The sequence below is a fragment of the Pseudoliparis swirei genome, chromosome 6 (genome assembly GCF_029220125.1).
Source record: "Pseudoliparis swirei isolate HS2019 ecotype Mariana Trench chromosome 6, NWPU_hadal_v1, whole genome shotgun sequence".
Classification (NCBI taxonomy): Eukaryota; Metazoa; Chordata; class Actinopteri; order Perciformes; family Liparidae; genus Pseudoliparis; species Pseudoliparis swirei.
Genome location: NC_079393.1, coordinates 9,657,998 through 9,786,746, shown reverse-complemented (window position 1 = coordinate 9,786,746; position 128,749 = coordinate 9,657,998). Strand labels below are relative to the sequence as shown.

The following is a 128,749-nucleotide window of genomic DNA, read 5'->3' as shown; positions in this document are numbered from 1 at the left end:
CCGGCCCATGTCCTGTGTGTAATGTTCCAATAAGTCACGTAAAGAAGGCTTTGTAGTTGGAACACCGTGGCCTTGTGGTTGTTGGCTCCAAACAAGCTTGTTTTTCTTTCTTTCTTCTTTGGAGTTGTAGTCTTTGGGGGGATGGGAGGACACCAACAGGAGGCCCACTAATAAGCAGAGATGCTCTTCGTTGTCCACGTACGCATGTATTCACACAGAAGCCGATAGACAAACAAACACAAACATGAGTATACATTGTACATTTGGGTTAATACCTAGTCACAAGTTATAATTTTAAACATACAGTAAGCTATGCTGTTAAGGAAGCTAAACTCTTCTCGAAAAACGGCAACTCTGGGATGCCTGCTATCTTATTTTTACACAAGATCAGATTTCCTGTAATTTATTTTTATCTTGACAACTGTCCTATTTTAAATGAATAAAACTGTAGTCACACCTTGTCAGAGAGGCCTGTACTGTCTGCGGCCAACCATTAATGCGCCACTGCCTTACCTCTGACAGCCAGGATGACTCTTTCTTTTTTCTTTTTTTCTACCTCTTCATTAAAGACCTGCCTCAAGCTACTGTGGCACATTGATCAGCACCTTTTGTCTGTCACACCAGATGGGGATCTTCACAGCACCTCCGCTCCTCCCATCCGGATCAATATCCAAGTGCCAACTAGGGATGCATTTTTTTAGTCGTGATACTGACACGCGGGCTTTGGGTACCGTAGACTGATCCAATAACTGCGTTAAATTATTAATCTGAATGTCTTATGGTGTGGAAAACACAAGGATCATTCTTTTATATTTAAAGCAGCATCAAGCTTGGCTTAACTATTGTTTTTCTTACTTGAAAAATAAGTTTTAAATGGCTATACTGAATTGCTATTTCTTCAAATAATGGTATCCGATACCAGATCTGCCTATTTTTAACGTTACCCAATCCAGCCAGTATTAGTTTCTGTATTGTTGCATCACTATTCCTGAGCCACACAGTTTATGCACCTGGCGAGATGGTGGGAGCATGGACCCCCCGTTACCATTCAAAGTGTGAACTGAATGAATCTCATGCCGATAAAAGCCAGACCTTGATATCAACCTAACTTCTCAATCCGCACGTATATCTGGATGTGTGCCGCAAAATGTCTGTGCTGTTTGAGTGGAAGGAAATATATGTCAATTATGCTATAATTGATGTAATTAAGGTAAATCCAGCAATACGCTGCTCATTCTTGTTCCGTATGCTGTAGTGAGGAAGTGGGAATTTAGCTCTCTATTATACTTAGGGCACAACCTTTGACAGGCGTGGAATGAATGCTAATTCATCTTGCCATTTCAGAAATAGTCTGACGGCCTTAAATCACTGCAGACTATTTTGCCTGTTTGAGCTTCAGAGACGCCAGGTTCAGTTGAGTTCAGTCTCCCCGTGCAGCAGTGGGATGACTGTTGCTCAGGAGTGTAACAGCCTGTGTGGGTGTCAGCGGTGGAGTGTTGGCCCGACCCCTGATGGACCAGGCTGTCGCCCTTGATTGTCTGGCTCAGGGTCACGGTAATGCAGGGCTGGTCAATACCGTCAGCATTTCTCACTGTCAAGGCTCACATGCTCAACACAACTGGGTGGCTGAAAGAGTGTGTTTTTATGCATGTATGCATGTACAACAGAGAATGTTGTTATTTGTGCTTCATGTGTATCATTGTGAGGCAAACTGTTTCTATATAATCAGTGCATCTTTGCTGATGCCACTGACTCATACACTGCACTGTTACATGTACTTCCTGTTCTTTGTGCTTGGTTGAATAAAAACACGTATTTCCGCTAAAATAAATTAGGCATTAGTTCATTCAAAAGTAGGAAGAACCAAGAATATTATTGAGATCAGTCTGTGGCATTTAGTTACTCCGCGATCATGTTCCATTAAGAACTGTTTGCCTCGACTGAATTAGTCTCTCTATCAGCACGGAGGATGCTGATGCTCTCAGGCTGCTGCTCATCTCTGCAGAATATGAATTGATCGTACTTTATCTGGGCAGAAATCCAGGCAGGGTGACTTGGAAATTGAATTAAGAGGCGGATGATGTAAAATAGTGGTGAGGGAAAGTGTCGAAACTTAACCCTTGTGTTGCCTTAGGGTCATTTTGACCCGAATCAATATTACACCCTCCCCCCGCTTTAGGATTAATTTGACCCCATTCAATGTTTAATGTCGGTGTTCTTTCGGTAGTCAACAAACAAACATAAAGTGCCTCACACTTAAACTTGGAAAACAATATTAATTCTAATAATTTTCTGGAGGTTTTAATTGCTGGCGTCAGCTGGGATCGGCTCCAGCGCCCCCGCGACCCTAATGAGGATAAGCGGTATTGATAATGGATGGATGGATGGAAATTGAACCCAAAGGGTAAAATATGTTAGTAAATATAAAGGTAACAGGAGGGTGAAACATTGAATCGGGTCAAAATGACCCAAAGGCGGGGGGAGGGTGTAATATTGATTCGGGTCAAAATGACCCTAAGGCAACACAAGGGTTAAACTAATATTCAAACATGGAAATGATTTAATCTGATTTATCAGTTTGATCTGATTGAATTAAAAATGTGCAGTTTTAACAGAATTGTGTCTCTTGTACTCCAGCCCTGGGTAATTGTTTCCCCATTCTGTTATATGCTGCTATTATTGTTCAGTTTGGAAATGATATGGAGGAAACTACTAAACTCTGGATTAGTTCCACTAAACTAACTGAACATCAATGTGGGGAATATTTAGAATTGGGTGGGAGTGTGGATACCCACGAGCCTCCAGCTGAGCGCCGCTGTTGGAGTTTTCCCCGGAGAACAAGAGGATGCCCTCCCTGCGCCTACGGGTTGTGGGGAGTGTAGCGGACCCCAGCCGGACACTAGTGAAGCGTACTGATGTTTCCAAAATTTCCTTTATTCATGTTAAGCCATGAGCCTTGTTGACGAACATAAATGATGGGTTTCTTTTTCCATTTAATTTCAGAAATCACCGTAAGCGCTATGGAACAAATAAAACAGAAATGAGCACTTTAATTAAATGACATTCATATATATATATATATATATATATATATATATATATATATATATATATATTAATGTCCACATATATATATATAAAAGTTTGGGGTCACTTAGAAATGTCTTTATTTTTCAAAGAAAAGCACTGTTTTTTCAATAAAGATAACATTAAATTAATCAAAAATACACTCTATACATTGTTAATGTGGTAAATTAATATTCAAGGTGGAAGTGTCTGGTTTCTAATGAAATATCTCCATAGGTGTATAGAGGCCCATTTCCATCAACTATCACTCCAGTGTTCTAATGGTACATTGTGTTTGCTAATCACCTTAGAAGACTAATATCTGATTAGAAAACCCTTGTGCAATTATGCTAGCACAGATGAAAACAGTTATGCTGGTGATATAAGCTATAACTGGCCTTCCTTTGAGCTTGAAGTTTGTAGAAGAAAATTAATACTTCAAATAGTAATCATTATTTCTAACCTTGTCAATGTCTTGACTATATGTTCTATGAAATGTTCAATTCATTTGATAAATAAAAGTGTGAGTTTTTATGGAAGACACGAAATTGTCTGGGTGACCCCAAACTTTTGAACGGTAGTGTATATATGTGGACATTAATCACAACATTAATCACAACATTTTCTCTTTCAAATATACATATATACTCCAATCTATCTACAAATCTAGCATGGGAATGTTTTTACAATACAGTTAATTAAAGAATAAAGCCACTAAACATTTAGAGAAAGCCCAAATAAATACACAGAGTACCTTGTTCCCTTACCAGCTAGGTGCTTAGCAGTTCATAGAATAGGAACAATACTCATGAAGACTCTTTTCCTTTAGTACACCGTCAATAACAAACTGTTGTGGTCGGAGGGGTCATAGAAAGGGTGTCAAATATACAGTATACTTGTATTTTTCCCTTTTTATTTTTAGTGCATACAAAAATCAGTCCATTTTTTTAATTTAAACTGTTTTTTATTGCAATAAAATAGCTTTGTACAAGAAGATGTGAAGAAGTTAAATATTTTTAATAGAATGCTGGAAATCATATATTCGTTCCTTTTTTTAAATCTAAAGTAATAATCCAAAGATTAATTGATTATCAAAGTACCAGACCAACCAAATATGTTAGACGATAGTTTGCATGGTATTCAATTGGTATCAGGAAGTCTATGAAAATATTCACATCTTCATATTGCCCTCTACAAATGTGAAAACATAAGGGACACCTAAAATAAATACTCTGCATTGTATCTGCTTTTAAGATATGAATAATATACATCGAAGCTATATGACTATATCATACGAAGACCATGACAGTTCTGAGGCAGGTTATGTTCTTGGCAGTATTTAAAGGTTTGTGATAAGCAATGAAGGCTGTTTAGTAGGCCTTGTAGATAGGAGCCTTGTATCATAAAACAAACAGATTAGATTTTGGTTCCACTTGACAAATGGACTGTAATTTCTTTTGCTGCCTCGATGATCGGTAGAGATTGGATTTCTGCTGGGCTCGGAAAGAAATGCACAGCGAGGCATTAGAAAAACAAACATCGAACGACTGCTCAGTCTTGATTCAAATGCTTAATTGGCAATACACAGAAACTGAGAATCACTTGAAATAACACCGTTTTGGGAAAACTCCCAAATGAATTGATTCAGCAAAAAAAACTTTTAAAACACTTATTAACTCTAGAGGTAACACTATACACCGGATAGATGTTGAACCGCCTGATAAAGCTATCTTTATGTCGGGTTCGTCAAAGTGAGAAGTCAATAGTGTACCCAGAGAACTCCAACAGGAATTGCATGCTCCTGTGCCAAACATGGCAAGCAGATGGCAAGCAACAGGGCTCTGCAGTCCAGTGTAGGGTTGTGCGCTTGGAAGATATCATAGGGAAGAAAAACCAGCCAGGATGAATAATATCAGGCCATCTGTCTGCATTACAACAAGGTGTCATTTTTAAGCGGGTGGAAAACTCGCTCACGCTCTTTCTTCAGATCTTCGCAGCAGATAGCACAACAATTATGCCATTGCCTCCTCTCTCTTTGACTTTTTATGCAACCAAATCCCACAGTGTCCGTTGCATAACGGTGTTTCTTTTAACATTATCATTTAGTTTAAGGCGCTGATGAATCTCCTCATTGTACCTTTTACAGTACTCTGCCCTTCCTTTAGATCTCTGTGTCTTTATCCTCCACTATCTATCTCTATTTCCCTATCTGATCTTGCACTGTATCAGGTTGCATTGTGGGGGGTCGGGGGGTAGGCCAGGATAGGACAGGCCAGAAATGATGCTGTTATATTTCTCTCTCTCTCTCTCAAAAGACGACAGTGACACACATATGGAGAAGCTGCCTGCTGAAGGAGGCACTGAAGTTCACACACACATTCCGGCTGTTAGCAAGTGAAAGGGACTTTCCGCCTACACTCTCAGAAGACCAGGAGATGTGTGTCTGGGCCGGGCTGAGAGGCTGCTGGCTTGCTCTTATGTAGCAGGTGGTGAACATTTTCCATTTACAAGAAAACATGAAGTGTAGGCAGCAAAGAGGAGGTGCTGTCATCTATTCCTGCATCGAACACAGCCGATCCAAACCACGTTGTGGCGGCGAGGATGTTTGAATTGATGTTTATTCTGGCACAATATTTGAGCTCAATGATGTTTCCAAAATTGCACAGTACAAAGTAGGAGAAAGGTGTCGATTCACACTGAATCCCATTTAACATGTTCTAAGAATCTGAGTCGATTCACCATTTTCAAAAAAGGATTTTGTACATTATTAAAATTACTGAAAGCACCGCGCACCACCTGGACTTGATTTTCAAAACAAATTAGAAATCTTTGTAAATACTAAAAACACCAAAGACAACCCAAAGTGGAGCACCAAACTGTATCACTAGTGAGCGGTCAAAGGCACTCAAATAAAACAATCCTACTATGTACAGTCGTTTAAATGTTGTTCTCAATTGCGGGAGACCTTAGGAGCAAACCCAGCGGAGCTCTGCCATTGAATTGTGACACCAAGCATCAGAATTGAATCAAGAGCTTTTCAAAGACTTCAGACATGTATGAATGGTATAATTACATAATTGATTGTCTGAGCTCGTTCCCATCAAGTTACTCCAAGTACCCTTTATGTTCTCTTCAATGGAAGACCTTTTTCGTTAATGATGATGTCATGGGATAATAAACCTGGCTGAGGAGCAAATAGACCCATTCTTTGTAATCATTGCAAAGGCAATTTTACCCTCGCTGAATGAATAGCAGAGTCTGTCGACAGCTGTTTTCCACCTGGAGCCGTCTGGATCAATGTTTCAAGGCCAGCGTAAGAATATTTTCTTCGCAGAACTTTCTTTGTAGTATGCATTTTGAATTGAGAACAGGCTGAGACCATTGAATGCATATATGCACCTTTACTTTTAACAAGTGACATTCAATGGCAGCCAAAATGACATTTTCAACTCTAGATAAGAACCACCGTCTCAGTCTCTTATCATCGTAACCCAGAAAAGTCAAGGAGAACTCGGGGGCATTGGCTTGATTTAGATCCTTTCCACATGCGGGAGGAGCAGTGAGTAAAAATGAGGAAGTAAAACTTGCATGGAGATGAGCCCTGCATTCATCCAGCAACTACATCATTTTACATGATATGCAAATTGTGGAGATTATTGAACCTACCATTGGTTTCCACAGTGAGGATTTAGGGGGGGGGTGCTTGGAAGTCATAATCTCTGAACTCTGCTCTCATTGGTCCCTGATTGGCTGAGCGGTTGATTAAAGTAATTCCAAGTTAGGATATTGGTGGATTTTGTCTATGAAACAATATGCAGTGCCAGACGTATGAAAACATGATTAATCCCTAATCTGTATCATTCTTTCTTAATACACAATACAAAGCATGGACCATCCACAAAGAGATTTATGACCGCATGATATTACAATTTAGGGACATAGCTCCAGGTTAGAACTGTATTTATGTTGGGTTAAATTATAAATTTGCTTAGGGACTTCTAACACTCAGTCTACAAACTGTTTCACGACTGTTCCACAAGAATAGTTCTGTTTTTATTTTGTTTATGCAAATGAGGCAACACTAGAAGGATGGCACATGCTTTTCTGTGTACCCCCGTGGTTGATATTTACACTGAACTGAACACTGATGCTGAGTAATGTTTGATGATGGGCCAAGCTCGTCCAATTCCCAAAATGCGATACGGTCCAGTGGCTTTAGTTATTACACTCAGAGCCCGCATGCTTTAGAAATCACTTTTAATGACAGGAATTCTGAAATAAACAGCTTGACATTGCATTACAGTCACGTTCATTTTAAAATATCATTTATCACAACTGTATAGCCCTGCCTATTTATTTTTTTGCCGAAGGCATATAGCTCATATTGTCATGGGCATCATTTAAATGCATCTGCTTTTGAAAGTGTGACTTTGTGTCGTAGAGCTGACATCTCTTTATTCCCACGAGCAGTTGAGTAGAGATATTCTGTTTTTGTGAGGCAGGGAAGGGAGATACATCTTTGATCCAGAAACACGTTCACCTCACAATATCCTCTGACCCTGAAACATTGTTTGATGAAGACATTTCAATTTCTCTATTTCTGGAGTCTCTCTTCCCCGTTGATGTTGATGCATTAAGTGTCAGTGAGCTTTACCCAGGCAGGCATTCACCTCGCGCATTGCTCAAAATCACAGATCTTTCTGTTTTGCATTTCTTTTTTTTCTTCCAACACCCCACCCCCTTTCTTTTCACCCCCACTCCCACCACCTCCCCTTGGGCAATGAGAGTTTAGACGTAGGGAAAGATGGATGATGTTGTGTTGAACTGTGACGTGTCTCCATGCAAGTCATTCCATTATTATTCATAAATAATTGGCCAGAACCGTCTGTAAAAGCTATTTATAGAGGTGATTTTCGTTTTGCCAAGGAGCACAAACTCTTCGGTTTTCACTTGGCTCAACTAGAAAGGTGAAAAAATAAAGCTCCAACAGAGGGTTTGGTTTCCATGACGCTTCTTATGAAGCACTTGACCTCTGGTAGATTTTTTTTTTTGCCCCAAAATGCTGGTCAAATGCTCCATTTTGCTGGTGATCAATACAGATAAACGTAGTGTATTAATTCAAACTCTGTCATCTCACCACTTCTCGCTAAAGTCCCTCTAAAAGTTTAGAAGCAGCGTTTGTAATTCCCTTTCACTGGCAGCCAGAGATATTAACTCCATCTTTCTTCTGAGGATCTATCCTCCACCTAAGTTAGAAATCAATACGGGCCGGTGAGGCCGGTCAGTTATACTGGATTAGATAGGATCACTGATCCGGCTCAGACAAATGGCTTGCTAACACATGAACCACTGTTCTTTTGTTCCTCCTAAGCACAACATTACAAGCTCCATTAGTCATGTCGGTGCATGCGTGTGTACCTGTAGTGCAGGGGTGCTCCGGTCGATCGCGGCGACCTGCCAGTCGATCGCGGCGTAGTATGGTAGATCGCATGACATTAAAAAAAATTGGCCCGCCCCCCTGTAGTTTTCTCTATAGCGCATATTTGTTCTTTTATTAAACTAAACAGCCGTCTGTTGTTGATCGTGTCTACAGCATGTCATTTCTGTCTACGTGTCGCGTTAACACTTCTCGGCTCTCCGTCTCGCATCCCCCCGCCCCCCCCTTAGGTAGATCATATGGACTTGGTCATTTTATAAGTAGCTCGTGTGCTGAAAAAGTGTGAGCACCCCTGCTGTAGTGCTAAGCATGAACAAAAGTGTTGAACTGTGCTCTTGAAGGTTGAAAGTGTGAATGAAGGAAATCTAAACAGAGAGAAAAGAAATGAGGAAGTAATCAGATTGGGAACAAAAGAGTGGATTATTTAGCACTCATGGTTCATTATGATAAACCCAGAGCCTTGTGGTGAATATTACATGAGAGTGTTAGATTAGAACAGATGAAAGGGAGAACTCTAGCCCAGCCAAGTTGTGCATACACATATTGAAGATGTAATTGCACTTTGTGTGATGGATGCATTGTATGCAGTTGGGCAGGGAGCAGAGGGTGAAATGGGATTTCTCATGAGAAACTTGTGTTCATGCCCCTTGCACATGCATGTGCAGGGATTAAGCAGGTGGACGAGCTGGCAGAACACGCTCACTGCCACCCGCCTCCGTCAGGATGTGCTGAATCAGGATATCGAGGTTATTGAACTTAATGAGAAACAAAAGAAAGAAAAAAGATGACAGCATGACGCAGGTTAGGTCTGGGCCTATCTGCATGACAATAATGAACTCAATTTCGAACACAAGTCGGAGCTCGCACGTGCGGTAGCAAAGCATCGCCTCATAAAGCGCTCCGTCTCCACCGCAGCGTGACAGCAGGAGAACATGGCTTGAATGCATGATGTGACGAGGCTGTGTGGTAGAAACAGTCTGCCGTCATTAGTATGCAGCACAGACGCATCTTGTTTCGCTGGACCTTTGCAGAAACTCTCTTTCCCAGAACAGCAGATAAATTGTCTGTAGTGAATCGTGCAGCCGAGGCAAAGCTGTGCCCTGTTCTGCACAAGGAGATTTCTCTTGAGTCGTTGGATTTGCCCCCTACGGCAGTCACAATAGTCTAAAATACAGGAGTTGTATGAACAGAGGGGTCAAAGTTTAACTTCACTGTGATATTGCAACGACAAAGAGGAGCAGAGAGACAGGGAAACAGAACCTTGTTAAGATCCGTGCATCCGCAGCTTAGCTCTCAACTCCTGAGTGGGTTTTATCAGAGAAGGCTCTTCAAGCATGACCACAGTAATGAACCTATTAGCCATGAAATTGACTTTTCTGATAAATAAAGAACAGATGAGAGTTTAGGGTACCTATTCCGCATTACAACCCTTTTGTTTGAAATTCACAATTACATTTTGAAAATTGAACTTTTTTTTTTCTCTAACAACTCGATACGCTCGTGTGCGCAGGAGTTTTTCGTCATCAAGTTTTTTACTTTGCGACTTCTTTTGTGTGTGCTTCAGAATATTATGTGGACAAATGATCAGGGTTAAAAGCTTAAACTCCGCGGCATAGCCAGTGTTCAGAAAGTGTCCAGACTGCATGAATAATGCAATGCTAATATTCAAGGCAGTGTATCAACACATGACTCAATCAGCAAATGCAAACTTCCCTGCTGCCTGAAATAGCATTTTAATCAACTGCTGTGATGACACTCTGCAAACTTTAGGACCTCCTAGTGCAAATGTCTTCTGTCTGCCTTTAATTACTGCTCGGCGATGAACGTGATTTGTCTTCCAACACAGGGGGTATACAAGTCAGACAAGGAGCAACAATTGGCCTCATGCAAGAACTTTGTGTAAGACAAGATTAGTTCTGAAGTGGCACTTCCAAAGATTGATCTCCAATTTACTTTAATTCAATTTTCTCAATATTGCAAACAGAACTTTCGATTGGTCCGAGCTCGTAGAAGTTGACCTCATGTCATGGTTTGTATTGCTTGAGCAGGACGTTTTTTAGCATCTATCGTGACATCAATCGTATAAACATGTGAGGACACGCCGTTGGAAACTCTATCAAAATGTTCTATCCGCTTCAGGACCTCTAACACGACATCAGTACATAATATTTTACTTTTTGGAGACGTTTTTATGAGTGAAAAAATGGATGTAGCCAGGTAGCCTTATGGAATAATGCGGCAATCTTCCAACGGTTAGATCTCATAAACGCATTCCTACTCATGAACTGGTGGCATTCATCAAGTTCAAATGAGCAACTAATGACAAGTTTATGCAGGAAAGTTGAATTAATCAGATGTTTAGGACGCTATGAGGAAATGTTCTTTCATGACATACGTTGACTGTTCTTGATTTGCATTTTTATCACTATGATTAACACTTCAAGGACATCACAAAGCAACCATATTCATATCCATAACATCACTGTGGAGAGCATTTGGATCTTTTCTGAAACAGGTGGTTTGATTATTTCATCGGCTAAGGAGTAGAATACCAATGAACTTCAACTGTTGCTTGTGGGAAAAGGGCCCAGACAATCTCAGTGTGTTCAGGATGGACTCACAACACTTCTCTTTTTGCATGGATATCGTGTGACATCCAATCAACGTATCCCATTGTGTGGAGTGTCAGACCCTGGTTGATTGATTGTAGTCCTGCTTCGCACCCCTCTGCTCAGAGCTCAGCGCAGCAATAACAGAAAGGACACACCGATGAATAATGCATATCTATTTCAACTCATCTTGCACGCTCAATGCAACAAGAAAACTAGAATGAGCACTCGGTAGAGCGCATACCTACGCATATCACAAGATTGGGCATTGAATTATGAACACGTTGGCATTAGTTGCATGCCAATTGGATAAAAATTGACTGTGCTATGGTAAAAAGAAGATGTTGACCTATCCATGACCTTGACCTTGACCTTTGACCCGATTGATCCCAAAATCTAATCAAATGGTCCCCGGATAATAACCAATCATCCCACCAAATTTCATGCGATTCGGTTTAAAACTTTTTTTGTTATGCGAATAACACGCATACAAATAAATAAATAAATACACGGCGATCAAAACATAACCTTCCGCATTTTCAATGCGAAGGTAAAGAGATGGATAGATAGAGCGAGGCACAGATGGACAGAGAAAGTGAGAGATTTATTCCAGAACAGATCGAGGTGGGCCCTGTACGTGAAATTAGAAGTCATGACACAATTTCAAATAAAATGTCCAACACATATTGTGCAATAAAGTCATGGCACAGAATGACTTTCATTAAGTTAGCTGCACTCATATGAGATGACTGATCTTGTTTTGAAATTCACTGATACTTTTAAAATTAAAAAAGCTTTCAGACGGGGGAAGTCACCTCACTATCTTATCAAATTAAAGGTCTATTTCATTCTTTGAAGGTCTTCCTATTGCTCTCAGAATTTAGCCAACGCTCTTTTGTGCCATTCGCTCTTCTTGAAAGGAAACTAAATCACTCAAACCTGCTACAATAGTGTAAATGTCATTCTTGGAACAGAACTTAATGTCCCCTTAGAGTGGGTTATACTATAGAAAAGAAATCATAGTTACATAGTTCTAGTAGCTTTTGTGAGGAGCCATCCATAGCCAAGAGTCTGAGGCCAACATATTGAATTTGTATCAGTAGCTCTGTGGCTCTTTTTTTGGAAGATGCTTAATCACTCTGCAGCACAAGTGTATTACCCTCATACTCGAACACCAAGACCATATCAGCCTGCTTCCTTCTGTTACACACCATTAATACTGTTATTCTTGACCATTATTGTTCTCCAATGCCATCAAAGTGATTCTCTATGATGCAAAAGTGGTTTCATGTGAAGAGGATGAGACGGAAATAGAAAGAATAATAAGGAGAGAGGGTTGACACCTAATCATGTAATCTGTCATGTGTGAGTGTTCCGGGTAATTAAGACTAATTAAGATGCAAGACTCTCAATAAATTCAATGTCAAATTAGCTATGCATATTTACAAGCAGACTTTGATTAACAATATGGCAATTTTGACATATGTACCGTCAAATAACAATAATACATTTACATTTTGCGCTTTTGTCTAAAAAAAAACATACAAATGACTCACAAATGTCAACCTCAGTGGATCAATGAGAAGCCTTCAGGTAGCAGGGCCTCAACACAGTTCCACGCTACACCCAACACGAGTGCCACAAGGCTGCATTTCAGCCTTAGAAATAAACTTTTTTCTGCTTGTACATTTTCTTTCCCTTATAAATTATATGACCTCCATTTCTCTTTACAACTACACGATCAATACCGATGCAGAAAAGACTTTGACTATCTTCAAGGACACAAGAGGGAAGTTATGAGAGGTTTAATGCATTAAAACATAACTTTTTTTTACTATTTCGTTTGGGGTTACTCAATCATAAGGGAATGTGTTTCTGTATGTGTGTGAGAGAGAGAGAGAGAGAGAGAGAGAGACAAGGTGTTTTGCTACTTTACACAATTACACATAATCCAGATAGTAGTAGTACAATGTATGTCCATATGCTGGAGAACGGAATAATTAATAAATAGAATATTTTTGTCTGTTATGCATTTGCCTCTTTGACGTTCTTTTTAAATAATGGAATCTGCAGGAGATGTCAGCAAAGATGATCATCAAATCACATAGAAATACCATTAAATGTCCAACACAACAACACAAAAACCCACCAACGCACACATGCATGCAGTGTGTTATTGTGTGGTTGAGCGTCGGAGTAACTTTACATACTCTGCCTCATTTTCTTCTGCCATATTACCAGATTAATCTTTTTTCTAATCAACACAAAAAAAATCAAACTATGATGTCATTGAGTCTAAGTCTGAGTTTCAAAATCTTGAATTTCAAGTTGTGGCTTGTTGACTGATCAAAAAGTTCCATTTAATAAATAAAAAATATTTAATATTTTCCAAAGGTTAGACAAATTGGAACATCTAGTCTCAACAATACAAATACACCATAAATGTGTTTTTAATCCATTTTTGTTGGCAAGTAAGAGCTGCATGCTTTTGATGTTTGATTTGAGGTTATTTACATTTCCAGACTTTATCTTGTTAGTGAGCTTTTAGAGAGAGTTTTATAAAGCAGTGGGTATTTTCCTCTTGTGCTAACAAACACTACCAACATGAACATGAATTATTGATAGTCTCCAAACACATAAATCCTTTATAGTGCCCATACGGTATATGCATCCTGTATTTATCTTAAACGGATGACTACTTAAAAAGCCCAGACAATGATTACTCTGAACCCAGCAATGGTTGCCAATCGCAGAGAAAGATTTGAATGTGACCCAGTTTGAGGAGATTTACTTTCGTTTTGCTGACGTAACCGCCTCATACGCTGGAGGCCTGACAACTTCAGCATGAAGGGAAGACGTCAGGAAAGAATTTAGGAACCTCATGCAGACTTCAGCGCTGTGGGAACATTCTGTTTGAAGTTCAAAGCCTCTTCGACCTCAACGGCATAACCATTTTAAATGTACTGATTCGAAGAGACTCAGAACTAGTCAAAATCCTTCAGTTCACTTTAATATTCTGTTCAGGAATCGGTAATGGAGAATAGTTAGGTCGCGACATCACATGTAATCTGATTCTTTAAAAGTCATCACTCCTGATGAGGCAATACGAATTTTAAAAAGGTTATTGAGCTATCAACTGATCACACAGCAGCAGTCCAGTAACACGCTGTAATAAACCTAGTTTTATAATCAATGCTTCCGTGCTTATATAATACACCAGGTTGTGTTATTTTATTACATTGTGGAGGTTATCTGTGTTTACACTCCTAATCCAATAACCTTTTTTTGATGGAGTATTTAATAAGAACGCAATATTCAGTCTTTTCATGATTTCGCAGAGTTTTGTTGATCCTAATGTGTATTTATTCTGGCCAGCAATGAATCAGTCAAACGGCTTTTCAAAACTATCCACAGAGCGTGTTGGTCTCAAGGCTTTTAGACAAGCGCTTCCTTCCAGTCCACCAGGGAAAAAGCCGGCCGGTGATGTTGAGAGACGTCTGCTTGAGGCTGGCAGCGAGCGGCTCGAGGTTTCATTAGCTCAACGCGTTCAAATATCCCATCAAATTGCGTTATGGCGACATTCGGTTTTCCATTATCTGTTCAATTATCCTATTCATTCGCCCGGCTATTACAGAGACACAGAAACATTCACACTCGCTTTCAAACTTAGGGGCAATTTTAGAGTTTATTAACCCACGTTTTTGACTCGGAGGAAACAGAGAAAACCCGGAAAGCAAACTCGGGCCCGCCAGCCTGGGATCGAACCTGGGCTCGCTGTGAGGCAACAGTATAGCCACTTCACCACCGAGACGCCCTTTTGTCCATCTGTGGAGTACTCTTTTCAATGCGTCTGGAAAGGGAGCCACACTTTTTGTTCAGAGTCCCGAGCATAGTTGTAGTGATTGTATTGATTCTCCACAGCTCACACAGGAACACAGCAATCTCAAACATTGCTGTTGTCCTGTGAAAGCCTCTGCACTACGATTTGAGTGCTTTTTATCACTAATAATAGCTTGACTTATTTGTTTGCCTCGGTGCCAGTCTGTCTGCCAGAAAATGAAATCAAACTTCAGTAATGTGTGCTATGGGAAAGAGGGCTTCCTGACCTTGTGAAGTGTGTCGCAGGTTGATGGGTTTCACGGTGTGTTCTTGCCCTTGTACATCAAATCCTTCCATTTCTGAATTCCCCATAGGTAACAATTAGCCGTCAGTCTGTCATCGACTAATGGATTTCTAATTGAGTCTCCACAGGTAGCGTACCTGTTGTGGGGGTGAAAAAGGAAGCAATGTGAGCATGGCGCAGATCTCTAGCAGGCTGTTTCTTTCTCCTTATTATTATTATTTTTCACAGTGACCAGCAGGAAGCAATGTCCTCACTCTAAAAGCATCATCCTTGGTTTTCACCCCACTGCTTAACATGAAGCCTGCTGTCGCGTCATGCTGTTCAGCTTTGACTCAATGTGTCTGCCAAAAGCATAAAAAATGCATCAACACACCAAATAATATACACCTTGTACAATGTGTATATTTTAAGTGACACATTACAGTATTTAGGTCTTTGGAAGCAAATTCTTACTTCCAGGTGTTTCTGCTGCACCAACAACCCATCGGCTTGTAAAGGACGGAGTGTAGAAACGAGGCTTTTGATTCAAACCTCATGTGCGTGTGACCCTTTTCTGAACTGCTAATAGACAGAGAAGAAAAAGAAAATTCAATTTAGGGTATCAACTTTGCAAATGTTCTGGGTACATTGGATACATTTTATGTTGCATCATTGGAACAACTCCCCTCGGTATTGCACCAGCACACATCCTTCTGTCATTCTGTCTGAAAGCCTCTCATTCCTCAACACATTTCTCTGCACCCTACATTTTGTCTAGCCTCTCACCAACTTCAATCTTCTTTCCAATATCCCTCTCATAAGGTCCATTTTACACTTTCCATTAGCATTCCCTCGCAGTGCTCTCTTACTCCATCTCTGTGTGCCTTTTTTAAAGCCTTTCTTTTTTCTGACCTGACTGAAGGACATCACCAATATCACCTGCTATATTTTCTTAATGATTCTCATATTGCTGTTGTCTCATTTGTGTGGCAATGCTGATGCTGACCGTGTTCACCTAAGGCAAAGTCACATTGCTGCAAAAGATCTAAAAATAAAAGTATAATATCTCGTCCCTCTTTCTTCAAATCAGCAGCTCTCGTTATTGATCAGAGTGGGGAGTCAATTAGTGGCTAAACATGGACTCTCGCTCTCAGGCTGGTACAGCTATAAAGGGGTTATTGATCATGCTGCTCATCTGTCAGCTGCCTATTTTGTATGGGTAGCTTGTAATTGCCCGGAATGAGGTGACGTTTTACTTCAAAAATAACTTCAATAGCTGGCGCACTACATCGTACGCTGTAATTAAAATTTGATTATTATTTAATGGTTTCTTTACAAATTAATGTAGTTAGCCAGTAAAGCGGGTGTGGAGTCCATCCGTGAACCAATCTCTGGTTTATGATGACAGAAAGCAAAGCTCTGCTGAAGTGTCACCGGCAGGATGTTGTCCACCTGAACCTGTTCTTTGATCTTTTTGAGAAAAACACAAGGTCAAAAACAGAATGGATAGTTTCCCAAATCCGCCCTGTGTAAATGTTAGACATGCAACATATATAATAATCCCGTTCAGAGTAAGTTCTTGTGTGTTTCGCAGCTAAAGCGATGAATAGAAGAAGGCCTTTAGAAACTGCACACACACTCCACCTGTGATTGAACAGCAGAGTGACTGTAACAGAGCTTAATGTCAGCAAATCTGTTTATGTTGCCGAGCTGGACAGTCACTCCCACCACTTTGCTCAAATACCTTAATATTCACAAGGTAATGTTTTCTGGCCTATGCAGCAAAATGCAAGCCCCATAGTAAATAATTGATTTTGTATTGGCTTTATTTTATTTCTTAAAATACCTGCGTCGGATTTGCGCTGATACCAATCTTCAGCATTGGCTTGGGACATCTCCAGTAATGCCACGCATTAGCTTACTCCTCACCTGTTGTTAATAATTAGTCTGAACACATTTCTAGGGAACGGACAAAGTCCTATTAAGTTTCAATTACATTCCTGTCCAGAGTTTTTGCATCTGTCATGCACAATGTCCTCCCGGTGTCACTTAATCCCAGGGTTAAACACAGCTAATTGCCCACTAATTGTCACTCGAATGCTGTCTGCCTTCCTCTGTAAAACATATTAATTATGAATCAAATTAAACACCATAATGTCATTGCTCATATTTCTCCTCCTCTTCAAACCACTCTATCCTTTGGGCTGCCGGCACCATTTTGTCCCATTGTTTGAAACTAATATGCAGAACCTGCACCCCTCCTGCACTCGCATTTTCTGCATAATACGAGTCTTTGACCATAATGTTCGTCTGATCATTTTGTTTCTCTCAAAGTGGTTTTTGCAATGAAATCCACCCATACAACTGTGTGCTTCTGTATCTCTTTCCCACTCGTTTTGCCGAGAGAAGTGGAGCAAAAAGTGTGTGGGCGCACATACTGGTGCATGTTTGGAGTGGGTGTTGTTTAAGAGATATGTGAGATGTTGTGCATGGGAATTATGATGTATTTTCTCTTGGGCTTCAGGGACCTCTAGACATTTATTTACTGGACAATCAATCTGATTCCATTGATTTTAAATGATCATGCCTCTCAGGTTAAGTGTCATTTAGAGTTTGTCTTGGATCCCTTTTAATGATGTTGCACATGGATGGAGGGCTGTGTGTGTGTGTGTGTGTGTGTGTGTGTTTGGAGGGAGGTGAGAGTGGAGGAGGAGGGATGTGAAGCCATGATTAATGCAGCATTGCCCTTGTATGTTTCAGAGAGGAGCGAGGACGGCGGTGAGCGCTACACATTAGCATTCTGCCTGTGCTCCTGGAGGAGTCTGCGCTCCTCCTGTACAGATGCTCCACTACCTTACGGATTACTGAACAGACACGTCAGCCTGGATGCAACCAGATGTTTTCCAAAACAGTTTTAGGTCCGCTGCATAGTTAATACGCTATCAGAGAGTAGTTTGTGATGGTGCTTATACTCATTTGATCTCAGCTGTGCAGTCTCTTCATAATGGAGCTTTCCCTTTTTAACTCTCAATGAATATAGGACATTCTGTTTGCCACCTTTTTATTTTCTTCTTTTCAATAACATTATTAGTTTAGGTCGTTTAAAGGTGTTAAACGCGTATGCCTTCAGCTCGCACGGTTGGACGTGGGCCTGGTTTTGAGCTGACTTGAAAACTCGTATTTAAATCTTTGCTTCTCTGTGCTGCCAGAACCCCTTTGGGGCGTTGTAAGGAGTAGTGACAGCAGTTGGGTTATTGGTATACGCACAGCAAGGCGCTCCAGCACATAGAGGAGCCGCTGGCATGACGGTGCACATTTTGGCATTCCTAGTACTGTGCTGCATTATAATATAAATATGAGCCTGACGGGAAACTCTGTCACAAACTAAACTTTTGTTCCGTGCATCTCGCAGCAGGACCAGCAAGATGTTCACACTGCAGATGAAGGTGTCCCAAATACATTATATTGACCTCATAAGCGACACAGATCTGACTGTGAGCATCATGAGAGCAGCATTTTTCAGTTTGCAACAGGTTACCTCAATACAGAGGCCATTCAGATGTTTAATTTAAATTAAGGAGGTAAAAAAGCATTATTCTGCATCGATAATATTCAAAGCAAATCTGTGTTCTCTTCATTTTTGTATTGTTTATATTCAGAAGCCTTTTATGAAAATGTTGTATTCCCGTACGGAACATTTTCCAGAGCAGTATTTGAGTGTGTTTGATTTTGAGGGTGTTTCCTACAATTCAGGCAATGATTTGTTTATATCTAGTATATTGGGAATTTTAAAGCTGGCTATCTCAGTGAATCTTTATTTAGTGAAGCACTGTTACCTTACAACTGTTGCTTGCTTACTACAACATCAATACGTTAGCTTGTGAGCGGCTGCGTATAAAAAAAGGCTGTTGATCAGGAAGACATTCATAGATCACGTTGTTAGAATTAAACCCAAAAGATATTCGATAAGCAGAAACAGACATTATGAAAAGACTATTTGACAGCTCATTGCTTTAAATTGGAAATTAAAATAAATCAATCTGCAGCGAGTCAGTACCTCCTTAATCAATCAAATGTAATTCATACATTATTCCAGAAGCTAATTCATACTCGTATGCTTTGGACAAATGGTTATGTTTATGGTTTGAAAGACTGTGATTCTCTCATGAGAAGTCCACCAGACTGATGTGTGTCGGTGTGACAATGGATTTCATGTCTCAGCTTATCGTGGCTCAGTGCTCTCAGAGTGTCGTTTGTGTCAAAAGGAATTTTGTTGTTGTTACCTTCGCATTGAAAATGCCGGAAGGTTATGTTTTGATCGCCGTGTATTTATTTATTTATTTATTTATTTATTTATTTATTTGTATGCGTGTTATTCGCAAAACTCAAAAAGTATTGAACCGAATCGCATGAAATTTGGTGGGATGATTGTTTATTATCCGGGGACCAGTTGATTAGATTTTGGGATCGATCGGGTCAAAGGTCAAAGGTCAAAGGTCATGAACAGGTCAAAATCTTTCGCAGAACTCAAAAAGTATTGAACCGAATCGCATGAAATTTGGTGGGATGATTGTTTATTATCCGGGGACCAGTTGATTAGATTTTGGGATCGATCGGGTCAAAGGTCAAAGGTCATGAACAGGTCAAAATCTTTCGCAGAACTCAAAAGTATTGAACCGAATCGCATGAAATTTGGTGGGATGATTGTTTATTATCCGGGGACCAGTTGATTAGATTTTGGGATCGATCGGGTCAAAGGTCAAGGTCAAAGGTCATGAACAGGTCAAAATGTTCTTGAATCGCCTGAAATTTGGTGGGATGATTGGTTATTATCCGGGGACCATTTGATTAGATTTTGGGATCAATCGGGTCAAAGGTCAAGGTCATGGAAAGGTCAAACTCTTTTTTTACCATAGCACGATACATTTTTGTCCAATTGGCATGCAACTAATGCCAAAATGTTCATAATTCAATGCCCAATCTTGTGATATGCGAAGGTATGCGCTCTACCGAGTGCCCATTCTAGTTGTTGTTGTTGTTGTCGTGTGAGTAGAGGAGGAGACGTCTCAGCCTGCCATTTTGATCCATGAAGCCAAGATGATCACAGCTGCCGTTGCACCAATCGATTCCCGCGCTTGTCCTCCAGGGCTTGTTGTCCTCCAGGGCTCGTTGTCCTCCTGCTGTCTCCCCTCCACTGGGCGGAGGAAATGGAGGAAATGTTTCCACACACGGCTCGCTCGGGTAGTTATTTCTGCTCCCGCCTCGGGTCGGTATTGAGCTGAACCGGGCGGTAATAACTTGTTCTGCTGTGTCTCAGACAGGTACTGCTGATTGTCTCTGGCTTACTTTACTGCTGCCGGGTGTTTTAGGCCCTTTACAGTAGAGATCATTCATCAATGATCAATATGATGAAGCTATTTATGTTTAGGTACATAGTTTTAAATAATTAGTGAAGTAGCACCTGATGATCAGTTTCTACGGTGTTCTTATAGTCTAGTAGTATACTTGTTTTGACTGGTTTATCAGCTGCTTGATATTATCTGCTGATATAACATAACTTATTGCAGATATATTAATATTGCCATATACATATGCTAAATATATACAATATGTATATCAGGGTCTTGACAGTATGAAAAAGAAAAAGCATTCCTTTTAGTGAATGTGTGATGGAAAAAGTGTGATGAAGCTATTTCGGATTTAAATAATTTCTCGTCATTTTGACAAGAGCTTGTAAGCATTTTTGGACTTGAACCTGTTTTTATATTAGTTGATATTTTATTGATAAGGACAAGTATTTGTTTGTGTATGATGCTCACATGCACTATATAGTCAACACATGTAAATCCACTGTGGTGGCATTGCACCTCTCCTGGTTGACTGTTTGAAAATTCACGGCAATGCATTGTTTTTGTTTTCGCAGACAAATCAGAATAAACCCGTTTTGGTCACACATTACTGATTAATACAAACTGCAGGCTTCCACAAAATCTCCCACCACAACTCCACCATTTTTAGCTGTAGATCTGTCTTTTCTGACAAGGGTGGCGTCATGCAGAAAATTACTCATTTCAGCTCTAAAAGTAGTAATATTCCACCTTCATAAATGTACTGATGGATGGAATGCAGTGAAACCAATAAAACCCAAAACTGTTTTAAAAATCAGCCATTTTTCTGCTGGTTAAAATGTGAATGGTCTTCTAATAAAATATGTGTACCCTGTCCGCTGCTGACCATCATGTTTTCCTTGTATAGTGATTCAATATTGTTATGCAGGAATGTTGTCTTTAGCCGCATGTAAATCAGTTTCTACATTCAGTTATCAAACCCCATTCATCTTTTACCTTTGCCACTGCCATCCATATCTATCGAGCATATTTTATATGTGAATAATACAGTGGGTTGTTTGTGTCTATTTTGTGGGATTTATAAACATTGTTTGGAACCCAAACGATGCATCAGCCTCATTGAGACATAACCGTATGTTGAGCTGTGTCATTTTCACAAGTTACCACAAATTATAATTTTTTAAAATCTGAATCCTTGCAGCAACATCATTGTTTGATTTCAAATTGTTTTAACAAGGTTTGGACATTAACAAAATAAATGACTGAATTAATTAATAGATAAACCAGATATGCATACTTTAAAATGCTGTTATTTACTGTTACCCAATCACCAAGACAAAATTAATTATTGAAAATATGTGTTGAAGTGTCATATTGTGTCCTTTTGCAGGGAGGAAAATGTGCAATTGAAGAAAAGTAAAATGTCTTCAAAAGTTGTCTTTTTTTCACGGAAAACAAAGCCCTCAGTTTCTGCCTCTTGGTTTGTTGGGCTGCCTGTCTGAGTCGAGACTGTCGGCTTGTTCTGCACGCAGACCCAGTCATTGTGTTGCCCTCTGCTTCAGTGCACTGTTGAAATGGATGACAGCATCTCTATAAACAGCAGAGTGGAGTTATGCACCACAGACTCCAGAAAAACTATTTTTGGTTTTTGCACTTCTTCACCTCGTGCTTAAAACAACTTGCTTTTCCTGAGGCTCTTTGATGACAACATTAATTACTGTTGACTTCCCTTATTGCACTGATGAAACTTCCATTCATTTAGTAGCTAAAAAATAAATCTCAATCTCAACGTGTATTATGATTGTAGGAGGAAAAGCCCCCTTTTCTGAGCATCCGTTATCTTGTATAAAAGATAAAGAGGAGCCTATCGTGGTCGCAAATGTAAAGACATCCGCAAGTGGTAATGTGACGCGGGGCAGCCATTAGTGAATGAGATTCACTGGAACCAGGACCTGTGATTGGTCCTCACCATGAGGGGCGACTGGCTCAGAGGGTCGTCCTTCACACCGAGGACGGGCGGTTCAATCCCCGGCTCCACTAGCCCATGTCCATGTGTCCTTGGCAAGACACTTAACCCCAAATTGCTCTGGTAGCTGTGCCTACAGCGTGTAAATGTTGGTTAATTCTGATTGGCAGGTGGCACCTTGGATGGTAGCTCCTCCCATCAGTGTGTGAATGGGTGAATGATGTCATGTAGGGTTGAAGCGCTTTGAGTGGTCGGAAGACTAGAAAAGTGCTGCACAAGTACAGGTCCATTTACCATTTACTCCCAGCACCTGGATCCCAACGTGGAGGTTGTGTTTGATGCAGGGATTTGACGCTTTTGCAGCTTTAATTGTGTTGCTTGTGGTGTTGAAGTCAGTTCCTCCACCTGTCTTTGGTACATGTTTCTCTTTAGATATCATTTCTTTTTCATCCCCCTCCTGTCAGGCTTATCGTGAGGGTTTCTTTTCACTGACTTCCTCCCCATCACCTTCAGACACAGGACAATGACTTCCTCTGCTCACCTGTTCTGCTTTACTTACCCAGCTGTACGTTACTGTGCTGATGAGCAACATTCTCTGCAGAGCCTTTTGGAATGAATTAGAAATGTTTGTTGTAATTAAGTGATTATGTGAAAGCTGCAACGATGATTTATCTTTCTTTTTTTTAAATGATGGATGCATTAATCAAAGAGCCGCTAGCTTCACGCCGCTAGCTCCACGCCAGTAGCTCCAAGCCGCTAGCTTCACGCCGCTAGCTCCACGCCACAGCTTCAAGCTGCTAGCTCCACGCCGCTAGATCCACGCCGCTAGCTCCACGAGTGTGTTACGCTCGATAGCCACCGTAACGTTAGCTGGTTAAGCTCCTGTTACTCTATTGACACATTACATGATAAGTGAGCTACCAGCTCCACCAGCCGGCGAGCCAACAGCCCCACCAGCCCACTTCCTGCACCCGAACGCAGTGATGTCTTCACTTGCCTCACCATCCGGCTGTGACAGCTGCCTCCGCCTGACCCAGAAAGTGGCCGAGTTGGAAGGACGAATATCCGTGCTACACCAGATCAGGGATGACGAGCTGATCCTCGACTCCCTGTTATCCATCTGTACCGACGCCGTGGCTCCGGCCCCCGAGGCCGTCTCCACTGACTCCGAGGTCTCCGTGGGCCGCGCTGCCGCTACCTCAGCTGTTCGCGAGCTGGACTCCACTGTCCCATTCCTGGAGGCCACTGACCGCTGGGCCCTGCAGGGGGCTCAACCCAATCACCCACCTCCGACTAGCTCCACTCCCGGGCCCTGGTTAACAGCCTGTCGGGGTAAACCTGGTGGGAGACACCGCGCTCGCTTACATCCACCTCATCCCCCCCAAATCCCCACCAGCAATACATTCTCCATTTTCGATGTCCACAATTCCCCCTCACTCCCTGTTCACAACACTCCACCAGAGTCCGATTCCCCCCCACTCACACAGTCTGCCTCGATCGCTGCCCGCTCTCCATCCGCGGCCAGGACCGATCGACCGTCTGTCCAGTTCACCTCTGGTCAGGGAGCCAAGCAACGGGCTTCGTCCTCCTCTGCCCGCCGCACAATCCTGATGGCCGTCCAGGCGGTCTAGCGGTTCTCCCTGCCTCCAGCCAACTCAGGATCATCTCCCCAAATTAGACATCGTCCTCCCTTCCACAACAAATGACGCCATGGCCAACGTGCCTGGTCTGGCCACTGTGGCCCCACTCATCCCTCGCACGACTCTTATCATTGGAGATTCTACTGTCAGACTCCTCCGTTTTGTCAACGCTGTCACACACTGTTTTCCTGGAGCCACGGTCCCCGACATCATCGGGAAGCTCCCGGGTCTATTAATCTCTCTCCCAGCTACGGTCCACAAAATAATAGTGCACATTGGTACAAATGACATCTCCCGCCAACAATCTGAGGTGCTGAAAGCAGACTTCATCCGCCTGATTGACATGCTCAACAGCTGTGGAAGGTCTATTTTTCTATCCGGTCCGTTCCCCACGCTGGATCGTGGAGTTGGTCGATTTAGTCGCACTCTCAGCCTTCACACCTGGCTTCAATCAACCTGCACCTCCCACAAAATTGACTATGTTGACAACTTTAATCTGTTCTGGAACCGCCCCTCTTTCTTCTTGCGCGATGGATTCCATCCAAATCTCCTGGGCAGCCGCGTGCTTGCCGACAACATTAGGCACGCGGTGCTATCGTCCACACGTGTGAGTTGACTGAACTTGCTTATGTCACCCACCCCCCGCCGTTCCCCACCCGCCCCCTCTCTGTCCATTGAGAACTACCATGCCCCCTCTGCCGTCACCTCCTCCCCCCTCCCTCTCTCGCCCCCCCCTCTCCTCTCGCTCTCCTTCCCTCTCAACAGCCCCCCTCACTGGCCTATCCCCGTCACTACCCGTCCCTGTTCTGTTTCTCAGCCAACTACAGCCTGCCTGAACTCATCCTCATCCGTCCACAACATTCCCTCACTCTGGACTAACTCTCGCACCCCTGTCAACAACCCGTTCCGTACTGCTAACCCCAACAACCTCCGCTCTCTCCCTCCTGCTCCTCCATCCATCTCCCTTCCCCCTCCATCCATCTCATTTGCACTGTTAAACACTCGCTCGCTAGCCAACAAATCACTTATCATATCCGAACTCCTACTGGACAATAACATCGATCTCCTCCTCCTCACTGAAACCTGGCAACAACCCTTGGACTATTTTTCACTCAACCAGGCCACCCCCCCTAACTATAGCTACCTTGCCAAACCCCGCCTTATAGGGCGAGGGGGGGGGCTTGCCGTTTTTCATAAACGCCCATACGCATCACCGACCTGAACCTCTCCCTTCCCCCCTCGTCTACTTTTGAGTACCTCGCCTTTTCACTGCCCAACTCCATAACTGCTCTTCTCCTCTACCGCCCCCCCCAGCCACACCCCTCTTTTCTATCAGAACTCTCTGAAGTCCTCACCGCCGCTTCCTCTCTCCACCCGCCTCCTTCTCACTGGTGACTTCAACATTCACGTGGATCAACCCGATTCTACCCTCACATCTGACTTCCTCTCTCTCCTCGACTGTTTCCATCTTACCCAACACATCACCTTCCCCACCCACATAAAAGGCCACACACTTGACCTAGTCTGCACTGCCTCCCTCCCCATAACCAACCCTCACCCTCTCTCCTTTCCACTCTCTGACCACCATTGTATCCTCTTCTCCGCCCCCCTGCCCCCACTCCATCACCCCATTAAACGCTCCATCTCTTTCCGCAACATCAAATCAGTCAACCCACTTCTCCCAGTCCATTTCCTTTGCCATCCCCCCTGATTCCTCTCTCGACGACTATGCCATCTTGCTCAACTCCATTCTCTCCGACTCCCTTGACAAACTAGCCCCCCTGAAAACCATCACAGTCTCTTTCACCACCCCCTCCCCCTGGTACACTCCTAAACTCCGCATCATGAAACAGACTGGCCGCCAACTCGAACGTCTCTACAAGAAGACACATCTCACCGTCCACGCAGATGCCTATAAACACCACATCTCCTCCTACCGAAACGCTCTTCAAGCTGCCAAGTCTGCCCACTTCTCCACCCTCATCAACAGCACCAACCGAAACCCCGGACCCTCTTCTCTACTGTCAAAAGCTGCTCAAACCCCGACAACAACTCACTTTCCTCCCCTGATCTTTGCAACTCCTTTCTTCACGCCTTCAATAACAAAGTCTCCCAAATCAATATCTCACTGTCTGCCTCTATCGCCAATTCCTCCGCCTCCACCCCCAATATCACCTTCCCACCCCCTGACTGTCTGCCCCGCTTCCTCTCTCTGTTTTCTCCCTGCCGACTCCGCCTCATCACTGATATCATCACTGCCTCTAAGACAACCACCTGCCCTCGACCCCTCCCCACCACCCTGACCAAGGCCTGCCTCCTGCCCTTATCCCCATCTCACTGCTCTCTTCAATCAGTCACTGTCCCAAGGTCTTGTTCCTCTGTCTACAAACTTGCTGCTGTCACCCCTATTCTCAAAAAGCCTTCCCTTGACCCTGCCAACCTCTCTAACTACCGCCCTATCTCCAATCTCCCATTCCTTTCCAAAACCCTTGAACGAATTGTCGCCACCCAACTCCACTTCCACCTTCAGTCCAACAACCTTTACGAACCCCTTCAGTCTGGTTTCCGCCCATCACACAGTACTGAAACTGCCCTGGTCAAAGTCATCAATGACCTACTCATCTCCTCTGACTCAGGTGCCCTCAACATCCTGATACTTCTAGACCTCAGCGCAGCCTTTGACACAGTGAGTCATCCCATCCTCCTTCTAAGGCTGCGCCAACTGGGTGTTGAGGGCACTGCACTGGACTGGTTCACCTCCTACCTCACCGACAGAAAACAGTTCATCTCCTCAATGGTCATACCTCCACCCTTTCCTCTGTCACGCAGGGGTCCCCAAGGTTCAGTCCTTGGCCCCTGCTTTTCATCTGCTACATACTCCCCTTGGCCAAATTATTCGCAACTTCAACCTGGACTTTCACTGTTATGCCGATGATACACAGATTTACATAAACACAAAATCCACAAAGAACCCACCCCTCTCCCACATTGAAACCTGTATATCCGCAATAAAAACCTGGCTGACCCATAACTTCCTCAAACTTAACTGTGACAAAACTGAACTTCTCCTCATTGGCACTAAATCAACTCTCAACAAGACCGGACCCATCACTCTTACCATTGACGACACAACCATTACCCCCTCCCCCCTGGCTCGCAACCTTGGCTTCATCCTGGACCCCACCCTCTCATTCGACCCTCATGTTAGCTCCATTATTAAGACCTCCTACTTCCATCTCCGCAACATTGCCAAAATCAGACACTGCCTCTCTCCCACTGCCGCTGAATGCCTCATTCACGCCTTTGTCTCCTCCCGCCTGGACTACTGCAACTCCCTCCTCACGGGCATCACTTCCCGCTCCCTCCATCGACTACAGATGGTACAGAACTCTGCCGCCCGTCTGCTCACTACCACCCGGTTCCGTGATCATATCACTCCTGTCCTCCAATCTCCACTGGCTCCCCATCAAAGACCGCATCAACTTTAAAGTGCTCCTCCTCACCTACAAAGCACTTCACTGCCTGGCCCCCCCTTACCTGACTGACCTCCTTCTTCTCCATCGCCCTACCCTAACCCTCCGATCCTCATCCACTCCCCCCCTCATTGTTCCTCCGTCCAAACTCAAACACTTTGGTGATCGAGCCTTCTCTCGAGTTGCACCTCGTCTCTGGAACTCCCTCCCCCAGCCTGTCAGAGACTCACCTTCACTTACCACCTTCAAATCCCGCCTTAAAACCTACCTCTTCTCCCGAGCGTATGACCTCCCCTACCCTTAACCACCTCCTTTCCCCAAACCCCCCCCTCCGCTTTGCTTCTATTTTTCCCTGACTACTGTGTTTTGTTGTTCTGTTCTATTTTGTCTCTATATGTTGCCCATTCTTGTCTGTTCTTTTGCTTTGCATTTTCTGTCAGCGTCTTTGGGTCATTGAAAAGCGCTTTACAAATATAATGAATTATTATTAATTATTAAAGAGGCGATGATCTCCATCCCACCGGGAGTGATTTCATCTCATCATATTTGGTAACGGCTCGAGCCAGACAGATAATGACGGTTATAATACAGATCACTACGTTTCGGGAGTAAAACGTCTGGAAATAATATACCGTCAGATTTATTTTAACATAAGTAACATAAATAAAGAATGTGTGTCCCACTAACTGTTCTATTTCAGCCACTCGGCGGCAACAATAACGCTGCAGCTAATTTAACAAACAGTTCCCGCCTGTCTTCTTGAATGTGCGAAGAAGTTGAATTGCTGTGAGAGGATGGATAGTAAATGCCTGGGTGGGGTTAAGTTAAACAAAACAAAAAACAGTGCAGTCTGTAGACCTCTATCTTGATTTATCATGGTACATACTGTATCAGAAGCCTTGTGTTGTCGGACTGGGTATCATATATAATGTAATTCCAAGGTGACACTGTCAGAACCCTGTTGGCCAAAGCCATGTATAGGTTGTCATTATTCGCCCCTTCATCTTTGACTCTAAATTATTTTCTCTCCTGTCAAAGGGGAACATTAATGCAAAATGTATTATCACCGTAGGGAAGGACAGAACACAAGGAAGGATGCTCATAGTGCGGCATCCATACACATTCAAACGTGTGCACAGATTCTGTGCTAAGCTGCAGCTTTAAGTAGGAATATAAATATACCTTAATAAGCTGAGTTTATGTTGTCTGCTGAGCTCAATGATGTACTTTTTCTTCCGTAGGACTTTGGTGTCCCCCTTTTGTGGTGTTATGCTGCTCTTCCTGATTATCTGATTAACTCCAGCCATTTTTACCCTCTATGTGAACGCTGTCCGAACTTTTGTTGTCCTTATCAGGCTATAGGTGTTCTTCATGATATCTGTATGTCTTGGGGCTCAGGGTTATATGACTGCTATATGTTGTCATGCAAATTAATTATGGTCTTCGAAATTAGATTTAATTTCTCCAGCATTCACAGCGTGTCTGGGGCAAATGGTGTTTATGGTCCACCTACTGTGCTCCAGGTTTGAGGCTGTTGTCGTCATTCATTCTGGGCTTGGTGTGGTGTTGATGCAAACCATTACAAACCCCCACCTCCATCTTGGGTCTGTGTTGATGCATTGCTTCACACTTCTCATTAATAAACCCGCTGCATATAGCTTGGTGGGGAAGAGAGGCTGGAAGTGTGCCACAAAAGAGGATCTAGCAAATCCACACAAACACGGAAGCAAAAGGAATTGTAGAAACAACATTATAGAGAGAATTAGACTGCAAAGGCTGCAATCATTGTGATAATCCAGGAGTTGACCTCAAACAACCTCCATCTCAGAGTAGCTTTTTCTACTGATGCTGAGAAATGGTTTTCTGGTATTTAACGGCAGCATATCGGGTGTAAAGAGGTGTGGAAGTACGGCGCTACATTAACCTTTTCAGGAGATAAAACCACTGAAGAGTCTGAAAGACTGTCGTATAACACACAGCCCATATCGACTTTGCAGGAGCAGCAATGTGTGTTTTCACTGTTGGGATACGGTGGGGAGTCCTTTGGTTTACAGAGAGAACCCAATGATGTTCTCCTGTTTGCTTTTCCAAGTTTGGGTGGGAATGGGTTTTTTTATCATTAAAAAACACATTATTTTACAACAAAATATAAATTTTACAAGCTTTATTGTGGAGTTAGTTTATTGTCCAATTGTGTGAGAAATCCAAAGAATCAATGTTGAAAACTTGGACTTTATTGAGTTCAATAATAAAGTTTGTGACACTGGAAAGACAATGATCATGTAAATTATGATTAATGGCCCCAGCTTGTGAGACAGCTATAGCAATACAATCATTTAAAACAGTTGATAGTTTATCAGACACACATTAGAGGATATCATAGCTTTATGATTGTTGCTGTTGCTATTCCCTATTGCAATATAATGTTGCCTCTAAACCTTTTTTAAAAGCTTTTAGGAGCTTCTCTTCGTGACCTCAGCAGCTGCCAACATCACTGCTCTTAACATTGTGTGAAGGGAAAAGAGATGATGTGTTCATGAGTCTTTTGCTCTAACAGGTCGCAGAGCTTTGCCCTGTTCCAGTTTAATATACAGGTTTCTGTTACACTGTTTCAATTCAATTCAGTTTATTATGTATAGCCGAAAATCACAAAATACAGATTTGCCTCAGAGGGCTTTACAATCTTTACGCATCGACATCCCTGTCACAGGACCTCACCGGATCAGGAAAAACTTTCATGTGGAAAAAAGTAAAGAAACCTTCAGGAGAGCAACAGAGGAGGATCCCTCTCCAGGATGGACAGAATCAATAGATGTCATGTGTACAGAATGAACACCATGACAGAGTTACAACACATTCAGTGAATATGACAGGAATTATGAATAATGAACAGTGGACCACAATCTAGATTTCCACAATCCATGAAACAGAAGGAGAAAGAGAGAAGAGGGGATGGGGGTGGGCATCATCAGGGCCATGGCAGGGGGCAAGGCCACGGAGGCAAGAGGCCGGCCCAACAGGCAGGAGGCAGGAGGCATATTTTTAGCAAGTTGTTGTTTCTTGTGTTTTCTCACGGTTGCTGAGCACAACACTATTTTCTGCATCCCATTAAAATGTTGTGTGTATGTTTCAGTGTGAAAGCAGTTGAATACAACATATTGAACTATTGTCCCTTCGCTTCGCTGCACTCTGCGTACAGGTCGTTGAGTTTGGTGGCTGCTCTGCTATTCTTAGGCTGCTGCATCTATAAAACATGTGCAGTTATTAGCTGTTGTCTTGTGATTCATTTCATGTAGTGGCTGAGCTGATTTCTTTTTTTGATTGTTGTTGCCACATACACAATGACGCTTTATGCTGTTGACATCATTATGATACTCTTCATATCATAATTAGATCCAAACAGTGGAAATGGGTCATCGCAGAGATGCAGAACCTAGACACCGAATATCAAAACTGTATATATAAATCCTGTTGTGTTATAAGACACAAAAAGCAGTCTTTACTCTCATATTACATATTCTACTCACGGCAACATATTCTACTCACAGCAACATTCGGTGCTGCCAGAAAGTATTAGGACAGTGATGTGTTTCATCTAGCTTTCAAACTAAAAAGCTAAATCAAGTCCTGCAGTCGAAAACATTGTCCGCAGTAAAATATTCAGCCCATATCACAAATTGTGTCCGTGGCGCTGATTTCCAATTCTGTTTAAATTTGCAGTGAATAAATACTGCGCTCCGCACATACCATTATCAGTTACACTCACACGTATCGGTGATGAAATGGGATTTTGAAGATGTTGTGGACCCAGGAGGTTGTTTTTAGGTTTCGTGAGGCCCTTCCCAGAGAAAAGGCCGTTGTGTGTATGGGCATATGATGGAGACGACACAAAGAATGTCCTACCGATGTTATTTTAACATTTGGATCTGTTACAGTTTCAGAGGATCTTAAGTCTATGATGAGGAACTTGCTGCGAGACATTAAAGCTCACAGGTGATGAATTTGTGAGTTTTTTCTGCTTTGGAGATTCAAAGAGTGTGGCTTTGCAGAGATGGGAATACACTTTTTGCCCTCCTTTTACCTCCAGCATTTACATTTTAAACTCTTATGAGGATACTACATCAGTTGTCTGTAAAGATTAACTTCTAAAGTACACACATCTGGGGAAACTTCCTCAGCAACGCTGGTGAGAGCTGTTTGCTTCTGACTCACGGTGCTTCACGGTCTTAAACCGGAGAGTTACTGAAGTGCCACCACTTATTGCTGATGGTTAGATCATCACCTTTTGTAAGTGTGAAAGTCCAGACATTTTTCTCCATCTGTTGGGAGAAAAGCCCGATCATTTGCTTGTCTCAGAATTCTTATCGCTGCTTTAGCTGGCCAACACGCCATGTGTTCAAAGATGAACCGCCAAGCTGGAAGGATGTACAGTCTGTGCCTGTGTGAGGAGAGGTCAGAGTATCGGATCTGCCTTTCAAAAACAGCACGGATAGCATTATCCCAAAATAAGTGACCACTGACCTCTTGAAATCCATTTTCTTCCGACCAAACCCAGTTGCTCTAGAAATAACAATGGCCCCATATTGTTTTAATTATAGCAGCACTGAGAGTGAAATAACAAGCAAGGGCACCGATACAGTCTCCTCGTTCCCGTCTTCCTCGTCCCCGGAGTGTAGCTGTCATCCGTGGCCTGGGCTCGGTTTAGTAGCTGTGAAGATCTGCGCTGGTGTTTCATCTTTCATCCTCCCTCTGAACTTTAAAACCTTTTTTTCAATGGCGGTAACTGAGAAGTAGTCAGATTGGACCTCTGCCTTTATGTTTGGTGGGTACGAGTGTGTGTAGTTCTCTCAATGGACAGTCGTGAGTAACATTAGCCTTGTTGCTGTCTGTGAAAGTCTGGAATGGAAAGTTTTGTTTTCCTGTTAGAGAGATATTAGTCATAACTATATTGAAATTGTTTGAATGAATTGGTTAAATGACTTAACTTTTAATGAAACAATAATATAATAGTGCCCCCCCCCCCCCCCCGTCCAAATGGCTCAGTTGGCGCCTGCCCTCGGATTCAGGATAGAAAGCGAACTGAGGGAAAACAGCTTTTCACTGATTTTGTACAAAAGAAAGGTGAACACAACACTGTTTATGTATTGTTTAAGCTCATACCATCAGTTTTAAATGAGGGCTTTCAGCCAATAATCTATTTTGGAGAATATCGTCAATTTAGAACATAAATTAATCGGCATAATAGCGACAATGTCATTCGACATATTTAACGACATTACCCAGCAAACACATGGAGCAGCAGCAGGTCCCGTATGATCTGCTCATAATGCAGAGGACATGGGACAAGGTGAGCTCAGGATGTCAAACTTATTACAAGCAACCATTTGACATTGATGTGGACCTCGCAGTTAAGACAGTTTATCTTTAGCTGTAGCTATGGGTCGTGTTCACTTCATCTACATTCCTATTTAACCCTCCTGTTGCCTTAGGGTCAATTTGACCCCATTCAATGTTTAACCCTCCTGTTACCTTTATATTTACTGACATATTTTACCCTTGGGGTCAATTTGACCCCAGCAATTAAAACCTCCAGAAAATTATTAGAATTAATATTGTTTTCCAAGTTTAAGTGTGAGGTACTTTATGTTTGTTTGTTGACTACCTAAATAGCCCTTTAAATATATAAAAAAGTTGATATTTCTTATATGTTTGACACAGTGAAAAACAACCTGGGGTCAAATTGACCCGAAAGAACACCGACATTAAACATTGAATGGGGTCAAATTGACCCAAAGGTAACAGGAGGGTTAAGAATAACTAGTGACAGTTTTTACTACCTTATTCAATTAAAACGTTATTTGTATTATGTTTTCTGATGAACGTCCAGCAACACAAGCGATCAGAAGCCTCTGTGGTAACCAAGGCAACAAAACTACTGCGTTTGGTTTAGGAATTGATACAAATTGATTACGTTAGTAATAATCAAATTATAATGCATTACTAGTCGTAGGTAGGTATAGCTTCAAACCCAAACCGTGCATGATAGCAGCCCAATCCATGAGACATGCAAAAAGTGTGTATTGCTGTCTATCAGTCTCCTTTTTTATGCATGGCTATTTTTGTTTGTGAATAACTGAGGACAGATCATAGCATAACACTATCCCTTATTTATTTACATATGTCAAATGCACCAGAGAAGGGATGGAGGTGGAGTTTGATCAAAGAAGCTCCTCCTTCAGCTGCACATGGATGGAAGGGTTGAAAACCCTCTTATGTAATGTAGAACGCAGCCTGCAGCCACTGCTCACTCTCAACCTTGGGCGCAAAGAAAAAGATAAAGATGGGTGTTCTGAGTCAGCATTTATGGAAACATCCTATCGTGTCACTCATTATGACATTACTTATCGAGTAACCTTATGTTATAAAAAATAATGCACTTCTCTTTCCCAGGACTGTTGAGAGGCTTTACTTCCAATTGTACCTCAGTTTTCTTCCGAGGTCGGTGTCACACAGTGCATCCCACTCCATCTGAGAAAGTAAAGTGAGTGAGTCACTACTTCACATGTGACCAGTGTGGAAGACCTGGCTGTTTATGTTTCCTCCTCCTCCAAGCTGTATTATACTGGGTAAGATTGTTTGTGTGCCTTTGACCTGAATGCACCTTCAGATAATTCTGAAGCATATAGTATATGGCTGCACAAAGAGGTCGTGGGAACAACAGAGGTCACTGAGGTCATTGCTGTAGGATGAGCAGGTGGCAGAAGTACAATTACATTGTTCTGCCCTGAGACAACAAACAATGTGCATAATGTAGTTGCACCTTTAATTGCATGGCCATTCAGGCTGATTGCTTTCTGTTGTGTCTGGCAGTCATTTCATCAGATGTGTGGGAATCTTCCTGTTTGTAGCCTGAGGCCCATGTTGCAGTTGCTTTGTCGGCATTTTTCCATCTTAACGGCACTTGAAGGAGTCGGGTCAATTGTCGTTTTATCCCGGCCGTTGTCGTGATATCAGCGCTCTCAAACATCTTATCGGATAAACTTGCAGTTTGTCTGAATGGGGACTGATTTCAGTCTGAAGTCTGACAAATGGAGCAAACGGATGAACTGGAGTGAATAATTGAGTGCCTCAGTAGGTGGATAGCAGCACGCCTGGCTTGAAACAACCTTGCAATGTGGCAGCTGCGTGATAATGATACATACTTGAGCTACGCTTGTAGCTGATATTTACTGGGATACTTTCATCTTTCGCATTTTATTAGGTTGTAAAGGTCTCTAGGGTAGACTGCATCTATATCATGCATGTAGTAACCATCAAGAGAGGGTTTATAGTACAACTAACAACTGAGAAATTGTCTCTGGCAAAACCTGCAGGGACCACACGTCAAGCTGTATCTCTGGCAGCAGCAAATCTTTTCGTATTTCCTTCACACTTTCCTGATCTACCGAATCTGAAGGAAAAAAAAGGAAGAACAAAAAAATCTAACTGGATAGTCTCCCGGCACACGGCGCTCCAGAAATACCTACAGGTGATAACGAGCTGAGGTTTTGTAGCAGGTGTCCTGTCACCTTCGACATTATGTATGCATCATACCTGTGGGCGTCGGTGGTAATTAACTGTTGCTTTGTCATTTTTAGAACGTTACCATGACAGCTCTCTCTCTCTCTGCGCTCTCTCTTTCTTCTCATCTTTCTGTCACCTACTGCCACTATCTCTGGAACATAATACAAATAGGCACCAAAAGCTGGCTGTAGTGGACCTTGAGTGGGGAATCATGTGAGACTTGTTGGAAGATGCGTTTTTAACCGGTTACTTAAACTAAATATTGGTTATTGGTCTAAAGATATGCCCATTGTTGTGCAACCCTGGGTTTAGTGAGGAATTTTTTTATGCTGATAATATAAGGACTAAACTTAAATTGCTGAATTTTATGATGATAAAAACTGAATATGGTACGGAGAATTAGGTTGAATAAAATATGTCGAAAAGCGGATCTTTCTGATGTGCTGTCTCAAAAATATAGAACATTAATTCCCTTTAGTTTTCCACTGTCCTTTTTACTGAAAAGCATGACAATTGCATTCGAAAGATAGAAATAGATATTGATTTGGTAAATATGGATGGTACACAAAGATCAAGAAGGCTGTTCACATGTGAAACATTTCTCCAGTTATTTGGACAAAGTCTGGCACAATGGTGTTCATGTGTATGTGTGTGTGGGGGGGGGGGAGGCTAGACATTTTTGGCATGACATAAATAAAATAAATAAATAGATAAAAACAGGAGGAAAGCAGTCAAAACAGAATCCTCTTACCGTACATTACTGGAGCGAGCGTGTGTGTTTGTGTTTGTGTGTATTTATGTGTTAGGGGCGGTCCTGATGGACTGACATGACCATCCATCATGATCAGGTCGGAGACTCTGCCCACTGGGCTGTGGCTTGCAGGTAGCAGCAGCTGCAACACAGTCTCTGCTGTAATCCATCTAAAGAACGTCCGAGAGACGAGTCCAGTTCACAGCACACCACTGCAGATACAGCGACTGGTGTTGTTGTGCCCCAATAATGCCAATAAAAGCAAATGTGGAGCCTTATTGAGTTTGGCTGATGATTCATATTCTTGCCAGTCAGCATTTTTCTTCCATCAGTGACAGGGAAGGGCAATATGACCTACATTTGTATTGCATTATTGTTGGTGTAGTATGTCGTCACCTTACTAAAATAATGGCATAAGTCATTTTTAGACAAAAAATATTTTTTCGCCTAAATCATCTCCTCATGATACTGGCCACTAAAATCGCCTACATCCTCAGTTGAACACATCGTGTGATTCTACCCTTGTAGTATAACATATCACAATATCATGTGATCAATATGTGGTCAAGTTTTTTGTGTTTTCTAAAAAATATATAACTAGAATGAATGTAGAGCGATGGTACAAGATATCACAAGATTGGGATTTGATTACATTATTTTTTGATTGGCATTTTTTGCATGCCAACAAAATGTAAAAAATGGTGGTAAAAAAAAAAAAAAAAATTTCTTTGACCCCCTGACCTTTTGACCTGACTTGATTGATCAAAATCTAAAATCAAAAATAAAAACCCAATATACCAAACCAATCATCCCATTTTTCATAGATGAAGAAGTTTTTGACCCCTGTTCATGACCTTGACCTTGATCGATGACCGAAATCTAATCAAATCAATCATCTGGTCCTAATAAATATCCATCCACCAAATTTCATTTCATTCGTTCAATTGAGTTTTTTTTTCAACGAATAATACAATACATAAAAAAAAATAAATAATAAATAAATAAATAAATACACACGGCGATCAAAACATAACCTTCCGCATTTTCAATGCGAAGATAAAAATGACAGATGCCATTATTTTTAGGAAGGTGACTTTGGTATTATCCAGTATTACAGTATTAAACATTACACAGAATACTCTTCTCCAAACATGAAGAAGTTGTTCATATTTTCAGCCCTACTTTCGTTGTTAAGACTGTCTGAAATATGGTAATTCAACTCGTATTCAAGACCATTGTTTGTCCTTTGTAATGTGTACCTATTACTTTAAGCTCTTATAGGTTGACCTTTTATTATATGATACAATCAAGCATTAACCGTCTGACATTAAAGTCCTTACATAAGTAGTGTTTTTTCAGTTCTATTGCATTAAATTGCCTTAATGTGCCCCTGCATGTATCAAGTTTGATTTATCACATTAAAATGAGTCCCCTCCCTAGCCCATGAACACTATTCCCTAACAAATGAAGTAATAAAATGAAATGGCTGTACGTGGTGAAATATTTAATAACCCGGAGAGGAATTATTCATGTTTGAAGGTAGAAGTGAGATATCATCACAAGGTGAGCGTTTAAGAGGGAGGTGACATTAGATTAATGGTATCTGAGGTCTGAGAAAGCTCTTCTCTGAGTCTGTTACTGCACTGGAGATGGAGAACTGAAGAGATAGAGACCAGACACACCAACATGGACATGACACTGTAAATCAGTTATGCTTCTCAATTTTTGGGGCTCATTTTGATGATTGCCTGCAAGGCTCAATCACTTGTTATCAATCAGAATCAGAATCAGAATCCGTTTATTGCTAGGAATGTTGACACAAACGAGGAATTTTTTTTGGCGAAAGGTGCAACATTTGACCTGACAAACAACAATCAACGCAACAGCAACATTCATTCATTCATCAAAATAGGTTTCCTATGTTCCTGACAGGACCGTCAGCCCGATATCCAAGCTAAATGTTACAATATTGTGAGGGCGTGAATGACGATGGCGTGATTAACTTTACCATCATTGGTGTTTTATAGAAGTACACACTTCTAGAACATACTAACCCACGAATGTCACATCATCCTGACTTTCCATTCTGCACCTTGTTTCAAGTGCATGGAGCTAAATCATGTGTGTGGATTGACAGTAAATGCGTTGCTATTGCTAATACTATAAACATAATTTCAGCCTGTGGCTTTTGGAAATTGTGATGGATATTTCCACTATTTCTCTCATTAGATCAATGAACTGAGAAAATAATGTAAGGGTAAGTTTCTGATGAAAATAATAGTCAGGTTCAGCCTTAGATTCTCAGCAACTTCTAAACGAAAAAAATGTATTGAAAGAACAATGTGATCATAAGATTGGTTAACTTCATTATTCCCCAGAGGGGAAACAAGTATGGTCATTTATTCTCTGTAACAAATATCAAATTAAAGCTGAAAGCAGCGATTAACATTGGGGCGCTGGCGGGATGGCGGGATTGTGGGATGGCGGGATGGCGGGATGCCAGTCTGCGATGGCGGGTCCCCGTGTTGGACGAAGTTTTCCCCCTTGGGCTGACTCTGGATATGATGGAGGCTGGAGGTGAACGTGGTGGAAGAGGGTCACATCGGTTCATGCTGCAATCACAGCTGAAACAGAAAAGAGGAGAGCAGTTTAAAAACGCTGATGTCAACGATGTCGTTGGCAGAATGAGGTTTATGTCAAAGTGAACGCACACGGTCAGCTGACGGAGGACAAGCTGCACAGACTGAAGGAGGGGAAGATTTCTGAATGAAAGACAGCACTAAATGTTGTAAGCTGTGTGAGAAATATATTCATGCATTCACTTTCATGCAACTAGATAGAATATAGAATATTAAAAGGTTATTAGCATCGACTAATATTCACTCATGGTAGCATGTTTATGGTGTCAAAACCACAGGTATTCTCATTTTAATTCATTTGTTAATATACATTTGAGTTATTGTTGTCTGCTTTAATATCTGTAAAAGTAACTGTATTGTTTTCCTTTTTTTGTCATTTAACATTGTTATGCCATAAGCATCAGGCTTTGAAACTAAAATGATTTCCCACTGTGCAGTCACAGCTTAATTACAAACTCTCACCGCGTCTCCATGGATATCTGTCGTTCAATCAGTCAGGAGCTTGTGAACTAGCGCGTGACCTATTGTCGTCTCGGTAGTTGTTCGTAACTCTCAAATACAAGTACCACTGCATTATGAAATGATCATAACAGCATGTCATGCCCCTAAAAGCTGTTCCACGGCTTTGATCACATGTCTGATCTGGTGGCTTCTCTGTTGTGAGGAATTGGTCGGCTGCATAATTATAAATATCTTTATTGGTCTCCTGATACTGGAGCTCACTTCAAGCAGCTCGGGCTACTCACGAGGGCTCCTGAGCAAACGAGAAGGCAATAACATCGGATGATTACATTAGAGTTTGGCATTAGATTTTAATTTACCCTATAATATGTGAATAATAAATGGATAATTTCCTGTTGAGATCTCAAAAACTAGAATGTTATGGTGCACTATATAACTAAATATATGTATTAAGCTCCTATTTAGTCACTCTCCGTACATCATTAGAGCATATTTGTCAAGCCAGGTATCGCTCTCTCTCTCTCCCCCTCTCTCTGTCTCTCTCTCTCTCTCTCTCTCTTTCTCTGTCGTGTCTCGATGTCTCATTAGCGGTGTGCTCTTGGGTTATTGATCCCTGAGAGAGGTTAACTATGTTATCAAAGATTGAGTTGTATCTTTCTATATAGTAAACACAGGAAATGAGGATCTGAGGCTTATTATGTTTACTGTTTTCAGTAATGTACTTGCTGGAGCCTCTGTCTGAACCCGGAGGATCATTTCTCTGAAGGTTTTAATCGATAAGTGTACAGGCAGTAATAGTAGCTAACTGTATCTCATTTTCTGACCATTTCCACAGAGGGAATAGCTTGTGCCTTCTAAATTCTATTTTATTTTCATTATAATGAACAGTTATCTTTGTTATCAACTAATAATACGGTTCTTTTTTTCCGATGTGCTATGGCCACAATTTCTAAGGAGGCACCAAATAGGCTCAAACTTTTTCTCTCTTAAATTTCCTCGATCAAAAAGTCAGAACTCAGGGTATTTGCTGATATTATTAACCTACCTGATACCAAAGTATACAACTCTGTCAACCTCAAAGTTGACAGAGTTGGCATCACACATATGTACATTATTATTGACATTTGTATATCAGTTAATGGCACTTTAAAAACAAAAAATGTTGACATTTGTTTGGCATACTAAACAATTACATGTGTATTACTTTTTATGGCATACTATAGTACGACAATTTTATGACGTACTATAATATACCATAACATATTTAAGGACATTGGTGAGATTTCTTATGGCATACTACACTATGACTTTTTGAATGGCATACTATACTATGTCTTTTTTATGACATTTGTATAAAAAAATGTATTCCATACTCTACTATGACATTTTTGATTACTTTGTTATGCCATATTATAATATGAGACTTCTATGAGTTTATGGTATATTATACAGTGACATTATTATTACTTTTCATGGCAATAAAAAGTAATAAACTTGTCCAAATATGAAACATGTCTATTTGGACACATGGTAGAATTCTACATGTGGAATATTTTTCAGGATATTTGCGACTTGCGAGGTTTGTTATGGCATTCCATACGATTACTTTGTTATAGTCATTTGTATGACACATAATGATACTTTAAACATTGTAATGGAATGCTATATTTTTACATTTGTATAACTTTTTATTCTGGCACACTATAATATGGATTTTCATGACATTGCATGACTTTTTAAGCCATACTAAAGAAAGAGAGATGTGTTACATACATGTCCCTAGGGTGAGCGGGTATAAATACCTGGGAGTCCACATCACCGAGGATCTGACATGGTCAACAAACACAGACACTCTGGTGAGAAAGGCAAGGCAGCGCCTCTACCACCTCAGGCAGCTGAGGAAATTTAAAGTTTCCCAGAGGATCCTTCAGTCCTTCTACTCTGGAGCTGTAGAGAGCGTCCTGACAGGAAGCATCACAGTCTGGTTTGGGGCAACTGCTCCGGACAGACAGGAAGGCTCAGAGAGAAAAGTGTTGGCTGAGCGCACTATTGGAACTACACTCCCACCCTGCAGGACTTGTACACCAGGAGGTGCAGAACCAGAGCCGCAGGATCATGAAGGATCCTCACCAAACAACAGACTGTTTCAGCTGCTGCGTCAGGCAGCGCGCCCGTAGTCACGCTGCAAGAACAGAGAGAGACGGAGTTTCTTTCCTCAGGCCATCAGGATTGTGAACTTCCTCCCCCCCCCCACCCACCCCACAACTGCCCCTCTCTTAGGCACACACACACACACACACACACACTTACTGTAAATATTGTGTTGTTTTTATTTGTAAGTGTACTTGTTGCCCTTGCACATTCCTGCTGAGCATTGCCACTTTCATTTCACTGCACACCCTGTGTGTGTATGTGACAAATAAAACATCTTGAATCTTGAATCTTGAATCTTGAATAAATTGTTATATTAATTTGGTAATCCCCTGATGTTTTCATCCAGCGCCACTTATTCGAGTAAATATTACAACTGCTTAACACCAGCATGTTTTTAAATGTAACATGTAACTGGTTCATATTTTTGCTTTATAAGTATCTGAAATGATATATTGGTGCTGATACATGTTCTTCTGCTCAACTGATTAATTCAATAATCCATTCAGCACTACTTTATGGTATTAAAAAGTGATGTCACAGTCTGAACTACAAAAGCACTCACCTGGAAAGAGACCCGACTGAGCTGGTCATGTCTGTGCGGACATGAAGGACTAAGGGAACCGAGGCAGCAGCATGCTGGCATGCAGCGGGAGCATTACGGTGGATTAGTCTGCCACGCAGCGCCTCCTGTTGCTTTTCTGGACTGAGATGTCTGATTCTTCGCTGTTCTGTTGTTTAGCTGTCAGACCAAAGTGCAAATTCTATCAGCGGGGGCTTATTCAATTCACTTCTCCGTTACCTGGAACCTGTGGACCAAGAAAATGAAATGAGTTCCCTTCTCTGACAGTGTTCACACACCATCTAATTAGAGCTGCCAGAGATGTTGGCACATAAGAGGACAAAAGACAAACAGCAGTGTGACAGGTTATAGAATTGAGTTTGAGAAGGAAAAACACCAAAAGGGAAGAAAATACGGTGCAATTGAATGTCATCATACTGCTTGTTTTTGCTGTATTATTCTGAAATGATTGTATATCATTTATATATCACATGTACTTGATATCTTATATATATATATATATATATATATATATATATATATATATATATATATATATATATACATATATAAAGGGTCCACATCATCAAAAACATAATAATTAAAAATGTGCAAATGCAACCAATTTTGTCTAACTATTGGTATTATCCCTAAAACATCTTAAATGGATCAGGCTATTATTTGTACATGTGGTACATTCTGTAATGAACTACACCTTCTTTGTATCTGTTTTAATGCATGAAGATGTCAAATCCACACTGAACTACTGTGAGTAAATCAGCAAATGAGTCCATTCTTTTAGGCAATACATTGATAATGTAGATGTAGTGTCTTTTAACACCTTACCTATATAGCTCAAGTTTCAAATGTGTGACATGATTAAAAAGTGTTGTTGTTAAGGAAAGGAGAAAAAAACACATTCAGCAACAGTCAATGTAGTGTTGCATGTGTTGGACAGCGTGGTAACGTAAAGGGTGATTTATAGGGTTGATTTATTCATGGAATGAAATCCTGCTGAAAGTCGTTTCACTCTCTTCATCCGAATCAGAGCTTCAGCTTAATTTGTGTGATTTGCACTCCAACATCAAACAGATTACACCAGCATCCTGTCGCCTGGGAGTGCGACCTGTCAACAGCCCGCTCCTCAATGAAGGTTCAATTCAGAGAGCACAGATGGCTGGTGTTGTCCCATTGCAGCTGTACTGGGCACAACCACTGCGCCTTGGTTTACTGGTGAAAGAGACAAAATAACATACACTGTTCCTTGCTGACACAAACGCCATGCTCGAACAGAGTTTGCTATCTCTCTGTGAATTATGAAAACTAATTGCCCCTCATTAAGAAGCCTTGATTAAGGTGCAGCTCCTGATTTAAGAGGAAGCCAGCAGCGATGATCCCTGTCTCAGTTTCTCTCCATTCTAATTGTTCATTTTAGTGTTCATTCCCTCTTCAATTGTTCCAGTCAAAAGACCTCATGCATAAATGTAAGACATTTGTGCAAAATGGCAACCCAATGACTTTAAATAAATCAGATGCAATATTTTTTTGCTGTACTAAAGTCCTTAATGTTGATTCTTCAAGAGAAATGTTTGAAATCGAACCTGTCACAATTTAGATTGACAACATTTAGATTGTTTTATATTCTTTAGGGATGGGAATTTTGTAATTTGTATTTAATTAGTTAATCTCCAATTAAAACTCAGCATAGCAGCCGCTATGAGTCAAATGTGAGACTGAACTGATGTGTGTATTTGTTTCAGCAGCGAGTCCACACTGTAGTTCACAAATGGACAAGCCTGCCTCCTGTTATGTAATCTTCCTCATGACAGTGAAAAATGCTTTTAATTTCTCAGCGCAATGACTACTATATTCTTTAGTTCCCCATTTGAACTTGAAATGGTGTTAAGCCAGAAGCATATCCGACACAACTTTCCATTTCCTCAAATACTCCATAAAGTATTCAACTCGGATCATTTTATAGTGGCCCATTATGGAAATGCTATAATTAGATTCCTTTGCTTGAGGCTTGCAGGGTGTTTGTTGATCATTGTTTTTTCATGAGGCATGCAGTGCTATGAATCTTATCCTTTCAGACTAACCTTTTTCTATTTGCAGTCACGCAGGACCCTCAAGATATTCATAAACATGAAAATATTAACTTCCCAATGTCCATAAATCATTTGAGGGATGTTGTTTTTTTTACGTCACGCAGGGTTAACTGTTGAACATATACTGCTATTTCTATGCAACATGTTAGCCTCCTCAACCAGTCGTATCAATGGTGTCTTGGATCTCTTTGTTTACCTTAAAATGTTGTTATCCTTTCCAAAGAGAGGCGTTTACATCATGGACATCTATTAATGAAAGAAAATGGAGTGACGGTGCCCTCTGGCTCTCTAACAATGTAAATTATGTCTCAAAATGTACAATAATACTGCATTTTATTACCATGTGTTTTGATCGTCTTTATGGCCGTGCAAGCGAGATGAAATCAGCCAATTGTGTTCGTCTAACTACATTACTCGTTGTTTGGTATGCGATAATGTGTTCTCTCATTTTCATCTCAAGGGTGTTAAGGGGACCAGTTACATCGAGTATAAGATTAAATTAAAACCTTTAAAGCCGCCCTAATCTAGCCCAAGAGTGAATCATCTTGCGTCAGTATAACTGTGCTCTGGGATTGTCAGCAGATATGCACGGTGGCTTTAATGTGAAGACTAGAACACTTGAACTGTCCCGTTACCTGGAAACATCGGGCATTATGGGTAAGACGTTTAGATCGGTGGATGTGTGAGGGCCTCTCAAGCTCGAGAGGAAACGTGCTCGGTTCAGCGTGTGTTTTTTTTTCAAAACACGTGTTCACAGGAGAAAGATAATTATTCAAAGCAAAAGGCGGGCAAAGAACATGTTCACAAGCATTAAAAACACAAAGTCACGCATAACCATAAGTTGTGATGACAGTGTATGAGAAGAACCAAACACTTTTACTGTTTAAAAAAAAAAAAAAAACATTATTTATAATATGATACAAGGATATTTTGTGCAAGAGGTTGTTGGGGCTGTGAAACCTGTACATTATGAACAAAGCACTTAAAATTCAAGAGCAACCTGAAAGCAGAGCACAGCTACTGGGGCCATGATCGTGTCAAACAGCGAACTGTCAAGATACGAGCTGTATTAAACAAACGGTTTCCACCAGTATACAATAACTGTATAGATTACATATTTATATAAAGTGAAGAACAAACACACATTTAAAGCAAAGGCCTGAAGTGCTTTGTGACTGAGTATGAACCCACCACCACATGCTGAAAGCCCTCTCGTCGTATGGCCAGGTGGTGGTCGAGCAAACATCTAAAAACATGGCAATAGTTCACCTGCAGATTATATACTGTATTACAAAATGTATGAAAGGGTTACCACTCTGTGCAGCGTATTGAATCTTACAAATAGAAATCATTTGAACAGTTGTGGAAAAAAGTTAGCTAATAATTCCCCCTTTTTTACAATAATAAAACCGACACACATCGTGTTCTCCTCCATCGACGGAGGCGTAGCACCACGTGCTCTCGCCTTGAATAGGAAAGCAAATTAATGAGGTTGATTCTTATTTCAGGGGAATAAGATGTCTTTGATAATTAAAGATATACGAAAATATATGCACTGTTAGTGACTAGATTACATGATTTGTTTATAGTTCATAATTCTTGGTCGCCTCGAGTGTTTTTCGAGGTTACAAAAAGCAACGAAGTCAGCATCACAGTCGAGTCCAGAGTACAGGCGAGCAAAGAGGCATCAAGCGGTCCATCACACTCTGTCCAGCACCTCTCCGTGTCAAAGCAACCGACAGCTGGGCTTTCTGGGAGATCATCTAGGTCTGCTGGGAACCCTGTTGAAGGATGACATAAGATGTTGGTGTAAAGGAGGGTGGACACATGATTGACACCAAAGACTGGGTGAATATAATTGAAGATGCAATGTCAGTGTACAGTCGGGTGTTATACAAGAAGAGCTACTGGATGTTATCAAACGGTGACTTTGGTCCTTACGGAGTTGGTTCTTTTACGCTTCCAGCAGTCTGGATTGAGTCGTTTCTGCTCCTCAGCCAGAGCTTTGGCCTCCATGGTGTACAGGCTCCTCTCCTCATTCTTCATCTTCTTCCACTTGTCACCCAGGATGACACTTATGGCTCTGAGTGCAAGATGACAGACAAAGGATTAAGGACTTGCCCTTTTCAGAATATTCATAGTATGTCATAGAAATTCACAAAAACAATGTCATACAATAGAATCCAGTAAGATGTAACAATAAAAAGTCATAGATATCATTGTGTAGCATGCGATCAAAGCATCTTCATAAACGTCAAAAAGAAAAGTCATAGTATAGCATGCCATGAATGTATAACAAATGTCAGTGTGTTGTAAAAATTTAATTGAAAATTGTTGTGGAGAATGTATTATTATATCAAAGTATAGTATTAAATAAAATGTCCCGTTACAAGTCCTCCTATGTCATGCAAAATGTCAAAACTAATTATAGTATGATATGCTTTAAAACTGTCACAAAAGGTTTAATTAAAGTCGTTTAGTAAGCTACACAATAAAAACCTTTTATGAGAAAGTGTTGCACAGCATGCCATCAAAAGCACTTAAAAGTACAGCATGCTATAAAAGTTTAGAGAAATTGTAATGGAAAACGCCATTAAAAGGTCAAAGTATATAAAGTATGCCATATTACAAATGTCATAGAATTGAAGGCCTCAAAAAAACGCCATCGTGTCTCATGAAATACATCATCTCCTAGTATGCTCGAACAATTTCTTTAAAAAAAAAACACAGTATGCTGTTTCGACTGTGTCGTATTTAGTTGCCAAAGTGTCCTCCACGCATGTTGACGTGTGATGGCGCCGGCTGAGCGGCAGAGGGGAGGTCCATCGCTCAACTTTCAAGCTGCCACATGAGCAATGTTGCGATGTTCTGATAGTTTTGTTCTGCTGGAGATTGTCGGAGTGGACTGTCTATTTCCTTCACCTTGTTTTCTCCTGTGCACTAACACCAGGGAGGTTAGTGATTGTATTTTGATTTCTTTATTTGCTTTCAGACTAGATGGGTTGCTGAGTACGTTGAGTACCCTGTGTTTGTGAATAAATCAGACTGTTTGCTCTATCAGTGAACTGTCTCTGTGTCCGACTGGAACTTGGAAAGGACCGGGGTTGATCTATGTTGTGCAATCTTCAAGCGCAAGTCGGGGCATAAAAATGCTATAAAAGAAGTCCAAAATTACATTAAAAAAATATAAAAAGAAAGTCATTGTAATGGTATAGAATGACATAAAAGGTCTCCCATGAAACTTATAAAAGAATAAAAGAAAGGTAATTGTGTAGTATGTCGTGAAAAATGTACAAGAAAGTCATAGAATAGTGGGCTATGAAAAGAAATCACAAGAAATATAGAGTATAGTTTGTTGGTGTGTCGTGAAAAACTCATTTTAAAATGTCATAGTGTAGCATGCCTTAAAAAACGTCATTGTAGAAAATACCATAACATTTACATGAAAAGGTTTTTAAGTCATGAACAAGTGGGTTTATGTGCCGGCCTCTTTCGGCGGCGGGTTCGCCAACCTCAGGAGCTGAAACTGGGATCTGTGGCTTTAAATGATAAATTGACTTTAATGTTTAATGGTCCAAGAAAATATAATTAAACTGAGGCGAAGCTGAACAATACTTCTTCGCAAGAGTGATTTAATTTGAAAGATAAATAACACACAAAAATAATATATTTTTTGCTAGATTTAGCAATAGAGATATTTAATCTTCCGTGCAGTGGAAACCACAGCGGCTAGGAGATCAATGGCTGAATAAACCCAGGTCCAGTTCTCTGTGGAGATGGATGCGTTGCTCCTGGACTATTCACTGGTGGGTCTTACGGAGGAGAAAGTATTATTCATTCAGTTTTGCTACCGCACGTAATGAGAGCGCCTGTGTAACTTTATCCTCACACTCGGGGTCTTATAAGTTTATAAGGCACATTGTCTTTACGTCAAACTACAAAGCTCCACATGTGGTGTTGTGGACTTTTTAATCTGCTTCTGGCCTTGACCGCTCTAGCCAGGTTGACTAAGTAACATTTAACGCTCAGAGTGTCTGTTTTTAAACAATACCACCTCTACCCTCATTCTGTCACAGTAGATCTGCTTCATAAGCTGACGTGTCATCCCAAAATGAGCCTGTCTTGTAAATGGTACGGCCATATTGCACTTCTTCTCTACCAATTACGCTCTCGTTCATTCAGACATGCGTCGGCTGTTTCCGTGTGACCTCCGGCCGGCTTCCGTGAACTCGAAGGTCCCTTTCAGAAACACTAACGCAGTGAGACAGCTTTATTCTAGCGTGTGCCAGCGTGCTACTTTGTACGGTACACATCCAGACTAAGGCGGAAGTTGAATATGACCGTACTTTAAGATGTGACACAGTAATATACAACATTAATTAACCTAAATTAGATCATTCTGCATGGCAAAACAGTGTGATTGAGTGCCATGACTGGATGCCATTGGGTTTTGCCTACCTGTTGTCTTTCCCAGGATACATATGCGTGTACTCCACCCTGTACTTCTTGGCGAAGAGCATGAAGGCATTCATTGGCCGCTTGCATTTTGTAGGCGTGGCAACGGTGGCTGTCCCTGAGCTGAGGCTCCTGTTTGATTTGCCAGTGGAGGATTGTGGGGAGCTGGAGCGCTCGAGTTTATCACAGTCTGGACTGACGCTGGACAGGGAGGTCTTACGTTGACGGGCCATGCTGCTGAGCACATACACCGCAGAGGAGTCGAGTGGGGTGAAGTCATAACTGCAAAAGGAAAGAAGGAAAAGGAACAGATTTTAACGTGGGTTTTTTTCTTTTTTCTAATGTGTCGCATTTTATTTGCATTTTGGGGGTTTTCCTGTGTGCAAAACATGTGCTGTTTGTAACAAAAAGTCATCGTGTTACTTTGAAATGATGCTGCACTGGAAGGTAGACTTTTTCTGTATAATGTACCTCGTTGTGAAAAAAATATTTTGTGAACTTGGAGATTCAAATTAATATTGTCCCTTTAAATTAATATTAAATGGACGACAATTACATTTTTTGTTTGCAGTATAATTCTGTTATGCAAATCAAATCAAAAAACATGTCTCTGTTAACTGTAGTCTTTGTACAAGATGATGCTTAGGGTGATTAGATAGTGTACGAGAACATATGCTTAATATTATTAAACATTTTGAAAAGGTCGGGCTGCATCTTTGGAGCATATGTGTATGTTGAACAATTAAATTAAATTAAACTTACACTACCGTTCAAAAGTTTGGGATCACCCAGACAATTTCGTGTCTTCCATGAAAAATCACACTTTTATTTATCAAATGAATATAAAATATAGTCAAGACATTGACAAGGTTAGAAATAATGATTAATAATAGAATAGTCATTTACCACATTAACAATGTAGAGTGTATTTCTGATTAATTTAATGTTATCTTTATTGAAAAAAACGTGCTTTTCTTTGAAAAATAAAGTCATTTCTAAGTGATCCCAAACTTTTGAACGGTAGTGTATTTTGAATAGTCGAAAATTATAAATTAGCAACACAAATGTACCCGACTCTACAGACTCTTCCCCTTGACCGAGAGGCTGATCATTCCATGTACTGAGGATTTGTCACACCGAGCGACCCCTTTCACATTATCATCTGATACATTGTTATATTAATTATCACTTAAAGCCACTTTAAGTCTCTTCACAAAGAAAGATCGTGTAGTTACAGGCGTTTACCTTCTGAAAGTGTCAAAGACGACAGAGTCATCACAGTTTATGGCTTCTGGGTGGCTCGGTGGCAGGCACACGTTTCCCAACTGCATCTCATAGCAAGGGATCCCATGGTGCACCACGGTAAGGCTCGGATAAAAGGAAGACCAACCTGAAAAACACAGATGGTAAATTATAGATTACGGTCATGAAGACATATAAGAAATATATACATAATTTTTTGCATTTTGGATGGAGCAAACGACATTATGACAGTGGAAGCTTCTGTTGCTTTTGTTTCATGCCATCAAAGCTGACTTGTTGTTATGATATGTTTTTTAGGAGCGAACACGACCTGCAGTTGACATTTTGTCCATATTTTGAACAGTATTAAACAAAGAAATGTTTTGGTTTACCTTTATTTTTGACATAAAATGGGTGATCCAATCGGCATTCGGCTGTTAAGAAGCCGTCATCGGGTGAGCCAGGGTCAAAGGTCAGTTTAAGAACCGCCTGGCCAAAAGATACAGTCTCTTCGTGGCTCACCAACTTCAGACCCTCTGAACCGTATCTCTGTAAAGGAAGCAAAAGACCGATAAGAGGAGTCCAGTCTTTCCTCCAGCTAGATGAGGTTGTGGAATACACTACTGAAAACAACTTGGAGCCTGATTGGCTGAAAGCTTGGTTTCTAAGACACTAAATGAGGCCACAACAGTGAGTCACCAAGACTGTTATACTGTGTTTCATTCTTCCAGTCAGTTGCTCATTTTCTTTTCCACTTGTGTTAGCCTGGCTGCCACCTGGTGGCCATTATACACAATTGTTATGGCTTCTAATATTACACTGAATCATGCACCCATTTAGTCAGCGGTGCAGCAACACTAAACATAACGTGTACACAGCAGGAAGGTACTCCAGAATATTGCAGCTTTGTGTTAAACAATCTAAGACATACTAAATATTCTATTTGTTGCCTACCTTAATAAGAGAGGAGGAGGACGGCATCATGGTTTCATCTTCTGACTCATCGTCAGAATCTCCAAGTTCATCAGCATCCTGCCACTCCACATTAGGGCCTCGATGGAAGCGCAGGCGAGTTCCTGAATATCAACATAACGACATCATGAATAAGCAGATGTGTGTTGCAACTGAGAAGAATACGCTCGGATGCAATACTGCTGTGTGGACACCCGAGGTCAGAATTTCTTTATGAATGTTTGTAACTCCTGCTCATCCCGGTTGAAGAAGGAGGATCCTTTCAGAAAAGTGTGAACTAAAGATTAGTGTCAGCACCCATCAGTCTTGTTTGCCATGAAGCAGCCAATCAGAACTCTTTTGACCATTTAAATACAGGTATATTCAAAAACCTTTCAGATAACTTTCTTAATTAATAATTGTGGATAATAAAATGCTGCATTTCACATTTTGGTTTCCACATTACTGGTACACATTTGTAGATGACTGACTTTATATAGACTGCAGGTTTTGCCTTTAAACTATGAGGTGTCATTTTCAAGTCCATGTTTTCTTTTCAGAAAATTCTTCATAAAGCTCAGGTTTCACTTCAACGTGTGTGAGCGAGGTGCAAGTGTCTACATGTGCACCCGGTGGATACATACAGTATGTACATGAGCGTGTGTATGCACCTTTAAGGAAGCAATACCAGGCTGTGGAGGGCCAAGAGTGAGACCAGGCCATGTCTTCGTCGTCAGAAAAAGATGAGGACATTGAGAAAACTCCAGACTCGGATTCACTGCTGGCCTGTTGAAAATAATAAATTCAAAAAAATTTATTTCAGGATACAGAATGAACCAGGAAATATTCCCTGAGTCTCAAGGAATGGGTGATTCTTAGCTTTTCAAATGGTTGAGGTTGTAATTGGAAGGTTACCCTGACACGCCTGCGCACCCTGAGGTGGCCTCTGGACTGGGTGGGTGCGCTACTGGCTAAGGGGGGACGGGCGTAAGAATGTAAACTATTACTGGTGCCAAAGATGTGGACTGGAGATGATCTGAAAAAAATTTAAATATCAGAAATATATTTCAAGTTAATATAATGGTCATTGTTGAAACTTAATATTATTTCGTAAAGTGCAAGAGGTATTTAGCTGAATGTAATCCTCTTGTTCAGCACCAGCAGGGGTAGTCCACAATACAAAGGTTATTTAGCTAGGTTTATTTTTGGCAATATCCTGGTTGTAATGATGTAAATATTTCACTTCAAAAACTGCAACACAAAAAAACTGAATTCGGAAGACATTTCATGACAAGTTATGTAACGCTACTGGCGAACCTGCCCTTCCTGCTTTGTGGAATGCCCCCCTAGGGGAACTAGTGTGCCATATTCTCACTGGGGCTGTCAACTTCTCTTTGAATGTATATCCTCATGTATGAACTCATCAGACTTTGATTATTCATGTGAGTCCGTCTTGGTACAAACCTCTTATGTGGGGCGCTCTTCAGCAGGGAGCTCTGAGGACTGGTGGCGATGTTGGCCAGCTCAGCGAGCCAGTTGGTGCTCGGCGAGCTGCGGAGCTCCTGGTGAGACACTCCTGCTCCAACCTGAAACAATCCTGGAGACCTCTGGTCCTCCTCCACCTCCTGCAGCTCTGGCATGTCATCTGGGGAGGAGTCAATAATAATATCCAGTTAGGATGTGGAAAAAGATGAATTTACTTAAATAAATAATGTGATTGCTGGTGTAGGATTTTACCATAATCCATGTGGCACCCGGGTGAGGAAGGCAGGTCCTCATTGCACTTGAGTAGATCAAAAGAATTGTTCATTTTCACAATGTTCTGCTATTTCCTTTTTATGTTTAATGACTCTGCTTCTGTTGCCGCATCAGCTGGTTTTATGCAAAACAAAAAAGGGACAACATCAGAAAACAGATCCTTTGTAATTGCAGACATATGGTGGTATGCGCTTTGTTTAGAGTAATGAGGTTTCATTAATACATAGTAAGCGGATCCGTGGATTAAACCTTTAATCATTCCCGTAATTGGTCAAATTATTTCAAGTAAATACCCAGGATAGTATGTAATAATCTTAAAATGTGTCACGCTTGACAACAATAAGATGGAATAGGTAGGCAGCCTTGAGGAAATCCTTTGTCTCTCAATCGACAGTATACCTCTGTGACTCGTCATGTGACCCGCTGCGTGGAGGCCTTGTTTATAAACTTGAAAAATATTTGGCGCATGCGTACCAGAGCCCATTCATTCGACTGCGTAGTAAAAGTGAAAAAATAGCTGACATTTTTTTATAAAAGTACCATATGGAGGCTCGAAGGGTGAAAGTTGAAAATGACATCGTCATATTTTGTATTCCGATTTGAACATACGTTGGTGTTTGCATACATGAAACGTTTTAAAAAAAGAGATGAAGCTGAGAACATCAAAGCAATCAGTTTACAAGTTTACAGTTTAAATGGCTATCAGCGTTTAGCGATCTAACAACCCACCAATCTCTGCATGCGCCGATGAACCGACGTGTTGACTTTGTAAACGCGGATGTAAACCAACGTCAAACCGTTATTACGCGTTTAAAAAGTACCATCATGCCCAAAAGACCGTTTTGCATAGCGGGCCTAACAGTTCATGTCCCACCCCACTCCGCAAAAGTAGCAGCAGTGTCCTCGTCTGAGACCCAGAGGCGGTCGGGTTCAACACTGTAAACAAAAGAATGTCAACAAGTTGAGGCATGACGCAACCTCTCTGCCCTCCGTTGGAAATGAATGACACGGAACTGCAGACAGGCCCTTGACACACCACGTCTCAGAACATTTGACCAAATGAAAGACATGATTCGGTGTCCAGAGCTGCCGTCGGACGGGCTCGTTATCACCAAAACAACAAGCGTCACTGCGAGAAAAAACCATTGTCGAGCCCACTGGCGTTGGATTTCGCATAAAACGCGTGACAACCCCGCTAAAACAACACGCTAGCACAACGAAACACGACGCTCAAGTTAAATATGTGTTTGAACCTTTTGTTTAATCGAGAGAAAAAATCCGAAGTCAACTCTTCTCACTTACCAAACCTGTCGCCATCAAGAAACTCTCTGCATTCACTCGAGGGGTGGGATGAATGTTTCCCAGAGAAAGCCTCCTATTGGTGGATGACAACGTCGATAATGACAATCCGAGCATTCCATTGGTCGAGAGTGTTGAGGAAAATATTGAAGGCGGGGCTTAGTTTATTGATCATCGTGTGATTGGATAAAAGTATATGCCTGTTACCACCCAGTAACAGCTGATTGGCAATAACAGGAACAAAACATGGTTATTTTTCATCTGCAATATTCCAATGTACAGCGAGTGCGTACAGTTACACTCACGTCACGTTGCTTTCTAGATAACGCGTGGATTATTTGTCTTCTCATTTGTCAATACATCCTGAGTTTAACTCTTTACTACAACATCTTGTGAATGAACGAGCAACTGTATGAATAAGGACTGAATGAATGGTGAATGAGTGAATGAGAAGCTTTAAAAATGTGCTATTCCATTATCGTCACAAATAGTAAAGTGACACACAAATATAAAAATGTTCTTTATTGACATGAAAAGTGAAACATACAGTACTTTCATCCAGTATTATGGGTTTGCCTTCAAACAAATACCAGCACTATCTGAACAAGGGGTGGGATAAATTAAGAGTGTTTAAATGTTAAACCAGCTCTACCAGCGTAAGCTGCAGTAAACCACAGACGAAATACAGAAGACTTCAATTATTAATCTTAAAAACATAGAGAAGAGATACAGAGAAGACCCACTTTAGATTCCTGTTCAGAGGAAACATCAGAATATGTGTATCCAAACAGTATACGTTGTTGGCAGAGGTAGACAGCAATGATGGGTGTCATAATCATAATGTATGTTTCACTAACACAAAACAATTTGACTTGAAGTTTACATTAAAACACAGGAAAATCAATAGTTTCAAGACACTGCCTATAATGACTAGTCTAATGGGGCAACTTATTCAATTAAAGCTGGGCCTATATAATAACAGTAAATATTCAGTTTCAAATTGTACAGCAATGTGTGGTATAATCATACAAAACTATCAGCTATCTCTCTGAAGTTGTTTTTTGCAAAAGCATAGTATTAGGCTAATAGCCACACACAAACACACACTTACCAATGATATACAGTGTATGAACATTTGTTCAAGGGATTAAATCTTATAATAAACAGAAATGCATTTTGTAAAAATGTTAAAGTACTGCCAAGTCTACATTCTGTTGTGATCAATATCTGAAATATGTTATCAAATCAACTTATTTTACAAATTGTTAATCCTTTTCGTGTTGGGTCACCTTTGTACCCATATTGCCAATGTTAGCGCTCTTGCCAAAATGACAAGAGATTGTGACATATTGGCTCACTAATATCCAGTAAGAAATGAGCTTTGGCATCTGATTTTAACAAACAATGTTTAGAAATTTACAAACGATATTATACTGTAGGTGTAAATAACACTGTGGAGAAAAGGTGAGCGTTAACAAAAGTGTTCAATATACAAACAATTAATGCATCGGACACTGACGAGTAAAATGTACGCTTACATTTATAAGGTGAGAGTTGTGAGAAATCTAATTCAAACCAGCTTGAAGCAGCTCTGTTTGGGCTTACTTCACTTCCAAATCTGCTCAAATTAACCTAAAGTCTCATATGGGATAGTCTGTTTGTATTTATCGGACACACAAATGTTATAGTGAATATTCACATTTGTAAGAAAAAATCAGTTTAAGTGATTATGGGGACAAACATACATACAATCCTCGTTTTTTTTTTCATCCACCGATTCATGGTCCATTGGAGCTGTCTCATGCACTTTGTTGCTCAATCTCAGTGCTACTCCCAAACAGGGTCACCAGCTGCTCCTCGTAGTTAGCTATGTTTCTCTTCATGATGTCCATGCAAGGGCCCAGCAATCTCTCAAAGGCTTGGACGTCCATGGCTGACCAAGAAAATAAATAAAAAGAGAACATCACATGAGGAGAATTCAAGAGAATACTGTAATATAGTAAGTGGTATACTGAAGTATGTGACGTAAAATATGAATGAACATCAATATGCACAAAATATACCTAAGCATTTGACGCTTCCCACAGCATACGCTGACGCAGCTCTGGGCTTGTTTGTGACAAGCGCAAGCTCGCCAAAATACTGGCCCCTCGTGCACGTGGCGATATCCACCTCCTCATCCTCCTGGTCTTTTTTCGTCTGGAAAGAAAGAAATTAAACACTATGACATACACACAAGCAACATTTTCTATATATTTTTTTACACTTAACAAATAAAGGTCGACTGGGCAAACATACCCTGCTTCTTTTCATGGTGATTCTTACTTGGCCAGACTCCACAATGTAGAAGCAATCTGCTAAATCACCCTGTAAAAAAGACACAAAGAGCGTTTCTAAATGCTCCATCGCAGCAGAAAATGAAAATGATCAATTCAAGAACAGATCATGAAGAGGTTATTCACCTGAGCAATAATCTGCTGTGAATCGCTGTAGATCTTCGTGGTTATTACGTCCACCACCTTCATTCTCTCTGAGAGCTGTGGATGAAAGGATGTGTGGTTAACGGTGGTTTCCTATGCACACTGCACTTTCCTGACACTGGAGGACAAAGCTAATTACCTCTAAGGATGTAAGCAGTGGTAGCGTTTCCATGAAAGCCTCATACAGCCTCCTTTTCTTGGCATTGTTCTTCACTATAATCCTCCTGAATGTCAGACGATCCTGGAAAAAACGGATTTAAAGAACAGGAAAACCTTCAGGTTCACATGTAAAGGCCTTCCGATGTTGAGTATATATTTTTTACATTAAATGCCTCTCTCCTTCCTCTTCCTGTTAGATGTTATTTAGTTTTGTTGACTCCTAATGCACACGATGGAGAAAGAATCCCAGATGAGCATAAAGTCTGTCATCGTCATACATTTGAATGTTGTGCTCATTTGCCCCGTCCTCTTTAATTGAAAGGCAAGATGTCTGGGTCGTATAGTCCTCATGGACATTGTCCCTGTAAATCTCTTACACCAAACAATAACTCAAAGGAAACAACATATTGTAATTCAAGTGGCAGCAAGCATGTGCTCATGTCCCAATGATGCTCTCAGTAATAAAAAACCTAATAATAATCACAGCTGTACGTTATGTCAGCAGGATGATATAGTTTAGACTCAAGTAGTGGACAGTAATATGTTAGATGGCACTATGCAGTGGTAAAGGATTACATTGTAGGACAGGGTCTCAACCTTTTGGATAATTTCTGATTGTTAAACGATTTCCCAAATTAATGCAAAAGAAAATACAACATGACAAAACAGGGATGTTCTGCCTTTGTCAGCTGTAATGACCAATATAAATATCGTGCTTACCCTCACTCATCCCCGCCTGCCATTATGAAACTTAATGTAATACATACACACCTTGGAGATGTTACTGATCCGGGGTTTGATATCCACAACAATACCCACAACAACCATTTGTTTTGTGTCACTGCATCCAAGGGAACGATAGCTTGCTCACGGGGGCCAAAACATGCGTTGTGATTAGGATGGTGATATTTAAATATGACTAGTCATTGAAATAACACCTAATGTACATTATTTTTCCATGTGAAATATTTACATTTTGATGTATTCATAAAACAAAAATAAGTTTGACATTGAATCGAACCATTTGGCATTCCCTCTGCTGCCCACTAGGTGGCGAACTGGCTCAATATTTGAGAAAAGTTGCTGTGGGAAACAAAGGCAGTGGACTACAGCGGGGGAGGAAGCTCCCTACCAGATGAGGAAACAAGGCTCTAACATAGTGGTGAAGTGATCAGTAGAGTCAGTCCTAGACCCTAGGACAGAGCGTCCTGGAGATGTAATATATCCTCTCAGGCTGCCACAAAGTTAACTGCATACAAGTTAAAGTTGAGACTCTAATTCAAACCGCTCAGTGGCATTTCAGGATCAGTGTCCCTCCTCGACCTCGGGGGACTGTCGTCTGAGCAGGACAGACAGGCTGCTTGCTCACCGAGCCAAACACGTACTACAAGTACGCAAGTGGATACAGCTGCAACCGGCCCGCGTCGCTCACAGATGACATAACAAAGCTGTTACCACAGTGTAAGTGCACGGCCCTGTCTGAGTCAGTAATGAACAGGCTGCTTCACAGATCAAGTAGAGCAGCTGAACGTCGACAAGAGCGGTTCTGGACACAACGTGGTTACTTTGGTGTAATTATTATAATTTAAAAAAAGTAGTACTGGAAAGACAATTTGCTTTCACCTTGAGCATTGTGTTCTCCATGAGGGTGTGGACGTCCCACTTTACACAATTTGATCATTTGTTCCTCTGAGGTATACATTTTCCATGTTTGTCTGAATGGGACTCACATTTTTATTAATAAGCCTGTGTTGTATTTTTTCATATTCAGCTCGCACATTCATGAGCTTTAATCTATGCATTAATACAACATAATACATATTGATAAAACTATTCATATTCAAGGGGACAATTAGCGCTCTGTCGTTTTTTGTTGTTGCATTCAGTGTGTCTGATGTGGTCAGACATCATGGTCTCACCAATAGTGCCAAGACTTCCACAGACAACCTGGATATTAACTGTAAATCCTGAGGACTGACGCCACAGCTTGTTACGAAAACCTGAGGATGGAGCCAGCTGTGCCCTCACATGAGGATTTAATGGTTTACTCACTAGGCACCAAAGGGCTCCAGGCGAGGTGGCGATTATTGTGGCTGCCCTGGGGGTGTTGTACATCAGCGCCAGTTCTCCAAAGCTGCCTCGGTTGTCATAGCAGCCTACCAGCTTGTCTGTGCTATCAACCTTCACGAAAATGTTAAACGTTCCACTGAATGAAAACACAAAGGAAAAACATATCAGAAAAATATATAAACGTCAGCAATAATAGTGTGTCCTGCAATGTCAGCAGGAAACATTTATTTTAAAGGCAGTATATTGAAGTTCTTTATAACAATCAATGATCTGATAAAAAAAAAAAGAAGATGAGAAAGCCATGTTGTGGAAGCCACATGAAAGATCACCTTTCAGTAACATAAAAGTTGTCCCCATCATCATCTTGATCAATGATGTGCTCCCCTTCAGTGCAGAACTTCTCAAACATTGCATCCAACACCTGAGACATCTCTTCCTGCGATGGTGTGAAATATCAATCAAATATGTGAATTTCAAGTTTTGAAACAATCATGCAGAATCCACACAGTGTGCCGTTTCAGCTACTTGAAAGTAACCATATTTCCAAATCATGCATAGTGTACTGAGCTGTGGCAAAAGAAAAAAAGCGTCTGGCCACAGGCCACGCTCCCCTTTGTGTAATTTTAGAGATGGCAGAGCACAAACCAGAGGAGTACTGAGTGCTTATGGAATGATCCGCTCACCGGATCCAAATTCTTGAACAGAAGGATGTCCCAACATGCTTCCTGTAGCCGCCGTCTCTGCTCATCGGTTTTGGGCTGGGTGACCTGAGAATTGAAGCGCAGGTCTTACAATCCATGCACAAATCTACTTCCCTTGTTAAGACTGAATCTTAGGAAACCCAGTTTACCCATGGCTCTTTATCCTCATCATCGTCATCAGGATTGAATGCTTCCGCACACACTGCATGACAGAGATCAACAAACGCATGAGCTAGACACTCACTACCAGAGGAGAAGAAGAATAGAGCTTCATATTCAGCAGCAACACTTCCATCCCAGTCTAATAACCCAAGTTAAATCCTAGGGGAGATTCAGCAGTTTCATCCAATAAGTTTTTTTTCTTCTGGTCTTGATTAAAATGTGAAGCTTTGGGGGGGTTATAGTGGCAGCAATAAATTGTAGTTATAAAGTTAGACTTGAATAAACCAACCTGCAGGACAGAAATGAAAACATACTTTTCGTTTAAATTAACAATATGTCACAATATGACAACTTTCAAATCCAAGCTGAAGACCATACCTGTTATATTCATTTTCTTTTAAATCTCATTCATAATTTTTTTTCCACGGTTTTTATTCTGTGTGCTTTTGTTTTCTTGTATCATCTGTTTATTGTGCAATCTGTTACGCACATTGGGTTGCCTCCGTCTATTAAATGTTCTATATACATAAATGTGCCTCATCTCGCCTTTGTTTTGATGTTGAGTCTGATATATATATATATATAAATATATATATATGTTGAGAATGATTTCCCAAACGAAGTGATGTATAGGTGTTACTGAATACTTTCACTTGCTCATACTTTACATTCAGAACGTCAAACATGCAGATAAACCAGTCCGGTGTTATCATGTTACTATCATCACAAGCGAGAGATTATTATTATTAATTAATAGTAGCAGCACTGGCCTTCATCTCCCCACCCACATCACTCACTGACATTATTAACCGAGCTTGAGACAAGTGGTTTCACAAACTCTAATAAATCAACACTATTTTATTTTAAGCTAAGGACAATGAGAAAAGACAGACGGAAATCTGACGTAGCTTCAAAATTCAAGTGTCACAGAAGTTTGACATGTTTCCAGCGTTGACATTGACCAGAGCTTTCCTCTTGGCAGAACAGACTTAAAACAGGATGACAACTCACCTGATGCTCTTCTGATGAATCGGTTTATTATCGGGGCTGCAGAAGCATAAAAGGTAGAAATATCAACAGGTTAGAATTCGTTAAATAAATAAATCCATCTCATAGTGACCGAGTCATTATTGGAAAGGCTTATGTTAGAGCCCTGTGTTCTGCATGTGTAGTGGACTATACACCCAGTCCTGTGCTCATTAGTAAGCCCTAATCAGGCGGGTAAAACCTGAATAAAGACATCTGCTTTGAAGTGCGCTTGAATCTAATTTGAATAACAACAACATTCAAATGTAAAACACAAAGCTACGCTCCAACATAATTAGTCCAGGTATGAAATATACATCAGATAGGTGGTCTCCTCCATAAACAGCAGTCCATACAGTGTTGTCTTGAGGAGGCTCATTTGAATATCATTAAGCCACTGGAGGTGTGATGGGGCTCCATCCTCACCCACAAACACAACAGTATTTAGCTCTAACACTGCATATGGTGTACCCGTCCTTATGTAACCATTGCAGACAGCCTTGCAGACCCCACCACCCATTGGGATGCCGTGTCAGAGCTCTGGGTTGCTATGCTACTTGCTGCACCGTATGGCACCACTGCACCGGCCATTCTGTTACATATGACCACAGCTAGGACGCACACATCGAGTCGAGGGCGATGAAAGTCACATGTTGCACTGCTTGCATCATGGAGGAGGTGGAGGACGCTCCACGTATCTGCTTTGACACACTAGCAGGGGCAATATAGGCCCATCAGGCCTGCACCTGAAACTGAACATGTTCAAATTACCTATAGGAGGTGCAGGGTCCTTCTAGAAAACACACACACAACACACGCGCGCGCGCGCACACAGTCAGTCCTTTTGATCCTGCAGCTGTTGCTGTCCTCGTCACGTGTCAGAGTAAGACCGAGACACCTTCATTAAGAGGCGTCCTAGCCTCCGTTGTTGCCCATATATGGTCAATGACAGCGCGGCGGTGGATGCAAGGTGGCGAGCATCAGTGCGCTCGATGAGCGGCTCTTTCTCCCTCCCGCTGGACACATGCTCATTGTTCTAGACACATTAGGGACATTCCACTGCCACGTCCTCCTCGACGCACAACACGGGACATGTATTGTTGCCTACCTATGAATTCCTCGTCATCGTCGTCGTCCTCCTCTCCGTTTTCCGAATCGATCTGCATGGCTTCGTCAATGAAATTGACCGCTTTTCCGGGTCTTGGTGCCGAATTTTGGTCATTGCCAAATGAGGCCTCTCTTGTCTCACTTTCCTTCAGCTGGGTGAAGTACTGTAGCGCAAACTCGAGCAAATCCCTGGGCTGGTTCCTCAACACTTCCACGGTAAAGCTCTGCAACAGCTCCGTCAGTCCTTCAGGAATTTCTATACTCATTCCTATTATCAGTCTATGAATGTGAACAAAACCGGTTTGCTGCGAATTTGAAATAATCCAAAAACCCTAAATCCGCAGACGGGTGTAGTCGGTCCACCCAGTCAGCATCCGCAGCGAAACCTCTATTTTTCTTGAATGAAAATGGCTCTGGATTTTTCGTCCAAGCATCTTCTTCTTCTGCTGCTTCTGGCTACAGGAAACCCACGCATGTGACCCAGGAAACCATGGCAACCACCTATCCAGGGATTGCGTATGAGCAGCAGCAGCAGCAGCAGCAGCGCAGGATCTGCAGTCAGTCGCAAAATACAAATGATGGGAGAGAGAAACCCTCCGGTGTATCAGTCACATATCGATTTTCACTGGGATGAGATCTCGGATGTCCGTCCGTATTATGTCTCGTGTCCAGTCGGATTTGTTTGTGTCACTGTGGCCATTACATCTGTGTTTATTTTTCACAGATAATGCTTCACTGAATGGATGAATATAGAATAATCTCAGAAATCCATGCCAAACGCTCATATAAAGGGTGCTATCATAGATCAATAGGTATACTACAACAATCTGACGACTGAAATAGTCATATGATAAAAACATGTTAGCCTATTATAAATATAGAACAATTTTATATGCTTTAATATAAAAAGGTGTCATCATAGATTAATGAATATGATCATTCATTTTACAATGAGATCAAACATGCAGTGAAAATCAGTATGGCATACTGGTATATCTATAGCTTAATTCTGAGAGTATAGCCATAAGACAAAGGCTCCTTGTAGAGGGACTGTCCCTTTAATAGCAGCATCACTATAAGGCCCCGTTTCTGGTTCCACGGGGAGATAAATGAAAAATCTGATGCATATTCTAATGCCATGGAACCTTTGAGAACATTGACTCGTAGGCAAATATTGTGCTGCAAGAAAGCTCCAATTACAGCAAGGCAATTTCCTTTTATGTGAAAACCTATTACATTAAACAGGATTATGAATTAAAACATAACAGTCAACACACTGTATATGGACATCTGGTGAGTCTTTTAAACGCTGTGACGAGCCGTCATTTGGGTTTAAAAAATACTCAGTAATATAAGGAAAACACTTTCAGCCCTTCCTTTACATGCACATATAGAGCAACACTTGATTTCTGGAATTCACGTGCCGTATGTCCTGCATGTCAACTTTAAACACAATTCGGCTGATATGGAAAAATAGAACAGACACATGAGGAGAGAGGAAGATTACATACAAATATGTGTGTGTGCGTGTGTGTGATAGATGTTGTGTACATGTGAAACGAGTTATTATATATTATTTTTGTTTTTGTTTTTTTTGTTATGTCAAAACCCCTCAAAACGAGTTTACACACACACAACTGAAGCAGTTACTAAAAGCATGATGGCACATTTGTAGCACAGTCTGGTACTTGGACTGGAACAAGGTCATACAATAATATTCATACAATAATTCAACAATTTAAGGTGGGGGATTATTTACTGCATGATGATGATCACGGAATTGACAAACATTTAGCTTCAGAAGAAATAGTGGAGCAGATTGAGCCATATTTAAAAAGTGAGCAAGGAAAAAAAGGAAAAAAATCCAATGTGCCACATCGTAGGGATTATTATTCCGTGGAGGAATTTGTAGAAGAGCAAAAGGGCAAAAGGAGATAAAGAAATACAGCAGCAGGGAATTACTTGACTGAAGAAATCCACCAAAAGAGCACAGCTGTCATCTGCACGGTAGCCGGCTTTGAGACCCTTCCCCTTGCTCTGGCCCATATCTGTCACTCTTTATTAATAAAGCACAATATTTACCCACTTAGGCGAGCATATGGAAGCCCGTGGAGCGAGTGCTGCTGCTTAGCTGCTCTCTCCCAAACGTACCATTCAAAACCTTTTATTTGGCTATGTGCAGTGCATCATGGTACCTGTAGTAAAAAGACAAGACAGTTCTCTGATCTGTATATCTTGAAGATTCTTACTGTTGAATACTTCACAGGCCAAGAGCTGGCAGCTATGAAATCTGAATAGTCAATAATGTCATTGTCATTCTGAATAATGCAATCAGTAAAAAAATGAATAGTTATGCATGTACAGTATTTGATTAGATGACAGATATGTTCATGGGGGTAATATTTATTCAGACTTACATAATCGGTTTATTAGGTTTAGCTGAAACAAATGCATCAAATAAAACAAATCATACCCTCATGAAGGTTATTGTGTTTGTATTTAGTCGATAAAGTGAGCCACAGGGTAGAAGCCACACAAGATACAGCTTCCAAAGTGACAATAGTTAAATAAACACCCTGCTTAAACTCGATTACAAAAGCCTGATCATTCATAATGAATGTACATGCAGCAAACGGGCAGTGTGCAAATCCACCTGCTGCATTAGCTATACTCGTTTTATTCTCAAGCCTCTCTTTAAAGGTGCAAAGAGTTTCTTACTTAGTTTATGGCACAAATGCACTAGAGGCATCATACTGTTCTATTTGTAACTGTACATTCCATTCCTGATGGAACTAATCACATTTCCCCCTAAATAAGTGCAGATAAAACCTACTTACATATGTTACATTGTAATAACGTGAGATGAATGAATGAGGTGCAGCTGTCAAGATTTAGTATCGTGAAAACACAGGTTTTCTTCATTTATACAGCAATAATATTGCTAATGTGAAGAAACAATCTCTGAAAACACAGCATTTGGTAGAGAAACTGAAAAACTAAGATAAAAATAAACTAAAATGGGAAGAAAGACATTTCTACCCTTCATGAATAGTTATTGCAGCATCGTTGCATTAGTTGTACTTCATAAACTGCAATGAGTGAAGCTGCAGGCGGTGGTACCTGAACACTTTGGTCTTCATTCTTATAAACACACCATAGTGCCATTCTTACTTTCAAGATATGGGTGACGGCGCCACCTACTGGGCATGGTGTTGTAATACATTACTAGAATAAATAAAACCACCAATTCTTATTGCTATTGGTGAAGTGGGTAGTGTTGCTATCCAGGTGGAAAAGAGGGTCCGTTGTCAGAATATTTTTACACGACAATAATTTCAGTAAATTTAGATTTCTAATTGTGCTTTTTAGTAAAGATGCTGAGGCCCGTTGGTTCGTTAATGCCTTCCAGCCAGAAGTTGAGATAAGACAGTTAGCTTATGTTAGAGTTACTAAACCAGACAGAATACTGCTGAGGAGAAACAAACATGCACTTCCCGCTGGAGTCTTGACTAGCTGGTGATGACAAAAGAAAAAGCTGACTTCCTGACAGATGAAACACATTTAAGTTTTTTCCCCAATTTTGATGCGTTAGAGGGGGGGGGGGGGGGGCTGACTGGATATAAACTGCTTCTTTTTCATCAGTATTTTTGCACTCTACCTGGGCACATAAATTCATTTTGCAATCTGAACTTCATGATTTACAAACTAATTGTTTTCGACTTACTCCGTTGCCCCCTATATTGAGTGTGGTGGTGTGTTTGTTTGTGTCACCTTTATCCACAAAATAATGTTGTTTTCTTTTTGTATTGTTGACATCACCAAACAAACACCATGTGTCCTTTTTCCAGGAAACATTTATTTCGATCAAGAGACAGCTTTGTTTCTTTCCACAAACAGGTCAGTTAAATATTAACAAATTTACAGTCATGAGGAATGTAATAAAAAATAACTAAAACAAACAATGCTCGCCTTAAAAAAAAAAACCAACCCAGGGACCCCCACTCATGATGTTGACCACGATGGCACCGGAACAAGACGCCAATCCAACTCCAGCGCCGTCGCTTCATGCTCTTCATTCAGTGCTTTACAGTTCGGTTTTGTCCAATTTTATCTGCAGGAGAACAACATTTAAGTTATGAAAAAACTGCCTAAAGGAAAACTACTCCAGCATTGATGCTAGAGTTTACATCTCAAACAAGGTAAAGAATTGAGTTCTCACCGTTTCCTCGTCTTCTTCATCAACAATTTCTTCTTTAACATCAGAGTCGTCCTCTGCTGGCTCCTCCTCCTCCTCTGGCTCCTCCTCTGGTTCTTCCTCTGGCTCCTCCTCTGGTTCCTCCTCAATCTGTGGAATAGTCACATCATTTTTAACATAGCTCCCCAACAATCTTTAGCAGTTACTGAGCGCACTCAAAATTACACCACTGGGAAACTTAGAGGTTGGGATGACTAAAAAGTTAACTGAGAATTATGTAGCTGAAATGAAATAACCCCGTTTGAACTAGCCAGCCATAAGAATATGTCCACTGGCAGTGGGAAAGTAAATCTGACATGACACATGTAGACTTAAAGTGAAATGTTTGAATGTTTTCAAAGGATCCCAGAGATTTGGCAGCTGGCATCAACTTGCCTGTTCGTCCAGAGGTACGTTCATGCTGAGTCGGAGCATGCGCTCTATCCTTTCTCCGTAAGCCTTGGTGTCAGCCAGCTGGTAGCCGGAGCGCAGCGTGGCCGTCTCAAATAGAACCACGGCCAGATCTGACACGGTCTGGTCCTCGCCGTCCTCCTGCCGGACATGAAGGGAAAGAAACTGATTAGTTGTCTGCTCCCATTGGTCCAGATCATGTTAAACAAATGTTCCACTGAAACCTATTAACCTTATTTTCAGTAAAAACCAACAAAGCATTATTTCATCATCATTAAAGTTAGTAAAGACATTGGGACATGACAGTGGCCAGACTTACGTTGACTTTGTTAAGCATCTGCTTGATGAGAGGATGTTTGGGGTTGATTTCTAATGTTTTCTTCTGGCTAGCATAATAGCTGGAGGAGGGGAATAAACATATTAGCTCCTTAAACAGGCAGGCCTCAACATATTCCACATTTGCAATTTAGAATTGTGATAATGAGCATCAACATTGATGAAAAGCACAGAATCATAACTCACTTTGTGGAGATGTCTTTTCCCGTCTGGTAAGCCTGTGCCTTCATGATCCTCTCCATGTTTCCTGACCAGCCGTATTGACTTGCAACCAGAGCGCAGGGGGAGTTTGTTAGCCTCTGGGAGAGAACAGCCTTCTCAATCTGTGGGACAGACAGCATTGTGTTCAACAATAGGACTGACGGAGCACACAACTTGGCAGCTGTGGCCAAATTGGATTGCCCCTGTGGCTGGCGTTTGTTTCCCATGTCATGAATATTACAGAATAATTATCTACCATGTCCTTCAGGGGCTTGTCCTTCAGCCATGTGGTGAGAGGCTCATACGCCTTCTCCAGGGCCTCCCGCTTCTCCTTGGTCTTCTCGCTCTCGTCAAACTTGACACCCTCCTTTGCGACGTTCTGGAAGCGTTTTCCGTCAAACTCGGGCAGCGCTTGGATGCAGTACTCATCCACCGGCTCCGTCAGGTAGATCACCTCGTAGCCCTTCTTCAGCAGATTCTCCACGAAGGGAGAAGACTCGGCCTGCAGAGAAAAGAAAAAAAACGTGACAGATGATCAGTGCCAGCCTATAACATTTAAATTGTTAAACGTCAAAGTGTAAATCCAGCCCGCCTTGGACTTGACGGTGTACGTCTTTGACCTCACCTCCTTCCTGCTGGTACCAGCCATGAAGTAGATCTTGTCCTGCTTCTCCTTCATGCGCTCCACATATTGCTCCAGGCTGGCCACGTCTTTATCGCTGTTTGAGGTCTGGAAGCGCAGCAGCTTGGCCAGACGGGTCCTGTTGGAGTGATCCTCAATGACACCCAGCTTGATGTTGGTTCCAAACTCCTTCCAGAACTTTTCGTTGTAATGCTCCTCGGCAATCTTCTTGATCATGTCCAAAGACTTACGAACCAGCTTCTTGCGGATAACCTGAACAGAGACAGAAAGGAGCCCATCTTCTGTCAATTTCATTTACATTTTGCTTGATATTGCTTATTCTTTACTATTTTATTTCATAATGTTTACTTTGTTCTCTCTTCCCCTTTCTCCTTCCCGTAAAACACTTTGACCTCCATTTTGAAATGTGCTGTACAGATAAGGTTCCTTTCCTACCACCTTATCACTAATCTTGTCAGTTAAGCGCAAGTACATTGTAGAGCAAATCTTCGATAAATTAATGAAATGTTAAACCAGGGTGTTTTAACATTTTTAAGAAACACTTGGTATTTTGATAGTGTTGTATAAATATCAAATGCAAAACTCACCTTGAGTAGTTTGTGTTGCTGCAGAGTCTCTCTTGACACATTCAAGGGAAGGTCATCGGAGTCAACCTAACAAAGTACATGTTTATTAAATTAGTGATATTTAAGCAAAGACCAAATGGTTTATATGAGCACATGTCTGCATCTCAGGTAGAGTTTGCATCACTCACCATTCCCTTGATGAAGTTCAGGTACTTTGGCATCATGTCGTTGAAGTCGTCTGTGATGAAAACTCTCCTCACGAACAGCTGTGACAGAAAGAAACAATCATTTAGAAACAGAGTTGAGGGAAATCATGATTATCCTTCTTTAAAGAAAGGAACATACCCTGCCTTAATAATTGAGACTGTTGGGGGAAATACCTTGATGTAGTCGTTCTTCTTGGAACCATACTCGTCAAACAGGCCGCGGGGCGCTGCAGTGGGCACAAACAGGATGGATCTGAAGGTAACCTCCCCCTCAGCTGTGAAGTGGATGTGGGCCAGAGGGTCTTCAGTGTCCTGTTATGCACAAGACAGAGTTTGATTAAATAACATAAAACATGTTGAGACTACAAGGGACACAATCTACGTGGATGTTGGACACGGTGCTGGCGTTCTGGTGCCTACCTTGGAGAACATCTTGTAGAACGCCTTGTACTCTTCCTCCTCGACCTCCTTAGCTGGTCTCTGCCAGATGGGCTTGATATCGTTCATCAGTTCCCAGTCCCACACAGTCTTCTCAACCTACAAACACAATAAAGAATTCATATTTCTTTAAACGCTCAAGTGTCATACCAAATTATTTTGGGAATAATATGTCCAAACAAAGCAGTATCAACTTGGGCATGATTGTTTATCTTATACTTCCACCATTTGATCAAAGTCCATATTGTGTAGGAAATGGATTTTACCAAATTATATATTTTTAATAGTCTCTAAAATTCAACTGGGGCTGCACACAGAAACAGCCGTTAGTGGCTTGTGTTTCTCTCCCTCGTTAAGTGTCCTTTTGCTTTCCTGTCGGTTACCTTCCAGCTGGACTGCTACAATAGTTAAAATGGAATTGGAACCAGAAGTTCTATTTATGAATGCCAAAAGAATAAGAGACTGTCTATTGATCTCTGCTCCATGCGAGTACGACAGACAGCGCCCCGCACACACTTCTGAAACGGCCAAGTGATTTTATCACGCATCTCAACCAATAAGGTTGTTGTTGTTACTTTTAGATACATACAGCTTTAAAAGAAGGAGCATCAATGAGCAAAAATAAATAAAGACAACACTTGACCTATCAGATTTGACTGTAAAATTCTCAGCCGGGGACATTCAATTCAAAGATACATTTGATAGTCATTATACAACTTGTATAAACTTCCTACCTTCTTTGTCTTAGGCTTCTCTTTCTCCTCCTCTTCCTCCTCCTCTACCTCTGCCTCCTCTTCAGCAGCATCCTTCTCGGATTTCTCTGCTGCTTCAGCATCTTCCTCGATGGGCTCCTCCACCATCTCAGTCTGGCATGATGAGGGAAAGAAATGATGTCATTTCATAAGTCAGTTTCATAACACACTGTGCTGGGATAAAGTCTGAGTCACAGTGTGGGAGGAAGTCGCTCAAGTAATCACCTTACTGGCCCAAACATATATGGGGAAGTTGATGAACTGGGAGTATTTCTTGACGAGGTTCTTGATAGTCTCCACCTCCAGATAGTCCGAGGCCTCCTCTTTCAGGATGAGTCTGGTGTTAGAAAAACATGGGGATGGTTTAATTATAATGCTACTCTAATATTTGAGAGTAGTGTTGGAGCAGGAAAACATCAGTCAAGGTGTAATTGAGTAAGTGTAACAAAGAGGTGTGAAGACCAATAAAACTAAGAGCAGTTAAAAGTAACTAAAACAGCTAGAGGGGATTTTGGGATAACAAAACAAAATGAAAAACCTACGAGACTGTGCTTCCTCTGCCCAGCGTGTTCCCACGGGGGTCCTCAACGACAGAGAACTGATTAGAGTCGGACTCCCAGATGTGCTGCGTGTCATTGTTGTGTTTGGACGTCACGATGACTTGGTCTGAAATGAGGAAGGAAGAGTAGAAACCCACACCAAACTGGCCAATAAGCTCAGAGGTCGACGGGTCCTCAGTCTGTGCTTCTGTCATCTGGTTGAGGAACTCGCTGGTGCCAGACTTGGCAATGGTGCCCAAGTTCGTCACCAGTTCATCTTTGGTCATTCCAATACCAGTGTCAGTGATGTGGAGCATGTTCTTCTCCTTTTCAGACTGCAAATAACAATAAAATCATGTTACCAACAGAGCAAGAACTATTAACATTATTAATAATAGTGCAGGAAGTTGTTCTTGTGCATACTTTTATTTTGATAGTCAGCTCCTCGTTGGCGTCCATTGCATGCTCATTCGTCAGAGACAACAAGCGGATCTTATCCAGAGCATCCGAGGCATTGGAAATCAGCTCCCTGAGGAAGATCTGAAACGGAAGCAAACATATAATTATTATTATTATTTCAACCTTTACTGAGGATCTCTGCAAGACATTTCTTTATAATAACAATATCCAACCACTAGATCCCCTTCCCCAAGAAATCAAACGGTGAGCAATGTTGGATGTCACACTCAGCAGGTGTGACTTAATACAGTATGTTCATTCAGTGGCAGCAGATAGTAACAGTACAATATTTCACATACAGAGAGGTTGGACTATTTGTTAAAAACTGGAGGCAATAACATTTGGTGAGTGTTGTTTTTATAGCTTTAAAATTTTTTGATTTTCATATTTAAGTTGTTGCTCCACACTGTCTTAAGTATTTCACAGACTTGAACTAAAATTACAATAGACAAATTACAGGAAAGGATGAGTTTCAAAATATAGGTTAAATAAGTTTCATACACAGTGGCCACTTCATGAGGAGCATCTGTAAAATATAATATAATAATTTTTCAAACATGAGAAGGAAAGATTATAGATAGAAATACAATTTAATAATAAATTAAACTATGACCTCAACAATAAACAGTATTGAATTAACGCCTCACACATTAAAGTAAAACAGAATCATCCTGCAAAGACAGCAATTGTATGTCAAGACGTTATGTATACACGCTCACCTCTTTGTTCTTGTAGAGGGAGTTAATAATCAACTTCATCATACGGTTGACTTCGGCCTGAAAGACATGTTTTTCCGACTTGTCTCTGAGTTCCTTGATCTGCGCAGCATTCAAGCCATCCAGCTGGATAGCCTCCTCCTCTCTGGGGATAGCCAAACACACATCAGATCAGGAACGTGCACAACAAATAATAGCTTTGGGCAGAAAAAGAAAAATCAGTTGTTGCCTCTAGTGATTAGTTAAAACCAAGAGGCAGGATTGCCTAGTCTTAATGACTGATGTGCAGTGAAGGTAGCAGAGCTTTACCACCACTGCAAATCAAGAGTTGCTATGAGCGTCTGTGTGCACAAGCTTCGTCATGTTGACCTTGTGCTGTTAACTCGAGGCTTAGTCGACCTTTCCTGATCGGGACAACGACAGTTCACTCGACAGGCACATCAAAAGATATTCAAAGTGACAACTACCTCTGCACCACCTCATCATCTGTTTTGGAGGCATCTCGGCTTTTACCAAAGTCCTCCTCTACCATCCCATCGACGTCAAGTTCATCCTCTGCCTTTACAGCAGCTGCCAAAGAAGATAAAAAAATCATTATTATATGAAGATATGTACAGCACGTAATATCATTTCATTAGAGTGAGACTTTGAGAAGTTGTGACTGTGTGATGTTAAGTTGGAGGGCTTTTTTCTCTCAGCCACAATACGGATGTAGCGCAACCCTAGATGAAAAGCAACGATTTAAAAAAGGGGGATGATAGCGAGCATCAACAACGTAAGTAAGTAACAACGTTACATTGTGTTTCTATTCGAAACTTCTGGAAAAGGCGAAATACTGCGTACTAACATTTCTGCAAGAAGTGCGTCGAAGCCCAACATATTATGGTATGTAAAACAAACAAGTGTGCCAAAATTAAGCCGAATAACGACACAATCGATGAAAGGCGTTAGCTCGATGGCTAATGTTAGCTCAAATGTTGGGTCGTTAAAAGTGAGACAAGACGGCAAATGTCCGCTACTTACCAAAGGCAAAGAATGCGCAAAGAAGAGCTATCACCCAAACCCGTTTCATTTTCGTGCTCGAAGGACGATGAGTATCTTCAGCTGCTGAAACAAAAGCCGGGATATACGTGCACGCAGCACAGCTTGAGCAAGAAAGACTGACAAGATACCTCTCCCACCGAAAGAGCCCACTTTATTAAATCCGTGATCACCGACCAATCGCTGCGCACCACGCACAACATCCGACCAATCACAGCCGAGTACCTGGCACATGTTGTCCAATCAGATTCTTCAACATAAGTCAATACCCGAAAATCGTGGCTCGACACCATTGGCCAAGAATGAACAATCAGCACATCACTTCCTAAAACGTATCTCTGGATATGGGAAAGAAAAAATCTCTGTCAACACGTTATTTAAACGTCGACGTTCGTTTGCAATGTACAGCCAAGTGACTCTGAGGCAGGATGACACTGAATAGTGGGTCTATTGCTCGAGAAATTGTCACAGTGCAGCAATATATCTGTGTCTGTTACACAACTTACAGTCTATGCAAGTTTACATGTCAACATGTTTATCCACGCACGTGTATCTGATAGAGTATTTACACTAGATCGTGTGGAGTGATTGTACTTAGATATATTGCTGTTGAACAATACACGTATCTACGACACGGTATCTGCACTACTAATGTGTGTCCACACAGTGTCGCTGTAAAGTCAGTGAGTTGAAAATGCAGTAGTGGGAAAGTGATTTCCCTATATACAGGACTGTCTCAGAAAATTAGAATATTGTGATAAAGTTCTTTATTTTCTGTAATGCAATTTAAAAAACAAAAATGTCATGCATTCTGGATTCATTACAAATCAACTGAAATATTGCAAGCCTTTTATTCTTTTAATATTGCTGATTATGGCTTACAGCTTAAGAAAACTCTAAAATCCTATCTCATAAAATTTTAATATTTCCTCAGACCAAGTAAAAAAAAGATTTATAACAGCTGAGTGTTTGTCAAGGCTCAGGAAACCCTTGCAGGTGTTTCGAGTTAATTAGACAATTCAAGTGATTTGTTTAATACCCTACTAGTATACTTTTTCATGATATTCTAATATTTAGAGATAGGATATTTGAGTTTTCTTAAACTGTAAGCCATAATCAGCAATATTAAAAGAATAAAAGGCTTGCAATATTTCAGTTGATTTGTAATGAATCCAGAATGCATGACATTTTTGTTTTTTTAATTGCATTACAGAAAATAAAGAACTTCATCACAATATTCTAATTTTCTGAGACAGTCCTGTACACACAATGAACAAGTGCTGAAAGACCGAGATTGAGTCAAACTGTAATCATTAATTGTTGAATGATAAGTGTGTTACATTATCAAACACATATGCACATTAGTATTCTCAACCTGGCTGACGTGTGTGTACTTGGTTGTGTGAGCGTATCACAAGGCTACAGATGTCAAATAGCAATTAGAGTTACAGGTATGGGTGTGTGTTTGTGTTAGAGTGTGAGTGAGTAAGCGTCTCTCACACTGACTCGCTCAGAGAGGGAGAAAGAGAAGGGTACATTCAAAAAAATAAATCCTTACGGGATTTATTAGTAATACTTTTGAAATCTGTGCTTACATTTTCGTCTGTATTGACTTTGATTAAACACATATGCAGCCAGTGTGTCCTATATAGCTCATTATGACGTAGCATCTTTAGATTTCGGTCAGAAATTGTATTTAATTATATATCACAGAAAATATCCTAAATCTCCAGAAAGCTCGACAAAACAGAAACTCCTGCCCCACGGATATCGATCCTCTCCTGGCTCATGCATGTTGAATACATATGTATCCGGTTGTATCGCAGTGTATATGGACAGTAGGCAGCGACTGATCTCCAGACGCACTCGCCTCTGATTCGCTGCTTCGCTGGGACTTTGCGAAATGCGGAAGTGACGTTAAAAAAAAGCACCCATCCAGGGCCACTTTCGGTATTTACAGAAGCGCTGCTGAATTTGTCTGGGAGCCCACCGCGACCTCCACCCGGGCTGCAACCCAGAGAGAAATGGCGCCCTTGGCTTTGCCCCTGTCGTCTCTTCTGAAGCACAAGGACTGTCTGCAGAAGGCGAACGCGTTTTGTAATGTATTACAGAGTTTACACCACCGGCCGAGCGCATCTCGCTCATGGAAACGGAGTTTCGGTGCGGTGGCCCACGGAGCCGGTCAGTTAGTGTCACACCAACACAGGTCCCCAAACTATGCATCATCGGTGTGTCGCAGCTCTACGGCCAGCCAGGACATGCCAGGGCGGCTGTGGTCCGTTTACAATGAGACCAAAAAGCAGACTGAAGGTATGGACTGCAGCATGCGTTCAATGAGACACTGTTGTTGTTTTTTACGCTGTTATTACTCTTGTTTACAGCAGACTTGTGCACCAACCCGTTCTGCAGACTCGCCTTAGCAGCCTTCCAAACCCCCATATGTGGTGGACATAATATATTGTCAATAAGCTATATGCAACTTTGTAAACACAAACAAAATGTACTGAAATTTAACAATAACCTACAGTATCTGCTTGGCTCTGCACGTTTATGGACAAAGGTTTGTGAAGGTGGTGGCAACACATGCAAGCAAATAGATATGATAGAAATAAGTAACTGTAGTCGAACAGAAATCATCAAGTGTTATTACCATGACTTGCTTTGTATTGTTATCATCCTTTTTTATCTTCCTTAAGTGGCAAAATATCTGAGTGAATATTTCAGTCAGATATTTCAGCTCGAGAAAGAAACCTCGACATTCCATTAGCTCTAGTATAGCCTAATAATGTATCCTTTCCTGGATTCTGCATTAATATTGCATGTGTTTGGTTACATATCGCAGCAGTTTAGTGGATAGTAGGAAATGACTAAACTCCAGTCACACCCTAATTGTATTTATTAGAACAGTGCCAGGAGAAACATACATTGACATATCTAGCGTGCAGGTACTCCATATGGATGTGTGTGTACTGGCCCTGTTCAGACACCAAATCAAAAGTACTTATCCACCACCTTTAAGACATATATGTACGTCTGTCCTGAGATATGCCGTTCTGTCATAACAACAAATCGTATTCTGAAACGGAAGGAAACTGTGAAACAACCCCATGTGTTTCTCTCCTCTTAGCTTTGATCCCGGCCATTTTCACCAACTCCATCAACCCCGACACCATTTTTGCCAACAATGAGATGAGCCTACGAGACACAGAGATCTACGGCTTCGACTACGACTACACCCTGGCGTTCTACTCCAGGCACCTGCACACCCTCATTTTCAACATAGCCCGGGACATTCTTATCACTAACCACAGGGTGAGTTCACAGTGTTTACTAGTGTTTGTGTCACTTCAGACATGGATATGTTGTAGAGATACTTATCAGAATAATCACATCACAGCTAAGGTTTAAATTGGGCTGTAACTGTGTCGCACCACCGAGCACCATGTTTACCTACACAGGTGGATTATGGGTAAGGCTTGTGGTGCACTCCGTTGTTCAAATGTTTTAAGATGAAGCAGATGTAATTGCCTGTTTTGTTGTTACTAAAGTATTTGATTTTTCTTTTGTATTAGTATCCAGAGGGTCTGAGAAACTATGAGTATATTCCTGATTTTGCTGTAAGAGGACTTCACTACGATGTTCAGAAGGTGAGACGGTCTTTGCTTTTCTCACTCTAAAACTGACCGTTGTTTTATATTTTGCACCAATTGTATTTAATAATTGCTCAGTACACATAAGTGATCATTTGTGTGTAAAATATTCAATGATTTGAAACAGGGGCTGCTGATGAAGATAGATGCTTTTCACTACATCCAGTTGGGAACTGTATACAGGTATGTGTGCACTGTGTTATTTCTCCCTTCAGTGAAGTAGGTCATGAATAATACACTGTATTTACGACTGTTATTGTCGAACGACTTCACATGTTGTGTTTCTTCAACAGGGGTCTTGAACCAGTCCCTGAAGAGGAAGTAATTGCCATGTACGATGGTTGTCATGTGCCTCTCGAGAACATGAGCGACTTCTACGGCAAGGTGTCGATCGTTCCCTCCCTCGTCTGTGACGGGGTTCGACGCTGCAGAAATAACAAATGGCTGAATACAATGACGTTGACCCCCTTGTGTCCCGCAGAGTTCCCATGGCCACACCATGAAACAGTTCATGGACATATTCTCCCTGCCCGAGATGACTCTCCTGTCTTGTGTCAATGACTTCTTCATGAGGCACAACATCGACTACGAGCCAGTGCATCTCTACAAAGACGTAAAGGTGAACTACCTCGTTACTGTTTTGGGTTAGGGTTAGGGTTACTTCCAAATAGCAGGATAAATATAAAAAAGGCATTGAAGACAACAGATAGCAACAAAACAAAATGTATATGCGATATAAAACAACATAAACGACAACAGTGACGGTAATTGGGGTATTAGTGCATAACAAAAGTGATGACAGTGCAGGTTTGTGGATGTGTCTGATTAAGTGTTCATCAGAGTGAGGCTAGGGGGAAGCAGCTGTTCCTGCTGGTTTGGGCGTACAGGGCTCTCTAGCGCCCACCAGAGGGGAGGAGTTGACTTTGATCAACATAAAATATTGCTGTGTATCTCCCAGGGGTCAACATGTGTAAAGACATTACATCCAGCCACATATTCATGCATGTTAATGCTTACATGTTAGCAGTGAGCTGTGATACTCCAGCCATTCGAGCCAGTCTTAATTTTAGCCGTGAAAGAAAGTCTATTTTTAGCCGGGCAAGCCCGCCTCCAGCCATCTGCCTCTGTTCTCTGGCGGCTCTGCTGCTTCAGAGGGAGAGTGGAGAGAAACCGGCGCTGCCTGCTCCCTCCGAGGGCAGCTGTCATGCTGGTCTTGTCTATTCTGTGCGACACTGTGGCATTTTTGACTGATCGCTGTCATTAATAGCCCTCACACGCGCTCTCAGTTCCACGAGTGGCTCTCATATCTTTTCAAGGACACTCGCTTCATCTCTTTCTTTTTTTCTTGCCAATTCTGTTATATTATGCAGCATTAACTCTTCCCCTTGCGTTTCCTCTTGGCTGCTGTGTACATCAAATAGTCTTTGGATATGATAAACATCCTTTATGTTGGCCCTTTATTGCGCAATATCTCATGGGAGAGTCTATTTACTCATTCACTGATTCAAAAGCGCAGGTTACACTTTTTACCTTGTTTTTTTTGGAAATTCTCCCTGTGTCAACAAAGCAACTGAACTCCAGGGTTTGCTTTCTTTCTATTTAATTTTTATTCATAGACGCACTGTCTTTGTGCTTTCAAATCAGGGGTTTATACACAGAGTAAAGTGTTGCTCCTGGAGCTGAATGCTAACATTGTGTCTATGAGGTCTTGACTTCCCTGCTTTACTTTTTCCTCTTCACAGGAAGCCATTAGAGACGTTCACGTCAAGGGCATCATGTACCGAGCCGTGGAGGCAGATACTGGTAATGTCCTGTGATTGATAGCGTTTTACTTCGTTTGAGCCAGAATGAAGTACATTAGATGGCCTCATCTAAGTTGGTGCCAAGAACTAAACAATTAATTCAGAAGTAATGAGGCTGTGATAAAGTACAAATACAAAAACAGAGTTTTTTCTGTGCAAATTATATCACCATCACCCACCTCTTTGTTTTCTCATTTTCTAGAGAAATTCATTTGCTATGCCGAGCAGAGCCATGCTGTGCTGAAGAAGCTGTCCGAGCACGGGAAAAAGATGTTCCTCATTACCAACAGCCCATTTGACTTTGTGTAAGCAAACGGAGCGCAAGTGGTTGTTGCTGTCATTAATTCAGATTAGTTAACACTGCCTAATATTTAATTGATGCCATTGTTTAATGCCTCAACCTTTTATAGTTGGGCGAGCACACTTCTTTGTATATGTAATTCATTGCAAGTCATTGACCCGCTTTGGAAGTACAAAAAGACAAGCGACACATATTCAACCTCACGAGGCTTCCCAGAGCCCAAAAACATCAAACCTGTGTCCTTGATTGAAAGGTTTATTACATTCATTTTGTACATCACTGGACATGGACCAAAGGAAAAGGAGAGGCTGTACACACACTGAAGTTCCCACGTGTTTACCAATGCAGTATTTCGACCATGATGTCCTCTCAGATCCATATTCAAACATGTTTACAACCTCTTCATGATGTTGCCCCCCCAGCCGGTCCTTTTCCTTTGTTGCTGTTTGTCCCGCAGCTGTAACAAACTGGGTTTGGATGTGTGCCATTCGCTTTTCAAAAAGGGAATGGCTCAATATTATTATTTATTGTCGTGGAATACAATCATGTTGAGATATCGTAAGATACACCATTACTTTGTCTAAATTTAGAATAACAAGCACATATTTAAATGAGATCTGCACTAGAGGTCTTATTTAAATGAGAAAATGTTTATTCCCAAATGAAGTGCTTATGCCATACTTTGTATTTATTGGACGACCAAAAAACAAGCTACATCGTGATTTATATCGTTAACGATGTGAAATGACCGATATGATGAAAGTAACACGGCAGTTTCATTGAGTTTTATTTAAACTGGGACTAACATGGTCAGGATGGACATGTTATCGGTGGTGTATTTATTGCTTTATTTCTTCCAACACTCTCATGATGTAACACACAAGCTAATATCTCGATCTTTGTCCTCAGGGATCGAGGAATGAACTACATCGTAGGGAAGGACTGGCGAGACCTGTTTGATGTTGTGATTGTTCAGGCCGACAAACCGGGTTTCTTCAATGACAGGAGGAAGTAAGTGTCTAAGTTTGTGTCATGCTGGGCCTCCTTCGCCCCGCTGGGGAACCGCGTTCATTACTTGGACACGTAATGAATGTGCATTGGTGTATGTTTGTTTTAGAGCTGCCACTATTGGCTGAAATGTGTCTTTTTGTTTTTTACCCCCAGACCTTTCAGGCGAGTGACAGACAAAGGTGCTTTGCTGTGGGACAGGATCCACAAGTTGGAAAAAGGGAAGATCTACAAACAGGTGTTCTCAACATTTCTGAAAAACGTCCCCTGTATACACCTAATAGAATGCATTGGTAATTTTGTTTTCAATAACGTGTGTGTTTGATCACTGTAGGGAAATCTTTATGAGTTCCTGAGACTCACCGGCTGGAGAGGATCCAAAGTGCTCTACTTCGGTGATCACATCTACAGCGACTTGGCAGTAAGCAGCATTCATATTTACTACGAAGGACTTATTACAGCCACACAAGCCATGCATTGTGAAAAATTACGACATTATAAACAGAGAGCGGAACCCTGCTTTGACCATGCTTCATTTCAGATGAGTATGTTTCTCGTGAAATGAGTTAATTTGTATATGCAGCCGCCTAAATCGTAACTGTCAGAAGAATCCTATAATGAGATACTTAGCGAATGCTCGACAGAGACAGTAAAATAAATGGGTTGAGAATGTAATTCATCATTCATTATAACACAGTTACCGTCACACTGCAGTGGGTTTGGCTGACAGGTATTTTCTCCTGATACATAACATCTATCCAAGTGTACAGTAGTGAGTATCACTGCAGAATATTAACCTTTTCATATCTGTAACCTAGCAACCCGCCCTTCATCTGCGCTAAGCAAGCTGACATTTCACTGAGTCACAATGAGCAATAACGACTTGGATATATTAATGTGTCTGATCAGCTGCAAATGGTGATAATGAAATTTAGAGTTTACATCTTCGTCATAATTCATTGCCGCTGGCGGGCAGCCAGCTGTCAGGCGTCTCGTTTAGGAAGACGGAACACGGCATTTGTATTTCACACCAACCTCAGCTGACAGTCACACAGCAGAAGCATCTCTGAGTTTGTTTGGAGTTGCAGGGGAGGGAGGGATAAAGCCATGTTTTAGTCCAGTTTTATACAGTTTTATTAGATTATTGTTAGAAATCATTCAGGCAATTTACTCTTGCAAGAATGAGCAGAGTTGAAACTACACACCAGTCATATTTCCAAGTTGCTGCTCAAAGATCCGTCTCTGAGCCTCTGTCATCTATACAGTGTGACGGACAGCAACGGGAGGGGATGCGGTCCGAACCGGCCCAAAGCGAGTTCTTATGTTCTCCGGAAACAGGGCCGCCATTGTCATTGCGAAGGGGCTCCAGATAAGCAGATGAATTCTCCTCTCTTAGATGAACCTATGATCAACTTTTTATCAGTGATTGAAGAAGAATACTGATCAATATTTGGACTTCCTGGTGCCCCCCTCCAAGCAAGACCATCAGACCATAAAAGTTAAACATCCTGTGATTTGTGAAGTCACAGTCCTGTTGAAATAGTTATTTTTCCAACAATTATGTACACAGAAGAATCCCGAGAAAAAGTTCTGTCTTCAATTCGTTGAAGACAATTGGTTTGCACTTGTCACCTAAGGAGCTTTAGGGGAATACCTACAACCAGAGAGGTTCAGATGAATCTAAATTCCATCTTGTGTTTGGGGTAGTCAGCATTGTCATATTATTCTGAGTATGAAACACTAGGCCCACTGAGACTGTGCAGTCACACAGATCCAGCGCGGCATTGCAGTGGTGCTGCTGTCGTGGTGTTTTTATGTCGTCGTTGTCTCAGCAGGTAATCACAAATGTTAGCACACCACTGTGGTACAACAGCAGAAACACAATAACAATCCGTCTGTGCTGTATAATATGTACTTAAAGCCTCTGACTCACACGAACACATGAGAATTCCTGATTAATTGACAATTCCGGTCCCTTTTTTTTTTGCAGGACCTGACGCTGAAACACGGCTGGAGGACAGGCGCCATCATCCCGGAGCTGAGGAAGGAGATCAAGATCATGAACACGGAGGAGTACATGCACATGATGGCCTGGTTACAGGCGCTGACTGGACTCATCGAGCAGATGCAGGTCAGGAGACTCTATATAAAACGTATGTGTCCTTCGCTCTGTGCCTCTACGAATGTGTGAGCTTAACTTCTGTGCACGGCTCCCACTCAGGTACACAGGGACGAGGCGTCTCAAGCCGTCGTGGAGGAGTGGATACAAGAGCGAGAAGCCATGAGGTAGCGGAGATAATTACTCTGGCGGTCGAGAGCAGTTCATTTACTGAGACCTCGTGCAGCTGATGTAACCTCATCTCGATGGGATGAATGTGTGTTCATGGCAGGTCGCAGACGAAGGACATCTTCAACCCTCAGTTCGGGAGTCTCTTCCGGACGTACCACAACCCCACCTACTTCTCACGCCGGCTGTCGCGCTTTGCGGACATCTACATGGCCTCCATCAGCTGCCTGCTCAACTACGACTTCCAGCACACCTTTTTCCCTCGGCGCACTCCCCTGCAGCACGAGGCCCCCTTCTGGCCAGAACACGGTCCTGCTGGTATCAGCGTCTCCTCCCAGCTCAGCAGGATGAAGGCAGACTCCCATTAGAGAGAGAGAGAGAGAGAGAGAGAGAGAGAGAGAGAGAGAGAGAGAGAGAGAGAGAGAGAGAGAGAGAGAGAGAGAGAGAGAGAGAGAGAGAGAGAGAGAGAGAGAGAGAGAGAGAGAGAGAGAGAGAGAGAGAGAGAGAGAGAGAGAGAGAGAGAGAGAGAGAGAGAGATTTTGATTTGATTTTTAGAAAACCTTTATTCAAAGAAAACTTTGAACCACAACAAACCAAATTATTTTCAACACAAACATAAAACGTCCCTCTTGGCCCACTCCCTTGGCCAGAAGAAAGTGGCACACAGGGGAGAACCAGGAAAGGACCTGCAGAGTGGCTCCCTTCACGCTCCACTCTCCAGCCACACGGTCTCTTGGTTGCTTGGTCTTCCTCAATCCTCCCTCAGCTGTCAGCACAGTGTGTCTCTCTGTGCTCTAGTCCCCTGCAGCCGTCTTCTCCCTCACCCTCCCTCCTGGCCTGCCGGTCGCCCCTGCCTCTGTCTCTCCTTTCTCCCTCCTCACACTCTCCCTCACCGGGGACCCTCTCCCTCTCCTCCTCCAGCCTCACCTCTGCCTCCGCCCTCCCACACCCTCCTCCCCTGTCCGTGTCTCCCTCTGTCTCTTCTCCCCTCCCTCCTCACCTCCTTCCTCCTTTTCTTCTCTCAGCCCACCTCTCTCCCTCTTCCTCTTCTTCCACCTCCCTCCTCTTCCTCCCCTCCCTTTGTCTCCTCTCCTCTCTTCCCCTCTCCTCACCCTCTCCCCCCTCCTCCTCCCCTCTCTCTCCCTCCTCCTCCTCCTCTCCCTCACCCCTCCCCCCCTCCCTCCCTCCCCTGCACCCCCCTCCTCACCTTCCTCCCCTCCCCTCCCCTCCTCCCCCCCCCTCCTCCCCTCCTCCTCTCCCCCCTCCCACTCCCTCTCTCTCTCCCTCCTCCCTCTGCCCCTCCTGCCCTCCTGCCTCTGCCTCCCCTCTCCTCTCCTCCCTCTCCCCACTCCCTCCCTCTCCTCTCCTCCCCCCTCCCCCTGCTGGCCTCCTCCCTCCCCCTGCCCCCCCCCCCTGCTCCCCCTCTGCCCCTCGCTTTCCACTGCTGGCAGTCAGCCCCTACTGCCCCTCTCCCCGCAGATGAAGCACCTCCCCCCAGAGATGAGCCAGATGTGGTCCTGCCCCGCCACCCCCGGGTGACCCGGAGGCAGAGCCTCCCCCCTGTCCTGAGGATCAGAGATGCCTCTTGGACCACATGTCCACCATCCGGGAGGACAGGAACTGGGGATCTGAGGACCTGACCACCACCGATCTTCACACCACCAGCTCCCTTAAGATCACCTCCCAGATCACCTCTTGAATAAAAGGAAACCTTGGAGCCAATGACTTCACGATGCCACCGGTGACCCCGGACATAGGCGGACACACCGACCACGATGCCACCACCCACACCAACCACCACACCTCGTTCACTTTATCCACCACCACCAAAAGCACCACCGTGCTCCGTTCATACGGGCAGACCACCACCCGCCGTCGCGCCCGCCCACGCCCCCCACACCCTCCTCCTCCCACCTCCGAGCACCACGTCGCGCGCCACTCTAATGCCGTGTTCCCTCTGAGGAAGAAGCTCATCTCCTATTAGCTCCTCCTAGCTGCCAGCCTCCCGCCGCTCGCGCACACACACACTACCAACACACAGACGTGAACCCACACACACACACACAGACACCACAGAACACACACACACTCACACACAACATACACAGCAACCCAGCCAACTAGCCACTGGAAAATTTTCTTAAACCAAGCAACTCTCCTCTGCTCCACAACTCTCCTCTCTCTCACCACGAGAGAGAGAGAGAGTGAGAGAGAGAGAGAGAGAGAGAGAGAGAGAGAGAGAGAGAGAGAGAGAGAGAGAGAGAGAGAGAGAGAGAGAGAGAGAGAGAGAGAGAGAGAGAGAGAGAGAGAGAGAGAGAGAGAGAGAGAGAGAGAGAGAGAGAGAGAGAGAGAGAGAGAGAGAGCTGACTTGTTTAATTTTAGAAGATGCATGCTACATTTTAAGATATGTTTATCTCGTAACAATCAAGTAGTCTGTTGATGTTAATTGAGCTTTAAACTAGTTAGTTACAAATGTTAAAGTCAGTGTTTAAGAGGACCAGTGGATTTGTGCTATTTAAGCAAAAGGACACTTAACACATTATGTTATGTTTTAATTTAAGAAATGGACACTTTGTATTTTACATTTTAGTCGCACAGAATTTGAAACATTGAATGCACTGATTGTTTAAGGGTTACATCTATGCATGTGTGAGTGTGTGTGTGTGTGTGTGGGGGGTGTTTGTGGTTGGTGTGTGTGTATGAGTGAGGTATAATAAGAATGTATGCAAAGATGCTGGATTTACACAGTCTAAACAACGGGGGGCAGTCACGCATCGTGTCCATTATGCGTCTCTAGTATAAATTGAAGATTACCTTTGCATTTTTTTATATCCTTTGTGTGTGTAAAACTACAGAGACTGGACAAGTCAGTGAAATGGGAATACTCAGAGGGGACATTTACGTTATAAACTCTGTTGCCTTAATCTACTTTGTCACATTACTGTAATGTGTATATTGTTGCAATAGTCTAATGTAAAATGTGGTAATGAAGCTTTTCAAATGTTGCATCTTGGTTCATCTCATTTTGAACTGCACAATGTGATGTTATACATGCTGCACATTTATGGTCTGAGATCTTTGTATTTAAGTGTCTGGTTCCACACATCAAGTCTAATTTTAGCACGTGAGAAATGTTCTGATTAGTCAGGAGAAAATAGAACATGTTGGCTATATTTAGCAAGAGTGTTGCTATTTGATCTGTTCAGGCAGCAATGAGTTTCATTGGGTTTCACACTTCTGCAGAACATGGATGACATGTTAACATGTGCTAGAATAAAGGATGAAGAATGTGTTTGATATATAATTTGGAAATAGGGAATCCTTAAATATCTTTGGCTACAACCAAAACTTCATCGTTTATTTGTGTTTCTGTCGTGTAGTGTAACATTTGAAATGTATTTTTATTTTACTGTCTATTAAAATGGATTAGGCCTAATGAGCCGAGTCATGAATTTAAAGCAAATGTATATAGTTGGATACCTGCTATGTAATTAGATTAGCAGGTATGTGTTTATTTAATTTGTGATCCATTTGTTCTCTGCTGCGTTTTCCTTTTCTATTAGCTGTATAAACAACAAAAGGAAGAAGTAATTTAAAAATGAAATGTCAGGGCTAATTCATCGCTCCTTAATATCCTTCTACTTTCTAATTACCATTATTGCAGAGGGTTTATTGGGGGACTAATCCATTCAAATCGTGTTACGGACCAATTTCGCATATTGCATTTGGGGTTTTCTCGATCAGACAGGTGCACAACTGAGTTCTCAGAAAATAAGCAAAGCCGAGTTTTAGAGAGATCAGAAATGATAAGATCGATGATGCAGCGTCCCGAGCCGAGTGTTCTGCGGGTTCAGTCTCTGGCCTCACAGTTGTTCCACCAAAGCTGGACTTCATATGGGCACCATGGAGAGCAACTGCACGCTGTTGAGCTCCGGCTCTCCTCCTCTATCCATCAACCCCGAGATGGTGACTTTTATGCCCACCATCTTCCCTCGGGTGGGCTACAGCATACTCTCTCCTTCCTCATGTTTATCAACACAGTGTTTTCAGTCTTTTTATTTTTTAGAACTTTTTATTTTGCATTTTCCACAAACAGATTATTCCTTGACATCGAGAAAAAAAAACTATATACACTACCGTTCAAAAGTTTGGGGTCATCCAGACAATTTCGTGTTTTCCATGAAAACTCAATTTTATTTATCAAATGAGTTGCAAAATGTATAGAAAATATAGTCAAGACATTGACAAGGTTAGCAATAATGATTTTTATTTGAAGTATTAATTTTGTTCTACAAATTTCAAGCTCAAAGGAAGGCCAGTTATAGCTTATATCACCAGCATAACTGTTTTCAGCTGTGCTAACATAATTGCACAAGGGTTTTCTAATCAGATATTAGTCTTCTAAGGCGATTAGCAAACACAATGTACCATTAGAACACTGGAGTGATAGTTGATGGAAATGGGCCTCTATACACCTATGGAGATATTTCATTAGAAACCAGACGTTTCCACCTTGAATCGTCATTTACCACATTAACAATGTATAGAGTGTATTTTTGATTGTTATCTTTATTGAAAAAACAGTGCTTTTCTTTGAAAAATAAAGACATTTCTAAGTGACCCCAAACTTTTGAACGGTAGTGTATCTACAACAAAATAAAATCAGCACACATCCAAATCCATCCATATCCACATAAACACCCGCCAAAGATTCCCACCCATCCCCTCCCACATGTATACCCTCCAAGAATAGGACCCAATGAGGAGGGAGGGACGGACCAAACAATCAAACTACATACCACCAAATGATAAGCATGGAGTACAAAGTAAAATAACTAAAGAAAGGTAAAAGGCATTAATGTGAAAAGTAAAAAATAAATAAATAACAAATCAACAGCAGTGCAACTGCAAAACAAAGAGGTCTATGAAAAATCTGGGTATGAAATGAATGTCTGTTGATGTGTTATCGGTTTTTAACAACCTTCTCGTCATAACCGTGTTGCTGAGGAATCCGTCGCTCCTCCAGCCCATGAACATTTTCATCCTCAGCCTCGCGGTGTCGGACCTCATGATAGGCCTGTGCGGCTCCCTGGTCGTCACCATCACCAACTACAAGGGCTCCTTCTTTATCGGCCACACAGCCTGCGTGTTTCAAGGATTCGCAGTCAATTATTTTGGTAAGTGGAGTTGTTTGTTTTCTCTGTGTCACTGTAAAACACAATCTTAAAGCTAGAATATCGATCTTTTAGTTTCGCTTCCCCTAATCTCAGAATGTGTTTACAATGGCTTTACACATATATTCATGTGGGAGGCCTCTGTTGGATGCTTTTTGAGAACGTTCCTCGATAATCAGATCGTCATGTTTATTTCTATATTTGTTCAACTGACTAAAGTTCATTCTTGACTTTGGACTCTAACTGCAAAACAACGTACCCTCAGTTGATGATATTTGCCCATTTGTTATGGAGTTATATTCAATCCCTGAGAAGGGAAATGAGAAGTTATTTTAAAAACGTCCAGAAAAAGCTAGTGCAACTTGAGATTTTAAACGTCTTCCTCTTTCCCAGGTCTGGTGTCTCTCTGCACTCTCACCCTGCTGGCCTACGAGCGTTACAACGTGGTGTGTAAACCCAGAAATGGTCTCAAGTTGAGCATGCAGAGAAGCCTCCACGGGCTGCTAATTGTCTGGATCTTCTGCTTGTTTTGGGCGGTGGCTCCGTTGTTTGGCTGGAGCTCCTACGGACCCTAGGGAGTCCAGACCTCCTGCTCTCTGGCCTGGGAGGAGAGATCGTGGAGCAAATACAGCTACCTCATCCTCTACACTATCCTCTGCTTCATTTTACCCGTTGCGATCATCATCTACTGCTACTCCAAATTGCTCACATCCTAGAATAAGGTGGGCTCATGATGGCTTCTGTGTATTTATTACACTTTTACACCATTAGAGCTAGATTTCAAATAAAATGTACCGCCTGCCCTACAGACTAAAACAGGCATTAAATAGCTGTTAATGGGTGTGAAATGTTCTTACTACTTGTAGCTGAACAGGAGTGTGGAGCTCCAGTGTGGGCGTTCCAGCCAGAAGGAGAATGGTCACGCCATCAACATGGTCCTCTCTATGAGCATAGCTTTTTTTGTTTGCTGGCTGCCCTACACGGTCCTGTCAGTGGTGGTTGTCCTGGATCCAACACTCTACATCCCTCCACTGGTCGCCACCATGCCCATGTACTTTGCCAAGACCAGCCCGGTCTATAACCCCATTATCTACTTCCTTACCAACAAGCAGGTAAGCAGCTAAAGTGTAAAAGGCTGAGTGTGCACCAGGGGGGTTTGTAGGATTCAAAGAAAGGGGGGGGCTACGCCACAAGGGGACCCCCGGAAATCCATTGTTAGAGACAGAATTTCAGGGTCATGGTTATATTTTTTGCTCTTTTGGACACTATCACTGAGATAAAGATGAACTAGTTCAGTGTCAAATATACCATTCAACGAATACAAATAAATAAATAAACATATTAATGCAAAGAATAGAGAGATGTGGATAGTTATTTCTTGCTTAAGTCCCCTAAAATAGGCCTAACGGCGCCCCTGGTGTACACAAATACTTAAACACAAGAACAAATTATTGTAATTTCTCGTGAACTTGACGCTCATATATTACCCGAGTGTTCTTTTCTTTCTTTTATATACATCCAACAGTTCCGTGATGCCACTCTGGAGACACTGTCGTGCGGCCGCTACATTGCCCACATGCCCGCCGCCACCGTCAGCATCAACATGCGCTCCATGAACAAGAGGAGCCGGCTGACTTCCTTGGGCAGGAACGTCAACTCGCACAGCAAGGTGTTGCCTCTGTGACCGTCTCCAGCTAAACACACACGTCGTCAGCGTTTGTCGGTGCCTCATCAAGGATGCAGACCTGCCCACGTCTCAGAGAGGTCTTCACTGCAGCCCAGAGGGAACTGGATCAGCTCAGTAACTGATAGCTGATTTAGAGGAGGTGGAAACAACAAATGGAAAACCCTGTGATGTTAATGCAATCCAATCCACGCAAATAGTGCTTATTGTGTTCGCTTGTTAGATGATAAAAGAGGTAATTCATCTGAAAGTAATTTGTTTTTGTATTTTATTAAATTGCAAGGTGTTCCTGTATTTATTGTCCATCCTATTGTTTCAGATAATTCAGAAAGGTGGTTTTATTTATGTGATGTGTTTAGATCAGTAAACTGTTACCTCTTTAGTACTGATGTTGACCCCAACATGTCTGTTCATGAATAAAATGCACTTGATCTGTTTCCATGTGTGAAGAGATACTTCTTTCATTCTAGTTATATGTGTACCATTTTGGGGGAGTTGGGTAATGCATTCTGTGTGGAAACAAATACTCAGATTCTATGTTAGTTGCTATCATACTGCACATCACCGTTTCCCAAATGTTATTATGTAAAAAAATGTCAACAATAGCCAGCTCCTTCATAGACGAGTTGATCGCCTATAGAAGTCTGCAGCACAAAACACTATTAGATTGCCGCAGTGCATAACGGCATGAGCACCTGTGTGAATACAGGATTTACTCAGTGGAATTATTTATCAATTGCAGGGACTCTGCAAAAGCAACACAATATGCTCGTTCTCAGATTGTACGGCTGGCCAAATATATAAGAACAACACGAATATAAATAAGTTCTGCAATACCCACAAAATTCATGAAATGTGGGTGCACTTAAGCAAGCCTGCTGCACAGTGTGCATGTTTTAACGAGTCAGTCAGGCAGCGAGATACCTCCGTGTTCTCAGCTGGCCTATTCTGTGCTCTGTTTCCCATTTGTGATTATTTTTTATAGACAGTTAAGAAGAATTAAGACGGTTCTGAAAGGGATGACGTGATGACAAAACGTCTGATCCTGATTCAAACTCAAGGTGTGAGCCAAAACTGAGTCACCAGTAATAAAGATGACGTGAATCATTAAATGAAAGAAAAGGAAACAATTAAGTCTTAACTTTATAGTGAGTAACTAGGGCAATTTATTTATTGATCCAAAGGGAGTAAATATGGATTTACTTTATTATACCCTTAGAATTCATTGCAAACAGACAGCATCTTGTTTCACAGTCAGAGTCCTTTAGGTGCTTTCGTTCGTCTTTCACGGAGGCGACGCTTCAATCTGGACACTAAAGTCCAGATCAGTGATGGCTGAACCTTCTCCCCTCGGGAGCTCAGCTAGTCGGACCATTGGCTTCTCGGTTATCTCTCTTAACAAGGCCCTTCTCTCCAGATTGCTCATTTTGGCCAGGAAGCGCTTGGAAGAGTCCAAGTTGAAAATTAAACGTGCTCATGAGACTGTTCAATGCAGCAGAAAGGATTGTGTATCCATCCCCAGAGCTGTGAATCGACATACTCCGGTCTGTGAGTTACGGAGGCTTCTCCTTCCACCTCTTGGCTCAGTTTGTGTTCTCATAAGCACTGTCAGCTGTGATAGCTTATAAGGACTTCCTGTCCAATCAATTGAATTAACTACAGGTGGCATCCAATCAAGGTGGGGAAACATCCACAAGAAGATTGAGAAAAATCGGGGGCATCTGAGCTATTTGACATTACGTGGTATGGAGTGTAGCTTCAAGAGTGAATTTACTCATTACTAACATAATAAAATGAAAATAAAGATGAACACTTTAAGTGATTTTATTATAAACCCATTTAGTGGTGGCTGCCCCAATGTAATGTTTCTGAAAAGTCTTTTGTAAATATGTCAAGATATTTGTGAGTATTTTTTTATGTTCAAAGAAATAGTCTCTTTACATTTTTTGGTTTTGATGCTTTTTTTGTCCTGTTCCCACCAGTTTGAGCCGTTTGATGTACATATTGTAAATGTGAATGTGTTTAGAAATAAAGTGTGTTTAACTTATATTTACACATTTTTATAGGCCAAGGCATTTGAGACATGGTTTTGTGATTCAGCACGGTTGAATTTCCCAGAACCTTGATATTTAATCGGTCTAATATGTGGGATGGTCAGGAGGAAAATGTATTGCGTTGATCTAATCCCATATTTGCCGTCGTCCATAAACTTGCACATTTGAAGGAAAGAGCATTTCACACTTCATCTCCAAACAGGATTACACAAAGTCATGCTATAATCCAGCAGCATGCCTCCTTTTATTTCCTGAGCCAATTCAAGAACTCCCAACTCCTCCATCTGGCATGCTTAATGCAAAGCTTAACCTTTGTGAGATGAAGTCAATTGGATGGCTGTTCCCCTCACGCATTTCTCTTTTAATCCCCTGGTTGGCTTTTTAAAGTTGTAATCGGGAGTGAGACAATAGTGACGTAAATATGTTTTCAATTAACAGCCCCCCTTTTTTTACCTCCTTAGTTGTGTATGCGGTGAATACACAGCACAGTCGTTCATGATTGTGAACAGTGAGGACTCCCAGGTGGCCTGCTGCAGCGGAGTGATAATGAAAAGGGTGGATACTTGTCCAAGCTACAGGTTCACCCATTAATATTATTCACTCAGTGCAGAATCCCTTGCCAACAGGCGGATCAGGCGTCCTGTATGTTGGGGCGGCGTGGACAGAATGATGATACAGAACTAAACACGTTGGCTTTTTGAACCCGGAGATGAGAGGCGAGCCTCCACCTGCATGGGGCTTTGGGAACAACACCGTTCGTGAGGACTCCGCCGACATCGCCTTTGTAGTGGCAAACAGCCTGATTCTGTTGATCACTTCTGCGGTGGGGATTGCAGCAAACCTTTTTGTCATCCTGGCAGTTTGCCATCAAAAATCCCTTCAAACTGCGATTAATGCGTTGGTGGTGAATCTTGCGGTCGTCGACACCCTGAGGTGTGTAGTCGACTGCCCCATCCTCTTTACCATCGGCGTGACCGTGTACCAAGGAGGGCATGTGGACGAGTTGATCTGCGACACACAAGTGGCCTCTTTCTCTTTCAGCTGCTGCGTCCAGCTGTTGACACTGACCTGTATAAGTGCAGAGAGGTACCAGGCCATCGCCCAACCCTTTAAAACTAGTCAAAGGCGAAGACGGATTATGGTGCAGATCCCCCTCACTTGGATCTTGGCGATTCTGGTGGCGTTTTTTTGTCTAATTTTTAGCAGGGACTCATCCGTGCATGTCAAATGCAAAGGATATGAAGAAACATCGTCCTCCTATGACACCTTTGGACTTTACTTGTTGTTTCCACTGTGGGCAGTTTGCTTCACTATAATCATTTTATTCTATGCTCGCATCTTTGCCATTGTGAGATCACACAATCGCAAAATATTTGACCAAGGTACTTTTCCTCTTTCGACTAAAGATGAGCAGAAGAAAGAAGAAGAAACCACAGCCGTGGAAAATGGACCTGGAAAATCTGAGCAAAACCAGACCCTGAGCAAAAGGGTTGCATCTGAGATGACTGACTTGCAAACGGAACAACCTCGTCCTCCTGCACTGCAGCTTGCCGTGCAGACTGCTTTTCAAAACGAGCAGTCCAACTCCCATGGCACAAAAGTTGAGGCGAAACCATCAAATGGAGGCGCTGCTGCCAGTGTTAAAAGATCGACCATAATGCCGCAGGTGTCAAGCAATTTCGGCACAGAAAAGCAGCCCAGAGAGAGAGGGCAAATTGTCAGAGCGCCCTCTGAAATGAAAGAAACCACCTCCTGGGCTCCCTCATTTGCACAGTTAGAAAAGTCTCAATCCTTTTCTGTTGTACAGATTGATCTAACACAAGCAAAGAACAGCAATGGAGGAGAACCACCGACTGTTGCCACAGGAGATCAAGTGTCTTCATTACCTCCCGTCTCAAATAATGCCCCCGAAACAGAAGCTACTAAACCAAGTGTGCGGGTGGAAGGTGCTGTTTGCATGATGCCTTCCAAAGCAAGTAAAGAAAGAGTGCACAAAAAGAAGGAAAGTCAAATGGCGAAGTGAGCTGGCTACATCATTTTATCCTTCCTCTTATTCTGGTTCCCATTGATCACAACTATCCTGATGAATTTTGTTGTTCACGACAACAAGACCACAAAGGTAAATATTTATTTTCAGGTACGATTAGATGAGGATGTAACTTTTTCTGTCATATTTTGTCCATATTTGCTGCGGATTTTGTATTAATCAAACCAACGGTTTAAAAGCTCTTTTCAATAAAATGATAGCCGCGACACAAAGTTATCCGAGTTATCCTTTTTAATTTTCTGTGATGTTTTTTCCAGATCAATCTGGACGTGGACATTCTGTCGGTCTCTGTCACCTGCATCACATCTCTCAGCGACCCTATCATATATGCTGCAGTGAACCCTCAGTTTCAGACGGAGTTTTACAGGATTAAAAACCAGTTTGTGTCCTTGTTCAATAAGAAATGATCATCTTGACACTTTCACCTCCTTTTGAGTGGCACTAGACCAAATGTCCAAATTCTATATTCACTGTGCACCTAAATATTAAAATGGTTAACGTTTGTGGAGTCGTTGTTCAAATATTAACTCCATTTAACCTCAGAAGACAGAGTGTGAATTTTCTATTTGTGTATATTATTCTATGTGCTGCTGCAATATCTTAGATAATGCAGGATGACTTTGCAGCAGTTCCTTAGCACTGCAGAGCAGAGCGGCGCACACTGCCAGAAGCAGCTTGGACTGAAGCAATCAGCGCGGCGGAGGGATGCTGTCCCGGGAGTTCTCTGTCAAACAATCACTGAGGCCTGCATGTCCGTCTCCAGAGGCCCTGCAGGCAGGACCAACCACTGGGACAGTCAGGTCCTCACATGTCCTGCAGCATTACCTAATTATCACCCCCATATGCTTATTAGTGATGCTCTTTGAGTAATCAAGCAAAACGTTATGAAATCCAGCTAACTGTGCTCTGGTAATAAAAAAAAAACAAGACATGGCTCATAAAATGGATGTTTCAGTAGAGCTACAGTATTTATTCTATCCACTGCACCAAATGCACAATGTGTGACCATTTGTCCCTTTGCCTTACTCCATATATATGAACTCAATATATGACAAGATTTGCATTTCATTAAAAGCAAAGTTTTGCGGAATTTACATCATAACATACCATACCAGTCGCATTGCGTTTCCTTCCATCAATCTCAATTTTACTGACAAACCTCCAACAAGAAGACATACTTTTAATAAAACAGAATTCTGCAATGACAGCATGCAAATCCTTAATTCAACCAGTAAACAGACAGAAATAGTAACAACTGTAAACTAAATCTAGAAATAAGAGGAGCCAACTTCAAATGCAGTCGATAAACTTCTAACTGAGATATTTACAATATGAAAAATGTACAAAATGGCCCTTAAACACAGTGAAATCTACCAAGTCTCGCTTATTATAATGGATATTATAATTTAAGAGCAACTCAATGGCATTGATGTTCGACAGGCTTTCATATGGTTTTCCAGGTCAACACTATGTGTCCACATTAGGGTTAGTATTAGTAAGTGTTGCGGAGAACATTCACTTATATTTCTACCTTGTGGCCTAACTAATATGTACCCTGTATCGTTCTCAATTTAGATTGTTAATCAATGACAGTAGCTTTCTCAAAGATCCATATCAGAATGTCAAATATGTAAGCTAACACAGATTTCGTCATTTTTGACTTTCACTTGCACATTTCACAAACATGTCAGGATGCGTAGTATACTTTACTCATCAAGCGATGACATCGACCGGTTAATGAGTCAGTTCATGAATATTCACAACAGTTATCTCTTCCAGTGGATGTATGTTTTTCGAAATTTACAACAGTGAGGAGACGATTAGAAAGCAGTTAATTGAGGGATTTCAAAACAATCTATTCATCCGGTTGGTGAGTGAAGTGAATGTTTCTAATGTGTAAGTAGATGATTGAATATTCACAAAGACGGCCTTCAGTTAATGAATATGTGTGCTTTGTCATCAGAGGCCATCACAAATGACTTTTTAACATCTGCCTTTACTCCTTTGAATCAGAAGACAACAAATACAACTACAATACATATTCAAAAATAAAGTTTCTTTTCTCAGTATTTTTAGGCAACAACGATAACCACGCACTTCCAACGCTTCCTTGCTCTGCTGTGCTTAATGGTGCAAGATCTGCTGGTTTGCTTTTTGCTTCCAAGGCAGCCGTCCAGATCATTTTAATACCATGCAGAGTTTGACATCAGATGAGATCACTATTTCAAAAACCCAGATTTCTGCTAATGTTATAATCCCTCTAGATTATGGCAGGTTGATGCTCGGTGGTCCCTCTCCTCAGCATCTGGTGCTTCATAAGACCAGTTAGCTGATCAGATAAGCGTGACATCTACAAGGCAGATACTCGGACAATGTTGCTCTGAGAGTATGCGGTGGTGGTGGTGGAGCCGTGTCCATCCGATGAGGTCACCGCCGGTGCAGATAGGCTGACCATGGAAGGAGTGATGTAAGGTTTGTCACATTTCAAGGGCACAGACTCATCGAGTTTGGCATTCAGGCAGGAGCGGCTGCAGAAGAAACACGGGATGAAAGAGGGTGAGAGCCTTGACCTTGTGATTGTCTTCCACAAAGCCCCTACCGAGTTCTTTATTCTTATATTGAACAGTCGAAAGGCCAGAATACAAAATGACCCACTTTCTTTGTGCCGAGTGACTATATAATGGCATTAAGTATACATATCTCAGTTATTAATGTGTGTTTTTGTATGCATGTGAATACATTATATTTCTCATTTGCTGTATGTTGCTGACTGCCCTATTGCATGTTTCATTTAAGACCCCACACAAGAAATGTATAACCCATGAAAGATAATTCTCACCTGTGTATTAAATATTTCACACCAACATTAATGGGTGTCAATTCACCTATGAATTTATATTCTCACATGCAATGTGAAAACCAAGCGTGTTATAAAATCACATGCTTTGAACTGTTGTTGCCTCCAACAAAAAACCATGTATCTACAAAACGCAAAATTATCATTCGATAAGAAGAATTTTTTGTTTGTTGCAGTTTTAGGTTCATTCAACCTCAAACATAAAAGACTTGCCTGAATAAAAAAACAGCCCTCAGCTTATCTGAAACTCTAAAAAATAAGGATGTAGATACAAATCAGTTTATTTATATCGCACCTTTCAAGAGCAGATGGCCCAAAGTGCTTCATAGCAGAAGACTAAATGCCTGGGAGGAAATGCAGATTGAAAGCTAAAGAAATCGAAGAAACTAAACAAGAGCAATTCTAAACAGGTGTTTCCAGAGATGTTAATTCAATTGGGGCAGAAATCCACATTCAAGGAGCTTCCACCTCTAAATCCCAGTCTCCTTTAGTCATGAGCCTTCAGCGAGGAACGACTAACAAGCATCGATCAGGGGACACTAGAGACCTGCTGCTGCTGCAGTAGTCTTTAACGCCTGACCACGAATGGCTCTCACAGTGATCACAACTAACCTGAGACCTCCTGGAGGACTGGGGGAAAGCTGGGCAGCAGCATTTTGGACCACAGTTAGGCAGTTTAGTAAAGTCTTGCTAAGGTACGTGAAAAGAGAGTTCTATTACTCAGGGGAGGAAATAAATGCATGAGTTATCATTTGCAACCTGATGGTGGAAACAATGGCCCTGAGTTTAGAAGTGTTTCTACACAAGAGCTAACCAAACACTTAACATGCTGATCCAGACTCAGGGATCTTCACTGGACAGCACCACTATGTTTTGTAGGCTACTTCCTTTATAATTCATACTCTTTTTCAGTGAAACTGAATCCATCACGTCCGAGCGTTAAATCAATACAGTTTTTTCCCTCGTCATATAATCCAGGATCGGCTGTGTATCTGGTGTGAGTGAGCGAGACGGCGACGTAGAGACTACCTGTTGGCCACGGGCCTCTCTCTTATCTGTATGGTGCTGAGCTCCTGGTTGTTTGTGCTGGGCAGACCGAAGCTGCTCTTCTTCCGGTGGCGTCGAGAGCAGCACGAGCTGAGGCCGTGTGGGGACGAGGACAGCGAGGACCCGCAAGAGCCCGACTTGTTCATCACAGAGATCTCCATGCAGTTGGCCTGAAACGTCTGCTCGTCCACAAACTCGTGATTCTGCGGAGCAACATGGGGGCACATTTAGAATTCGATGTCGCTCGTGAATCACTCTATTACGTTGATGTTCGCGGAATAGTAAGTGAAGATGTTTCACAGTAAAGACTAAACAGACTGAACAGAATCCACAGTAAAATTGTTTAATAATTGGAGAATGAATCATTAAGGGAATATAAATACGTTGGCCCAGATGTCCATATTAAATGCCATCTGTGAAAACATTCACAACTGTTATCCCTGTGACAAATGAGCGTGACTTGAAGGTCAGGCTCCACCAGGGTTTCAGGCGCAGCCAGCAGGTGGCAGAGTGACGCCATGCCTTGAATCATACCTCCTGTGTAATACCTTCCCTCTGTTACTCACGTATCCCTGACATCTATAATGCACACCGTGAGAGTTCCTCATATAAATATCTACGCTGCCATCTGAATGGCATTAACCCATTATGGAGCTTCTCCCAGGCAACCATCAAGAGGGGGGTGGGGGGGGGGCACGTGTTTACTGTCGGTCCATATCTCTGTATAGGATTTACAGCTATATGTAAAACCTGCACAGCTCTAAATTATAGATAGTGAAAAATTTGTTTGGAGAGACTAATGTTACTGGCTGCTTCAGTCGTGTTGTCTTTCGCATGTTGGTAGTGAGGGGACGTAACATTTCCCAGCTCCATTTGCAGCTATTTTTAACTTGTGCTGCATATAAAAAAAGATCGTAGGCTACATGTCAGAGCATGGATGACCAAACTCACTTTGTTTCTATTTGCCGCACACTGTAAGCGGTGGATACAACTGAAACTACAACACAAGTGATGCATTATTTCACACAAGAACTGTTTTTAGAGCGCGCTATATAAACTCTGTTACCAAGATAGTAAGAATGAAAGACGCCAAAGCGCTTGTGTCTTTTCCAGTGGACTTATCTTTTTTTTATGTTTGAGGAGGAAAGGGTATCTCACCGTGGTCTTCTCCAGGCAGTGCAGCAGGTGATTATGTTGGCTCTCAAAAGGAGGGCTGGGGGCCTTCGCCACCAGGGCTTGTCCGGCCTCCTTGGAGGCCTTCGAACACACAGAATGAAAAAACAAACAAAAAAACAGGGTAGATGAGCGGGTTAAGATGCTGCATGGACACAGAGTCTCAGGCAACAGCTCGATCGGTGATGGAGTAAGAGTACGCAAAGCACTGAGTGTTAAAATGCTGATCTGTAGCACGGCAGCCAATCTACTGAGATCCTCGTGAGATGTGGACGTTTTAGAGATGCGTAGAGACAGTAGACTGATCACAACATGTTTCACTGATAAAATTGTGTTTTTGCCACCCGTTAGCTGATTTGGTGACAAGGACCAGAAACGTCAAATTAGAGGTCATTTCAGTGCAACAGCAGTGGCACACCTAGACACAGATCGAACAGATTGCACCAAACACGCCACAGATTCCGGACCACAACAACACTGTACACTTTGATGGAGCTCTGCACAACTCTGTGATGGAAGGTATGTTGTGTTAGTTTGCATTGCAATCTGGATGCTCTAGAAATAACACACAGAACGACACACCGGATAAAAAAAACAGAGTTTAGAGGAGATGCAGGCCGAGCAGACAGCATCCATAGCAGTAAGCCTTTGGTTTCCTCCTTCCCCTCCAAACCCTGTTGGACAGACATGCAGAGCTTGGTCATGAGTCAGTGTGACGGTAATGGCTGTGCTCCACTAGAAGGCAAGTGTGCCCGCCTGGCCCTCCTGCTGTATGGTTAGAGAGAGAGAGAGAGAGAGAGAGTGTTGAGGAAGCATGTCAAGGCTGAAGCTCAGAGGTGTGATGTAAGAGAGAGGATGATCACACTGAAGCACTGGAATGACAGCAGCCTCTGTGTTACAGCATGAGATGGCCCCCACCCCCACCCCTCCCGTGTGTGGTGGCATGCCCCCCCCAAGCAGAGCGGCATGCAGGTGTCAGCGAGGCCCCAGTCAGTCAGCCCCCAAGCCGCTGCTTGGTCTCGTTACCTCCTCCAGTGAGTTGATCAGGATCCCATTTTGTTTGTAGCGCATATAGACATTAGTGCCTCGAATCTTCGCAGCACGGATTCTAGCAAGTCGAGATTTCTGTTTGAACAAACAGACCTCTGTTTTAGCCTCGGACGGTTTGTATGTCACACTAATTGACTCTATCTCCCTCTGGCAGTCACAGTATCTCGTAGGGAGAGGCCTTGCTTAACCCTACGATTAAGACATTCTGCCTTAGCAAACAGTTTCAGGGAAGAAATGCACATAATGCTATTTAAAAGCAGCTGACACAATACTCTGAAGATCATTTGTTCATTCATTGTCACTCCCTCGCTAATTTCTTTCTTCCACTGAAATGAACTAAAGGAAGTTGAGCCCATCCAATACACACACACACACACACACACTCAGAAAGCACAATCAAAGATTAATATTCTGGAAGATAGTGTTTGCCCTGTCATTCTGTTTTGTGCGGATAAGACAGGGAAAGAGGGAAGAGGCAGATAGAAGAGGTAAATAGAGGTAGAGAGGAGAAAGGAAGAGAGAGGCAGAGGGAGGGGGAGTGTCTGTACCCTCTGGGCTCGTCGTTTCTCTGCCCGCTGGCTTTGGTGGTAGATACGGCTGAAGTTTGACACGATGACAGGGACAGGCAAGGCGATGACCAGCACCCCACTCAGAGAGCATATGGAGCCAAACACCTTCCCCACGATGGTTTTTGGCACCATGTCACCGTACCTGAAACACAGAAAACAACAGACGACAGTAAGCACTGGGTGGAAACATATTCCTTTGAAAGAATCTCGTTTCATCAAATTAAATTGTTGTGTGTCCAATGTTATTTTTAATAGTCCTTAAATAGTCTGAGTGACCTTGGATTATTTCACAACTTCAAAAACGAAGTCACACATTTTCGAAGTGGGTGAGGAATAAATATGACTTCTGTGACACCTCTTCTTCTTGGCCTACTTTCTACGTCGCGATGTTCCTCTTTTAAAGCCATGTTTCATGTATAATTACACACCTGCTGGGACCGGCTAATGCTTTCCCATCATGACCAAATGCGCCGCATATCCCCCGTGACCTCTGTTAGCCGCAAACAGCTTGCAAAAGATACAGGGAGTAGAATCACATCAAGTAAAAGAAAAAGGCAAAAGGAACAGTGGGATGTCGAACCCTGGAGAGACGGTTTAAGTGTGCGGGCCACCGATAGCCACAAGTGGGGTTTGTCCTTCTTCTGCAGATACAGACTAAAAAAACACAATAAAATAATTTGTGTTTGGGATGAAGCGAAAAGCAGCTCTTTGGAAATCGTGCACGACACTGATCGAAGAAGCACACGCATGCAATTCTACAACATTGTACAAATGTTGAGCAGGCTACATTCAGCACGAGTACAGATTGATGGTCGTGCATACGTCAGATGGGAATGAATCATCCCCATGAAAGAGATTAATGTGCCTGTCTTCTATCAGGCAGACCTGTCTGGGCTCAAGGTAAAGCTAAATTCAAACTGTCTCCATGATCTCACTTTCTTTACATTTTGCCGACACGTCTGGTGCTCCTTACTTCACACTCCGATGACTTCGATTGTTTGGTTCGCTCATTTTAAACGATATTTTTGATCAGTTCGTTTCACTTTTTTTCTCAGATAAGCATTTGAATTGACGTTTAATGCACTTCAGTGCGTCAGGGAACGAAGCGCCATTCATACCAACGTTCAGCACGGATTCTGTTCAGAAGTAGCCTCATATTCTGTATATTCGTAGATAAGTTTATATACAGTATATATATATGTGATATTTCAGTTTTTCTTTTTTAATAAATTAGCAACAATTTCTACATTTCGTTTTTTTCTGTCAAGATGGAGTGCTGAGTGTACATTAATGAGAAATAAAATGACATTTTTGATTTTAGCAAATGGCTGCAATGAAACAAAGAGTGAAAAATGTAAAGGGGTCTGAATACTTTCTGTACCCACTGTATATATGCTGAATGGGGCAAACTGTTATCTTCAGTTCAAAACTAGACTATACAGACACTGTTTGGATAAGGTTACTCGCTCAGAAGCCAACAGTGTGAGACATAGTTATCTTAACATGATTGTTTCTGTGGCATTGTGGTCCTTTAAATAATTATTTGATGAGCAAACAACGTACATTCATTCAGCAGCAGCCAGTCGGGGGGGAGCTCCACCGCTCAAAGCGACTGATTTGTTTGTGACAGTCGTGAAAAGCCGGTTCAGTGTGGATGTACACCTCAACCACTCATATGCTACCAAGACTGACACGTTAACCCACATTGTGACATCCTGTTGCCACATAGAGAGGTAATTATCATTCAACATCGGGAAATAAAAAATGTAACAAACCCTGATTTCTCCAAGGCGCTAACCTGCAAATTACACCCACAAATCATTTGAACGTTACCTGCATGTTCATGAATAGCTCCCTGGAGACACTTTAGGCAGCACTGGGTTTTTAGCAAAAGGAGAGCAAATGAATGATTCAGAGCATGTATGTTTTCCTTTTCTTCTCAACAACCTCTCTCTCTCTCTCTATGCGCTGCAGAGGACCAGCAAGCATCCAGAGGAATGCAGGTGGGTGAGATGAATGATCAAGACCCTAATGCGCAAATGACCTGAGAAGACCATTACCCCCTGAGAGGAAGATGAATGCAGGTAGGAAAGGACATCAGCATTGCTCAGTGGCTGTGACAGCCGCGCGTCTCTCAAGTGAGGCAGCGTAATGTGAATGTATCGCTACACGGGAGGTTGACTATTTCATAAATGAAGTTGTCTAATGCCCACGGTCGTCTGCTTGAGTCATTGGCCTCAGGTTTCCGTCACATTGGGCCCAACAGCCTGGGCCTTTACAGAGCTTGGGCGGAAACATGTAAAAGAGGACATTTTAATATCACGCTTGATGGGACTTCATGTACAACAGTTTGCTTTCAAGTTGAGTAATCTCACACAGGTGTCATTAGTTTTACAGTTCATTACAGGTCAAGTCATTTTCCTATGTAATCACAGACAAAGCCTGACAGAAGGTGTCAATTATGGATTCCGGATGTTCTGTTAAAAGCCTATTAAGAGATCCACATAAAAAATGTAGGAACGCTTTCTCTCACGCATACGTGATTGCTCAAGTGGGTTCTAGTCCAATGGGAGGAGCCGCAACATGCTGCTGGGTGTGAGCATGAATCCAATTGTGGGATAGAATTTATTGAGCTCCTTTCTCTTGAAAGCGAAGCATCGTCGTGGCACAGGTTAAAAAAAGAAGAAAGGAGCGAGTGCACTCTTGAGAGAAACACTAACAGTGATGGATTGTTCATATGGGGGAAGCTGAGATACACAGAGTTCTGCTTCCTGGATGATGGCAGAGGCAGGAATTAGCATCAAGGAGAGATTAAAGTAATGTTCCTGCTCTGTTCTTGTTGTCTCCGACTACCAGGTAGCCACGTTTGCTATACCTCGGGCAGACATGGGTGAGACACGAAGATGGATGGCCAGATCTTTATCCACCCTGCAGAGGAGGAAGAGGAGTGTCGGAATGACTGAGTGTCAATTCCCCAGTTCCAGCCACGTGAAACCATACTGCGCTCGCACCAGCACCGGTCTTAAAAACAGCGCATTCTGTAGAATTGTCCTACAGTGGGACGACAGCATTGCAGATGAAGCCCAGAGCCCTGAGAGGGAGGGAAACGGAGGATTCGCCTCAGACGGTGTGGAGGAAATGTCAGACTAAAAGGACAAATCCAGTAAACAGGGGATGAATGTCCTCGCCCAGCTCGGGATAATAGAGCAATCACAGATTCATGAGTCCCTGTATCAACCCGCATGGCAGAGTTTGTGCGGTTGACCTTAAGAGTGTGTGGTATTCTATCAGGGGGTGGTCTGAGACAGATTTCCGACCTCACCGTCGCACAGTAAGCGCAGACACCCAAAAACACACACACACTCGGATACTGAGACGCACACACACACACAGCCACGAGATTATGCACTTGTTTGTTTGTGTGTGCGGGAAAGGATCTTTAATTTGACATCTAGTTAAACCAATCCCCCTTCCTAAAAAAGCAATCTCGTTGCTTGATTGTCTTCCAGAACCCTGTTTCTGAAATCTGACTGCCATCTGGTTGGCGAGAGAAAAAAACTGGGGGAAAAACCCACAAGATATCTGGATGACTTTACAGACACGTCGTTTGTTTATTACTGTTCTCAGAGACGGGGACGGGGCGTTTTATTTCTTTTTTTTAGCAAATCAAACAAAATTAAATGAATGCTTGTTCAGCTCAAATTTTAAATTGTTTGCACCGCAGAAATAAACTGACCGATCAAAAGAGTTTGGGGTTGGCAGGAGAAACGCACCACTTACATGAAAACACCTCTCGTTTGAGCACAGGCTTAAGTTTCTGATGTAATCGTGGAGGTCCCACCGACTCACACGCCAACTGAGTTCACGGCCAACAGCTTAGCACGGCTGACAATTAGGATCCAAGAAGGATTGTGGCGGATCTTTCGGCTGAGAGGGCTTTGTCACCAGCGTTAAAACCCAATCATTCACTGGCACCTTTGTCGTGGTACTTCTGGCTTCCGCTTCCTGGGTTTTTACGGTGAAACTAACTCTCCTCGTATAAAAGTGACTGTAGTAAAGGGCCATCATAAAAGCAAAGGGAATGAATGGCCTCAGGGCTCCAGATTCCACTGATGTGAGCAATGAAGGTCAAAGTGTTCAAATGAAGAAACCTTGTGATAGAGATGCTGGAGCTGCCGAACTGTGCGGCGCTGTTCTGTTAAACCCGTCATGGTACAGACAATGAATCTCTTCAAACCGCACTTTGATCTACTCCACTTTGATATTTCAATGAGAAGCAAAAGAATTAAACTAATTTGATTAATACATTAACCATTTTTGATTCGTCAGCTGATTAGAATCAAGTTGAATTAAGCACACTGTCCTATCTCGTGCATGATCTCTATCCGTTGTTTCATGCCAATAATTGCGGAGGGGCCTGCGATCTGATCATTTGAATCTCAAATTAATTGATATCTCACCGTCTTCAACGAGATCTGTTATAAATTCACATCTCGCTTTGCGTTTGCTTCACATTATCCGCAAGCAATCGACCCCCAGGCATCTGTTGGTGGGTGTTGAGGCACTGTGAACTTACTATGAAATGTTCTTTGAGATGATAAAACAAGACAAATGTTTGAAAAAGAAAGCACTTCATAATTTTTTTTTAAAAAGGTCAAGGTTCACCACTTTTCATTTAACACAGGATTAGCATTTTTGCTTTTGTATCGAAGAAAAAATGAACAAAGCATGTGGCCTTGACCAAATTACAGCAGAACATCTGGGGCATGCTAACAGAATGTCAGTGTGACTTTGGATTACTTCCTGACTCTATGCTCACTGTTTTGTTAGTGCCAGTAATCAAAAGTAAAACCTTTAAAATATCCAGCATTAAAAACTACCGACCAATTGCTCTGTCCAGTATACTTTATAAAGTATGAGAACAAATCCTCTGCTATAGACTTCAAGAGTACATCATAACCACTGATAATCAATTTGGTTTTAAAAGTAAACATAGCACAGACGTATGTATATATGCAGTGAAGGAAGTTGTTAGTGAGTACAGGAGACATAACACCACAATATTGATGTGTTCCCTGGATGCATCTAAAGCTTTTGATTGAATTAATCATTCCAAATTGTTTGTCAAATTGCAAGAGCGAGGGGTTCCTCCATATTTGATTACGATGTTGCACTTTTGGTATGCATGTCAAACCATACGAGTTTGATGGGGTAAGATTATATCTGCACCCTTCCTTGTGATCAATGGCATCCAACAAGGTGGAATACTGTCATCTGCTCTTTTTAATCTATATATGGATGACCTTCTCAAAGAGTTAAAAGAGTGTAAGACATGATGTATGGTGGGGGAAAGTCCTATTAACCTTCTGATCTACACTGACGACTTAGTGGTCCTGTCTCCTTAGAGCACAGGATTACAGCCATTGTTCAAGGTATATGGTGTGCACTATGATATAAAAGTCATATTTAAAAAAGGTGTTATCAGGATAGCTAAAACCAAGGGGGATCAGAGGATACATTTTCCTTAATTATTCATGTCAGACCAGGAGCTAAATGTGGTGCACAAAGTTATATATTTGGGTCACATCATCAGGAATGACCTCAGCGATGACGATGTGAGGCGTTGCAAACTTTATGCACCAGCCAACATGCTGGCACATATATTTTGTATGTGTACAGAAGATGTTAAAACTTCTCTCTTTAGAGCCTACTGCTCTATACAACCCACCTGTGGCGCAGTTATAGTAAAGTAACAATGAAAAAGATTCAGGTGGCATTAATGATGCTTTCAGAATCTTGCTCAAGCTTCCCAGATGGACACGTGTAAGTCATATGTGACTCGTAATGTTCCCACTTTCCATGATAAATTTTATATACAAATTAAAATGTTGATTAAATGACTCAGAAAAAAAAAAGTCATCATAAAAGCCTTAGCTGAGCTAACACAGTGATGCAAGGTATTGTTCTTGTTTCTGGAAACATTGGACCAAGTGTTTGTATGTTTTCAACCACCACCGACTTTTTAACTGCAATGATTATTTTCAATTCAATTCAGTTTTTAATTCAGTTTATTTGTATAGCCCAATTTCACAAATTACAAATTTGTCTCGGAGTGCTTTACAATCTGTACACATAGACATCCCTGTCCCAAAACCTCACATCGGATCAGGAAAAACTCCCAAATAACCCTTCAGGGGGAAAAAAGGGAAGAAATTATACCCGTCCTCGTATTGTATTGTATTTTATATTTTGTTGTTGTATTTGTGTTTGTTGCTTTATGGACTCATGAGTCTGAAATAATAGAAATACATATCAAAAAGAGGAGATTGGTACATTTCAATCATGCTCCCTGCATCGAGTTCATTTGGCATGTCTTTAATCATTCGGTGAATGCATGATTTTCTGTCTGACCTCCACCGACCATCCCATCCCTCTCTATCGGTGCTTCCTAAGGTAATTCACTCTCTCACTTTCACAGTTCAATAGTTTCTAGATCACAGACAAGCCCTCCAAACCTGTGAGACCAACATGTGTCAATTACCCTGAAACTCCGATACTGTCACTGACTGTACCAATCAACTGTTGATAATGACAGAGGCATTAAAAACAGCGAGGGGACAGCGGGAGAGTGGCAAGGTCGGGGAGCATCGGATATCCTGAAAGTAGTGACAGTGATGTGAAATGTAAAGCTACAGCAGAGGGCCAGAGACTGCCAGCGTGGGTATGACATTAAACGTTATCCGAGGACCTGACAGAGAAGTGATGAAGTCTTACATTGACCATCTGAGATATGCTCCATTTTTTACAAGTCATGGTGACAAGGAGCAAATGGAGCAATGCTCCCTGACAATACGGTTCTCTGTTCCTTCTCCGCGAGGCTGAAAGAGCACAATATTCATCCTTGCTGACAGATAAATAATAGATGTACCAACAAAAAAAAGTAATTTTCCTCCCAAACTCCATCATGCTCACACAGCTATGAATCCAGTAAATCAAGAAATGGATTATGCTGCCTGTATGTCATCGAGGCACGCTCACACGAGTGACAGGGAGATATACATTTCTGGTGGTGTATTTGTGAGGAACGCAAGATTTATCGCGCGTTGCAGGAGAGGTCTTAAGGGTGGTTATGTCATATTAAGAGCTCTCGTTAAAAAAAATGAGTGCGTAAAAACCAGACAGGAAAGGCTATATGATCGTTCATTTTTGTGCCGATAGGCATCGTGAATCTGACCACGTCGTAAGAATACAGAAATTCAGCAAACAGAGACTGCTGCATTAACTGATAAACAAGGGTAAGCGGAGCTAGTTGAATAAAGGAAAACTCTCTCTTGTGTACCATAGATGTATATTATTGATAAAGCAAATGTGATTCAGTTTGGAGTTTTTGGTCAGCATGTTAAAATATTAAGCACATTCTGTATTTATCCATTGGTACCAATGAACACACTTGGGAAATAAAGTCTTGGTCATGTCAGAGAGACTGGAAAGCACCACTGGTGGCTATCGCCCTGCAGGCATGTTTCAATGCAGCGGCACAGCTACAGTATGAACCACTGCGATGCAATCCTTTGGGGGAGATACACCACAAGGTTTCAAGAATCAGAAGCAACATAAATTATCATGATCTCCAGCATAATCCCGAAACACCAGGTATCATTCCGGATGTTCAGCACTGCCCCTCTGGCTGCAGCCCGGGAGCCCGACATCCAAAACGCTGCCTCTCTTGGGTTTGGACACCAAAGACTGATGGGATTAAGAGTGCGTGGGCCAATAGGACTCTGCTCTGATGCTATCCCTCAGATAGACATCGTTATAAAGGAGGGAATCCCACAGGCGCTTGGATTAGCCTGACGGATTTTTTTACAGCAGGTGATAAGGGAACGAAGGAGAAGCTGACAGAACTACACAACATAATGGCGAGATGGGAAAGCAGAGATAGGATGGAGCCAGAAGACCTCACTGGTGTAATATGTGTGCTAGGAAAAACTGAGCACTCGAGTGTGAGTAACTGCGAACAATAGCTACAGGGAAGGACAACTATAAGATAGGTGAACATTGTCAACTCTGCAGGCGAAGATGCACACACTCCATTGTTCCGACTGGATGTTGAAATGCAGTACGACAGAAGTGCGCATCAGATGCGAGAGACAGCTGAGCTTCAGTCTCTGCAGATTTGTAAAAAGGCGATGGATGGAGCTGAAGGTTAGCACGGGAAGTTCAAGGAAACAGCCATTGCACTCATGGCCGCATGCCAGTGGGTGTTAATGCATAGTAAACTTGAACGGGCACTCGGTAGAGCGCATACCTTCGCATACCAAAAGATTGGGCATTGAATTATGAACATTTTGGCATTATTTGCATGCCAATTGGATATAAATTGACCGCGCTATGGTAAAAAGAAGATGTTGACCTTTTCATGACCTTGACCTTTGACCCGATCGATCCCAAAATGATCCCCGGATAATAACCAATCATCCCACCAAATTTCATGTGATTCGGTTTAATACTTTTTTACGTATGCGAATAACACGCATACAAATAAATAAATAAATAAATAAATACACGGCGATCAAAACATAACCTTCCGCATTTTCAATGCGAAGGTAATGAAGACTTTGTGATGCAGGTTCACCGTGGAGACTCAGCAACGACACAGAACCAATAAAGGCTGTTGAAATTCCTCTTCTTTTCCTAACGGCGTAGACACAGATAAACCATATAGAATAATCCAGCACGTATAGCTCTGGCAAAGACACCTCATCTCTCTCTCGCTCACATATCAAACATGTACTCCCTCAGCCCTCCAAATCCCAGCTTAACCCTCACCCGGTGAAACCAGACGGCTAGTTATCATCGCAGCTTTGAATATTAGCATGCACGCCCTCTCTCATTGGGGAGATCTTCTTAAGAGTCAGGGATGATAAAAAGCTTTCCTCTGTGCCGCTCTTCCATTCCTGACTTTGACTCACCCTTCCTCTGCCTGGACTTGACTGCCTCTAACTATGAAATGCAGATGAAAGGCGTCATTCTCTTTTCTTTTTCTCCTCCTTTTTTATTATCCTGCAGTGCTATGGCACAGAACTGCTTGACATTTTTTCTATTCATCTACTCTTCTCCAGACTACCCCTGCTGACACTTGTGAAACAACTGCTGTCCTATGCACACAAAAAACAGCCCTATTCCACTGCTATTATCTGCCATGTCACCTCTACTTTAGCTCCTCGTGGTCGTGATTACAACTGATTCCTTACGGCGATTTATTTTAATTACAAGATGAATGGCTGTTCTGTATTAATAGAAGTTTTACAACGGTTAAGTGTCCACATGGACTCATAAAAATAGCTTGCTATCCGACAAACAGCAAATGTGAGAGTACTAATATGTATCAGGGGAGGTCTGCATGAAGCAGGTCTTCCATCAGTCAGGACAAGATGAAACTAGGTGAACTGACTCATTGCTTAAAGTCTAAATGTGTCGTTCCATGTTTAGATTTTAGCCCATTCTCCCCTCAATCTTTTAAAAAGCCAGGGGCTAAAAGTATGTTGCCATGTCAGTATAATACTTTGATAATGCAATTACGCTGCTTCGTGGCTGAACGGGGAGGGCAAAGGGACATGAAAGAGGAGTTGGCAGCACGAAGGGGCGCCAGAGCTGTGGATTATGAGAGAACGTGATAATAAAATGAAATCATCAGACACTCAAGCGATTATGCTAATGAGCTCATTCGGTATTCATCATAGGTTAATCGGCATGCGGGAAGGAGTGGTGGCATTTTCACGGAAAGCTTTGATCAAGCAGGTGGCAAGATACCGCACCTCTGATGAAGGCCTACGCTGGGGTTAAAGGTGAAAACACCTACATATATTTAAATAAGGATTAATGTGTTGGTGTTTTATTTTTATATAGTGCAATAGTAAAGTCCTCCTCACAAAGACGCAGTGGGCTACACTGGCCTCTTACTGGTGCATACTCTGCATTAGGACCGATGCAAATGGTTAACTGCTCTTGACCAGAGGGGATTTCGAAGTGACCCCTCGTGACCTTTGTTGTGTGTTCAGGTGATGGAGAGGAGAAACAACGCCAAAGGTCTTACAGATTAGCGCGTCTGTGTTGGAGAGGAGAACAGGTCCAGAAGCCTCATTACACTGACAGCAGATTAGTGCTCCGCAGCAGCAGAGCAGACGGTGCAAGATTAACTTTGATGTGCGATTCCACACAGAGCAGCCGCTGGATATCAGCTCCTTCCACCAAATGGCCCCTTAACTCTGAGTTTGCAGCTTGTGCATTCAGGAGTTACAGTATCTAAAAATCGGCACTTTCAACGGCAGAACAGTCACCGGATGTTGGACTCAGGGAAATTTTGCTCCTGGTAATAACACACCTACCGGAAAGGAACAGCTGCATTTTCTGATTATTTTTGGTATCAATTATATCTCTTGGGCTCTGCACCAATTTGACATAAAAAGATTAGTTTCCTCATAGTGACGAGCATCCAGCTTGTAAAAACAGATGTATAATGTCTTTTTCGAGAAGCTTGTCAAGTCTAGGAAAAAAAAACATGACGCTATCATAGTGGTGTCAGAATCATCTAAGCTTGGAGTCTTTCAAATTAAAGCATAAAGTCTCAGGCACAGGCTAAAAGTGTAGAGTCTGGAAAAAAAAGCCATTTAACAGTCAGGGAGGGTTCAGTAAAAAAAAAAAAAAAACGTTGAAAGTTTGAAATTCATCATACTCCCCTTCACCTGCTAACCCATGCACCCTGCCCTCCACTGCATAATCATTCCGCACAGCTTATATTATTTTTTCACCAAAAATGTTCTGTTTGTTTGATTCTTTTGCTCCTTTGTCTTTCTATTTTTTGTTTTGTTCTGTTTGTCTCCCCCCTATGTAAATACATTTATTACATTTTCTCTCAAATTCCCAAATGTAAATGCAATAATGAAATACTAAAACACTCATTTAATCTGTTAGCCGTCGACACTTTTACATGTAAATGTAAAAAATAATTGAAAATGCAAATCAGACCTGAAGTCTGAAGTCAAATTTTTTGACCAACAGTTCAAAACCGAAAGATAATTTAATTGCCAATTATAGAAGACAAAGAAAGGCAGCACCTCCTCTCTTCTCAATTGAGAAGATAGAACATGTGAATACTTTGATATCAAAACTGAGCTCTCAGGTCAACAGCTCCATCTCTCTGACAAATGAGCAACCACATCCACTGATGAAGAAAAACGACCTCGGCAGTTGGCAGTCAAAGAGCTATTCTATCTAAGTCAAGGATGAACTGATTGATTGATTGAATAACATTCTGCAGTCTCTGGGCAGATCAATATTACTATAAAATATATTTTTTTACGTAATGCCGAATATAATTCTAGAATTTGGAGGAAAGGAGAAGCTTTCAGGAGAATACATGTTGAGGGTATAAATGATCGATTTTCATTCTGCTCGACGCCAGAAAACTTTTTGAGATTCTGTTAGAGTTGCAACTTTAAATTGTCTAGATCAGCTTTTTATACCGAACAGCTGCAGTCTCTCATCTCCACGCTTGCGTCCCCTACATGCAAAACGACACTCTAATGCTAGTTATGCCTCATTTGGGATAGTGGAAGTAGATAGAAGCTCAATCCATAAATGGCATCAGATTACTTGTCATACCAGTGAAAGAAAAAAAAGCATATCAAATTCCTCAGGGTGTCTTTGAAACAACCATCAAGGTACAAATTCCAGCCGTTTAAAAAAACACAAACAGCTCCAAGTTCAAAGGAACATTTCAAAATTTCACAGTGAAGCTGAGGGGAATAGCGGAGGTTAGGATGAGACAGAAAGAGCGGTGAAGCGTATAAATGTACTGAGCAGTCTCTCAGAGAGTGTGGAAAGAAGCCAGACTGGCGACAGCAGCCAGCCCAGATAACAGCAAGTACCAGGAACCAGCAAGAACCTGTGGGGAAGCATTGGATAGAGCTCCATCTTTTCAAACAGCTGCTGACTGGCCCCTGGGGCAGAGCGGCGCTGCTTGCTGCGCCAATATCCACCATCTCCCCAACTGCACCGCGCTTCTTCACGCGCATTGGGGACATCATTACTTTTTCCATTTCACTCCACGAGACTTCTCCTGTCAAATCAAAAAATGACACGAAAAATAATAACTCAGGGCCATAGGTGTAACGTCAACAACGCAAGCCGAAAGGTCATTTTACGGCCCAAAAATTGGCCTTGCATCCTCGCTCAGTCATCAAGGGGTGTATAGTTGGGTCTGCTTTCACAGCAGGTGGTGGCTGAAGCCTGAATTAAACTGACCCTGGGTCAGTGGGAGAAAGCATGTGTATACTTAATGACACAACGCCCCATTATTTTTAATTTTCAGCATCTTCGTCACAGCAGAGGACAGGCCTCGGGATGAATAATGACGTTCACACCCCGAAGACGGGCGCAGCTTTGGCTCCAGCAGAGACAGCACATTTGAATATACCGCTAACAATCGTGACTGAATTAAGGTTATTCATTTTAATCACACTACGGCTCGCCCTCCCTCCCGCTATCCCATGGGGTTGCTATATTTAAGCACTTTAAAAATATATATATATATTCTCCTTTTTTTGGTCTTGGCTGATGGCAAGGCAATTTGCTGTGTGTGCCGTCTGCCCTTCAAGAATCAGACGACAGAAGGAGATATTTTTACATGCTGTTTATGTAGAGTGAGAACAAGCTGTATCAAATTGACGGTGTAGTGTTTGAAAATCAAATCACAGGCACTTTTTTTGCCCCCGCCTGCTTTAGCTTTTAATTCTCTTCTTTAAAAAAAATGTTTCCCCTCCAAAAGGGATGTTGGTTTTGTACCTGCACTCTAAGATTAGCAATCTGTCCTCGGGGAGAGAGAAGGAATTCGAACGCCCCTGCTTTCTAATTGGACTATTCCATCTGTTGAGGTCTACAAATAGTCTTCTGGGAATGCTACAGCTAAAACATCCTATCAAAACACACAAATACTTCAGGGACAGTCTTCTTGGAGCGCTGCCGTACCAGGCGCTGAAGGAGTAGTTTGTGTACGTGTGTGTTTTCCTGTGTGTTGTGATGTTCTGTATCATCACATGTCCAGCGGTGTACATGGTGGCGATAAGTAGAACTCTGCTGAACCCGGATTTGAAGATGGCAAGATTGGCTGTTTGGAAAATGAATCTACCACACAGCAGATGTGTCGGTAGTGAGTGACATAGTTTAATGGGAAATATTTAGCAAGATGACAATGTTGATAAGTTCCTCCAAATATATCGTCAGTAATATCGACTGGATGTCACATGCACATCTGAAAAATGTTTCTCCTTTGCAGTCCCCCAAGACGATATTTTGAAATCCTGAAAAGTGGAAATATTTTATGATTTTCTTCCCATTCCAACTCGGAGTCGCTAATGATTTGGGAAATTGTATTCCCTTGCGCTTGTCAGTCTTTACATCCCATTGACTTGGAGTTGAATAGTCAGGAGCGAGCAGTGGGATGTGTGACAGTGTATTTGTGGTGATGATTACAGCCCATTAACTTTGATGGATGCCATCTCATAGAGTTGGAAGGGCATAGGACAAAGCTTGTTTTTCTGTCACCAACATGTGTACACAAAAGTGTGGAGACGAGTCCTGAGGGGAAAAACATACCAAAGTCTATGAAAAATGGATTTTTGGTTCCAAATGAAACTACTTCACCTTTGTAGGTAATTGAATGTCACATTAGAGAGGCTGACGCAGGATTTGTCTCCTGGGATCATCGGCATAATTCCCCAGTGACTTGCAGAGGACACTAAGGACCCGAGGATCAAACATCACCCCATAAGCTAACAGCGTTCCCATTAGGAATGCACATAGTGTGCGTTTCCCTGTACGTTAGAGCATGTCAGCATGTGTAGGTAAATGAGACTAAACTGATTGCAGTGCCCGGCTTTAATAAAGCTATCAGTATGAGCTACTTTCTTCTCTCTCCAACTCACTCGCTGTGTGTGGGGCTTAGTCAAAATGAGACACACTACGTTTGTCTGTGGCCGTTATGTAAAGATAAAGCCATGCATGCTAGAAATCTAACTCTAAAGCTCCTCCACAGGGATTACGGACAATTGGCTGAGGGGAAAAATATAAATAATAATCAACTGTTTACGGTTTTGCACTAATACCTTGAAAAAGAAGGGGAAATCCCCGCATGGAAATGCAATCCTTAAGCATTTAAGATACTCCTGAGTAGGATGCCTGCAGAGAGACACACAGGCAGGAAATCCTTGAGGTGGGAGCAGAACCCAGTCTTCTATAAGACCTCGGTGAACATATCAATCGACGGTCTCTATTGTCCATTCGATCCTGAATAAAGCTTTGAAATTGTTGCCATTTTCAAGTCAATCAAATCCATCCATTACAGTATCAGAAGACAGGATACGATTAGTCATTGTAATGCTTCATCATGCTTACTTGTTGTTACTTTGTTAGTTGGTTGCTTAACTTAGCTTTTGAAGTGTGTATTCACTACTTGCATGTGGGCTTTAAAAATGTACCTGAGCTAGATACACAAATAATTTTTGGGGGAAATGTTTCCATTTTCAGAAATGGATTTGGATGAGCTGTCCTGTGGTGGAGGAAATACGACTTAATACAAATACTCATTCAAATAGTTTATTCAATACTTTCTGTCAGCCAAATTTGAAAGAATGCCCTCTTTTAAATTTGTATCATCATCACTAATGCATTTTACGCAGCATTTTAACAATGTGATAACTGTTTTATATACTGCTGGGTAGTTTCAAATATTGTGTATTTAAATGATATCTCTCCAAAATAACTACAGCTGTCAAATAATTGCAGTTGAGTAAAAGAAAAGATCAAATAGGTTATTTGTTTTCCTTCTGAAATGAGTGAGGTCAAAGTAGAAAGCAGTAGAAAGTAGAAATACTGAAATAAAGTCCAAGAACCTCAAATTGTACTTAAGTAAAGCACTTGAGTTTATATACACACATTTAGTTTCCACCACAGGATGCACTGTGACAAAGTGGTAAAACACCTAATGTGAACGTCATAAACTGAGCACTGGCATAATGTCTTTCAGCAGGGATTTAAAAATGAGCTGTGATAGCGCAATCAAATATGAAAGACATCCGGTGTGATAGTAGAGCAAGAAGTATCAGATATTATCATTTTAGACTTCATACAGTTACCCTGGCAGACGGTAAAACGGCAGCCCTGTCAGACTGTACTTATTATAAGCACAGGGGTGCTTTGAGATAGGTGTAATTATCATCATTCCAACAGGGTCACAATGTTAACATGCTGATTTTAGCAGGTATAATATTCACCATGTTCAACTTTCTAAGTGTAGTGCATTATCCTGTAAATAACTGATAATTTGAAATAAATACAAAAGGCACAACTTTGGCTCCATCAGAGACTCTATGATCGCTGAGGTGATGGGAATATAAGCTACAGCAGGTATGTGGTCATGTACCAAAGAATTGGACAAATTGGTCTTTTGACCTGAAGAAGGCACGGGATGAAAAATAAATGAACCGTCAGTAACCGGAAAGGTGCACTCAGTAGAGTCCAGGGTCTGTTTCAGAAAGCAGATTCAATGAAGTCTGAGCCGAACCCTGAGATCTGAGGTAACTGAGCGTGATGGATGAAAAAAGCCATCGTCAATGGCTCCGATACCACGATTCACCACGGCAACAGTTACACGAAAGTCAAAGCCTAATGTATGTAAGATGTATATGGACTGTGCATTTATCTTTAAATAATAGTCAGAGCTTGGAAACGTGCCAATAGGTTAATACAATAATAGCATTGTGTTCTGCTGACTGGGTAGTATGCTGTAGCCTCAATTACATTTTAAATATGTTTATTCAGCTTTAATCTGACAGGGACAAAACACAGGAGAGAGCAACTGAAGATGAAACATATAGTAGAAGATAAACATCTTATCCAGTCATAAAATGTTAAAATGACAGAGATTTCCAACTGGACATCCTTTTCGCTTTATTTCAGCTACTTAAACAAATGGCACTGAAATGCTGTTCAACTCATTCAGACCGCACTCCGCCTGTTTAACAACTCCATTTCAAACTATTTTGCAGCTGCAGCACGTTCCGCTCTCTCTGATATATTATTAACATATAATCTCCGATATTATAGGAATTATGTTCCATCAGTGACAGCCTGCGTGCTCAGAGTCACCGCGTTATATATATTTATATAAAAGAGATTGTATATTCTGAGCTGAGGGTGGGATTTGAATTTGAGGGATAAGAGAAATGAGTGATAACAGGTAAAAGCAGGAACTTTAGATATGAGTTAATAAATTATCGATTCGGACATCCAGGGAACCTCTGTAAATAAATGCACTTCGATAGGCGCTTTGCCACAGAGGGAATCAATGAGGATGTAAAACAGGTTGTCTGGCTCGATGAGAGGGAGGAGACGGGGCGAAAGGGTTAGCAGGGGTTGTTAAAGAAAACATGCCAGTGGGCAGGGTAGGTCCACAGTGTCAGTTACCATGGTAACCACTTAAGTTACCTCCCTTTGTGGAACTGAAAACTGATTTTTTTTTTTCTCCCATCATCTCAAGGTTAACTTACTCCGACTGTTTTACCCATTATGCTTCCTGGAACAAGGCCCAGATCTCTGGCATGCGTGTCTTCCACGACCATGATGTGATTCAATAGAAAATAACCAAATTTGCTAAACACATTGTCCGAAAGAATAAAAGGGAGCCTCATTCCATCAGCTGTCAGCCGAACACCGCAAACTGTTATTAAAAATACTCTGTAGCAAAACATTACAAGCACTGCCAATGGTGCTTTAATTGGTATGCTCTTCCAATTGGTATGCTCCTTCTGTCTCCTAAGTGGGCGTGACCACGACGTGACCGCCTCTGCAGCCCATTACCTGACCTGGTTTGGAAGTGTTCTCCGTGACGAAAATAATTACAATTCATCCTGAAGAGAACAAGAATTTCTGCACTAACTTGTAAGGCGAGGCACCCCAGAGAGACATTTCACTTAAAACTGCAAATGCCAAACTCATGTTGGCGCTAGAGGAAATGTCAGTGTCTCACCAAAGTCAGGAGGCCATTTTCTTGATACCCATTTTCATGATACCCATTCTCTGGGTGACATTAATTTCTGCTCCATATGTAATGAAAATGAATTTAATCGTTGTGGAGGTATATCAGTGTGCACCAAAGTGGTGGATCAACCGGCCGACACAACGAGCGGCGAGAAGAAAAAAAACTCCACCGAAACCCACTGTGGAAAATAAATGATGCTGAAATGCAGACAAAAGACAGACACTGACATGTAATGCCTCCAGCCTGTCATGTGACTGCTCTGAATTTACTGGTGCCGGGCACAATAAAAGCATCATCACCAATTCCCTTCATGAAGATGAAATGCTCGATGCCTGTTGAGACCGCGGCAGTAACGTGTTGATTTAACTCTGTGGTAATTCTTTAAGATCGTCATTTCTGGTAATTGAATTGCAATGTATTGTTCGGTATGATTCCAATTGTGACTATCTCAGTAACAAGAACCAACACCTAAATAGAACAACCTAAAAAGCGATGCACTTTATAGTCATTGCATTGCTATTGTGTCACTCACCGATAGACGGTAGCCTAAAAAGAAACTCTAAAAATAGCAAACAAGAAATAACAGATTTTTTTTCTTCTTTTTCTAAGATCTACTCCACTCGCAATCTGCTGGAGGTTGTCTGAAAGTCTGAACTTGACATGAAATAATACCACTATATGATCGCCACTTAATATGTCATCAATCCATCTGCGACTGCAGGAAGAAGGGCAAAGAAAACGGGCAAAGAAAACGGTATATCTGGACATGGGAAATTGGTTTGGGGTGAAAGAGAAAAATCTATCCCTGGAGCACATGCCCTGTTTAGTTTCTGTTTGACCAAATGACCTACATTAGGTGATATATTTAGCTATTTATAGAGGCTGGGGCAGGCAGGAAACAGCTGCCATGCGTCAGGGTGACAGGCTGACATCCCTCTTCTCAGCAGGACCTCCCAGGCAGACAGGAGGAAGCGCTTTATACCTCAACTGAAATAGGACATAGCCTCTTATCATTCATACTGTATACAGAAACTAATAATCTATGGAGCCTGTGGCAACGACTCAACAACGTAACTGGGTTAACGGTGGCGAGTATGGGCAGCTTCATTCAAGGCTGCTCTTTTGCGCTTTACAGAGATGTGCATTCTGCCTTTACACACTCAAAGAAATGACTCATTGGATGAACTCAATTAAATTGTTGGCAGGTTTTCCATCCAATAATTATATGCAACTCCAACTCAAAATTAGCACATCAGTGCAATAAAATGTAATTAAGTTAGTCCAACTCATTTGTATCAAATACATCTCAAATAAAATAACGATATTCATTAAATTAAATTAATTTGTGTTTGTCCAACTCAAAATATAAACTAACTAACTAACAAAATATGCAAACTCCACACAGAAGGAAAGCCCCGACTGGGAATTGAACCCACGGACCTCTGGCTTTGAGGCAACAGTGCTAGCCACTACACCACCGTACAGCCAAGAAAGTGTCTTCACCTCATGCAAACAACTGATTTTCAGATGGCGCATGCGCAAAGGGTAGTCCTCAATGAAACACATTTATTTTGAGTTGATATGCACACCATCTAACCTAAATAAATCTAATAAATGAAGGTATTCATACATTTTGTGTTACACCCATAAAATATAAATATCTATTTTTGTAATTGATTTTTTAAAATGTATCAAACAATATTTAAATGTGTCACCTCGAAGAAGGGCTTGAATAGTTTTTGTGAGTGTAACCTAAATAAATCTAATAAATGAAAGTATTCATACATTTTGTGTTACACCCATTCAATATAAATATCTTCGTTTTGTAATTGATTTATTTAAATGTATCAAACAATATTTAAATGTGTCACCTCGAAGAAGGGCTTGAATCGTTTTTGTGAGTGTAACCTAAATAAATCTAATAAATGAAAGTATTCATACATTTTGTGTTACACCCATTCAATATAAATATCTTCGTTTTGTAATTGATTTATTTAAATGTATCAAACAATATTTAAATGTGTCACCTCGAAGAAGGGCTTGGACCGTTTTTTTGAGTGCAGCAAACTGATTTCATTCAAGTAGGATCGGTATTGATCACGAGGATCTGTTATCGTGGTATCCTGGCGCTGTCAACTGGCACAAGATGCCTCGGCGCTGACCAAAAGGGAGACGATTCATCAGTAGTGAACCAGCGCTTCATGCCGACAAACAGACTGAATCAATATTCATGACACGTTCACGTATTATGAATGGGCTGCAAACCAAGTTTCAATTAATGTGTTAGCATCAAAGTTTCACCGCTCTCTCTGAAACTGATGACAAGCCTTCCGTTTGTCTCCGGTACATGAAAGTCTCCGCCGATTTCCGCGCTCTCACAGGATACTCGACCTGGGCTGGTGTAAACATCACACACTGTTATACAATGAGAGTGTGACGCCGTCAAATGTACGCGACACCGAGATCTAAGTGTAGGTTGTTGTGGCTGGATTTCTTCCTTTTTGGTCCATTCTAACTAATCTCTTAACCTGATGCATATAAACTTGTATCTCTCTCCTATCTGACTGCTGGTGAGACGCCACAGAACACTCACCCACTGGACCTCAGTAATCAAACACCCACAGGACACAGAGAGTTTGGATCAGAGTTCAATTCACGTAGATTTATTTGTAACCAACAGTTTCACAAATAAACCTGGTCTGGGTCCGGTATTAAAGACAATGACCTCCCTCCACATCTGTCTTTCCCAAGCCCCGAACAAACACATTGACATATTATTTATACATCAGCCTCAATGCAGGTGCCGCCTCCGTCCACTCCCTCATTACATATTAGTTCTCGTCACTCAGTGTGACCCCTGTCCCAGTCCAAGCCGGTTACTTTAAGGAATGTGGAGGTTTCTTGCTGACGTCTCCCCCCTCGTTACTTCTCTTATCGTTATTGTGTCTGAGCCTCCTGGTCCTCTCTGCAGTCTCCTCTCTACCGGTTAAGACTGGAGCAGCACAAGGCCGCTGGGTCTATCTCTGTCTGGCGTTGTTGACCCTTGTCTGAGGGAGAGAGCTGTGTGTGCCCTCTCAATCATCTTTGTACATGTAATTTAAGCCTAATATAACACAATGTAAAAGTTTAATACACCCTATGTATATATGTTGTGGAAGCACATCATTTGAAACATTTTACCCACCACAAGGTACTTTAAAACTGAGGTAACTGTCAAGGCAATGGATTTCTCTCATTTCCCCAGATCTTGTTTTGCCGAGAGGCTTTGAAAAGAGCATAAGTTTCATTTTAAAACCGTGTCTAGTGATATCCTATCACTCTTCGTAATGTTGGACCAGCAGAAGTTACATCACTCCGAAAAATTCTGTTTGGTTCACACGGCAGACTCGTGATTGCTTTTAGCCATAATCTCTGAATCTCTGCTGATCACAGATGTTGGCTTGTTGGCTGAGGGGCGTTTTTGATAAAGAGAGAACTGTCAGGGGGAGGGATACTCGCAGTCTGGCATTATAAAGGCTGGCACCGTTTCAAGATATTGTGTTTGCTATGCGGCCCCATGCGCCTGAGAGGGAAAGGAAATCGGTGTAAAGTGCAATTCATTCCTCCCAAACTCCTCATCGTGACGGGTGGGACTATCATCACCGCCGTCATGCGTTTTTGTGCCTACATCTGTTTTGCAAAGAGCGATTTTGAGGTCAGAAAAGGGGCCAAAGACCGGATTTGATCTGCAGCATAATGAATGTTAGTTCAATGCTTACCGGAGTGACGGTGGCATCTAAAAATAAAGAGAACAACTGTTTCTCCCTCAACCCGCCCTCATTACATGGCTATGCAGGGAGTAGTGAGAATGCTCAGACAGGCATGGCGGACCAAAAAAAAATGTTACCGCTCTCTGTCAAAAACAAACTGCAGTCGGTTCTTTTAATAGCCATTTGCTCCAGTATGACACAGAAGTAACAAATGCGAGGCCAGTGACTCGCATTTGTTACTTCTGCAATTTATGACAGTGATTGTCTTTTATTCACAATGTTAATGTGGCCATGTGGGAGTTATTCATAGCAATTCATTTCTCCATTGTTTCAACTCCACATTGAGATGATAATTAGTTTTCTGGTCTTACAGCGAGATCCCTGATCGTGAAAATGTAAACAAGTGAGTGGCAGTGGCTCCATTACGTCTCTCCAAGGAAACATTCAGTGGCTGGACTCAAACTCATAAAAAGAGTTTCTGCATTATGTGGAAATGGTGTATTGAATTTCACGCCCTAATAAAATGATAGGATATGAATTGATTCCTGAATAAAGAATAAACTTCACAACAACATCAAAATCGTTTGAGAATGAGAGGAAGAGAGCTCAATGCACTTAAAGTCATCCAAATTAAACGACACAATTATGTGCTCGTCCATGAGAACGACACATCCAAACATATGCCTTCATTAGCAAAATAATTATGTGTCTGTGCCTTCCAAAGCAGTTTCCAATCACTCTTGAAAAATTAATCAGTTTCATGCTTTGCCAAAATTCTGGTTACGGTTTTGATTACAATGAATATTTCTTTAATTTTAGGAAACCACGGTGTTAAACACAGTTGACATATTTTCTTTAGAGCAAAACACAAGCAGAATGAAATAAAAGAGTTTTCCCTTATTGACAACACGTTTGTGTCATTAAGAAGAACAAGACGCTAAAATCTAATGAACACAATAAAGTCAAGAAACTCGTTCACCAGCTTGACACCAGAAAAAGAAAAAGAAACGAATGTGACGATGGGGGTGCGACCAACTGATGAAGAAAACGATTTGAGAAAGGTGAAGTGTATCGCAAATCTCCAATAATATTTGAATTATGACATCGATAAAAGAAAACACTGTTCCCTTTTGAATGTGTTTTTCCTTACTGCCACTCGATGCTGTTGTGTTTCTTACATGTGTCTCTTTCTGTTTGTCATTTGGGAGATATTTTCTTCATCTGCTTGTGTTTTTCAGAGTTACATTGATCTGGAGGGGTTGGTGAATCAATACCTAATGGATTGAAACAACCGGCATAACGTCTTGTTTTGGGTATCGGTAGTTGCATCAATAAGATTGATACCAAAAGAAAATGGAATAAACACTCTCATTACAGTAATTTATGGACTCTTTGCTTCTTTGCTGTTGCGTACATGAAGATGGCGAACACTTTGTTAGCTCATAGACTTCACACACCTTTTGTAATTTACCATTAAAAAGGGATGACAAATACATTCAGAGGTAGCCTATTCATGATGATAAGATGATCCCATTCACCTTAAACAATGACTTGGATCCTCTTCTACATTACTGGCTTCAATAATGAAAGATCAGGGTGATTCTGGTCCTGGTATTACTTGAATTGGAACCAAATGTCGTGGTATATTTAACCCCTTTTTCCTCTCGGCCTCCATAATTTAATTCAATTCAATTCATGTTGGAGAGCACAAAATCACAAATTACAAATTTGCCTCAGAGGACGTACACAATAGCGTCGTAACACATGGGGAGACGTGTTTCGAATAATGAGCTCTACAGATAGCCGGGCAATACATTTAATGTGCTCCTGACATGAAGTGTATGGATCTAAAGCGAAGCACAGTGTACACCGTTTAAAATAAAGTTGGACAACTCTACAAAGTGATGAGGTGGCGTTTTGTGTGTCTGCATAACGGTCTCCATCAGCAGAACAGCCATTTCCATCTGTATGTAAATAAGCCATGCAGCACCAGAGAAGAAGATAGCTGCGGTTGGGTTTATAACACCATTTGATCAACTGATCTCACGGCGTACACTTTGAATCTGATATCTTCTGGGACATATCAACTTTCAAAGATAGGACACAGTTGCATAATAGGCAATATTTCCACAATTTTTTCCTTCTCTCAAGTTATGTCAGGGTTTCTTGGCTGTTAGATTGGACGGAAGCGGAGCCGGACAGAGCAAACACTTTCTAACAACAATGACATTGATGTGTTTTCTCACATATCTCCTTGTTTCCTAATGCAGTGACGCTGCATTCGTTCAGCCCAACTTTAATCTCGTTCTGGAAAATTCCATTAATCTTTGGCGTTGCTCGCAATACAAAGAAGTATAAATAAAACTGCTGACCAGTGGAAAAGAACACTGATGCCATATTTTATGTCCTCACACTACGTTACCCAGGCCCAAGTACAGAACGTAGTCTATTTCCCTGCTTAATGCAGCACATTCAAAGTGAATTAATGAAAACCCCCCGCATGGAATGTTATTAGAGCTACCTGGAATACGGGTTGTCAAAGAAATCAAATCAAATAGAAGGATAGCCATTTTTTCCTTGCCATATAGATTATTTATCAATCTGACCATCCGCAGTGACGCATGCCTGCTTTTAGAGTCAGTTCACATACACACTAGCCTCACATCAACCTCCCAACTGGCCAGAATCTGTTTTCAGTTGAGTGTTGACTGACCAAAAACACATTTTCTTTTTGACATATATTATTCACTCAAAATATACCCTATACACTGTCATTAAAATGTCATTTAAACTGCGCAAGAAAGTCTTTAAAGCTACATAAATGTGATGTAATAAATCTGTAATATATGAATCCCTATAAAATGCTCATCAATCATTCAAGTCACACGTCTAAAACACCCTTTTAAATATCCAGCTCCCAGTGTGAAACTGTTTCAGGGTGATGAAAACAAAGAGACTGAAGAAAAAGCAGGTTCTTACGTATTTTCAATTTAGCAGGAGAACAGCCGGGCCGTTGTTTTTTCACTTGATTCCGTCATTCACAGTGATCCTAATCTCCTCTTCCTGGCTTCCTGTTCCCGCCCCTCGCTCTCACTCCTCCATTTCACAGTCATTCGCATGGGCAGAAAGGAGCTCGCCCGGAGCACATTTCAGTGCCAGGTCCCCCTCATTAAGTCACCTGTCACTTCAGGACCATTATACCAGCCTCATATTAGCATCACCTCTCCTCCCCAATAAAGCACCTGGAGAGGCATATGAGCCTCCAGGCTAATGGCAGCCTACACATCTCTAAATCAGCCACTTTTGCTTTACAGAGTAATTCACCACATCCCTCATAATGGATTGCTGATTTTCATAATGTGCATAACATACACAATGCCAAGTGGTGTAATGTATTCTACTGAACACAACAATTACACCCATTGCAGCACATAATCAAACACACCGAATGTTCTCGCTGACTGTCGAGCACAGGCGGCAAAAAAAGAGAGTGAAAATCCTCTGAATTGGCTCATGTGGTAACTTATCCAATCACATGAGGGCTACATCATCAAGAATGCATGTGTTATCTCGTGGGAACAGATACGGTAAAAAGCCCTACAGATTTGTCCTGCATATTTCAGTTACATTTGACATGTAGTAAAGGCGTTTGGACTTCAGAAAGCTTCGCTTTGCACTACATCAAAGCTGAAGTGTATTGTAGGCGTTGATTGCTATGGGATTGAGGTGTAAAAAATGGCAAACATGATAATGGCTATACTTCTGTTTTTTTATGGGCCCAACAGTGACCCTCGTGTCTGTTAACCTTTCCTCCTCTGGCTTATAAATCCTTCCCCGAGAGGTTTATAGGGCTCACTTGTCGAAGCCTTTCCAGCCTTATTTGGTGGGTGGAGCTGTAGCACATACACTACCGTTCAAAAGTTTGGGGTCACTTAGAAATGTCTTTATTTTTCAAAGAAAAGCACTGTTTTTTCAATAAAGATAACATTAATCAAAAATACACACTATACATTGTTAATGTGGTAAATGACTATTCAAGGTGGAAGTGTCTGGTTTATAATGAAATATCTCCATAGGTGTATAGAGGCCCATTTCCATCAACTATCACTCCAGTGTTCTAATGGTACATTGTGTTTGCTAATCACCTTAGAAGACTAATGTCTGATTAGAAAACCCTTGTGCAATTATGTTAGCACAGCTGAAAACAGTTATGCTGGTGATATAAGCTATACAACTGGCCTTCCTTTGAGCTTGAAGTTTGAAGAACAAAATTAATACTTCAAATATTAATAATTATTTCTAACCTTGTCAATGTCTTGACTATATTTTCTATTCAATTTTCAATTCATTTGATAAATAAAAGTGAGTTTTCATGGAAGACACGAAATTGTCTGGATGACCCCAAACTTTTGAACGGTAGTGTACATCACGACATGGTGATATATTTTGCATCTGTAGAGTGACTACAACGTACAGCAGGGTTTGATGCACCATTGGAAAATGCACCTTGTAAATGTGACAACAAATCAGCAAATTGGAACAATCATTCCTCTCAGCATCGGAGGCAGCGGCTGAAAGAATGATATAGATATGGGAAAAAAAAGTGTGTATGCGTTAAAAAAGCAAAAACTGCTTGTTGTTGGATGCTCAGGGCCATCACGTCTATCAAAGGTAATGTCTGTTTGTGTCCAGAGGAATGAGCCGGCCTCTGTGCCACACTAAACCCTGTCCTCCCCGCTCCTCTTCCCTTGTGGGTTGCGCTTGACTTCCACCGTTTTCCCAGCTGCTCTCAGCAGTGCACTCCATTACACCTTAAATCACTTAAAAGATCTGAAGCACCAAAAAGTCCCACTGCAGCTATTTCACCCTGACGGTGTGGATCATCTCGAGGAAGCAAGAAAACACTGCAACATCTGATTCCAGCCTCATACAAGGGACTGCTATCTTTTTGCTGGAATCTATCTCTGCCTTAAATGGACAACAGCGAATCAAGTGACTAAATTAGACCTCAGTGCAGCTTTCATGGATATTGCAAAACACAATATCCACAGGTGATAATCTCATATCTCAAACACACAGTTACGCCATTTTTTTCTTGGCAGGATCATTTCGACAGAGGCAGAGACCTCTTTGTTAGATATCCGAAAGCAGACACAGAGATTAGTCTCAATAAATAAGGTGGGATAAGTGGGTCTTGTCCTGTGTTTGGTGGCACCGAGCAGCAGACACACAGAGGTGTGACACGCAGCTGCACAGCGCTATTGATTCTACGCTAGTCTCCAGGCTCCCTTCCCTTTCATCCAGGCTGCCTGCCAAGTGCCTCTGAACAGGAGCCCCTGCTCTCCCAATGTCTGCACGTCTGCTTAAGCACAATCAATGGGCCATCAGCGGGGGAGAGAACGCACGGCACTGTCTTTACTTCCATAGGGCGAGAGTCAAGGAAATTGAAAATATATGTAGTGGAAAGGCATCATGGAACCATGCAGGCATAGAGCATCTTTGACTATCAAATGCCTCAAATGGAGGTTACAGTAAGGAGCGCCCCCCCCCTAGTCTTTAAAAAGATTATTTGCCACCGAATGAAAAGACTACCCCATTCGTATCTAACTTAAATAACTTAAATGTGTGTTGCATGGCTCCATCAAAATACCTCATTTACCCTGATCAGATAATCATGTGACGGTTCCTGAGAAGAGGACAACAACAGATATATTTGTTTTCATTTCAGTGGATTCCACAGACAATGACAAGCACAATTCAGTTCTACTGTACGGATGTAGTTTTTTAAATTGTTTTTTAAAGCACACCTCAAGACAATGATGGATCATGAGAAGGAGCCGACTTTGTCTTTCAGTGATGGCTATTCAGCCTCTCCACCGGTGGTCCACTATGCAGCATATTGCAGCACTGCAAGGCTTCAGTTGAGGTTGCAAATCTGTCAACCAGGCTGTCATGGTTCACAATGGAGTGACAGAAATGTCCCCATTACCAAGGACATTTCCGTTTTGTTCCTCGAACGACAGAACATCTTTTTCAAATCCATCTTAAGCAACACAAAGGGGATTCTGTGCTGAATGCAGCAATATATTTGTTGCCTCCCAAAAGATAAATAATGTACCCTGGTACACAACTCATCTCTCATCTGCGCTTTCAATCCGAATGGAGCGCATGGCCGATGCAGCATTACGTTGTAGCTGGCGGCTTCAATCACCGAGTCGTGCATATTGCTAATTATGCTCTCATTGGTCATTTCGAGGGTGAGTGGTAGTTCGACTGGTATTGAGTGAGTGCAGGGGGAAGCTTTGTATGCCATTAAGAAGACAAGAAATCCACTAACTGTGTGTCACCTGCTGCACCAGGAAAGATAGAGAGGTTGGCGTAGTGACAATAAATACTAATAATTATGACAGTAATAATAATAACAATAAGATCTGTCGCCTGCAGAGCTCAAGGGTAGCCAGGTGCCGAGCGCCTGCATCAATGCAGATATGAGGTTCAAGAGGGATCCGGAATCAAACACATGAAAAGTCAAGCACAATGCAGTTTGCTGGCATGGAGCGTGAACATTTCTGTATCCACAGCACAGATAAAACAGAAAACTGCACATCTATTCACAGCGTTCTGCCTGACACATCTAAAGCACACTCTTATGTAGTCATACATGCGCGCTCATGCAAGTACACACAGCCAGTGGCGGTTTGTTTTTGCAATGTTTGAGCTGTGATGTTATGACTTTGAAATTAAAAGACAACATTATTTCAACAGCTCATTTATGTGTCATCAGTGGAGAGCGGCGCGTGAGCACTAACACTGACTGTCTGCTCAACCTCGTGTACGTGCAGCAGCGAGTAAAAAAGCAACAGAGGTATTTTTACACGCAAATTAGAAACGGTTCGGTTATTCTTTCCCACTGAATAACTTAATAATCGCGCTTCAGGCACTCAAATTACATATACACTTTTTTTTCTCATTTGAGCCAATAAAAGACAAATGGCAGCCAGTACACTGACTCATTGACTACAACTTTTCAGCACGTTGGAAAGCGCACTGCTGCAGCGGCTGAGGTCGAATTAATAATATTAGTGTTAATAATAAAAATAAAAATAATACTAACCCACGCAGGCATCTGAGCGGTTGAGTGCTCACATCAATACAAACTTAATTTGTCGTAATAGTTTAAACCGCTTTTAATTATTTTATGCTACATCAGCACATACAGCTGACGTTGTTCATGACCATGAAATTAAAGATTCAAACATTTACTGTACATCGTTAAAGAAAAGGAGAGAAACTCTGAGAGAGAGAGAGAGAGAGAGCATGCAGGGAGGGGAAAGTGTGCGTGTGTGTGCATGTGTGTGTGTGTGTAATCTATACATTTTGTAAACTGCTTTGCCTTTAATTCAATTACTGCATTTGTGCCTCAGCTTTCACTATAAATGCGCTATGCAGGATCTTGGCCAATTGGAGCCCATATCTGATTCTAAGGGCTCTCCTGTAACGTGGAATTAAACAAAAAGACACCTCCAGTCGGGTTATTGGCCACAATGTCTGTGTTCACTGCGGTGACCTTTTACAAAAGAGCTCTTCCAATAAAAGCCATTGAATAGAGGCAGGGACGAGGCACATAACCTTCGGATAAGGGCTGTCTGTGCGGTGCGGGCTCATTGATAGGCAGTGAATGCCGCACAGAAGCCTTTATGAAGCAGACCGTTCGTGCACTCATATTGGCTGAGCAGCGCTCGAGGCTGTTAATATGCCCACTAGATGCACACCTGTGGCTGCACACTTATAATAATAATAATAATATGTCAAATATTGGTTGAAATGTCTGATAGTTTCGCTTTGCACGCTAATGTACCTTATTCAAGAATACAATAATCATGTTAATACAAAAATGGGACAACTATTAATAAGCTATTGGAGATGCGGTATGTGCCATGTGTGTGGTTAACGTGGCCCTATCGTTCAGGCTGTGAGCCGGTTGAACCGGTGTAGGCCTATTATGTTTCGATGGCTGAAAGGATTTTGAGGACTTATATGGAGCCACCTACCCCAGTGTTGTCATGGTGACAATGGTGTACCAAAACGCTGCGGGGATACTGGTGAACTTGCTGGCCTTGGAGCCTTTTTCTGCATAAAACATGACCGTAGCAAAGATAATGATGGCCATGGTGAGGGAGAATAGTAGGAAGCCCAGCTCGGAGGCGCAGCTCTTCAAGGTGTAGCCCAGGATGCGCAGCCCAGCGGAGTGTCGGGAGAACTTGAAAATGCGGAAGACCCGGAAGACTCTCAGCGTGACGAAAGCCCCGCTCACCTGGTCATTGTCGGTCATGACCAGGCCAATGTAGTAAGGCATGATGGCGACCACGTCGATGACGCTCATCACACTTTTCATGAACTTGTACCGGCTGGGAGCTGCTATTAAACGGAGGAGATACTCGACCGTGAATATCATGACGCACGCAGTGTCTAAACAAAAGAAAGCCAGAGAGTAACGGTCTCCACAGGACATCTCCTTTGACATGTTGGGCACAATCCCACAAGGAACCGTCTCCACCACGTTGGCCATCACTGATATAGCGATGAAGAAGCCCGTGACATAGTAGAAGACCAGCGCCATGGTGCTGGTGTGAGGGTTTTCAAAAGCCCGCCACAGGAACTCCCGGGACGTCAGGTTAACCGGCGTGACGTCATTGCTCTGGTCCATCTCCTCGTCGTCTTGAAGCCTCTCCGCATTCTCGCGCCTCCGGTCCTTGTACTCCTCATAACAGCAGTCCCCGATGATCTCGGGGATTATACCAAAGAAAGCGAGCTCCTCGTCGTATGCCGATATGCACTCTTGGCGCGGATAGTGTAGTTTCCCCGTGCGGTAAAAATTGAGGATGTGCCTAAAGATGTCAGGGTCACGGTCGAAAAAGTACTCGTTTGTCTCCTCGTGGAAAAAGAAGTCTCTCTCCGTGCTGCCCAGCAAAGTGTCCGGGTACCGCTCTAAAGTGGTCCGCCACGTCTGAAACTTAGTCCCACTCACGTTGAGGATGATGAGTCCGTCCTTGCCTTTCTTCTTGTCTTGCGGAGGGATGGGCATCGGGGTGCTCGCCACGGGCATCCATCCTATGGCCGCCGCACGGGCGAACGGGAGCCATGCCGCTACACCTGCTGCCATGCTGGCCTGTAGTGTTTAATACAACCCTGCTCCGGTTATCACAGTGCTATGGTTCAGAGATGTATTGCATCTGCAGGAAGAACAGCAGAGAGAGAGAGAGAGAGAGAGAGAGAGAGAGAGAGAGAGAGAGAGAGAGAGAGAGAGAGAGAGAGAGAGAGAGAGAGAGAGAGAGAGAGAGAGATAAACTGGTGGTTATGCTCCGGAGGC

At 41.9% G+C, this 128,749-nt stretch overlaps 6 protein-coding genes, 1 long non-coding RNA gene and 1 pseudogene across 9 annotated transcripts; 3 read left to right on the top strand and 5 right to left on the bottom strand.

Moving 5' to 3' along the window:
* Window positions 1-44,718: 44,718 nt before the first annotated feature.
* Window positions 44,719-53,282, bottom strand: hbp1 (HMG-box transcription factor 1). Its single transcript, XM_056417028.1, has 10 exons — window positions 52,263-53,282; window positions 51,990-52,170; window positions 51,441-51,561; window positions 51,197-51,311; window positions 50,529-50,650; window positions 49,967-50,123; window positions 49,578-49,722; window positions 48,336-48,614; window positions 45,819-45,960; window positions 44,719-45,658 (listed from the first exon to the last, which is right to left on the bottom strand). Exons 1-10 carry the CDS (start codon window positions 52,333-52,335, stop codon window positions 45,641-45,643), a joined length of 1,353 nt encoding a protein of 450 aa, XP_056273003.1. The 5' UTR covers window positions 52,336-53,282; the 3' UTR covers window positions 44,719-45,640.
* Window positions 53,283-54,089: 807 nt separating this feature from the next.
* On the bottom strand, window positions 54,090-61,730 carry LOC130195484 (cAMP-dependent protein kinase type II-beta regulatory subunit). The gene is made up of 11 exons (XM_056417030.1): window positions 61,289-61,730; window positions 60,166-60,201; window positions 59,142-59,194; window positions 58,975-59,058; window positions 58,621-58,727; window positions 58,274-58,427; window positions 56,202-56,303; window positions 56,045-56,119; window positions 55,881-55,949; window positions 55,646-55,781; window positions 54,090-55,515 (listed from the first exon to the last, which is right to left on the bottom strand). Exons 1-11 carry the CDS (start codon window positions 61,551-61,553, stop codon window positions 55,382-55,384), a joined length of 1,215 nt encoding a protein of 404 aa, XP_056273005.1. The 5' UTR covers window positions 61,554-61,730; the 3' UTR covers window positions 54,090-55,381.
* A 3,391-nt stretch (window positions 61,731-65,121) lies between these two features.
* hsp90b1 (heat shock protein 90, beta (grp94), member 1) lies at window positions 65,122-71,940 on the bottom strand. The gene is made up of 18 exons (XM_056417020.1): window positions 71,812-71,940; window positions 71,256-71,358; window positions 70,792-70,933; window positions 70,037-70,153; window positions 69,617-69,948; window positions 69,300-69,411; window positions 69,057-69,188; window positions 68,305-68,421; window positions 68,059-68,196; window positions 67,867-67,944; window positions 67,700-67,765; window positions 67,095-67,364; window positions 66,726-66,971; window positions 66,455-66,591; window positions 66,252-66,330; window positions 65,918-66,073; window positions 65,507-65,632; window positions 65,122-65,398 (listed from the first exon to the last, which is right to left on the bottom strand). Exons 1-18 carry the CDS (start codon window positions 71,858-71,860, stop codon window positions 65,372-65,374), a joined length of 2,427 nt encoding a protein of 808 aa, XP_056272995.1. The 5' UTR covers window positions 71,861-71,940; the 3' UTR covers window positions 65,122-65,371.
* On the top strand, window positions 71,365-81,261 carry nt5dc3 (5'-nucleotidase domain containing 3). 2 transcript variants are annotated; one of them, XM_056417027.1, is made up of 15 exons: window positions 71,365-71,563; window positions 73,941-74,139; window positions 74,957-75,141; window positions 75,402-75,476; window positions 75,607-75,662; window positions 75,773-75,863; window positions 75,961-76,098; window positions 77,222-77,282; window positions 77,484-77,586; window positions 78,492-78,593; window positions 78,747-78,828; window positions 78,925-79,011; window positions 80,581-80,721; window positions 80,812-80,876; window positions 80,981-81,261. In XM_056417027.1, the coding sequence occupies exons 1-15, from the start codon at window positions 71,543-71,545 to the stop codon at window positions 81,243-81,245; spliced, it is 1,671 nt and encodes a 556-aa protein (XP_056273002.1). In that variant the 5' UTR covers window positions 71,365-71,542; the 3' UTR covers window positions 81,246-81,261. The 2 variants fall into 2 exon arrangements, with proteins under 2 accessions (XP_056273002.1, XP_056273001.1); XM_056417026.1 differs by lacking the exon at window positions 71,365-71,563 and having other exon boundaries at window positions 73,366-74,139.
* Window positions 79,697-81,220, bottom strand: LOC130195487 (uncharacterized). The gene is made up of 2 exons (XR_008832072.1): window positions 81,131-81,220; window positions 79,697-80,628 (listed from the first exon to the last, which is right to left on the bottom strand). It is a non-coding gene; the product is annotated as an uncharacterized LOC130195487 (long non-coding RNA).
* Window positions 81,262-83,554: 2,293 nt separating the features above from the next.
* LOC130195485 (parapinopsin-like) lies at window positions 83,555-87,735 on the top strand (annotated as a pseudogene).
* Window positions 87,736-90,498: 2,763 nt separating this feature from the next.
* LOC130194959 (dopamine D2-like receptor) lies at window positions 90,499-92,243 on the top strand. Its single transcript, XM_056416187.1, is given in 2 exon segments — window positions 90,499-91,926; window positions 92,094-92,243. Coding segments are annotated over 2 exon segments (1,578 nt in total).
* Window positions 92,244-92,785: 542 nt separating this feature from the next.
* Window positions 92,786-128,542, bottom strand: kcnd2 (potassium voltage-gated channel, Shal-related subfamily, member 2). Of its 2 annotated transcripts, XM_056416978.1 has the most exons (6): window positions 127,431-128,542; window positions 98,512-98,674; window positions 97,940-98,038; window positions 96,899-96,997; window positions 95,723-95,943; window positions 92,786-94,364 (listed from the first exon to the last, which is right to left on the bottom strand). In XM_056416978.1, the coding sequence occupies exons 1-6, from the start codon at window positions 128,540-128,542 to the stop codon at window positions 94,187-94,189; spliced, it is 1,872 nt and encodes a 623-aa protein (XP_056272953.1). In that variant the 3' UTR covers window positions 92,786-94,186. The 2 variants fall into 2 exon arrangements, with proteins under 2 accessions (XP_056272953.1, XP_056272954.1); XM_056416979.1 differs by lacking the exon at window positions 97,940-98,038.
* Window positions 128,543-128,749: the final 207 nt, after the last annotated feature.

Bases quoted from the DNA above. Each gene is read 5' to 3' on its own strand.
- kcnd2 (XM_056416978.1), bottom strand. From the start codon at position 128,542: ATGGCAGCAGGTGTAGCGGCATGGCTCCCGTTCGCCCGTGCGGCGGCC. The intron at 98,675-127,430 runs GTAGGTGGCTCC...TCTGTGTTTCAG, and splicing joins GTCACCATGACAACACTGGG to GTACGGTGACATGGTGCCAA. The intron at 94,365-95,722 runs GTAGTCTCTACG...TTTCTTCTGCAG, and splicing joins GAGAGGCCCGTGGCCAACAG to CCGCTCCTGCCTGAATGCCA.
- nt5dc3 (XM_056417026.1), top strand. From the start codon at position 73,854: ATGGCGCCCTTGGCTTTGCCCCTGTCGTCTCTTCTGAAGCACAAGGAC. The intron at 74,140-74,956 runs GTATGGACTGCA...CTCTCCTCTTAG, and splicing joins GACCAAAAAGCAGACTGAAG to CTTTGATCCCGGCCATTTTC. The intron at 75,663-75,772 runs GTATGTGTGCAC...TTTCTTCAACAG, and splicing joins CAGTTGGGAACTGTATACAG to GGGTCTTGAACCAGTCCCTG.
- hsp90b1 (XM_056417020.1), bottom strand. From the start codon at position 71,860: ATGAAACGGGTTTGGGTGATAGCTCTTCTTTGCGCATTCTTTGCCTTT. The intron at 70,154-70,791 runs GTGAGCGTGTAT...CTTCCGTTTCAG, and splicing joins CCCTCTACAAGAACAAAGAG to ATCTTCCTCAGGGAGCTGAT. The intron at 68,197-68,304 runs GTAGGCACCAGA...TGTGCATAACAG, and splicing joins TCTACAAGATGTTCTCCAAG to GACACTGAAGACCCTCTGGC.
- LOC130195484 (XM_056417030.1), bottom strand. From the start codon at position 61,553: ATGAGTATAGAAATTCCTGAAGGACTGACGGAGCTGTTGCAGAGCTTT. The intron at 58,728-58,974 runs GTGAGCGGATCA...ACACCATCGCAG, and splicing joins TGTTCAAGAATTTGGATCCG to GAAGAGATGTCTCAGGTGTT. The intron at 58,428-58,620 runs GTGATCTTTCAT...GTTTTCATTCAG, and splicing joins AACTTTTATGTTACTGAAAG to TGGAACGTTTAACATTTTCG.
- hbp1 (XM_056417028.1), bottom strand. From the start codon at position 52,335: ATGAACAATTCTTTTGATCTACTCAAGTGCAATGAGGACCTGCCTTCC. The intron at 51,562-51,989 runs GTTTGTACCAAG...AATTTTTTTCAG, and splicing joins AAGAGCGCCCCACATAAGAG to ATCATCTCCAGTCCACATCT. The intron at 50,651-51,196 runs GTGCATACACAC...GTTGATATTCAG, and splicing joins CTGGTATTGCTTCCTTAAAG to GAACTCGCCTGCGCTTCCAT.